General features: G+C 60.2%; 45 protein-coding genes across 45 annotated transcripts; 17 read left to right on the plus strand and 28 right to left on the minus strand.

The window, feature by feature from the left end:
- Positions 1–1,120: 1,120 nt before the first annotated feature.
- On the plus strand, positions 1,121–2,971 carry PLICBS_007313 (uncharacterized protein; the record flags this gene model as incomplete). Its single annotated transcript, XM_065601149.1, has 1 exon — positions 1,121–2,971. The coding sequence occupies one exon, from the start codon at positions 1,121–1,123 to the stop codon at positions 2,969–2,971; it is 1,851 nt and encodes a 616-aa protein (XP_065457221.1).
- A 1,083-nt stretch (positions 2,972–4,054) lies between these two features.
- On the plus strand, positions 4,055–4,552 carry PLICBS_007314 (uncharacterized protein; the record flags this gene model as incomplete). Its single annotated transcript, XM_018320748.2, has 1 exon — positions 4,055–4,552. One exon carries the CDS (start codon positions 4,055–4,057, stop codon positions 4,550–4,552), a length of 498 nt encoding a protein of 165 aa, XP_018180645.2.
- A 362-nt stretch (positions 4,553–4,914) lies between these two features.
- PLICBS_007315 (uncharacterized protein) lies at positions 4,915–5,666 on the minus strand (the record flags this gene model as incomplete). The annotated part of the gene is made up of 4 exons (XM_065601150.1): positions 4,915–4,976; positions 5,041–5,108; positions 5,204–5,432; positions 5,495–5,666. 4 exons carry the CDS (start codon positions 5,664–5,666, stop codon positions 4,915–4,917), a joined length of 531 nt encoding a protein of 176 aa, XP_065457222.1.
- Positions 5,667–8,350: 2,684 nt separating this feature from the next.
- PLICBS_007316 (uncharacterized protein) lies at positions 8,351–9,696 on the plus strand (the record flags this gene model as incomplete). Its single annotated transcript, XM_065601151.1, has 2 exons — positions 8,351–9,034; positions 9,115–9,696. 2 exons carry the CDS (start codon positions 8,351–8,353, stop codon positions 9,694–9,696), a joined length of 1,266 nt encoding a protein of 421 aa, XP_065457223.1.
- Positions 9,697–10,351: 655 nt separating this feature from the next.
- PLICBS_007317 (uncharacterized protein) lies at positions 10,352–11,986 on the plus strand (the record flags this gene model as incomplete). Its single annotated transcript, XM_018320750.2, has 1 exon — positions 10,352–11,986. One exon carries the CDS (start codon positions 10,352–10,354, stop codon positions 11,984–11,986), a length of 1,635 nt encoding a protein of 544 aa, XP_018180647.2.
- A 429-nt stretch (positions 11,987–12,415) lies between these two features.
- On the minus strand, positions 12,416–13,599 carry PLICBS_007318 (uncharacterized protein; the record flags this gene model as incomplete). Its single annotated transcript, XM_018320751.2, has 2 exons — positions 12,416–12,744; positions 12,831–13,599. 2 exons carry the CDS (start codon positions 13,597–13,599, stop codon positions 12,416–12,418), a joined length of 1,098 nt encoding a protein of 365 aa, XP_018180648.1.
- Positions 13,600–13,847: 248 nt separating this feature from the next.
- PLICBS_007319 (uncharacterized protein) lies at positions 13,848–14,846 on the minus strand (the record flags this gene model as incomplete). The annotated part of the gene is made up of 1 exon (XM_018320752.2): positions 13,848–14,846. One exon carries the CDS (start codon positions 14,844–14,846, stop codon positions 13,848–13,850), a length of 999 nt encoding a protein of 332 aa, XP_018180649.2.
- Positions 14,847–15,510: 664 nt separating this feature from the next.
- On the minus strand, positions 15,511–17,230 carry PLICBS_007320 (lanosterol 14-alpha-demethylase; the record flags this gene model as incomplete). Its single annotated transcript, XM_018320753.2, has 3 exons — positions 15,511–16,650; positions 16,719–16,916; positions 16,982–17,230. The coding sequence occupies 3 exons, from the start codon at positions 17,228–17,230 to the stop codon at positions 15,511–15,513; spliced, it is 1,587 nt and encodes a 528-aa protein (XP_018180650.2).
- A 1,035-nt stretch (positions 17,231–18,265) lies between these two features.
- On the minus strand, positions 18,266–19,522 carry PLICBS_007321 (uncharacterized protein; the record flags this gene model as incomplete). Its single annotated transcript, XM_065601152.1, has 1 exon — positions 18,266–19,522. The coding sequence occupies one exon, from the start codon at positions 19,520–19,522 to the stop codon at positions 18,266–18,268; it is 1,257 nt and encodes a 418-aa protein (XP_065457224.1).
- A 1,468-nt stretch (positions 19,523–20,990) lies between these two features.
- PLICBS_007322 (uncharacterized protein) lies at positions 20,991–21,935 on the minus strand (the record flags this gene model as incomplete). The annotated part of the gene is made up of 1 exon (XM_065601153.1): positions 20,991–21,935. One exon carries the CDS (start codon positions 21,933–21,935, stop codon positions 20,991–20,993), a length of 945 nt encoding a protein of 314 aa, XP_065457225.1.
- A 1,104-nt stretch (positions 21,936–23,039) lies between these two features.
- PLICBS_007323 (uncharacterized protein) lies at positions 23,040–24,641 on the minus strand (the record flags this gene model as incomplete). The annotated part of the gene is made up of 3 exons (XM_018320754.2): positions 23,040–23,388; positions 23,444–24,039; positions 24,093–24,641. 3 exons carry the CDS (start codon positions 24,639–24,641, stop codon positions 23,040–23,042), a joined length of 1,494 nt encoding a protein of 497 aa, XP_018180651.2.
- A 475-nt stretch (positions 24,642–25,116) lies between these two features.
- Positions 25,117–25,583, plus strand: PLICBS_007324 (uncharacterized protein; the record flags this gene model as incomplete). Its single annotated transcript, XM_018320755.2, has 2 exons — positions 25,117–25,342; positions 25,426–25,583. The coding sequence occupies 2 exons, from the start codon at positions 25,117–25,119 to the stop codon at positions 25,581–25,583; spliced, it is 384 nt and encodes a 127-aa protein (XP_018180652.1).
- A 455-nt stretch (positions 25,584–26,038) lies between these two features.
- Positions 26,039–26,738, plus strand: PLICBS_007325 (mitochondrial 54S ribosomal protein mL54; the record flags this gene model as incomplete). Its single annotated transcript, XM_018320756.2, has 2 exons — positions 26,039–26,375; positions 26,482–26,738. 2 exons carry the CDS (start codon positions 26,039–26,041, stop codon positions 26,736–26,738), a joined length of 594 nt encoding a protein of 197 aa, XP_018180653.1.
- A 320-nt stretch (positions 26,739–27,058) lies between these two features.
- On the minus strand, positions 27,059–28,466 carry PLICBS_007326 (uncharacterized protein; the record flags this gene model as incomplete). Its single annotated transcript, XM_018320757.2, has 2 exons — positions 27,059–28,282; positions 28,344–28,466. The coding sequence occupies 2 exons, from the start codon at positions 28,464–28,466 to the stop codon at positions 27,059–27,061; spliced, it is 1,347 nt and encodes a 448-aa protein (XP_018180654.2).
- Positions 28,467–29,404: 938 nt separating this feature from the next.
- PLICBS_007327 (uncharacterized protein) lies at positions 29,405–30,688 on the plus strand (the record flags this gene model as incomplete). Its single annotated transcript, XM_018320758.2, has 1 exon — positions 29,405–30,688. One exon carries the CDS (start codon positions 29,405–29,407, stop codon positions 30,686–30,688), a length of 1,284 nt encoding a protein of 427 aa, XP_018180655.2.
- Positions 30,689–31,540: 852 nt separating this feature from the next.
- On the minus strand, positions 31,541–32,910 carry PLICBS_007328 (uncharacterized protein; the record flags this gene model as incomplete). Its single annotated transcript, XM_018320759.2, has 5 exons — positions 31,541–31,953; positions 32,009–32,076; positions 32,135–32,508; positions 32,564–32,668; positions 32,725–32,910. The coding sequence occupies 5 exons, from the start codon at positions 32,908–32,910 to the stop codon at positions 31,541–31,543; spliced, it is 1,146 nt and encodes a 381-aa protein (XP_018180656.1).
- Positions 32,911–37,620: 4,710 nt separating this feature from the next.
- On the plus strand, positions 37,621–38,664 carry PLICBS_007329 (uncharacterized protein; the record flags this gene model as incomplete). The annotated part of the gene is made up of 1 exon (XM_018320760.2): positions 37,621–38,664. The coding sequence occupies one exon, from the start codon at positions 37,621–37,623 to the stop codon at positions 38,662–38,664; it is 1,044 nt and encodes a 347-aa protein (XP_018180657.1).
- Positions 38,665–40,792: 2,128 nt separating this feature from the next.
- PLICBS_007330 (uncharacterized protein) lies at positions 40,793–41,251 on the minus strand (the record flags this gene model as incomplete). The annotated part of the gene is made up of 1 exon (XM_065601154.1): positions 40,793–41,251. One exon carries the CDS (start codon positions 41,249–41,251, stop codon positions 40,793–40,795), a length of 459 nt encoding a protein of 152 aa, XP_065457226.1.
- Positions 41,252–42,069: 818 nt separating this feature from the next.
- Positions 42,070–43,577, minus strand: PLICBS_007331 (uncharacterized protein; the record flags this gene model as incomplete). The annotated part of the gene is made up of 3 exons (XM_065601155.1): positions 42,070–42,421; positions 42,471–42,749; positions 43,249–43,577. 3 exons carry the CDS (start codon positions 43,575–43,577, stop codon positions 42,070–42,072), a joined length of 960 nt encoding a protein of 319 aa, XP_065457227.1.
- A 2,250-nt stretch (positions 43,578–45,827) lies between these two features.
- On the minus strand, positions 45,828–47,056 carry PLICBS_007332 (uncharacterized protein; the record flags this gene model as incomplete). The annotated part of the gene is made up of 4 exons (XM_018320761.2): positions 45,828–46,227; positions 46,294–46,476; positions 46,540–46,673; positions 46,730–47,056. The coding sequence occupies 4 exons, from the start codon at positions 47,054–47,056 to the stop codon at positions 45,828–45,830; spliced, it is 1,044 nt and encodes a 347-aa protein (XP_018180658.2).
- Positions 47,057–48,283: 1,227 nt separating this feature from the next.
- On the plus strand, positions 48,284–49,090 carry PLICBS_007333 (uncharacterized protein; the record flags this gene model as incomplete). Its single annotated transcript, XM_018320762.1, has 1 exon — positions 48,284–49,090. One exon carries the CDS (start codon positions 48,284–48,286, stop codon positions 49,088–49,090), a length of 807 nt encoding a protein of 268 aa, XP_018180659.1.
- A 2,314-nt stretch (positions 49,091–51,404) lies between these two features.
- Positions 51,405–52,052, minus strand: PLICBS_007334 (uncharacterized protein; the record flags this gene model as incomplete). The annotated part of the gene is made up of 1 exon (XM_018320763.2): positions 51,405–52,052. One exon carries the CDS (start codon positions 52,050–52,052, stop codon positions 51,405–51,407), a length of 648 nt encoding a protein of 215 aa, XP_018180660.2.
- Positions 52,053–54,266: 2,214 nt separating this feature from the next.
- On the plus strand, positions 54,267–55,740 carry PLICBS_007335 (uncharacterized protein; the record flags this gene model as incomplete). Its single annotated transcript, XM_018320764.1, has 3 exons — positions 54,267–54,300; positions 54,360–55,399; positions 55,459–55,740. The coding sequence occupies 3 exons, from the start codon at positions 54,267–54,269 to the stop codon at positions 55,738–55,740; spliced, it is 1,356 nt and encodes a 451-aa protein (XP_018180661.1).
- Positions 55,741–56,646: 906 nt separating this feature from the next.
- On the plus strand, positions 56,647–58,841 carry PLICBS_007336 (uncharacterized protein; the record flags this gene model as incomplete). Its single annotated transcript, XM_018320765.2, has 3 exons — positions 56,647–57,135; positions 57,194–57,745; positions 57,798–58,841. The coding sequence occupies 3 exons, from the start codon at positions 56,647–56,649 to the stop codon at positions 58,839–58,841; spliced, it is 2,085 nt and encodes a 694-aa protein (XP_018180662.2).
- A 2,685-nt stretch (positions 58,842–61,526) lies between these two features.
- PLICBS_007337 (uncharacterized protein) lies at positions 61,527–62,564 on the plus strand (the record flags this gene model as incomplete). Its single annotated transcript, XM_018320766.2, has 1 exon — positions 61,527–62,564. The coding sequence occupies one exon, from the start codon at positions 61,527–61,529 to the stop codon at positions 62,562–62,564; it is 1,038 nt and encodes a 345-aa protein (XP_018180663.2).
- Positions 62,565–63,966: 1,402 nt separating this feature from the next.
- On the minus strand, positions 63,967–65,901 carry PLICBS_007338 (uncharacterized protein; the record flags this gene model as incomplete). Its single annotated transcript, XM_018320768.2, has 1 exon — positions 63,967–65,901. One exon carries the CDS (start codon positions 65,899–65,901, stop codon positions 63,967–63,969), a length of 1,935 nt encoding a protein of 644 aa, XP_018180665.1.
- Positions 65,902–70,898: 4,997 nt separating this feature from the next.
- On the plus strand, positions 70,899–72,771 carry PLICBS_007339 (uncharacterized protein; the record flags this gene model as incomplete). Its single annotated transcript, XM_018320770.2, has 3 exons — positions 70,899–71,002; positions 71,062–72,525; positions 72,582–72,771. The coding sequence occupies 3 exons, from the start codon at positions 70,899–70,901 to the stop codon at positions 72,769–72,771; spliced, it is 1,758 nt and encodes a 585-aa protein (XP_018180667.1).
- A 66-nt stretch (positions 72,772–72,837) lies between these two features.
- Positions 72,838–75,010, minus strand: PLICBS_007340 (uncharacterized protein; the record flags this gene model as incomplete). Its single annotated transcript, XM_018320771.1, has 5 exons — positions 72,838–73,007; positions 73,073–73,282; positions 73,337–73,658; positions 73,718–74,040; positions 74,359–75,010. The coding sequence occupies 5 exons, from the start codon at positions 75,008–75,010 to the stop codon at positions 72,838–72,840; spliced, it is 1,677 nt and encodes a 558-aa protein (XP_018180668.1).
- Positions 75,011–77,590: 2,580 nt separating this feature from the next.
- Positions 77,591–78,094, minus strand: PLICBS_007341 (uncharacterized protein; the record flags this gene model as incomplete). The annotated part of the gene is made up of 1 exon (XM_065601156.1): positions 77,591–78,094. The coding sequence occupies one exon, from the start codon at positions 78,092–78,094 to the stop codon at positions 77,591–77,593; it is 504 nt and encodes a 167-aa protein (XP_065457228.1).
- A 797-nt stretch (positions 78,095–78,891) lies between these two features.
- On the minus strand, positions 78,892–79,633 carry PLICBS_007342 (uncharacterized protein; the record flags this gene model as incomplete). The annotated part of the gene is made up of 3 exons (XM_065601157.1): positions 78,892–78,895; positions 78,955–79,454; positions 79,625–79,633. The coding sequence occupies 3 exons, from the start codon at positions 79,631–79,633 to the stop codon at positions 78,892–78,894; spliced, it is 513 nt and encodes a 170-aa protein (XP_065457229.1).
- Positions 79,634–84,580: 4,947 nt separating this feature from the next.
- Positions 84,581–87,967, plus strand: PLICBS_007343 (uncharacterized protein; the record flags this gene model as incomplete). Its single annotated transcript, XM_018320774.2, has 4 exons — positions 84,581–84,590; positions 84,657–85,277; positions 85,638–85,717; positions 85,778–87,967. The coding sequence occupies 4 exons, from the start codon at positions 84,581–84,583 to the stop codon at positions 87,965–87,967; spliced, it is 2,901 nt and encodes a 966-aa protein (XP_018180671.1).
- A 658-nt stretch (positions 87,968–88,625) lies between these two features.
- Positions 88,626–90,881, minus strand: PLICBS_007344 (uncharacterized protein; the record flags this gene model as incomplete). The annotated part of the gene is made up of 2 exons (XM_018320775.2): positions 88,626–90,237; positions 90,289–90,881. 2 exons carry the CDS (start codon positions 90,879–90,881, stop codon positions 88,626–88,628), a joined length of 2,205 nt encoding a protein of 734 aa, XP_018180672.2.
- A 2,919-nt stretch (positions 90,882–93,800) lies between these two features.
- PLICBS_007345 (uncharacterized protein) lies at positions 93,801–97,070 on the minus strand (the record flags this gene model as incomplete). The annotated part of the gene is made up of 3 exons (XM_018320776.2): positions 93,801–94,404; positions 94,462–94,553; positions 94,602–97,070. The coding sequence occupies 3 exons, from the start codon at positions 97,068–97,070 to the stop codon at positions 93,801–93,803; spliced, it is 3,165 nt and encodes a 1,054-aa protein (XP_018180673.1).
- A 652-nt stretch (positions 97,071–97,722) lies between these two features.
- On the minus strand, positions 97,723–99,249 carry PLICBS_007346 (uncharacterized protein; the record flags this gene model as incomplete). The annotated part of the gene is made up of 2 exons (XM_018320777.1): positions 97,723–98,313; positions 98,641–99,249. 2 exons carry the CDS (start codon positions 99,247–99,249, stop codon positions 97,723–97,725), a joined length of 1,200 nt encoding a protein of 399 aa, XP_018180674.1.
- Positions 99,250–99,717: 468 nt separating this feature from the next.
- Positions 99,718–101,043, plus strand: PLICBS_007347 (uncharacterized protein; the record flags this gene model as incomplete). The annotated part of the gene is made up of 3 exons (XM_018320778.2): positions 99,718–100,207; positions 100,257–100,889; positions 100,937–101,043. The coding sequence occupies 3 exons, from the start codon at positions 99,718–99,720 to the stop codon at positions 101,041–101,043; spliced, it is 1,230 nt and encodes a 409-aa protein (XP_018180675.2).
- A 423-nt stretch (positions 101,044–101,466) lies between these two features.
- PLICBS_007348 (cell cycle checkpoint protein rad17) lies at positions 101,467–104,046 on the plus strand (the record flags this gene model as incomplete). The annotated part of the gene is made up of 1 exon (XM_018320779.1): positions 101,467–104,046. The coding sequence occupies one exon, from the start codon at positions 101,467–101,469 to the stop codon at positions 104,044–104,046; it is 2,580 nt and encodes an 859-aa protein (XP_018180676.1).
- A 561-nt stretch (positions 104,047–104,607) lies between these two features.
- On the minus strand, positions 104,608–105,297 carry PLICBS_007349 (uncharacterized protein; the record flags this gene model as incomplete). Its single annotated transcript, XM_018320780.2, has 1 exon — positions 104,608–105,297. One exon carries the CDS (start codon positions 105,295–105,297, stop codon positions 104,608–104,610), a length of 690 nt encoding a protein of 229 aa, XP_018180677.2.
- A 1,945-nt stretch (positions 105,298–107,242) lies between these two features.
- PLICBS_007350 (uncharacterized protein) lies at positions 107,243–108,235 on the plus strand (the record flags this gene model as incomplete). The annotated part of the gene is made up of 4 exons (XM_018320781.1): positions 107,243–107,456; positions 107,523–107,568; positions 107,651–107,842; positions 107,917–108,235. The coding sequence occupies 4 exons, from the start codon at positions 107,243–107,245 to the stop codon at positions 108,233–108,235; spliced, it is 771 nt and encodes a 256-aa protein (XP_018180678.1).
- A 499-nt stretch (positions 108,236–108,734) lies between these two features.
- Positions 108,735–110,111, minus strand: PLICBS_007351 (uncharacterized protein; the record flags this gene model as incomplete). Its single annotated transcript, XM_018320782.2, has 2 exons — positions 108,735–108,764; positions 108,873–110,111. The coding sequence occupies 2 exons, from the start codon at positions 110,109–110,111 to the stop codon at positions 108,735–108,737; spliced, it is 1,269 nt and encodes a 422-aa protein (XP_018180679.2).
- Positions 110,112–110,867: 756 nt separating this feature from the next.
- PLICBS_007352 (uncharacterized protein) lies at positions 110,868–111,987 on the minus strand (the record flags this gene model as incomplete). Its single annotated transcript, XM_065601158.1, has 5 exons — positions 110,868–111,244; positions 111,334–111,464; positions 111,603–111,629; positions 111,698–111,813; positions 111,961–111,987. 5 exons carry the CDS (start codon positions 111,985–111,987, stop codon positions 110,868–110,870), a joined length of 678 nt encoding a protein of 225 aa, XP_065457230.1.
- Positions 111,988–112,985: 998 nt separating this feature from the next.
- PLICBS_007353 (uncharacterized protein) lies at positions 112,986–115,493 on the minus strand (the record flags this gene model as incomplete). The annotated part of the gene is made up of 1 exon (XM_018320783.2): positions 112,986–115,493. The coding sequence occupies one exon, from the start codon at positions 115,491–115,493 to the stop codon at positions 112,986–112,988; it is 2,508 nt and encodes an 835-aa protein (XP_018180680.2).
- A 497-nt stretch (positions 115,494–115,990) lies between these two features.
- PLICBS_007354 (uncharacterized protein) lies at positions 115,991–117,076 on the minus strand (the record flags this gene model as incomplete). The annotated part of the gene is made up of 3 exons (XM_065601159.1): positions 115,991–116,524; positions 116,597–116,900; positions 116,943–117,076. 3 exons carry the CDS (start codon positions 117,074–117,076, stop codon positions 115,991–115,993), a joined length of 972 nt encoding a protein of 323 aa, XP_065457231.1.
- An 835-nt stretch (positions 117,077–117,911) lies between these two features.
- PLICBS_007355 (uncharacterized protein) lies at positions 117,912–120,832 on the minus strand (the record flags this gene model as incomplete). The annotated part of the gene is made up of 2 exons (XM_065601160.1): positions 117,912–120,778; positions 120,829–120,832. 2 exons carry the CDS (start codon positions 120,830–120,832, stop codon positions 117,912–117,914), a joined length of 2,871 nt encoding a protein of 956 aa, XP_065457232.1.
- A 4,729-nt stretch (positions 120,833–125,561) lies between these two features.
- PLICBS_007356 (mediator complex subunit) lies at positions 125,562–128,805 on the minus strand (the record flags this gene model as incomplete). Its single annotated transcript, XM_018320785.2, has 8 exons — positions 125,562–126,472; positions 126,537–126,818; positions 126,866–126,979; positions 127,033–127,152; positions 127,201–127,851; positions 127,913–128,168; positions 128,220–128,574; positions 128,639–128,805. 8 exons carry the CDS (start codon positions 128,803–128,805, stop codon positions 125,562–125,564), a joined length of 2,856 nt encoding a protein of 951 aa, XP_018180682.2.
- Positions 128,806–129,488: 683 nt separating this feature from the next.
- PLICBS_007357 (uncharacterized protein) lies at positions 129,489–131,213 on the minus strand (the record flags this gene model as incomplete). The annotated part of the gene is made up of 4 exons (XM_018320786.2): positions 129,489–129,690; positions 129,761–129,958; positions 130,019–130,941; positions 131,028–131,213. 4 exons carry the CDS (start codon positions 131,211–131,213, stop codon positions 129,489–129,491), a joined length of 1,509 nt encoding a protein of 502 aa, XP_018180683.1.
- Between the last annotated feature and the right edge of the window lie 679 nt (positions 131,214–131,892).

Here is a 131,892-nt window from a genome sequence, read left to right on the forward strand (position 1 = left end):
CGAACCCTTACCCGGCCGTCTGCTGCTGATCCGCACATCCCCGTTTTGCTTTCCTCGTAAGAAAAGAAAGAAGGAAAAACTCAAATCTACCGCCCAAGCAACAAAGGGCACCCCGCTCTCTGGTCAATCAACATCGTCATCCGTTCGACGCCGCGGCGTCTCGAGTTCTTCTCTGGCCTCACCTTCCGTTCCGGGGGCGCGGTCCTCGACATTACCGCCCGGGCCAGGGTCCGGCTCATGCAGCCATCTCTCTCGCGACTGCTAGAGCTCGTGTGGGGGCCCAGTTTGAGAAAGATTGGGATACCAAGCTAGAGAGCTCCGGGGGCTTGGGCCGCCATCGCCCCATCCCCAGCACTTTTTCTTTTCGTTCGGACGGACGAGGCGCTGCGGCAACTACGCAACGCGGTGCGGTGCGGTGCAGTGCAGTGGAGGCCAGGACAGGGGTCCCTTTTCTATCCTCCGGTTTGCACCTCCTCGATCGGCGCATGCCCGGCTGACCCAGCGGCGACCAAAGACGTCGTCGGTGCGGGCAGCCAGCTATATCCTTGCTCGTCCTTGCCTCGGGCCGTCGTCGACAGGTTCCTGGCAGTGCTGCGTTTCTTTGCCGGACTCGTACATACTCTTAAAGCACCCCGCGCGCCGTCGCCCTCGGTCGGCAGGATAATATCCGCCATCCAAGACCGGATCGTCCCCCCTCGCGACCGTCGGTGACGATCACTTGCTGGCTTTGATTGCTCGATGACGCGGGGAGAGTGAATCGGAATGGGTCCTGCTCGCCCTGAGCGCCCCTTGGTTTGTTGACGGACCAATTCTGTCTTCCCCTTCCCGACGACTTCATTCGACTTCTTCTTCTGCTTCCGACTTACTCATCGCCCACCGACCAGGCCAGTCCGTTCGTTGGGCCTCATTCTCTCTTCTTGGCGCTCTCATTCCGCTTTCGCTACGGTTTCCGATTCTGCCCCTTTACCTCTTTCTTCTCTGCCAACTGCCTACTATCGACTTTCATTTTTCCGTTGGCGTGCGTTTTTTCAGTTCTCATACTGCTCGCGTCTTGATGCGCCTCATTTCGCCAGCGTGGTAGGGTCACGATACCTCCACCACCACCACCACCGTCGCCACGATGGCGCCTCGCCTCGATCTCACTCATTCCACCCACCACAAGGTCATGGTCGCGCCGCCCAGGATCAATCTCCGCCGGGCGGCGTCGTACAACAACAGCCAGGAACGCGGCTCCGCGCCCCTGTCCGCCACTACTTCGCGGTTCAACTTCAACCACCTTCTCTTCTCTCCTCCGCCGTCGCCGAGCCTCCCAGCGCTGGTCCCTCGCCCGAAGCGGTCGCCGTCACAGATCTTCAAGACACGGCCGCGGCGCGCCCTGCGCAACTTGCTTTACTTCATCACCATCGTTAGCGCGCTTTATGTCTTTGTCTTCGCCTGCCGGCACCGAGATGCCATCCCGGCCGTGCTGCCGCACTTTAGAGGGGAGGAGTTCGAGATGGTGGGGCAGGACGTCCTGCCCGACTTTCCCACACCGATAGTCGTCACCGACAACAAGAAGCGGTCGAAGTGGACCGTCGCCATACCTCACAGCTACGAGTTCCCGCTGTCGATCAGGGAGTATTCTGGGATGAGCGGCCGGTGCCGCGAGGTGTCATCCCACGCGAGGGAGCTGTCCCACAAGTCGCCCCTGACCGACGACATGTTTCTGGCATACGACAAACCCGACGACTATTTCGTCGACGTCGAGGAGGCGGAGAAGAACGGCCTTCTCCCCAGTGCGTCCAAGGGGTCGCCACCGAAGCGCTCCGGGCACTTTGTCGGGCTGGACTGGGAGGCCATGGCGGGCAAGCCCGTGTGCGAGAAATCGCTGACGTATGTCATGGAGAGCCCAGACGCCGGGCTGGGCAGGTCGATGATGGCGCTATGGACGCTCTATGCGTTGGCAAAGGAGCAGGGTCGGGCGTTCTTCGTCGATGACTCCCGGTGGGCCTACGGAGCGTATACGGACCTCTTCCAGGCTCCGCCGCTCCCCGACTGTCGACCGCCTCCCAGGCATCACATGCTGCCTTGCCCCGTTCAAGCTCGACACCTGGTCGTGTCTAGCGTCACGTCCAAGGACGTATACCCGGCCTTGATGGCCAAGCATCGGCGCAACACCGGTGCGCACAGCACCCAGCATGACCTGCTGGAGCTGGCTCGGACTGGCTACAAAGCCTTGTTCGTACTCAACAAGGGGGACCAGGAGTACGTCGACAAGAGGATCAAGGAGCTCGAGGCCAAGGCCAAGTCGGGCGACACATCCTCTCAAGACGCCCCCATCATCGGGCTCCACATTCGGCGAGGGGATACGCATCCCCTGGAGTACCAGTACCGAGACACGTACATACCCGCAGAAGTATTTATCGGTCACGCCCATCGGCTGGCTGAGTCACATTACAACGGCAGCAAGGCCGAAGGCGCTCAGCACAGGTCGGTTACCGTAATTGCCTCGGACGACCCCATGGTCAGCAAGGAGGCCGACTTCTCCGACGCCTTCCTCGCCCAGAAGCGCATCCGGCTCGCCACCAAGGAAGAGGCCAAGGGCCAGGAGGACACCAACCCGCACGTGCTGCACCGGTTCAAGGAGGAGGCGCAGGGCTGGGAGGGCGGCTTCTTCGCGCCCATGTTCTGGAACCTCGGCGCCGAGCGCAAGAACAACGCCGCCGCCACGGCCGCGCCCGGCGAGGACGGCGACGGCTCCAGGCAGGCGGAGCCCCCCTCGGAGCAGACGCTCAAGCTGCGCAGCTTCATCGGCCGCGCCTACGTCATGGACCTGGCGGTGCTGGCGGGCGCGAGCGACAAGGTTGTGTGCGCCGTCAGCGCCACGGGGTGCAAGCTGCTGGGCGTCATGCTGGGGTGGGAGCGCGGCATGGAGAGGGGCGCGTGGGTGAATATCGATGGAGGATATAGCTGGAGCGGGCTGAGCTGGTAGGCCACGCACGCCTCCCGGGAGCCGATGGCCAGATAGGCGACGCTCGCCAACAGCAGAGTAACGAAGCGGTTTTTATCAGCCGCCTGCCACCACCACCACAGGTGCGGCAGTAGCAGGCTCAGATGCTCGAGGTGGGAAGCATTCGTTTAGCGTGAGGAAGCATCACACGGCGCATATTGGCTATTTGCGGAGTCAAGCATGATACCTAAGTAGTTGCGGGATGGATTTTGTCGTTCTGAACATTCGTTGCCAGGGTCCGAGTATAGAACCCCCGTTTCGTGGCTGGTGGGACTGGCTCCCGGCCACGACTATCAAAATTGAGTCTTTTTGGAATATGCAGCTTGCTGCTGCCATGGTTTCGCACGGAGATATATCCTGCGTGTCGCGAAGTGCTGATGAGACACGGCGGTGCTTGCAGGAAGCTCGTCTGATGCTGAAACTTGAGAAAAGAGCAATAGAGAAAAGAGCAATAGATGCTTTGCGACTTTGGAAACTCGCCATGACGACTTACACACAGCACAGGCATCTCTCACGAGACACGGGCGCGCACGCTGTCAGAGGAAAACAGGTCGTGCCATCCAAGTGATCCTATTTTCGAACGGCGGCGTGAGACTCACCGGGCGCAGACGTGGTCTCTTCCAACGTCGGAGCACAGTTCAGAACGAAAAGAAGGGGGTGTTTCGTTTCCAATTCTACTTTTAAGCCGGGCGTCGTCGGACAGGCGCACGTGGCGCAAGGTTGCTACATCCAATCCGCCCAGACACCATTGTGCTCTTGCGCTTGATCTTGCGTCTGAGAAGGGTCTTCGTCTGCGGCAGGATTATTTTCCTGTGACATGAGAGTGAGTAATAGATTAAATACGTGGCCGGGCGGCGGCTCCGGATATGGAGGAAAAGGGAGTCATGCAAAGCGTCGCCGTTTCGATATTTCGGCAGTGGTGATAGCTACATAGTTGAAGCACGGCTTTTCAAGGATCTCACAGCTGAAGCTCGACACCCTTCGACAAGGTACGATGCGCGAGTCACTCGACATGCTCGTATGCTCTCCACATCTTTTCTTGCCTATTAACGTTGCACACCATAGATGAAGCCCATGTACCTCCTCTCCCTCCTCCTCACATGCATCCACGCAACATCCGCCACCATCACCACCACCACCACCACCACCACCTCCATCATCACACAACCCACCACCAACGCAACAACAGACCTCATCAAGCGAGAAAACTACGAAATAGTCTGCCACACCGGGACGCAAATGTGCTGGGGCGCCGCCATCCCGCAAAACGTCTTTGGCTGGGTCGAGGACCGCTACCGCAAGCTCGACAACAAGACCGTCTACAAGAGCGGCCAGCACATCATCTGCGTCAGGTGGCTCTTCGGCCCCGCGGGCTTCTGCCTCTTCTGGGAGCAGATCGACAAGGACGCGTCGGGCGTCGAGCGCACGGGCGCCCTCGTCAAGAAGCTCCTCGTGCACCTGCTCGCGTGCGAGGACAAGCGCTGCGGGGTGGTCAGGGGCGGGGGGAACAGGCTCAAGATTGACTACGTGGGGAACACGCGCGGCTGTCATGGTATATGCTAAAGCCGGCGGCCAGCGTTTGCTTCGCACTCGACTGAGCTAAGGGGGGGGGGAAGTGTCTTGGGGGGCGCTGAGGGAATATACATGAGCTGCGAGCCGGGATGGGAATAAGAGCGAGCGGCAGGGCGTTGGCGTTCTTCTGCTTGGGGCATAGACAGCGCTGCGCGCTTCCGTCTACTAACTACTACATAGATGTGGTGTGGTGCCAGGAAGTTTCCGCTGGACGCATGGTGCGTAAATTGAAAGCGTATCTGATCAACTTGCTGGCGAGAGCCGCGCGGTCGCCATATTTTGCACTTGACACGACATATCATGAACACGAGATACCAGACTTATTGGACACAACAGACACCCCAACCCAACGCTCACCACCTGACATTGGTACATCCAACAATCAGCTCGCCGTTGCCAAAGGCAGCTTGAAATCCTGGTCGTCACATTAGCCATTGACGCTCGTTTCAACAACCAGGCACAAAGTCTACGAAACTCACCTGCAACGGTCTGGTCCGGACGAGTGCAGTGGTCAATGGTATACAGCGCCGCGATTGCCACATCCGAGCTACAATATTTCACGATCGGTCAGTACGCATTCAGCGACCTAGGACACCCAAACGAAAAAAAAAGGTAGGCGGCAGATGCGATATCGCCCCTTACCAATACGAGGAGGCACCCCTGGGATTAAGCGCCTGCCCGGTGACATGTCCGCTCCCCGCGTGGCAAAACTCCGAGACGGCAAAGTTGGCGCCCGTGGCGCAGTTCTGATGGCCGAGCTTGTCGAGGTAGTGGTAGCACGCGATGATGTCGTTGACATTTACGTAGGCGGCCTCGGACGGGCCGCACCTGGGCTCGAATGTAGCCGCGCGCACTGCCAGCCGGTCAGGCACTGGCAGCTGTGGTTAGCATCTGATCATCCAATATGCCAAACGAGAGATCATGCTCTCTTACAGTGATGGGGTATCCCCATGTTGTATAGCTCTGCGGATGTGAGGCCGAGCTCGGCCAGGCTGGGCAGACCTGGGCCGGGTACGACCTCGGGGTAGGTGATGGCGAGTCCCCCCACCAGGGAGAGAGATGTCAGAGCGAGGATAGCAGACGAGAGACGCGTCGGCACAATCATGTTGGCAAGAAGCAAAATGCTGGTAGAATTCGTGGCTATTAAGCTGAATTGGTATGATAAATGAGACGGTTGCGGATATAGAGCCACCTCGATGGGCACCACCATCGGCTTTATAATTGTAGACTCTCTACTGTGACTAGCACGGGCATTCTTGAGCAGCCAGATAGCGAGAGAGAGCCAGAGTCCCCAGCCCGTATCTGCCAGGATGGCTGAAGTGCGGAGACATTGTCCATGTTGTGAGGTGAGCACGGAAATCCAGACCGAGATGATCCCGCGGCATGCTACTCATCAAATTGCCGCCGCCTCGCATCCTGCAAGACAACATCGACCACGACTGCGATCAAAAGTCTAGACTCTTCTCTATATAGTAGATGCGGCATGAGATATCTCGAAGTGTAGGATGATGATGACTTGGTCTATGCAGTTGCGGCTCAAAAGGGGTCCCCGCCTTGGGGCAATGAGACCGGTGATAGCATAGATTTGTGTGAAACCACAGCATGATGTAATGTATGTATTGAGGGAGAATGAGGGGGCTAGCATGAGGGGGCTAGCATGAGGGGACTTTTGATCATGATATAGTTCATGTCGTGTAACTCATGTTCGGATGATTTCAGAATGACAGGACGACGCAACTTGGAGCCACCGGTACAATGAACAAATGATTCAAAGCACCAAGCGTCATCAAATTCACACGGCAAGCTGGTAGCAGGTACTCGTGGTATAGTTGATGGTAGGTAACTCGAACTCCGCACATGCAGTTACGATCGCCTCGTCATGCTCCAAGGGGGAGTTGTGACAATGACTAGCGGAGCCTAGCCGGCCCGCAACATCACGGCTCTCGCACTCAGTAGCCTAGGCAGTCAGATGACGGATGCTCGGCTATAGAGCAGCGCAGGTCATCTCTTATGCAAATCTGACAAGGCCATGTTCATCTAGAGAAATGAAACGCGTTTCGTCGTGCCCCGCCTCACAACTTGTTGCGCCTCCGAATGGACTCAAGACAATGATGGTGGCCGTTCCTCTGTAACTTTAACCCCTGGACTATGCGATAAGCATTGCATCACTCACTATTTCGTATATGTATCGGTGGTCCGTCCATTAAGTTCTTTGGCGTATTGCGTATCGCAACCCTGCTGTAGTTGAGGAGGTGGGTTCCTTCCGGTGCAACGGCTCCGAGCAAAGGGTCGCCTACCAATGCCCGGTTTCAAGAAGGCCAATCATACAAGTGCACGAGGTAATACGAATTCTCTGCACGAAGCTGGCGAGACAAGTACTCGTACAATATGATTAACGTAACCATCCATGCCTCCAACAAGCTGGTTGTTTATACTTGACTAGGTGGGATATATGGCTCGGTACAGACTTGCACAACATTGAATCGCTTCCCAGTTTGGCCAGTTCCGAGGTTCAGCAACAACGGGTCTCAACTCCGCAAGGGACAAGGTACAAAAACGTCACCAGCCGGAACTTCTAAGTGTTGCGGACATTAAGGTTGCCAGCCAACAACGGTGGCTGCTTTTTATTCGCCGGGCTTCGTGACACCTGCACTGGGAAGGTGGTATTCACCACGTTGTGCGCAGCAGCAGCTCCGGCTGGTGCCCGAAAGGGAAGTGACACGGCCGGGGTCCAGACTCGACAACAGGGTCGGATGGAGCGGAGTAGACTCTGGCTGTAATTCAGGGCCATTATGCGTGAACCGCGGCATTAACTCCAGAGGAGCGTCGGGGAATGGTCTCTGCGGGACATATGTCTACTTGTGCCTGTGCACCCCAGTCCCTTCAACACGGCTTTCAAAACGCTGAAGGCGAAGCCAGTCAGGATAGTGAGGCCTGCTGGGTCGGTCGAAACGATTATCGCTCTTGGTCTATCTGATCCTGTGCGTCACTCTCCCTCTTGACCAAGAGTTGCCTCACTTCCCATAGTTTGCTGCCACGGAGGGCCAACCAATCTCGGCGGCTAAGAACCTCGTGTGATACGAGGCTCCAGTCCAACTCGACGGCATGACAACGCCGCCGCACCTGCATGCCTGCGCCACCCAAGACGTCGCACGTGCCCCTCCCGCCCTCGCGCCGTCGAGTCAAGACTGGACTGGAGGAGCAAGGGGCCGGACCCGTGATGCTGGCGGCGCCCGTTGGCTCTAACCTGGGGACAAGGGTGCCAACAACAAAGATGCTACCAACCGGAACCGAGGGGACCAATCGTCGGCGGATGGAGGCGAGAAGGGAGGGATAATCGCAAGAGGCCGAAAGCTTCCGCTTCTTTCACCACATAATCACGATTCGCGACGACGGCTCTTACCGAGATACCTGGTTGAGCAGAGAGGGACGATCGACTTACACGCACATCGCGGTGGCATCATCGTCTCGCAACGGTGGCCGATAATCGTTCCGGCAACGGGCACTCGTTTTCTTTTTGAAATGTCGGGTGCGCTTTGCCGCGCCTTTACAGCCCGGAAATGAGGTCACTCGTCTCGCCAGGCGTTGCTGTGGCGGCGGTGGCATCGGCGCTGCTGTCGATCACGGGCCGGGCCTCCGCCGAGGATGCCTCGCCCTTTTCGCTCGACTCCGAAGGCAAGATACCGTCCCGGCTGTGCTTGGCCTTGCTGCTGGAGACGATGTGAGACTGACTCTCGGTCCCGCCCAGACGACATTAGGACGACAGCCGGTCTCATCGCCTGGGACATGATGCAGTACTACAAGGGCAACCTAACGGGCGCCACGCCCGGCATCCTGCCCGGCCCTCCGCCCGGAGGAGACTACTACTGGTGGGAGGCCGGTGCCATGTGGGGGACGCTGATCGACTACTGGGCGTGGAGCGGCGACTCTTCGTACAACGACTTGATCATGGCGGCGATGCAGTGGCAGGTCGGCCCGCACGACGACTTCATGCCGCCCAACGTCACGGCGTCGCTCGGCAACGACGACCAGGCCTTCTGGGGCATGTCGGCGATGCTCGCCGCCGAGTCCAAGTTCCCGGACCCGCCGTCGGACAAGCCGCAGTGGCTGGCGCTCGCGCAGGCCGTCTTCAACACGCAGGCGGCGGCGGACCGGCACGACGACCTCTGCGGCGGCGGCCTGCACTGGCAGATCTACAGTGTCAACAAGGGTTATAACTACAAGAACAGCATCGCCAACGGCTGCTTCTTCAACCTCGGCGCCCGCCTGTACCGCTATACCGGCAACAAGACGTACCTGGACTGGGCCGTGAAGACGTGGGACTGGATGGACCAGGTCGGCTTCATCGACAACTCGTCGTACGCGACATACGACGGCGCCGACTCGAATAAGGCGTGCAAGGAGCTCAACCGGGCCGAGTTTTCGTACAACAACGCCATCTTTGCGCAGGGCGCGGCGTTTATATATAATGCTGTAAGTGGGAGTGCATCAGTCAGATCGGATGGCCATGGCCAGTGCACACGCTGATGGCCGTGTGTGATATGTGACGGTAGACGGGAGAACCCATCTGGAAGCAGCGAACCGAGAAGCTGGTCCAATACGGTCTCAAGACCTTCTTCCCCCAGGGCGTCGCCGTCGAGATATCGTGCGAAAACGCCGGCACCTGCACGACCGACATGCTCACCTTCAAGGGCTTCCTGCACCGGTGGTACGCCGTCATCACGCAGATCGTGCCGTCGACGGCCGCGACCATCGCACCCGTCCTCAAGAACTCGACGGCCGCGGCCATCAGGCAGTGCACGGGGGCGGCGCTCGGGCGGCAGTGCGGCTTCAAGTGGGCGAGCGGCGCGTACGACGGCAAGACGGGCGCCGGGCAGCAGATGAGCGTGCTGGCGGCCGTGTCGGCGCAGCTCATCGGCAGCGCCAGGGGCCCCGTCACGGACAAGTCGGGCGGCACGTCCAAGGGCAACCCCAACGCCGGGTCGGGCGGCGACAAGGGGCCGCAGGAGCCTCTCCGGCCCGTCACCACGGCGGACCGCGTCGGGGCGGGCTTGGTGACGTTTACCTTTGTGGCGCTGGCGGGTGGTGTCTTCGCGTGGATGATGCTGGATACGCATCAGGGCAGCGTGAAGTGATGTCATGAGCAAACTATGCGTAGTCGAGTTGTGTTGCGGCAAACCTTGGACACCTAGAATCGTGACGGCAAACATGGTGTGAATGGTGACGCTAGGGGTGAGTCGGCCGCTCAACCAGGCGGCCGTAGGGCAGGCGGTGGGCGCGAGAAAAGTGACACCGGGAGCCGTCCGTGTCTGGCAATCAGCAAACACGTCGACGTCGTCGTACTGTAGTTTGGGATGCCTGACTCACCTTGCAACTATTATCACGAAAACAATACCAGGAGGTTTGGTTTGCACAATTGAGACGCTGCAGCTGAACTCCAGGCGGCCGGTCGCTGCCAATTAACACCTGCCCTGCACTAGCACAATTATAGTTGGCGCCCACGGCGCCTGGCAGCAATCCACTAGCCCCGCTGTGGGCGGGTGCGCCACGCCACGGCTCCATGCGGCTCCAACTTCTGACCACCGACCTCCATCCATCCATCTTCTCAACTTCGCGACTACATTTCTTCACCACCCTCCTCCTCTCCTCCGCCGCCGCCTTCTCCTCACCGTTCACCATCACCGCCGCTGCAGCCCTTCTGCCATCGCTGCCGCAGCTCTCAACACGCACCGAACCGACCGAAACCACAGATCACATACGCACACGCCCGCGCACCGCGCACGCGCAGCCATGTCCGCCCCCGGCGACGGGAGCGCCATGCCCGCGCCGCCGCCCAAGCCGCGCCTCAAAATCAACGTCAGCCGCTCCTCATCCTTTGCCGCCGCCTCCGACCCGTCCGTCGCGACTCCCGGCCCGACAAACGGCACAGCAGCATCCGCCGCCGCGGGAGCAAGTTCACAGCAGACGCCCGCCTCCGCGACTCCTACCGACGGCGCCGGCCCGCGCAAGGTCAAGCTCAAGATCAACTCGTCGCAGCCCCCGACACCCTCCCTAGACAAGGACAAGGCCCCGCCGCCACCGCCAGCGGCGGCTCCTGCTCCCATCATCAAGACAAAGGCCGGCCGCCAGCCCAAGCCGACTCAGAAGCTCGTCGAGAGCAAGAAGCGAACGCACGACGATGACGAGGACCTGCCGCTGGCCATCTCCGCGGGCGGGCCCCCAACCACCAAGATCAAGATCCGCCAGTCCATCGGCGCCTCCAAGGCTGGGCCGACTCAGGTAGTGCTCAAGCCGCGCGGGCGTCCGCCGCTTCACCCGCCTGGCGACGGATACGACTCCGAGGCCAGCGACAGAGAGATCGACCCGGCCATCGAGGAGCAGTTCATCATGCGCTTGCCCCCCGGCGAGCACTGCGAGTACGTGCGCTGGTGCGTGGAGAACGGCAAGATTGGCGTCCCGCGCAGCCAGGGCGGCGCCGACATGTCCTTCAAGTTCTTCGACGAGGAGTCGCGCCGCGCCGTCGTCACCGTCAAGGGGCAGCACTTTGCCGCCGTCATGGTCGACCTGCCCACCATCACCGAGGCCATGAAGACCTGGGACAAGAAGTCCTTTATGAAATCGGCCGACATCTGCCAGATGCTCCTCGTCTTCCAGATGGTCAAGGACGAGGCCGAGGCCAAGGCGGCGCCGCTCCCTCCCATGATCGACCCCAACTTCAAGTGGCCCCACGGCCTCACTCCTCCCATGCACGACTGCATCAACCGCCGCTTCGCAAAGACAATCAGCCGCAAGGAGATTGAGGACAAGGAGGCCGAGGTCGAGAGGCTCCTCGCCGAGGACGCCAAGGCCGTGTCCACCAAATGGGAATGGGTCGACGAGCGCCAGCGCGAGGGCGAAGAAGACTACGGCGCCGACGAGGACGCCGAGGGCGAGGTCGACGACTCTGCCACCATGGGTTACTTTGGCGCCCAGGACGGCGTCGTCGTCGCCGACGGCGCCATCAACGAAGACGATCTCGAGGCCGACCTGGAGGCCGCCTTTGCCGACGACGACTTCGCGGCCGAGACTCCCGCCACTGGCGTCGACATGACCACCCCCATGACCACGCAGGTCGAGACACCCGCCGCGGCCCTGCACGAGAGCATCGAAAATGACGAGTCGGAGGAGGACGAGGACGACGATGACGACGACGATGATGATGATGACGACGAGGACCTCGACGAGGACCAGCGCGCCCAGCGCGACGAGATGCAGGGCGTGCGCGACATCATCCACGACATGCAGAAGCAGCTCGCCCGCCGCATGGAGGACCTCGGCAAGACCCACAACAAGATTCTCCGCAGCCGCCTCGAGAACCAGATCAAGCAGCTGAGGTCCGAGATTGACCTCAAGAAATCGTCCATTGGCATGGAGATCGACGACTAGCCGCCGCTCGTTCTTTAGTCGATAGGACATTGCTGCTTTGATCTCTTTTACGTTTGCGCTACGGCGTTCATTTGGAGTTTGTTCAATCCGGCGCAAATGGGAGTTTTGGGATGGAGCCGGGCCAAATGCTCAAGGGCTATCATCGGCGTTCAAGGGGGTTGTGTACATTTTCTGTTTCTGAGACGAGAGCTTCTCCCTCAATCTGATATCCCCGACGGCAAGCCGCAGCCGTCAGAGCAACAACTTCGATCAAGGTAGTGTCGATAGTAATGAAGACTACCTGGCAGCCACATTCCCCCGCCCTTCACTGCCGTACATGTGCCATACTCTCGCCCTTTCAATGCACACAAGGCCACATTTCGACCCACCCAAAGTCATCAACAGATTTACTACCCGATCTCGCAATGCCGCCAACGATAAAGTGTCCCTTCAGCGCAGCGCCTTGATCGCGGTCTTCTCGTGGTTAACCAGCGCGTCCACGACCGCCTCCTCCACGTCCCGCCAGGTCACGTCGCGGCAAAAGTCCTCGAGCGAGCGGGGGCGGGAGCTCAGGCGCCGGCGCCTCGTCGCCTGCAGGCGGCGCTGGATGGCGCGCTGGATGAAGACGGCCATGGCCGGGTCACGCTTGGACTGCTGCTTGAGATAGTTGGCGACAAACTCTGCGTCCGGGAGACGCGACGTCTTGCGGTCGCTGTGCCATCGCCGGGTCGAGTTGATGGCCTCCTGGATGCGGCGCTTGGGCGGCTGGACAGAGCACTCTGTCGAGTCCATGTGTCAGCCCATACGTCCGGAAGGCAGGTATATAATCATAGGCTGAGAGTGAGTGGAACGGCAGCACACTTACCTGTACGGCACGTAGAGGCAAGGCCATTTGCACCAGTTGAGGCCCGCGATCTCACGAGATAGTCACCCGCAGCACCACTCGCGAACATCGCCTCCGCCTCCGCCGGCGACGGGAACGTATTCAGTTGAAAGGCAACAGCGTTAATTTGAGCCCTAAGGTCGCCCATCTCCCTGCGGAGCTGCTCTCGAAACTCGGCGGCCTCGCGGCGGCCACGCTCCAGCAGGACCTCGACGTCGGCGCTGCTGCTGCTCTTGGGCACCTCATCGAAGCGGGCCCTCACGGCGAGCACCTCGCGCGTCATGTCGGCGAGGCGACGCTCGTGCTCGCGCCGAAACGCCGCGTCCTGAGCCGTCGCCGCCACCACGTCCTTGAGCTCGCGCTCGAGCCGCTCCGCCTGGCTGGCGACGGCGCGCAGCCCCAGCTCGACCGTCATCTTGGCGAGGGCGTCGGCGGCGTCGGCGTAGAACTTCTTGGAGCCGCCGGTGGCATGTGCGGCGGGAGAGGCTGATGCCGCGTACGATGACGACGGGGTCGCGAGGACTGTGGCTCCTGCTGCTGCTGACGTGGCGGAACCGCGAGGTGCGGTGGATGAGGTTGCAGCCTGGGGCGGGAGGGAGCGACGCCGAGGTGCCATGATGGGAGCTTCAGCTTCGTGCTGGGGGAGATATCGAGTGTCAATGCCGGTGAAGATGGCGCTGGCTTCTCTGGCGTCGCAACTTGCTGGTCGGTAGTAGGGGCGGAGATGTCGAAGGTGTTTCGAGCCGGGCATTGCGAGGTCGCGAGGCCAACATTCAGGAGGAAGGTGGGTTTGCCCGCAACTTCTTCAAGCAGCTTGTCGTACCTAGGCACCGGGAGCTCCTGCCTTCCTATCGAGTGGTGTAATATATGGTATCATGAGGAAAGAAGCTAGCTAGACTGCCTTGAGGAAGGAGAGAGTCGAGTCGGGAAAGAAATGACTGCAGGCTCCTTCTCCCAAGGCACCATGAACTGTGAAATAAAACCATCGCCATCGCGAGTTCACGCAGCGTTGTCTTCCCGCCCACCGTCGCCTTCGGCCTGGTCTTTCTTGTCCTTGGTCCTCTCGTTCGCAATCCACGACAGAAACATGTCCACGTCCTTGGCCACCTGCCCCGGCACGGCCATCTTCTGCATCCACGCCGGCAGCACGCCCCTCGCGTCTGACACCGTGCCCATGACCCATTCTATCGCCGCGACGTGGCCGCCGTCTCCCGTCCCGGCTCCCGTCCCGGGCACCTCCCGCACCCGCTCCACGCTCGTATACGCGCCAAGCACCGTCCCTGACTGTCCACCGGCACCCTCACCCGCCCCCGCGGCCCCATCGTCCGCCGTGGTCGCCATCTGCACCACCAGAAACTCCCTCCTGCCCTCCACCGCCGCCGTCGCCTGCACCACGGGGAACAGCCGGTTCCGCAGCGGCGCCGGCAGCTTGTGCGTCGACTCCTCGACCTTGAGCGTCCAGTCTGCCCACGTGTCCTCGCCCAGACGCACCCGCACGCCCGCGCAGTCCCACGCGCGCCGCACCCGCGTGCTCAGCACCGTGGGCGTGAAGTCGCGCTCCGCCTCGGCGTGGCCCTCCTTGAAGCACCGCCTCCACTCGGCCCAGCTCGCGGTGCCGCGCGCCGCTGCGTCGTCGTGCACGCTCCGCCGCGCGACCCACGTCTCCGGCCCGCGGATCTTGTCCGGTGACATGCCGGGCGGGTGGTGCGCCCTCGCCACGGCGGCGAGCTCTGCCGTGGGGACGATGCGCTCGAAGAGGTGCACCGGTGACGTGGACCCGGGGTACGTCTTGACGCCGTGGGGCTTCCACGGGGAGTTGGTACTGGCAGGTGACTGGGAGGTCGTGGATGCTGAAGGCAGGGAGGCGATGAAGGGGAGGGCCTCGCGCAGGATGACTGTGAGAAAAGGCGTGAGCTCCTCGGGTCCCGCTGATGCGGAAGGCAGCTGCGACGGCTGGATGCCCCAGAGGCGCACCAGCGGGCCGTATTCTTCACCCATGATGTGGCGCCGTGTCTTGATCTCGAGTAGTTTTGATCTTAAACGCAGTGTGGGTAGCTGTATGAAGGTCGGTGTAAATGCCAGCGATGAGTGCCAGTCCGGCTGCTGCAAAGGCAATTCACGGGGAAGAGTCTCAACGCCAAATGATGATGTAAAAATGAATAAAGTGCAGGAAGAAGCCTGGGATATGTAGTTAGAGGAGGAATGTCGCATGTCTCTGCTCCGCGTGCAGGGCCAAGTGCCGTTTCATCCGGGCCAGTCTTATGGTCATCGATGTGATGTGACGTCCACCGTTGGAGCCCCGCCCGCGCGTCTCATCAACAACACCGCGCGCTGCAGCCGGCAAAATCACCAACACCGTCATACCGCACGTTTTCAAAGATGCAAAAGCCAAGAAATGAAAATAAAGGCAAATGGCCCAAGAGTTTCCGCGTTATGTCTATGCATTAGGGTGTGTATTATAACCATGACGCTCTCGTGGGCCGCCTCTACATGCACCGGCCATGCCCAGTCACACAAAAACGCCCATCCCGTACTGTAAAGCCGCACCGGTCTATATATACATCCAGTAGTGGTGGTGGCGGTCATGCGAAGTCTCCCCCCGTCGCTTCCGTTTACGCTTTTCATCTCTCAGAGTTCGCCCGTCGGCTGCCTCTCACGTCATCTAGTCCCTCCGCTCCCACCGGATGTTGGCGGGCTCGAGCGGGCGCGAGAACAGCGAGGCGTAGTCGGTGCCGATCAGCGTGTTGCCGCCGTCCACGTTGCTGAACTTGAAGAGGCGGACCGTCTCGGCCACAATGGTCTGCAGCTGGACGTTGGCGAAGTGCTCGCCAATGCAGCGGTGACGGCCGGCGCCGAAGGGCAGGTACGGCGACGCGGCGCCCTTGCTGACCAGGCCGTAGCCGTAATCAATCTTCTCCTCGTCCTCGACGACGGCGTTGCGCACGATGGTCGGGGCGTTGGGCGAGTCGACCTCCCAGCGGTGGGGGTCCCAGACATGGGGGTTGGGGAAGTACGTCGGGTCGCTGGCGCTGACGCCGGGGGCAGCCAGCAGGGTGTGCGACGTGGGGATGACATACTTGGTGCCAGGCACGGGCATGGGCTGCTTGACGGCGCGCATAATGGAGTGGATGGGGGCGTGCAGACGGAGCGTCTCCTTGACAATGGCCTGGTTGAGCGGCAGCTTGGCGAGGTCCTCATATGTCAGGGGCGGCAGGTCGGCTCCCAGGGCCTTGACCTGTTCCTGGTAGAGCTCCTCCATGATCTGGGGGTTCTGGGCGAGGCGGAGCATGATCCAGGAGCTGGTCGACGACGAAGAGTGCTGACCAGCCATGAGCAGCGCAATCATCATGTGCGCGACCTCGTGGTCGGGGACGGGGGTGCCGTTCTTGTACGAAGAGTTCATGAGGTGCTTCATCATGTCCAGCTCGTTGTCCTGCTCCTGGTTGGCGCGGCGCTCCTGGATCGTGTCCATGTAGATCTTGGCGACAGTGCGCTGGGCGTGGTCGCGCTTGCGGTTCCAGGGGAGGGGAGCCCAGTGAAGCATAAAGTTGATGGGGGTGAAGCCCATGTCCAGGTCGTGGTAGAGAGCGGCAAGGGAGGTGTCGAACTTGCTGCGGATGGCGCTGCCCTGGAGCGCGTGGGACGCGGTGAAGATTGTGATCTCGGCCATCTTCTTGGGGATGTCGACGACGCCCGTCTTGCCCTTGAAGCCGGGATCCCTCTTGAAGTAGGACTGGACCTCGCCGGAGATGATGGGGACGTAGGATCGGAAGGCCTCGGTCGTGAGGGCAATCTTCATGAACTGCGCGGAGCAGTGTTAGCCAACGAATCGGTGGGCAATCGTGCCAACGAAGGGTCGTGTGAGTGTACCTTCTTCTGCTCCATCAGCTTGGCGTTGGGGCAGTCATAGACGACATCTCGGCCGAATACGGGGGTCGTCAAGACAGTGTAGATCTCTTCGGCGTTGACGTCCTTCAACTTGCCGTTGAGGATGAAGTCGTTTCCGGCGGGGCCCACGGCAACGGTCGTCTTCTTGCCGAGGAGAACAAAAGTAAAGACATCACCATGCTGCAGAGACAAGATCAGTCAGTCGCGTGCCACGGGGTGGTAGTCAGACCAGGGGCGCGGCGTACCTTGGCACGGTTCTCTCTGAAGAACGTCGGCGGGTCCATGCCATACGTGATGGTGCTGCCGACAAAGGGGAACCAGTGGAAGACCAGAGGCGGCTCATTGGGGTTTGTGAAGAGCAGCTGGTTGGCGACGTTGAGGGCGACGGCGACTGCGACGAAGCCGGCGATGGCCACGGCAATCTGCGACCCCAAGCCGAGGGATTGGAACTGTTGCGCGAGCGGGTGGCTCGCGGCATGTTGGAGGACGCCCATGGCGGTGCGCGTACGTGTACGGCGTTGTTGTTCTTGTTGCTGTTGAGAGCCGGCGCTTTTCGTGAGGTCTCAGACGAGCACAGGCTGGGTGACAATCGATCGTCGTCGTCACTGTCTGTCCGTCGTCGTCGTCGTCTTGGTCGCGAGCGCGCAGGGCGGATAGACAGATGGGGGGGCAAAGAAAAGCACGGCAGATAAAAGTAATTTGAGAGGCCTTCTTTCGTCCAGGCCCGTCAGGGGGGCCCACCCTGGCATCGCCCGCATTGCCTATTGCCTGCAAATGCTGCACCACCCTCAGGGCGCTGTGGGCGCTGTGGGGACGCGCTGCCGATGTCTGCGCCAGGGACCGGCCAATCACAGCCCCGCGCTGACACGGCGCAGGGCGGCTCGTATTCGGGTTCGCGGAGGAGTTTGGCGTGTCGCATTCGCGGGCGCAGGGTTCGGAAAAGGCCATCTTGAATTTGGAGGACTCGAGAAATTCTAGGCGGCTCCTGCCGCGCATCTGGCCCCCTATCGGGAGCCTGCCGATGGTCAGAATCGACTCATGGCATGTTCGCTATGCGCTGTGCCCTCTGTCCAAATCCGCGCTTTTCCTCAAACCCCGTCCGCGGTGGCAGCAGAATCATGCCATTTTCACGTACGTACGAGTACTCACCATGGCCGCCCCGGGGTTGACGACGCGAATAAGAGCTCCGGTGGGGCCGTCCTCCCTCGGACACGGCGCACATGCCGGCTGAGCCTCGTCCACTTGCGTTGCCTGTCGCAACTTCACAACGTGCCATGGCTCACGGACCGTAGCTGTTTTCGACTTCAGAATTGTCTGTCCTGACATGGAGTCTCCGGACAGCCTGTCCGTATCCAACACTGCGTACCTACAACGCCGACCAATATCTAGCAGAGTCGTAAACTGTTACTCTCGTCTGCCAGACGAACAAAGCATCCAACAAGTGGCTGTCATGTCTCGTGCCCACTGTCGGCTCATTAGATCCCAACGCCAAAACACGCTCACCACCCTATATCCCAGATCCGCGTTGCCTACGCCTGGGCCACGATGCTCTTACCCACGGCGCCCCATCTCAGCCTCCGCAGCCCGCCCCCCGACGAGCGCATCACTTCCCTGCCGCACTGAGTCGTGTCGTTGACTCCGCTCATGCTTGCCGACAACGCCTCCTGCCGGCCAACCTCTCGCCCAATCACATAGCCTGCGCCAAATCCGACAACAGACACAAGCACCACAACGCCGGCGCTCACAACCCAAGTAAGCAGCGTAGGGGAGATTAACGCGTCATCAGCCATCTCAGTGGCCACCTTCTTCTTCTTCGTCGCTCGTGGACTTCTGCCGGCCGAAACGGCCCGCTTGCCCTTGTCCGTGGACGTGCCCTCTGTCACCCTCGTGGGTGACCTAGCCGGCGACTTTCGTGACCGAGGCGAAGGCGTCGGGCCGGCATGGTCAGCGTTGTCGTCCATCAACTCCGTCTCCTGAACCAGCCGCAGTTCCATGGGCTGGTTGCTCGGGCCCACGCCATCCCCGCCCATCCGTCGCGCCCCCGCCTCCTCCCTCGTCTTGGGAAGGCCCCTTGCCGCAGCGGCACATGACAGCAGCGTTGTGAGAGACGCTCTCAGGGCGGCGTCGTTGTCCTCGCGGGCGTTCGTCGGAGACATGAAGCTGGGCCCCCCATTGTGAACCCGAGTCTGCGAGCGTTGAGAAAAGGACGGTCGCGTGAAGCCACTATGGGGATGAGGAGGCATGGCGTGACTAGCCGAATGGCTCCTTTGCGGCCCGCCACGAGATGGCGGAACGGAGAAGGCGTTGGGTTGTGGACGGAAGACGGGCTGGTCCGAGGCACGGCCCAGTGCAGTAGCATTATCGCCATCGTCCGAGTCTGCGTCCGAGTCGTCCTCGGCTTGTTGCGGCTGCGACTGCTGTATGTTCTCGTTGGAGCTCGACAGGACGGGATCCTCCTCGCTCTCGCTCTCGTCATATTCCTCCTGACTGCTGGTGCCGGCGTTGTGGATGGCCGTCTGCTGATGCTGCGTCGGGACGGACCTTGCAGCCGCCTGCAGGCGACGTCGGCGATTATACGGACCTCCGACCCGCAAGCCCGTCGTGACGATCTCGTCGCCGATGCTGGAGAGTGACGAGGATGATGGCTGCGACGACACCTCGACCCATGATTCTACGCCGGTTAGCTGGCTGCGGTCCTGGGGCGGCGGGCAGGGCGATGACGAACCATCGAAGCGGCGGGGATGGGGGAGCCCGGGGTTCGACCTCGCGGCGGCGGGCTGCGACATGCTGGGCGACAGCTGTCTGCTTTGATGTTGTTGATGCTCCATTTCGGAGCGCTGTCGATGGTTCCTTTGTCGTGTTAGATGAGGTCGACGCTGGGACCACGTCGCGACGTGAACCGAGATTCAGCCCAAGGTCCCGTGATGGTGTGCGGGTGACGATGACGGCAGGCGAGGGCGGGAGGTATGCGCTACCAGGCAGGCGGGTATGAGTATCGGACTTGTATGCAACTCCGCACGTACTGCGCCTCGGCGCCTTGTCGCGAGCCCAGCTGGCTAGGAGTGAGGGGGCCGGCAGTCTGGATAAGGTAGGCTTGAGGAATAGCGAAGAGGAAGAGGAAGCTGCACAAAAGGAGGGACGGTGAAGTTGACAGTTGACACGCAAGAGCGAGGCCGGGGCTGATCGGCCAAGTCGGGAAACGGAGGCCCTTCTGTTGAGGTTGGGCCCTCCTTCCTCCCCTCATCACACACACTCGTACCATCCAGTCCAGCCCTCCAACTCTCCCTCCCTCCTTCGCTCCGGTGCGGCATGAGGAGGAGGCACGAGAGCGCTGCCACAGCCGCTGGCGCGGGCGATAACGAGGTACCCTGTACCTGATAGCGCCCGCATACGGCGCGATTACGTCAGGCGCTAGCCCTATGCACTGTGCAGACACTGTCGCTCTGCCGTAGTTTCACGCACTCGCCACCGTGCATGAAGCAGCCGTGTCCATGCGGTCTGGATCGCGTCGACGACCCCTCGGGCGGTGAGGCCCATGCTCCCAAGTACCCGCTACCACATCCAACAGACACCGCACCTCCACTGCCGGGGTCATGGGCACCGAGGCGGGGTCAGTCAGAGCGGCAGCGCGTGCACATTGCGCACCGCGCCCCTCGACTGGCTGGCTGGCTGCCTGCGCCTGTTTCCATCCATAGGTCTCACTCGCTCTCCTGCCCCCTTCCAAGCCGCCCCGACGCAACCTTATGAGTGCCAGCTGTGCTCGAGGACGGCACCCATAATAAATGTCGCTCTTGTGATACATGTCATGCACCGGCAGTCGTTCCGCTTCGACCTCAGCCCACGTCGACCTGCTCGCCGACCCTCCAAACTAGTCATCAACCGTATCATTACCGTGAACAGGTTACAAATTTACAACATCTTGGTCTCGAAGTTGAGACACAAACACACATGTCCGTACATCCCAACCCCCGGGCTCGAGACCAGATCAACAAGCAGATCATGCCATCAGCCAACATGGCCTTGACCTGCGACGCTTTTGTGAACAAGTAGCCCCGAAGCCCTGCAGGGTCCACGCCGTTTCAAAACAACTGTCCTCACACCATTCGGCAGAGTGGACCGATGCCATGAGCGGCACTCAAACCAGATTGTCTGACTTTCGTCCGACCCGTCCTCCGCCGACAAGGCACTCCTTGCCATGCTACTTCTGCTCAAAGTCAGGATTGAGCTGCCAGTCCCGGACCACACCACGTGGAGTCAAAGATTGGCGACTTGCCCGGTGATTTCGACGACCTGCCTCGCGTACGCAGCTGCTACCATTGCGGCGTGCCCCTGCCACTCTTTGCTCTTGTGCGAGTCCGAATAGTCGCATATGCCGCGGATGACGAGGCTTGGGAAGACGTCCAGGAGACCAGCCGCCTCCATCTCAAAGCAAAGAATGTCTCGGGCGGCGGACAATCCGTCTCGAGCGTAGGCATCCTTCATGACGTAGTTGCAGGACCCAATGATCCCGTAGTGAATGTAGGGCGTCCATGATGATGCCCGTTCGGGCCGTTCCATCAGCTGCCCAGGCACTGATCCACATGTCGCTGAACACCCCGAGCTGTGGTCTAGCGGATGAACGATGTCTGGCTTGTGGAGCCTGTCCAGGCTCCGATCCGGTCTCGTAAACGTGGCGGAATCCAGAGTAATGGTGCGCCCCAGAACGTCGTCAATACTCTGATCAAGCTGGTGTCCAAAGGCATCGTGCTGGCTGGCCAGTCTCCTTGCAATGCTGGCGAGAGCTGGCGGCGGCAGATTCAACTCTCCCCGCGCAGACCTCACTTCATCGCTCCCGAGCTGGATAACACCGCCATCCCCACGTTGCGATGGGCACCCAACCACTAAATCGCCCAGGCGGATGTCGGCGGCCATGCTGGGCGCTCCGCCACCAATACCCACCAACAGGCCAAGTGTGACGTTGGGAAAGCTTTGGCGCATGTTCAATGCCATCAGACATGCGGTTCCAAAACCATAGTCCTGTGGCGGAGCAGCGATGACAACATTCTGCTGTCCTATCCTGCCCAATGCATATCGGTTGTCGTCGTATGGGGCCAATCTTGCCGGCGTTGGGTGCACCTCGTCCAAGAACTCTTTTGACGCTTCAAACTCCAATGTCAGGGCGCAGAGCCAGCCGAACTTGTAGTTGTAAGGATCCGACATGTACACAACGTGTAAAAGTAAAACAAAATAATAATAATAAAAGATACTAATAAGATGGAAGTATGTCGTATTGCTCCTCGCCAAGGGCGACGTGCTGCAACCTTACTGCATATCACAACGCTCACTCACCCAAGCCCGACAAAGCGCACGCCAACTCATCCCCATATATACGTGACGGCAGACTCACCATCCAGCATTCCGAGGCGAGGAGACGCCTTGCGTGGTTGCCAGCGGTAGCCGCCGGCCTGCACATGAAAAGGGGCTGTGGCCGGCCCTAGCGCGGCCTCGACGAGTGTGGGCGGTGCTGTAGCCGCGGGCAGTGCTTGTTACACCAACACTCAACACCTCGGGATCCAACCTGCAGCGAAAGTTACTCGACGACGGCGAAACACGTAGTCGTGGTTGGCAGACAAGGCGTACGGGCAGGTCGCCACAGCGCTCAACTACAGCTTGCAATGGATATGAATGGATATCAGACATCACGAAGCGGCCACGACAATAATACGAGTTGGTAGAATAAAATTAGATTGATACTTTTTTGCCTTCCTAAACGCCGTGGTGTACACCAAAAATCGCGAGTTCAATGCAAATACTTACCCGGTCCAATGCGAATGGGAAACAAGCCGTGCAAAGTGGTACAACCGTAAAGACGGTAACGGCGCACGTCTCGACCGGAGACGACACGCCCACACAAGTTCAAGTATTTGCGTTTGAAGAGCCCCCAGGTCCCCTAGAAGTATTCGCAGAGTCAAGTCGGGCCGCTTGGCGACTTCCAAGAAGTCGCCAGAGACGGGTCCCAAATCAGCCGACAAATCCCTCAGAAGCCCACTGGTATCCTGTCGCCACGAGGCAACAGTTCTCGCATATTGCCCACGATCAAAAAGCCTCGAGATAAGCCATCCGGCAAGCCCTCAGAGAGAGCAGCGCCACGAGCCCACGGTCCAAGTGAAGAAAAGCCCCCAGGTCTATCGCCGCTCCACGAGGGAGCGACTTTCTCAAAGCCCACAGGGTCGCCAGAGACGAACCCCCAACTTGTGTTGAAAACGACAGCCCACTAGCCCACTTTGTTCTGGAATCGCCCGCTGGTAGCCCTCAAGTTCCCTCTTAATCGAACGTGACCTTGGTGCCGGAGTAACCGCCACCACCGCCGCCGCGGTTGAAGCCGCCGCGGCCACCACGGCCACCACCACCGCGACCACCGAAGCCGCCACCGCCGCCGCGACCACCACCACGGCCACCGAAACCACCACGACCACCGCCACGACCGCCGCCGCGGCCACCACCGAAGCCACCACCCTCACGGGGAGGACGGGCGCTGGCGAAGTCGAGACGAACGCTGCGCGACATGCGGCCGTTGCCAATGGGAGCACCGTTGAGCTCCTGGAAGACAGCCTTGGCATCCTCAATAGATCCGAAGCTGACGTAGCCGAAGCCCTTCAGGTTACCCGAGTCACTGCGTCAAGGTTAGAGACACGATCAGTCTGACATGGGGTTTGGATTAAACTCACGGGTCGGTGGGCAGGCGAACGCTGGTGACCGCGCGAACGGCATTGAAGAACTCGCTGACGCTGTCCTGGTCGACATCGAAGGGAAGGTTACCAACGAAGAGGGTGTCGCTCTCGGGGCTGACGGAGTCACCGTGTCGCTTGGCGCGGTCCGCAGCACGGGCCTGGGGGTTGGCATCGGCGGGCTTGGCGTTGGCGTAGTCGAGGTTGATGGCACGGCCATCAATCTCCTTGCCCTGCATGGCCTCGTACGCCTTGGTGCAGGCGTCAGAGTCGTTGAAGTCGACGTAGCCGAAGCCACGGCTGCGGCCAGACATCTTGTCGGTGACGACACGGGCGTTGACGAGGCCCTCGAACTCCTTGAAAGCCTCGTACAGAGTGTTGTCATCAACGCCCCAGCTCAGGCTACCGGCGAACAGGGTCGTGGCGGCATCAGTCTTGGCCTTCTTGGGAGCCTCGTCGATCTCAGTCTCGGCCTTGCGCTTCTTGGCAGCGCGGGCAGGCTCAGTGGCCTCGGCATCGGGGACAGCCTCGTCAGAATCCTCCTCAGAGTCGTCGCTGTCCTCGGAGTCATCCTCGGAATCATCAGACTCAGCCTTCTAAATTCGAGTTAGTCTGTGTTCCACATTTTCTCGATCGGAATGAATCGTACCTTGGCAACAGGCTTCTCATCCTCGCTCTCCTCGTCAGAGTCGGAGGAGTCAGAGTCAGACTCGGCCTCGACCTTGGCGCCGTTCTTGGGCTCCTCCTCAGAGTCGGACTCGCTGTCAGAATCGGAGTCAGAAGACTCAGCCTTCTTGGCTTTGCCGTTGACGGCAGCCTTCTTGGCAGGCTTCTCGTCCTCGGACTCGCTCTCGGAGTCGGAGTCGGAGTCAGAAGATTCGGGCTCAGCCTTGGCCTTAGCCTTGCCGTTGACGGCGGCCTTCTTGACGGGCTTCTCCTCCTCAGACTCGGAGCTGTCAGAGTCGGAGTCGGAGTCCTCCTCAGACTCAGACTCGGACTCGGACGAAGACTCAGGCTCGACGACCTTCTTCTTCTTCTTGGAAGGCTCCTCCTTCTCCTTCACGACCTTCTTAGCGGCGGCCTTGGCGACATCCTTGGACTTGGACTTGGGGGTCTGCGACGCCTTGGTGACGCCGGCGTCCTTGACGGCGAGAGCCTCGGCGGGCTTCTTGCTCTCCTTGGTCTTGGACTTGGCCATTGTGTCTGTGCGAAGAAAATGAATGGGGAATCAGAAAAGAGATGTGAGCGAAGTAGACAGGAAGTACAAGGCTGTCTATTCTATCGCAAGGTGATGGTGGGAAAACAAAACTCTGCGAGAAGGAGAGCGCAGGTTTTAAGGCGCGGGAGGTTGGGCGGCGCGGCAGGCTGGGCAAGGCGGCAGATTTTTTTTTTCTCGTCCAGCTTTTTGCCTGCCAAAATGTGGGGCTGGCAGCAGGCGGTGAGGCCACTCTCCTGGGTACGTACCCCCTAGCCTTACAGGTACCCGAGTAAGCTTGGTGCCTCAGACTTCAGGCGCCAGCCCATTGGCTCTGGCGGCACTTCAATCGCTCGCGGACAGGCGCATCAACGCACTGCACCGAGGGAAACGGCCCATTGTCGCGCAACCACCCTATTCCCCGAGCATCTTCTCGCGCATCCGGCTTGGACACTCGAGGCACCGCCAATCCGACAAGATGCCGACCCCCGAGTCCGAGATCTTCAAGAGCCAGAAGCCCAAGGTGGCTCCCACCTTCAACGGCGTGGACTACGACGACACCAAGGCCTTCAAGCAGGCCGAGGACGCCATCATCCGGGAGCAATGGGTCGACGCGATGAAGACTCGCCTCGTCGGGGAGGAGCTGGGCAAGTGCTACATGCGTGAGGGCGTCAACCACCTGGAGAACTGCGGTCAATTGCGAGGTGAGTCGGAGCCATCCGAGGACGGGCTCAGGTCCGCCCTAAGCGGACGCGCTGGGATTGCTTGCTGACGGACGCGCTCGCAGAGAAATACCTGCAACTCCTGGCGACGAACAAGATCAAGGGCACCAAGTTCCTGCAGCAAAACTACATCGACAAGAAGGACGAGGAGCTGGACCTGGCGGCTAAGGTGCACACGAGCGACAAGGTTGCTCGGCTCAACCAGGGTCGATTTGCCTCTTGAGACGGGACCGGCTGGAGGGGATTTGTCTAGACGATGCATACGACCGGGAGTGGTCTGCAATGGGAATAGACCAGCAGCATAGCCTGTGGTAGCAAGGTGCTGTTCGCGCGCCCGCGCGGCGTGCTTGGGACCATGTCGGCCCTGGGGTGGGCCTGGCTCTCTGGTCCTGTACGAGTGTGTATATAAGAGTACGAGAGCCAATGAAACTGAAAGCCAAACGACTTTGATTCCTCTCGTTTATCCTCTTGCGATTTTGTTACGCATCTTGCCCAGAGCGCGGTCCGTCCTCTGTAGAGCTGGCGCGCAAGGCTGACAATTGGCGTTGTGGCGGGTCCCATTGGCTGGCTCCTCGACCACCACCAAAATTTCTCGACTACGAGCCTCGTCTCCCGGACCGCATCCACGCATAGCTTCCGACCATCACCACCTCCTCCTCCTCCTCCACAGCCATCACCATGCTCTGCACACGGTGCTGCCGCGCCGCCATCTCGCGGCGGCAACTGCTGCCCCTCGCGCGGCAGTTCTCGGTTTCCGCGCAAATACGCTCCGCCGAGCCCAAGCTCTCGACGCCCGTCACCAGCGCCGGCGATGCGACCGCCGCCTCGAGCAAGCCCGCCGCACCGCGGTCCATCTGCCCCGAGGGCACCGTCCTCAGCGGCCTCAACTTCACCAAGGGCGGGCAGGACCCCGTGGCGCTGAAGGACGAGGACTACCCGGAGTGGCTGTGGTCGTGCCTCGACGTGATGAAGAAGGGCGCCGACGCCGCAGACGAGAACGCCGGCGACGAGTTTTGTACGTCTCTGCTGCCTTCATTGCCAGACTAGCTGTCGCTTGATGGACCGGAGCTTTCATGCACGGATTGAAAAGTTCTGCGCGCTAACCTGAACCCTCAACGCAGCCAAATCCAAAAAGCAGCGACGACTAGCGGCCAAGCGGCAAAAGACGCTCGAGGCGAAGCTCCTGGCCGAGGGCAACCTCGAGGCGCTGGCGCCAAAGGTGCCTCTGCAGCACCAGTCGGTCAATCTGCCGGGCGAGGCGGGCGGCAGCGTGCAGCACAACATCGAGGCAGCGGACAAGCGCGAGGAGTTGAGGAAGGCCATGCGCAAGGAGAGAAAGGCCAAGATCAAGGAGGCCAACTACCTCAAGTCCATGTAAGGCAAAGGCCGGGGATGAGCGACTTTGCAGCGGCGACGTCTGTACCATATCCGTGGGTATCTGTCCCACATGTATCATACTACATGCAAGCTACATTATAGAGCTGTCGAAAACATTTCTGGGCACATTGTCCGTCGCTGAAGACCGTGGTCGGATTGTAGTACTACTGAACATGGTTAACGGTACACCTGCTGGTTTGATGGACCAGCAAGACTGTACGAGAACGCATACATATGCCTTTAATTTGCTATCAAGCCCCAGCGTTTTGCAGGGCTATACACCTTGGTAGTTCGGAGACGCTGTACACTTCCGCTTTGCGCTTACAGCGCATGTAAATCCAACGGCACGCTGCTTCCCCTGCCGGCGCGATACTTCTTCGGACCACCGACAAAGTCTCGCGGCTTGGGGAACAAGCTCTCGGACTTGAACTGCCACCTTGAGTCGTTGACGACGAAGCGGTCGCCACCTCCACCGCCACCGCTGCCGCCATAGCCACCACCGCTCAGAGTTGGAGAGTGCGACGGTTGTCGGCTCGGACTCGGTGACTTGGCGCCATTAGAAGACAGGGTGAACGCGCTCGGATCCAGCATCGACTGTCGGAGAGAAGATCCTCTGGTTCGCGACACTGGCGGCGGAGGTGGAGAAGTCGGTGTCGGAGGAGTTGGCGCTGCGTTAGGGGGTGGAGGAGGTGGCGGAGCGCTTGGGGTGGAATGCTCGGCTGCCCGAATGGCAGCTTGCACGGCAAGCGACGGGGCCGACGCTGCGTTGGAAGCCGGAGGCGGGGGAGGAGGCGGAGGCGGAGGCTGTGTTCGAGGAACGGGCGAAGGATTCGGACGTGGGGGAGCTGCCGAAGGAGGAGGTGGCGGCGGCGCTGCTGGCAGGCTCGGGGCAGACGCTGGCGGCGGAGGAGGTGGTGGTGCAGCAGGTGTCGGCGCGGACGCTGCGGGCGGCGGCGGCGGTGGAGGTGGCGCCGGGGCAGAAGGCGGCTTGCCTGTTGAGGACGGCTTCCGAGATGTAGGCAGCGGAGGCGGTTTCTTCCCTATCGGCGGTGGGGGGCCCTTTGCAGGCGCGCTCACTTTCCTCAAGTTGTTGACACCTCCGGGAGGTGGAATTGGCGGTCCCCGCCCGGGGATAGCTGGAGCCGCGGCAGCTGGCGGTCTCGGGGCAGACGCACCAGGAGGTTTCGGTGCGGAATGAGCGGATTCCCCTGGGTCGGACAGGTACGAAGAATCGTTATTCGCTCTTCCGGTATCGACGCCTCCGCTGCGCTTCTTGAGTTTCGGCATGCCGCCGGCGAACAATCCGCCCAGCTGCGGCGCCGCGTCCATCGACGCAGCAGCGGCAGCTTGTCCGGAGCCCTGATCGCTGTTGCTCCTGGCACGGTTTCCCGGAACTGGAGGCGCGAGGCCGCCGGGGATCGGGGGGGCGCCCCCTACCGGCGGCCCGGCTGAGGAGTTGTTCTTGGCTAGAGCGGGCGCCGAACGGTCATTGGTGACTGCCTTTTTCAGCGCCTTGCCCTTGGAGATGTCGGCGAGCAGTGCATTCTTAGGACGTCGGTTAGCTCATAGCCTCGTGGAAGTCGAAGCAATGCGGGCAGGTTCTCACCCTGTTCCCGCCGCCAGGAGGTCGCGGCGGCCCAGCTCCCCCAGGAGGGGGAGGCGGGGGAGGAGGCGGTCCACCACCGCCTGGGGGTGGAGGCGGCGGCGGCGGAGGAGGAGGAGCAGGCATGGTGATGTGTTGTGCGGATGAGCCCTATCGTCGCCGGGTGGCAGGCCTCGCGAGGCAGCCAAACGTGGACGTCGAGACGATCGAGTGGTTGCAGCGAGAGGCTGGGGCCAAAGCTGACAGGGCCGGTGCCGAACGTGCGAAGCGAGAGAACGACGAGCCTCGACGACACGAGCGTAGACGAGAGCGTTGGTAACGCGCGGTGCTGTCAACGGCAGAGCACAGAAGGAGGGAGGATGGCGCGGCCGCCGTGAGGGACGTCGGAGGGCTGATGATGGAGCTGGCGCGAGGTTTCGTCATCAGGGCTGCTCGCAGAAAGCGGAACAGTGGGTGTCGCCTGAGAGGTGCGTCGCTGTAGCGCATGGAGTGGCTGACTGAGGCGCCCCGCTTTCGACTTGGTCTTGGCCCGGTGCCTGGCGAAGGAAGCACTGATGGTGGACAAACGTGCCCCGTACGCGCGGCTCGATCTGTGTATACAAGGCGAACGAGTCCGAAACTTTGGATTTAAAGAAGAGTATTCTGGGTAAATGAACTTTGCTCCAGTTGATGTTTAAAAATAATTGGCCTTGCTTCCTTATGCACTATACCGTGCAGTCGTTGATTCAGGATGTGACTGGCACGAACCGCCTGAGGTGTCTCGCCCAAGCTGACGCTGTAGGGGACCACCTCACCTGCAGCCAGCCTGGAAGGCAAGACGGCCCGGTGGAGCCAGCCCAGAGCCTCGCCTCGTGGTTAAACCCCTGCCCCGTCCCCATTGGCCTCAACCGCCCAACGCCAATTCTCCGGGCGATTTCTTTCTGCTCCGGCATAACTACATCGCAGCCAGCCTCATCCACGACCTCGACGCCGCCGACTCACCCACCTACACGCTCAATCCGACTCCGAATCGTCCTCGTTTAGACAGGTCAAACCAGTCAGGGTCGACTGCGCACCTCGTCACAATGCGGCGGGCAACACCCCGACAGGTTGGCTTCGTCTGCGACTCCTGCGCCTTCACCAGGGTCCAGGCCGGCCACGCCACGACGCAACGGCTCTTCCTCAGCAAGGTCGCCACTTCACAAACCCGCTCGCCTTCCATAGTACCAGCATGGAGCTCAATTGCTCCACGATGGTCCTCTACCGTCGCCGCCGCAACCTCACCCGCCGCCGCCGCCGCTGCCGGCTCCGAGGCGGTACCAAAACGCCCAGCGGCTTCGGGAGCGCCGTCGCCGCCGCAAATCACCGACCCGCGCGAGCTCGCCAACGTCGCAGAGGATAGCCGCAACAAGTTCCTCTCCGTCGACGGCATCCCCGCGCAGCAGCTCACGGCCGCCGCCCTGCAGTCGTGCCTGCGCGCCGCCGCCGCGCTGCACCCCCAGCTGAAGCGCGCCGAGGCCCAGTCCAAGGCGTCGGCCTCGCGCCTCGTCGCACTCGGCGCCGAGCGAACGGGCACGCGGCTCCCCATCGACGCGAAGCTGCAGGACGCCGTCAACCGGATATCCTACGCGGCGTACACCATCATCAACCACCCCAACGTCGAGATGACGCCCGAGTTCCTCGAGACGTACGTCCAGGTCCAGTCGCAGCTCGGCCGCCCCGAGTCCCTGCCCTCGGTGCTCGAGCTCTACGCCTCGAAACCGAAGCCCGTCGTCAAGGATGGCCAGATCCAGTACGTCGCACAGAACCCCAACGCCGCGGCGCGCGCCATCGAGGTTGGCGTGGCCGAGGCCGCGCTGCAGACCGCCGTCGACGCGAAGAACCTCGACGCTGCTCTCGGCATCGTCGACGCCGCCTACTGCGTCCCCGCCTTCAAGCGCCAGAAGCTCATCAAGAACGCGACTGCGCCGGCTATTGGCCTGGCCACGCTCCCCTTTGGCATCTTCGGCCTGTCAACGGCCTACGCCGCCTACTGGCAAAACACCATGGACGTCACCACGGCCACGGGTATCGGCGTCGCGGGCATCTCCGGATACTTCTTCGTCGTCGGCTCGCTGGGCCTCATCGCCAAGCTCAGCAACAAGGACCAGATGCGGCGCGTCACCTGGGCGCCTGGCACGCCCCTCCGGTACCGCTGGCTGCGCGAGGACGAGCGACGGGCTCTCGACAAGGTGGCGTGCGCATGGGGCTTCCAAGAGCCGTGGCGACACGGCGAGGAGACGGGGCCTGAGTGGGAGGGCCTGAAGGAGTACATGGGCTACAGAGGGATGCTGCTCGACCGCGTCGAGTTCATGGAGGGCATGAGCTAACGGAGTCGGCCGTATTGCCATTGAAGGTCCAACACACTGTATCATAAAGTTGTGCACTTGCGTGCATGTATAGACATACCCACATATCACAAACCATTGCGCTCTCGAGATCTGTGCATCGCGCTTTTTTCGTTTTCGGTCAATTGCAGCCTCCTGCCCCCCCCCCCCCCCCCCCCTGGTCGCCGCCAATCTTGTCAAGTCAACCAACGCAGGACGGTAGCCTTGCAAGGCAAGTTTGCAAGGCTTGTTTGTACCCTTGTAAGGCACGGCAGCATGGCAGGTTTCGGCCGGCTGGCCGTTTTTGCCTGAAGACCTTTTGTGGACATGCAGGTCAAGTCAAGTCTGTGCGCAAATCGCTCCCTCTTGGGCAAGTATCGGCGCGCGCGGGGGATGGTGGGCTGATAATATATATTTATATTGAGGCGGATCGCCGCGGGCAGACGCGGAGTCGCGGACGCGGCACCAAAAGTTCGCCAGGTCAACTGTTCTCTGGACGATGCCTCTAACCGGTCAGGCTTTGCCTTGCCTCTCTGTCTTTCACATCTTGTCTTGTCCTGGTGAATGATTCGAGAGGAAGAGACGTGCGTCGTCTAATATGGAGACAGTTGCCCTGGCCGAACACATCATGTATCTTTCTATGTCTCGCTGTAATATCTAGAGCTCACGTGCGGCATCGCACACGCCGTGTATGTATCGTGGCCACCGCCAAGTCGTCATCATCAATAGAAATATACATCGCAAGGAATCTACAACAAGAATGTGACCCGCTCGCTCCCTGGGTATGAAGACTTTTGATGACAGAAAACTTTTCAAAAAGCCAATGATCCCGTCCACTACCCGCACTCCTGTTACTTAAGCGCGGCCGTTGTAGGGGTCCCTCTCGTAGGAGACGGCGTACTGCGTCGTCTTGCGAATCGCATGATCGTCTTGGATCGTGGTGTTGTTGTTCACGCTGTGCACCGAGGTAAGGATAAACTCCTCGCTCGTGTCGTCGCTGTGCTGAACGACGCTTCGAGACATGCCATTGGATTCATGCGGGCCCGAGTATGGCTTCCACTCGCGGTTGGCGCTGTTTTGCGAGTTGGCAGCGCTGCGTTTCTGGCCGAAGGTGTAGGTAGGCCCGTGAGAACCCGTGGCCGCCGACGAGGCATTGGCAAAGGCCTTGGGGAAGATCCAGGCGAGGATGATGCGGCACATGGGGAGACAGGCGCAGATGATGGCTACATTCTCCTCAATCATTGTCCAAAGGGTAGACGTGATGTCGTCTGCGAAAGCAGGTTAGAGAAACGGGTATCCATAAGACGAGAGGAGAGAGCGTACAAGTACTGTCAGGGCTTGTAGTAGAAAAGTTGAGCGTCGTTGCTCGCAGAATCGAGGTAATGGTGACGCTGGCAAGCGTTAGTCATATGGTGAGTTCGAATCAGGATGCCACTGGAGACAACGTACAAGCCACCAAGAGCAAAGACCAGCATCAAGGCCCTCTTCTGGTTCACCGGCAGCTTGCTCGACCAGATGGGCTGCATGGGCAGCAAGAGGATGATAACGTCGGTGGCGATGGAGTAGCCTGCGTTGGCGTACCAGTTCTTGGTCAGGCTGATGCACGTAGGGTTGCTCGACTTGTCCCAGGCGCCGGAGATGGGATTGCATTGCCAGATGGCGGACGCGGTGGTTGCAATCATGTAGGCGATGACGATCCCGATCATGCTGTAGCAGCTGATACGGAACCATTTCTGGACAAAGATGCGGAGATACAGGAGCAGGATTGAAGCCTTGGTGAGGTTGATGGTAAGCTTGTAGAAGATCTGGGCGACATAGAACAGCTGGAAGACTGTAAGTTAGTCAATGTCAACCGCCGGACGGAGGATTGGGACGCACCTTGAGGGCCATCAACTTATTCGGTTTGGACAGATGGTAGATGTGCTTGCCGAATCCATAGTTGCATGATAGCATCATGAGGATCTGTACTGCCAAGGTGCAGGCCTATAGCTTGTTTGTGAGCTTGCAACCACGGAATGGCAGACACGGGGCCGACATACAAACGACACCAGTATTGTCCAGTCATCCCATCCAAGGCCCGTCCGTCTTGACACACGGTTCCATAGCCGGATACCAAGAAAGATGGGAGTGACGACAAAGAAGACAATGCAGGGAATCCGGACCAGATCCGCGTTGCTCGCGCCGGGGATGTTGCCCGCGCCAGCAACGGCGTTGTTTGTGGCCATGTTTCGATGCCGCGGTTGCTCAAGACAAATCGTCGGTTCGTGGTAGGGTTCCGTGACTCGTCCTTGCCGTAGTCGGTAGTCAGGCACTCAACACGCGGGCCAGAAGAAGGCACTCGGCCGAAGTCCCGCTGGCAGACAAACGAACGACGGTCTCGAGAGCCTGTTGGCCTGTTGACGAAGCGGTGCTCCAGTCAAGACCTATGTGCGTGCGGATGGACCGTATATGAGGATGGCGCCGGGAATCACACCATGGCCATGGGCAGGGTGTGGTTGCAACGGCGGCAGACGAGTCCGGCGGCCAAGTAATACAATCGTTCCCAGGCGAAGGTGGCAGGGAGGCGCCCAGAGTTAACCATCAAAAGAAGCGTTTGACAATCTGCAGAGAAGAAGCCACCAATCCCAGCTTGTCCCAACCCAGACAAGGCCCTGCAGGCCAGGGCGGCCAGGTTGGTCTTGCATCTCACCTATATGGGGGGAACTAAGGACCATGGGCGAGCTCCGAAGACGCCGTCCTCGAGTAGGCTAGCCCACCATGCAGCTTCGCCGCACAAGTCCGACGAGACGATTCCAGCGCTCGTAAGCCCCATAACGGCACCAGGAGAGTCGGGAACAAGCCGGCTCTTTGCGACGCTAGATGGGCATCGCTCGACGGTGGCCAATTCCCGGGGTAAAAGGGACTCGAGCAAGCCGGAGGGCGGGCAGCAATCGGCGGCCCGTCAGGCCACAGTGACACAAAGCGCTGCCTTAGCCCCGGGCCCAGGACGAACGGGTTGCGCGTAGTGGTGAAAATCACGGCTTGGGCGTCGCGATCTGGCGCCGCTCCGGGTCGACGCCAGGGCAGGGGGAATGAAGGACGGGCAGCCGAGGGGAGGCGCCGGAGGGAGGGGCGGAGTGGGATCCGAAAGTGGCGCCGTCCTCCTGAGTCCTGAGGCGCCGCTGCCTGTGGCAGGAGACGCTGGCGAGGAAAATCGCCGGCTTTGGCAGCCGCCGCGACGCCGCCCAAGGATCCAAGGTTGGCCGCAGATTCCATGGCGACTGCGCTCTAGGCAATGTGCGGTGATGACGAGAGGGCTAAACGCCACGCGGGTAGTGGGGGCAGATGGGGACACGGGGGGCAGGCGCGAACAGACACCCGTCTTGGACTGCGGCCCAAGTGGGTTCCAGGGTGTTGTTGCTTGGTGGTGACAATTTGTTGGTGTAGGTCGTGGAGGTCGGCGTGGGCGAGGGCGTGGGCGCAGGCAGGCAGGCAGGCACTGCCCCCAGCCTCGGACGAGCATCGGCTCGAGTGCAATACCTACAGCGATGTTGTGCGCAGTACTTGATGCGTTGCTGGTTCGGGCGCTCATGCGAAGTACGAGTACGTACGTGTCCAGTACCGTGCCCGTATTTCGCTAGCGCTGTCGGTTCCTTCCTGCCTTCGCGTTAACTGCCTGCCAAGTGTGCCGGGCCGGCGTCGCTCTTTCCATCCCAGCGAGCCGCCGTCCAAGTCTGGAAGGCGGCACTCATGCAGCAGGAGCCAACTCCAAGCGAGGGCCGGCAGGGGCTAAAATCTCGCCCCCCCCTGAACTCACGTCTTTGCTGTCTGGGGGACCTGCAGAACCGTTCGCCGGCAAATCGAGTTGGTGGCGAAAAATCAATGGTTATACGGCATCAATCCACCGCAGGAATGCTCACGTTGCTGCTGCGCCGTGAAGCTATTGCTTCCTCGTCCGCGGCAAAATAGGCATGCCACGAGATCCAAGACACCAGCCGGGGTCAAGGGCAATCCTGAGCGCGGGGTGTTGCATTGTGCCTGGGGCTGACACGATCCTATCCTGGGCATATCATGCCGTGCCATCGAGAATCTCATTAGGAAACGAAATCCGATGCTGATGAACAACACAGGGGGTCTTGACAAGCGCTGCTCGCTGGCCTTGGCCATGTGGTTCGCCGCGTCCGCCCCAGCAACGCTCATCCTTCGCGCGCCAGCAAGGCTGGAAGGCATGGAGGCATCTCGGATCAGCACCGAACTCGTCCCTGCCAACCTGCTTCCTTGAGCCGTGATCGGCAAGGGAGATCTCTCGCCCCATCTGCGACGATGCGATGAACCAGGGCAGGAACCTCATGCATCTCCAGAAAGTTCCGAACACTAGCAGAGTCCCCTCGTGCCGCCAGCCGCAACCGGGCGCCTTCGAATTTGGAACTGCTGGATGCCCCAGTCGCATTTCGCCGAGCAGAGCATCTCGTCGAGTGTCTCCAACACTGGCGAAAAATTGGCCGTTGCCGCTTATCAGACCGTCGGCAAAGCTCCAAGACGTTGAGAGCAACATCGGTGGGGGCAAGGATGCACCCCTGTCCAAGCAAGTCATCTCCATCCCAGCTGCATGCTCCCTGTCCGCGGCCCACTCGGGTCGCGGCGGGCAAAGGTACCCTGGTCCCGGTCGCGGACCCAGACGAGGCAGTTGGTCCCGTCGCTGCTGCAGAATCCCCCAAGCCCCCTTCTGTCAAAACATGGTTGCGTCTTGCTGATGACACCTGAGACGGCGCCATGAGACGAGGCTGTGAGCTGGTTCAGGCTGCGAAGAAAGCAAGCACTCCTGCGGGTTCCCCTTAGCTATGAAGGTCAACAGTCTCTTGTATGCCCTCACAAGCGGTCGGCCTGGCATCGGCACCGAGAGAAATAGACTCCAGTTCCCCGCGGACATTTGTATTCACGAACCGAGCCGACATATTTTTGTCGGTGCCGCGGCGCCACAGCGGTCCTTTTGTCCTAAAGCAACGGCGCCGGCGACGCCACGCCAACCCAGACCAATTTAGGGACCGGGGATTCTTACGGAGGCGCGCACTCGAAAGAATTGTGGGAAAGTCCTCAAAGATTTGTGCGCGGGCTCTAACGAATGGGTCCTCCGTCGGTTCCATCCGGGTCTTGAGAATTGTCAGCAGGTCGACGACTGCCAGAGACATTGCCGTCGTTCCATCGACCTCGAACCCGTTGGCCCGTCCAAATACCCATAAACGGGTCCGCGGCCGCCACAGCCGGTGAGCTTGTGGAGTGTGTCCCGTACCTGCGGTTTGGCGTGCCCTCCGCGGGAGGGTTGGGGGCGAAGTGGCCTTCCCGTTGCACGAGATCCGCGAGCCACAGTGACGAGGTGGCGGGGATTTCACCAAGCCCCAACTTAACCTTCCAGCCGGTGAGTCGTCAATCGTCAATTGGATGTGAACGTGAGATTCCAATCTCAAGTATTCGAGGTTATTCGAGGTTGTTGGAGGCAGCAAAGTGGCCGATCATCAACAATCTCGGACGGGAGTGATTGCGGGCTTGCTCAGAGAGTTGCGACAACAAGAGGAACCTTGATCGAGCGGAGGTGCCAACCCGCTGTAACGATACGTATGGGTTCCTGCTGCCACAACTTAGTGGCAGGGGTCCAGCCCTTGCCAACAGCGAGAGAGGGGCGCGGTTGCCACTAGGTCAAAGGCTCCATCCATTTGTCACTCGCGCCTGAGCAACCCACGGCACTGGTGATTTCGGGCGAGTCTTGGCTCTCTATTTATCCAGCGGCTAGACCTCGACGACCACTGAAGGATCTTGGGCGGACGGTCTCCGGCTGATCCGAGAAGTGAGTGATATATGGACGAGGAGGAGAAGTGGCCGCCCCAGCGGTTGCGGCCAGGGAAGGCAAGACTCAAGGCTGTGGCCTGGCAAGGCTCACTATGACTGTGGTGTCAGTGGCCTATGGCGCATTCTGCCGACATTGTGCTTGTCTCCAACCCCGTCTGTCGACGGTCGCACGAAGCTTTCGTGCGAGACGCGAGGTCGCCGGCCCGGATCCGGCGCCACATCAGGGCGGTTGAGGCGGCAAAGCGTGTGGGGAGGGCGACCGCGGAAATTACAACGACGGTGATGTCTGCGGGCGGTTGACTGCCAAGCAAGCAGCGACAAGGACCATGACATGGCTGTCCGTCAAGGGACCCTGGGGAAGCGTGGGATGCGCATTCGAATATTGCCTCGAGAGGCCACGTGCAGGGCAAGCCACTCAGACGTGAACGAGGCCGACTCCCGCTGTAGCCTCTCTCGTTGACGATGGTCGACGGGATCCCCAGGACTGTGGGAACATGTAAGATGCGGCACGAGCGCCTCCGTCTTGGCCAGCGCCACGGCGAGTGAGCGGGCAGCAGAGATTGCGCGGCGGCGACATTACTCGTACGTATTCGCAGTTTGCAGCGTGGATGAGCAGCAACGAAGCCACAGCTTCGTTTGTTGCCGGCATTGTCGTGCCGTCCCATGTGGCAACCCGCTGTGGGCGACGAGCAATAGTGGATGGATGCTGCCGCTTTGGTGATGGGGCATTGCGAGTGCTAGCGGCGCCCGCTCCCTGGAGAGCCTGGGCGGCCTGCCCTCCGAGGAACCAAGGATCCATCCATGGCTGTCTGTCGCTCGTCTCTCTGGGAGGCAGCGGGTGGTGCTAACTGAGGTAGCCGGGCCGAGTACAAGTATGGCAATGTCAGCATCTGCGGGCGCGACGCAGGAGCTAAGTAAGGTCTGGCCGCACATCGCATCGTGAAGCTTTTCGCGCCGCTCTTTTCGCGAACTTCTTCCATCCTCACCTTCAAGACGCTCGTTTAGTCTCTTTTCATCTCTCGTGCGTGTGTGCGTGTGCCGTTTCACGCGTGCGCAGCTTCTCATCTCATCCCCATCCCGCTCCCGCTGCATCGACCGACCACGCCCTCAAGATGAAGCTGTCTCTCCTCTCCGGCCTCGCCACGGTCGCACTCTCGGCCGGCGGCGCCCTCGCGCAGGCCACGGCCGCCACGGGCACCATCGACAAGGGCCCGTGGCCCGAGGACCTCAACGGGTCCAACTTCACGTACCCGTGGCCCGTCCAGGTGTTCAAGTTCACGAGCCAGGCCCAGGCGCTGCAGATGGCCTTCATGGACGTCAAGCCCACGTGCAAGCCCAACGGCAAGACGGCGGTGCTCTTCCACGGCAAGAACTTTTGCGGCCCGACGTGGGAGGAGACGATCCGCGTGCTGGCGGCGCGCGGCTACCGCGTCGTGGCCCCCGACCAGATCGGCTTCTGCAAGAGCACCAAGCCCGACGCGTACCAGTTCTCGCTCAACCAGTTCGCCTACAACACGCGCGGCCTGCTCAACGCCCTGGGCGTCGGCAACGTCACCGTCCTGGGCCACTCGATGGGCGGCATGATGACGGCGCGCTTCGGCCTCCAGTACCCGAGCACCATTGACGAGATGGTCATGGTCGACCCCGTCGGCCTCGAGGACTACGTGCAAAAGGGCGTGCCCTACATCAGCATCGACGACTCCATCGTCACCGAGGCCGCCTCCACCTACACGAGCATCCGCGGCTACGAGCAGGCCGTCTACTACGTCGGCCAGTGGAAGGCCGCCTACGACACCTGGGTCAACATGCTCGTCAACATCTACAACGGCTCCCGCCGCAACGCCTACATCAAGAACCAGGCCCAGATCGTCGACATGGTCCTCACCTCGCCCGTCGCCCACTACTTTGGCGACATCAAGCCCCGCACCCTCCTCATCGTCGGCGACAAGGACAAGACGGCCATCGGCTCCCAGTGGGCGCCCCCGGCCGTCGCTGCCCAGCTCGGCCACTTCGACGTCCTGGGCCCCGAGGTCTGCGACCAGATCCCCAACTGCACCCTCCAGCGCTTCGCCGACCTGGGCCACGCGCCCCAGATCTCCGACCCGGACCGCTTCCACAAGGTCGTCGTCGACTGGCTGCACTGGAAGACGTCGTGAGCGGCGAGTTTCCGCCTCCCCCCTTTTTCGCCGGGGGGCAGCACGGCTCACTGGACGAAATCAATTTCATGGCATGTCGGCATGTTGTGCGAGTTTTAAAGGGGCGCATGTATATTCTTTCTGTGGAGCGATGTAGCTATTTTCTCTGTAGATATCACACTGCTCTCGACTCGCGTCTGCGCGACAGGGGCGGCGGGCTATGGCTGGCACAGGAAGTTGAATGACGACCAAGAGGCTATAGACCAAATCTATAGGACATTTAATGACTGCTTTTGCATTGTGGCGCTCTGGGAGAGTTCTGTGTATTTCGGCAGAGGTGCGACTTGTGAATCGCGACTTCTCTTGCATGATTTCCGGTGTATTGTATCGAACCCCGAGTCCTTTCGGATCCAAGAGGGTGGAGAGAGCCCAACTCCAACAGGATGGTCCTGCCATTGAACGAGAATGGCGCTGTCCTCCTCAATGTCCTCCAGGCACAAAGGAGTGTATACCTCTGCCGCAAATCCCAGCAGCATGCGATTGCAACAATCGAATGGCAGCAGACCTTTGTGCTCCATGCCCCTTTGTCCAGACTCCCGACGTCGTCTTGCGACCGTTCAGACTGAATGTTCACTCGTGGTGATGATATGAACAAGAAACCTACCGCTTCTACAAAGACGTAGAGGCTATTCAGTGACAAAAGAAAGTGTTTCTCGGAGAAACGAAAAGGTGTCACAACGAACGTACATGTGTCGCCGATTGTGCTAATGGACCCCCTCCTTTGTCAACCATTCCTCACCGCAGGACAGCACGAGCATCCATCCACAATGGGATCCTGCAAAGGAAAATTTGTCGTGTTACTCTCGCTACGTATCTGGGAGCGAGCCCGCTACGAGGCCTCGGTCATAGATACCCAGGTAGCCAGCCGCCATTGGGAGCAGTCAAGTACACCCGTCTCCTCGTCCGTCCTGCCCTTGTTCGTAACTTATGAGCCTGACCCATGCCTGCCACCTCAATGACAAAAGGCCCAACTCACTTAGACAAAGACTCCACGGCATACAGCGCAAAGGGACACCCGCCGGGTACTTGAGGCCAGGTATGCCCACGCTCCCCGCCGCGAGGCGTCCCGCGATAGCGTTCCCCCTCTTGGCATGTCCTCGTTCCCTACATCCAAGAGATACCACATTCCCAGCTACTCGTCCGGCAGCCTCGTTGCTCACCTACCAATGTACGTGTTGCTTTGCCTTTTGCTCCAATGCCTACGCCTGTCAATTGCTCTGGCTAACTGCTCCCTCACCCTCTGTTCTTACCATTCTGTGACGACAGTTCTTCCCAGTTCTGCCACATCAGGGTAGGTCCCCTGTCTCATGGAACGCGCAGCTAACGTCTGGCTCTCCGCGCAGAGTCGTCTTCATCGCTGCTTTCGAGGCCCTCGTCTACATCATGTACGCCCTCGAGATCTATCTGCGACGAGGGTGAGTCGTGAACCCCCTTACTCCCAGCCCACTCCGTCACACCTCCCTCCCGCCCCCTGGGCTGCACTTCCCATTCCCTCGCCCGACGCCGACGATTATGATGATGATGGATTATATGACCGTGCTGACCATTGCCTCCGCCGCGGCTACACAGATGGTGGATGCTTCTCCAATAGACCCGGCATCGCGTCCCGCTCTATGGCCTCCTCCTCCACTCGCACCTCGTCCTCGCCTCCGCGACCAACATCATACAGGTTCTCATGACGCGCCTGCGACCCTGGATCGGCATCTTCTTCGTGCACCTCATCTTCTTTTCCATTATGGCCGCGGCGGTTTTATATCTCATAGAGGGCTACTACATACTCTTATCATGGCTCATATTTGATGCACGCGAGGTTTTATTCCAATAGCGACGGTTCTCACGTGCGCGCGCAGCGCTGCGGGGAGACGGGCGCTCAATAAAGCAAGCAAACAAGATTATTGATCCGGCGTGCACGTTTGAAAGCTTCTGAGCATGGTGAAGCACTCTGGTGCATCGTATACTGGGGAAACGCCCGCGAGTTACGGGCACTCTGTGGCCAAATCTCAGAGACCATGTGAGACCATTCCATTCGTCACTCGTAAAACATGTCGCCTATGCGACAAAGTACACATTGTCAAAGCTCTTCGTGGCGTCAACCCGTCACCCTCCTGACCCAGAGCGTCGTGGGCTCATACTCGGCGTCTTGGTCCAGCCGCTTGTACGCCCGGTGTAGCTTCAGGCCCAGCTCGTATTCCTCCCGCTGCACCTCTGCGAGCTCCCCTCTCAGGGTATCGACCTTTTGCTTCTCGACCTCGCGCTTGCGAAGCACCTCCTCGCTCGCCAGCAGATTGTCGGCCGGCATAAGTTCCGTCATCTGCTTGATGCTCCTAGTAATGTTGATCCGTCGATGCACCAGACCCTGAATCTGCGCATTCAAGTTGGCGACACGATCGTTCGATGATGACTGCTCGTGCGGGGCCGGAGGGAGCGGCTTCGCCATGGACAGGACGGATGACCGGCGATCAGACTGCTGGCTCTCGCTGGCGATGCGAGCATGCGCAGTGCGCTCGTGGACTGGTTCATGACTCGAGGCGGAATACGGGCTGCTCATCGAGATGACGATGGGCTCGGGCGTTGCTCTATCATTGTGCTCCCCAGCGACGGGCCGTCGTCGGTCCATCACCGAGGTCGCCAGCGCCGGCAGGGCTGGAACGGGTGGCTCGTCCACTGATTGTCGAGGCGAGCCGGGATTCGATGTCGCATACGTCGTGACGCTGAATCGTGACGGCGGTTGCACCCAAGCGTCTTGATCGTTCGACGGTCCTGCGCTTGGGCCGATAGAGTGAGACAAGGTCGCGCCGGTCGAGGAAGTGGAAGCACCGGGTGGGGGCTTCCGCTTGATAGGCTTCGACGGTTGCACGTCTGGCGAGACACCGCGTGGTGCCACCGAGGGATTCCACGATTGAAACGCCGCAGCTGGAGGGGATGGAGAAAGGTAATCCGTGTCGGGTGGGCTGGGATACGAATGCGCCCCGGCGTCAAATTGAGGAGGGGATTGGGTATGCCACGACGGGCCCATAGCTTTTCTAGCCGCCTCTTGGTCGGACGGGAGGGGACGCAGCGTGCGCGCTTGAGCTGTAGTGGCTCCGGCGTTTGGCGTTTCAGATGTAGTCTGGCCGCCCGGGGTATGAGCGCCTGTCGAAATGGGCACCCCGCCACGACCTGTCCGCTTGCTACTCTTCCGGGGAATCTGAAGAGGGCCAGCCTTCAGATCGTCACGTACGGGTTTGATCAGCTTCGTCCGACCACTTGCTCCATGCCACGGTGGTCGGCTGTCAAGCGGCTCGGGTTTGCTTCGTCCTATGAATCGCATGCGCTGCCCAAACGATGGGGACGGCGTGTTGCGGTGGCTCGACGCGGGAGCTGTGATTACTGTGGTAGAGCCGTATTCTTGGGGCGGGTTCGGCGGTTCGACGGCACGCTCCCGGGCCATTGTGTTCTGATGCGGCGCCGGGCGCTGCCCAGGATGAACTTGGCGCTCCCAAGCGCGACTTTCGGGCGTGGGTTGTCGTAACTGAGGGGCCGAGGGGCCGAGTGTACTCCGCGGTAGGTGATGGGCGTGCTGCAGCGATGGGATTTGGCTTCGCTGCTGCTGAGAAGCGGGACGCCCTGGGTGTTGTTGTAAGGGGCCGCCCAGGAGTTGCTGCTGAAAGCGATCCAGCTCCTCGTCGATGGGGGAGACGTCGCCAGCTGCATGTCTGATTGCAACAGTCCGGTCAGCCTCTGTGTTATGAGTGCGGCGCTTTGGGGATGCCGAGCAGGATACTCACCCGCCGTGAAAAGCGCCCGGCTCGGGAGAGCTGGGAGGAGAAACCTGCTCCTCAGCAGCTGGGCGGCTGTACATGTCTCCGGAAGCCTGCTTCACGGGGCCCGTGTGGTCGGCGTCTTTGATGGTGTCGTCGCTATCGTCGTAGACTGACGACGTAGGACGCCAGTGCGAGTCGCTTTGATGAAGCTGGTGGTGTTGTTGGAGCCGTCGCCTCGGGTCTCGTGGGGGTGGCTCGCGACCTGGGGCAGCCAATAGGTCCTGCTGTTGAGAAGGGAGAACGCTGTTACACGGGCCAGAACGGGGCAGATGTCAGCTTGTTTGTTTGCAGTTGCGTGTCTGGATGTGTGTGCAAGAAAGAGGCAGACTCGTCACGGGATCGTGCAGACCGCTCCGGGCTCCGGGCGCAGCCTGGCCATGAGCAAGTCTCCCGCAACAAAGCGTAGGTCATCGGCTCATTCGACAGCTCCGACTGGCGACAAGAATAGGCCACAGCACCCGATGAGAATGACGATGGATGGGTGCCGTGCATGGGTGGTGGTCCCCCTGGCATCTGGCTAATTGGCGCGACGAGGGGCAATCCACCTTGCCAAACAGGGTCGAGGGCTGAGGCTGGGCAACTGACGTCGCAATGTTGCGCGTAACAGGCATCCAAGGCACCAGGGCCGTTGGGCTCGCGTGCGCGGGATCGACAGCTGCCAGAGGATGGCGAGCATCACAGATAGGGGGACATGTGTGGGGGGGTGAGGACAGGAAAGAAAGAGGAGCTCGATTGCACTCACACGTCGACAGAAGATAGCCGGGGCACGACCTTGCCCCTGCGAACCTCGAGCTTGTAGGGGCCGTTGCGCGAGATGCCCAGTGCGTTGAGCGGATCGTCGAGGCTGTCAGGACGGCGCGACCTGGGACTGCGGATGCGCGGGATCCTCTGCTTATGCTTGCTGACGGAGGCGCCACGGCGAGGCTTCGACGACGAGGCGGCGTGATGACGAGGGGGATGGTGAAGGAAGTCATCCGCTGATGCGAAGGCGGTGTTGGTGGTGGCCGCAGATGCTGGAGTGGCGGTTGCGCTGGTAGCCGTACTCGTAGCTGTTCGCAGGCGGTCCCACATGGTGGCGGCGACGAGTGGGTGGTGGATGTTGAAACGGCTGTTCTTTTTCTGGAAGCTGACGCTGGTGGCACTGCTAGTGCTTGTAAGTCGACCCGGCGGGCAGTCTCAGGAGCTCCGGCCTGGCCAGCAATGCCAGGTTGTCGGGCTGCCTGGCGTAAGCAGCGGGGCGTCCCCGTGAGCTGGCAGAGCTGGCGAAGGATAGGCGCTTTCCACGGCGGCGGCCTGTGCTCAGATTCCCGTGCCGGCCCTGGCCTTTCGCGAGGCGAGAAGACGCGCGAGCCGCGAAAAGGTCGTGTGATCAGGTTGGCCTGCGAGGCGATGTCTGTCGACGTCAGGCCTATGATGTACACGGCAATGCTCGGCGACGGGTACGACACAGAAGAACGATCGGACGGCGGGGGCGCGGCGCGTTGCAAGCCAAAGTCTGGCTGTGCCTCAGATGCTGTCGAAGGTGTCGAAAGGACTGGGGTTGATGGCGCAGTCTGTCAACCCTGCTTTGCAGATCCGGCAAGCAGACAAAAGAAAAGCGGTGTCAACGAGAGACTGCTGGCAAGCGCGGCATCACTCCATATTATTTCTCGGGAAGCGCGAGGAACGGGGGACTGCCGGTAGTTGTACTCGCGTGTATCCGCACTCGTGCTGGGGAAGCCACCCGGTTTGCATCGCCAACAATTACAAGTCCAGGGCCGGATGGCATATGCGGGCGGCAGGCCCCAGTCTCCTCGGCGTCTCTGGCCGTTGCTCATGATCGCCAGCAGCCACTCGAGCCACGGTTCTGACCAAGATCCGTATCGCACTCGTCGCACGGACGGCGAGGCCAGGGCAAGCAGGGACCAACAACCGCGGGTCGCCCTCGCCGGGATATTAAAGGCGCAGCTACGGAGCGTGTGATGAGGAGCGGCGCTGCAGGGTCCTCTTCAGGCCACATCAGACGGCCCAAACGAATGGAGGGGCGCCCGTTTCGTCACTGGCGGTCCGGGGCGGGAGAGCCAACCAGAGAGCCGCCCACAGAGTGATTGCCAGCCTGGGCATGGAAACAGCCGCCGGGCCGGGGCTGTCCCGTCGTGTTTCAGGGTCGCTGTTGGACGGCGATTGACTGGCGGTGCGAGGTTTGTTGTGAACGTCTTGCGCTTTTCTTTGTTTTTAGGCGAGGCTGATGCTCGCTGGTGGCGTCGACGGGCTCTTCGAACTCGAAGCTCTGGTGTCTCGTGCTCCAGAGAAATCCTGGCATGTCGGGCTCTCCGGGACGATGAATTAAGCATAAGGTAGGCATGGACGGTCAAGGTGCGGCAGACTCTGCTCTGACAAATGAAACTCCAGCGAGCCCAGGTGTCCAGGGCTTGCGGGCCCCATCATGTGATGTTTGCGGGTGTCTGGGAGTTGTGAGTCGCGCTTTCCGAGGCAGGTGAGTGCGCTTGCACTCCTGCCTCCTGCGTCGTCGACGGCTGGCTCCTTCCTGCCAGGGCCGGGAACCGAACAAACAAACAGTCGCCGCCTGCAAGGAAAGGAAATGAAATACAGTGAACCAAGCAGGCGCGATGCAACCCTGGCACCACCCTCGTGGACGAACCTGTTTTGGCAAGCCTGTTCCTGCCTGCTCTTGCCTGCTTCCCTGGCATTCCCTGGCACCTGCCACGCCAACCTGCTCGCTGGCGCGTGCAGGAGGTGCAGGAGGATCGCCAGGTCCCGCAGTCGCTCTTCCCCCGACAGGCGACGGCGCCTGTTTCAGAATTTCAGGGCCTGGTCGCCTCCGCCAAATCGAGCTCCACCTCCGTGCTGCGCTGCAGACGCATCTCCCTGTCATCTTCGTGTTGGATTGCATGCTTCCACCCGTTCTTCGTCAGTGGCACTTTGCGGACACAGGTTTCCCGCTGATTCACTCCTCCCTCACCTGTCGAGGGACGACCAGCAAGTCGCTTGCCTCCTCGGCCCACAGCGTCCAGTGGCGCAGCCACATGTTCGTCGGTAGGGCCACGCATCGGCGTTTGACGACGACCGCACAAGCATCACACTGGTCCAAACGTTATATCGCGAAATGTCGTCTATTCGAAGCCGCGCCAAGCAGAGGCAGCCCAACGGGACCTTTTGTCACTAGTGCAGTCCTTCGGTAGGTGCGGCAATGCCGAGCGAGTTATCGACCAATGCAGGCAAATTGTTACAACACAGCAAGGCTTTGATGCGTGAGTGACCACGCACGGCAAGTTCATTAGCATGCTGAATAGGTAGGTTTCGAGCCTACGGTAGCCCAGCTCATTGCCAGTCCGCCAATGCGCTATCGCCGCTCTTGATGCCAGCGACCTCGAGCCCATATCTCCACACAGGCTGCCTCTTCCCCTTGTCCCGCGCGTCTTTGGCTGTCTCGAGCTCATCAGTACCGTTAAGATACAGAAGCTTGCCCTTGGGTGGCTCGACTTCGAAGCATGCGCGGATCACGTCGGCCGCGCTCTTCCACGTCGGTCGAATCAGGCCGCTGGGACTCAACCTCACCATGAGAGGCGCCGCCAGCGGAACTATGAACCCCATGGTCACCGTCTTGACCATAAAGCCTGCCCGGCGGCACAGATCCGAAGGCATGCCGCCGGGGTCCAGTCCCACGACAGATACATTGCCCAATGCAGGGTCGCGAGCTACGCGATCGACTAACTCGTGCCTGCCGATGCTGTCAGAGCCATACATCTAGGCACTCAGGCCCGTACTCCTCACTGCAGCAACTCACATGAGCATGACGGCACAAAGCTTGCTTGCTCCATATCGGCGGAAGCCGGAGGCTTCAGAAGGATCGTCGTTGGGCGTGCTCCATCTGCCTCTGGCGACAGCATCTATGTCTGGGAGCAGGTTCTGCCACTTGGGGTCCTGATACACAGTATTCCCTCCAGAGGTGTTCCTCGGGTCTTCGACGCTGCGGGCAGGTCAGCCGCCTAGTTCACGAGAAGCCGTCTTTGACCAAGTCAAGGAAACGCACTCGTGCATCCAGCTTCCGAGTATAAGGATCCTGCCATGCTTCTTGTCCATGCTTTGCAGGAGCAACAGCGACAGGATGAAGTTGGACAGGAAGTTAACTTGCCAAGTCATCTCAAACTCATCGGTGCTCATCGTCTACTGGTCGTCTCAGCTGGCGTCATTGCTAGCACGCAGTCTCAGTCGTGACTGACCAATGTGGCACCTTCCTGGTAGCCAGCGTTGAGGATGAGCGCCCTGATGGGCGGCAACTCCCCACTCGCAACGCGCTCATTGATTCTCTTAGCCGCTGCTTTGGTGCTTGCGATGGAGCTGAGATCAACATCCAGCGTATCGTACTTGTGCCCATCGGGGGCTCGGCTCAGTGCCGACTGAAGTTTCGATGCCGTTTCGGTCTTCCGGACCGCATATACAGCGGTGTAGTCGAATGCGAGATTTGGCGTCTTGAGGATATGAGCAACGATTGCGGAGCCGAGGCCGCCGTTGGCGCCGGTGACCAAAATAGTACCTTTGGACGCCATGGCGTTGAACGGCGCGAGCTGTGTCTTGATCCTGATGTCGACGGGCGAATGCTATGGGCAGACAAGAAATCGCGAGATGCCATGTCCCCGCATCTTTGGCCATTTGAACTCGGCCGGGAGGGATGGCAATCGGCCAACGCATTCATCCGTCACGCTTGGCCAAGATTCTCCGAGTCCACGTGGCGCAAGGTCCGCCGTGCAGCATCTAAACGGCGGTGATAAGTCTTTGGGCCAGTCTCAGAGCTGAGCGTGCCCGAGGGCCCCCAGTTTTCGGCTGGCCGGCGGAGGCGTTCGGGCGGGACACCCCGAATTCGTCCAACTCCGCACCCGGTCTAAGATGCGTCTCTTCGTTGCATCTGCGTCCCAGGGTCCATAAAGAATAGGCTGCTGCGAGGCGGACGGACGACGAGTCGGGCAATCCCAAGTACCTCGCGAAAAGTGGTACGATGTAGGGGCATACGTCCTGCATGCCGAACGGAGCGTCGTGCGCAGACACCCGACCTGTCGCGGCGATCGGTCAGACGGTGAACCAACGGCAGAAGCTCATGCATGGCACCGACAGAGTGGGCAGTGGTCAATTGTGCATGGGAAGCCGTTTCTGCGTAACCCATCGCATTTCGCTCCGCGCAGGTTACACGTGGACAGGCTGACCTGCACGCCATGATAGCGGGAGGCGAGATCCTTTGACGCTGCGTTTGGCTGTGTTCCGATTTCCGACAACTCCATGGCAGGCGTCGCGCTCGTCCAAACTCTATTGCCGCCTCTTCAATGGTGTCACATACGGTGCAAAGGCGACATCTGAGAATTGACGAGACTTTAGCACTACTCTATGGCGGCGTCTGTTCAGTTGGCAGCCAGCCAACTCGCCGCATCTCTGTTGGTTCAGTACAGCACAGCTAGGTGATGCAGGCACACAGAAGACAGAGTTGTGGGAGCGTAAGCGTGATGCACTCTCGCTCACTCATTCCTAGAAATGATCGGTCAGACGAGATGCTGACAGGCGTTTGATGCTACTCCGTAGCTCCCGTGCATTCCAGTCAAAAAGCTTGATGCAGTCGCCGATGTGCGCAGGCGACAAGACCTCACAATGCGCAACCCTGGCCTCTCCGCTGGTGCCGCAGTTGGGTTCTATGGCCCCGGCCTGAGATGACTCTGAAACTGAATGATTCACGCGGATCAAGTGTCAAGTTGTGATTCACAACTCGAGGTCCAAGGTATCGTCTTCCAATGTACACTGCCGCCAACCGCTTGCTCGTGGTCTCGGAGCTCTTGGAGCTCGTCTTGCTGGAGCTCGACGGCAGGAGCATCCTCTGCCGCGCGCAGCGCGTCTGCCAAACCTGGCGCCGTCTCATTGCTTCGTCGCCGCGGATCCAGGCCGAGCTTCGCTTCAAGCCCTGGTCTTTCTCCGAATTGTCGTGGCCACGGCGTGCTTCTCAAGCTGCTTCCGAGCAGGGCATCGCGCCGGAGGTCGTCGGCCTCTCATGCCCAGATCTGATCGAGCCGCCTTCCGGCCCAGGTCCCTTGCCGTACACGCCTATCCTCTCGGCAAAGGCGTTAGTCGACAGGCACAAGGGTCTTGGCGCCGCCGAGGCAAGCTGGCGCCGAATGCTGGTCCCAAGCACAACGCCCATCAAGTCCATCGGCCTAGTCACCGTCCGCCGTCGCGCCAACAATACCGTTGTCACGCGCTCCGGTCGCGCAATGTGTCCCGATGGGCTGCGTCTCGGCCACGTCTGGGACGCGCTGCGAGACGGACTCCCCTTCCTGCAGACGGACCTCTGCCTCATGCGCCTGGCATGGTGGGCGTCGCACCGGGGTCCGCCGTTTGACGGCAGCACTTTCTACTACCCCGCCGCTGCCGACGTAGCACGACTGTTCGACGAGGGCGCGCAGGTTGTCCTTACCGTAGGCTTCACCGAGGTGCGAGAGAATGATGGCTTTTGCGGCAGGCTGGTCGGCGAGTACCAGGCCCTGCGTCAGTGTGAGGACTTTGCACCGCTTAGGTTTGACATGCGGGAGGTTGTGGCTCGGTAGACAGCAACGAGTACGTATTATGTAGAACGCGGGCATTTTCCAATTGTGAGACTTGCCTCTACCTCTAATTGCGTGATCGTGTATATACATGGCAACTTCGAAGCCCTTTTTTCCCTGATGCTGCGGTCTACGTTTTAATGAGCACGCTTTCATGCGCCATCCGTGATACTCGGCGCATCAAAATTGTGTCACGCGTAAAACGCCCAGAGTAAAACTACAACCCCAAGAAGCGGCACGCTCGTCGACCCCCTCGGTCCCGTGCTCAGCCCGCCGCTCCCGCCGCTCCCTCCCGCCCTACCGCTTCCGTCCACGGACCCGTCATGTTGGACGCGAAAGTCGTTGGTTAAGCCCGCGGGTGCGCACACCGTTCCCTTGGCACAGTTGACGACCTCGCTCCACCGCCCAGCCGCGCAGCGCTGCCACGAGCGCGTCATGCAGTTCCACTGGCCCTCGCTGGAGCACGCCGACCCGACGGCCTCGGCGCGGCGATGTACGCTACCGGGCATGGCGGCGACGCGCTGGCTGGTTTTGCGCTGCGTGCTGCTGTCTGGCTTCTGACCCGGCAGTGTGGCCGGGGCGGGCCGCGTGGTGGTGATGAATTGCGCGAAGGGCTGGGCAATGAGCAGGCTCGCTACTATGAGGAAGAGCAGGAAACTGTTGCTGCGCAGGCCGCGCCTGCGAAATGATGGTGTCCCGGAGCGCATGCCGGAGTGTTTAGGGTAGGGGGTTTCCGATCTCTCGGCACGTTGCGGACGGGTCCGGAGCTGAGGCGCGGCCGGATAAGTGGGGTCGCGGCCCGATGAACTCAGCACCGAGGAGGCGGAGAAGGGTGAGCAACGAACGGCCGACTCGGGGTCTCAGTCTGCGCAGGCAAGATTCGGCACTATGAGATGTAATATCTCAGAAAACGATCTATGTCTGGAGCAAGAATATCAAACAGTGTGCAACCGAGCGTAGGCGTGGGCTTTTTCTTCCCTTCCCCAATCTTTGACATGCACGCCAATTCTCTTGCGGCAGGCTTGTACGTTGTGCGTGAATTGCTGCCCAGCGCGCCCGGGGGGCAATCGGACGGCGGGGGTCCACACGCGGCGGGATGGTCCCTCTCCCCGGGACGTGGATGCCCGCCATTGGAGAGACGCAGAGCCTGACTGTGCGTAGTACCTCTGTAGGCGTACGTGATTGCCCCTGTCCTCCCTGGTTGCCCATTGCAGTAGCGCGTGCGTGCGTGCGGCAGGCTTTGCGCGATTGCCTGACGACAGGGTGTGATCATCATTGCACTGTTCTGATGCGCGTGCCTGACGGGGCGGCGGCCGCGCACCGGAGGAGCGGTGATGCAGAGCCGGGGCGTCCCCCATGATTGGGAGGACCCCTCGAGATGCGGTACCGAAGCTACGAGCCTACGCCTCGGAGAGAAACGCGGTACTCAAGTCTTGGCATACAGCACCTTGATGGGACAATAAGCTTGGGCACCGAGAATAACCTCTGGGGCGTCGCTTCACCGACTTGTCTTACTCAGAGCGGTGCTCGTCTGGACTACGATCGTAGCAATCGATGCGTGGAGACCACTACTATTGTCCGTGGCGGTGAGTCTGGAGATGGGGCATGAAGCGGAATTCCCACCCTGGCGCATGCTCCTTCGTACGTACGCTCCACCTTGCTCGGAGGCATGTGCTTCTACATTATAGACCATGCCTCCCTCTTCATGTCGTACGAAGCAGTATGGGTTTTTTCAGCGGGAGCGGAGGAGTTGAAACCGTCCGGCGTCGAGTCTCGCATCCTCGGGGCATCAGCCCATCAAAGTGGCCAGTGCGACGTTCAAGCGGGGAGGGGATGCCCCGGATAGAAGGACATGCACGACATGGAGCTCTATGGTCGGAAAAGTTCCGATCGTTGCGTGTGCGGCCTGGCTCTCGCACGTCGGTGCAAAGACTCATCATCATGGTTCGTCAGCGTCGCGTCACTCATGCGACATGCCTCGGGCGGCTTACACACGACGTGCAGCTCGTACTCGGCACGCCGACAGCAACACATTCGGAATCACTTGCGTCGACGAGGCAAGGTCAGTCTATACTTTGTATACATGTATGTCTATCGTATTATTAAGCGTAACTACGTGAGGACGCATCCCAGCGCTTGGTCTGCGTTGCAGCATGGCTGGCGCCCGCTGCATGCACGCTCCTATGCTGATACCCATGAAACTCCTGCGCAATCCCATATGCTGTGTGTAACAAATTCGCATCGCTGCCGAGCCATGAAAGACAAGGACAGTCTGGCAATGTTCTAGTTCTCAATGGCGACGGTTGGCGCGAGGGCCTTAAGAGCGCCGCCGGTAGCGGTAGGTCATGGTACCGTTCCAGGCAGGGTACGTGGTGTGCCACTGGCCGTCGTCGTAGGTGCGAGTTGAGGTGGACGACTGAGGCGTCGTGGTGATGGTCGCAAATGTGGTTGGTGTCGTGACGATGCTGGTGAAGCTTGTGGGCAGCGTCGAGACGGTGTCGGTGGTGGTGAGTGCCGCGGAAGTGCTGCTAGTCGTGAAGAGCGGGATGCTCGTGGAAGGTTTGTTGGTGAAGGTGGCGGTCGAGTTCTCGCTCGATGTAGGCGGGGTTGACACCGGAGGAGGCGACGCCGTCGAGGGTCGCGTGGTGGTAGTTGGTGGCGGCACGGGCGTGGGCGTGACGGTGACCGTGGTTGTCGGCTCTCCAGTCATGTCAATGACCGAAATGGTGGTCGGGATCGACTTGGTGACAGTCTCCGGCTCGGCGGTCTTGGTGATGACCTCGGTGGTCGGCTCCGACGTCTTGGTCACCGTCTTGATGATGGTAACGCCTCCAGTGCTGGTATTATCATCGCCGCCGCCACCGCCACCGCCTCCACCGCCCGAATGGTTATCACCAGGCTCGAGCGGCACGACCGAGTACTTGGGCTTCTTGTCGGTGGTGGCGTCCGCGGCGCGGATCTTCATCCCCGACTGGGGGAGCGCAGCAGCGGTGGTGAAGCACGCCGCGAGGACGGCAACAATTGGAAGAGAGCAGCGCATCTTGACAAGGCTTCTTATTCAAGACCAAGACAGACCGGCAGTCTGCCACCGCAGGAATGTGTGCTCAGCGCAAAGCGGGGATGCACGTTTTTGGCTTGCTGGAATGGAAGCTTGTGTGCGTGTGGAGAGATGCACGAAGTGAGGGCGCAAACGCAGGTTGCGAGATCTGTGAGAGCTGGAATCAACGGCACTCGACCGATCGAGGCTGGGAGAAAAAGACGGGAAGAGAAAGCCGCATTCGCAACGGAGGATGAGAATGCAGAATACAAACCTTGCTGGGCCACTCGGCGGTTTTCTTTCAACGGGCGACGAAAGGCTGGCTGGCTGGCCGTTGTTGGTTTGCGTGAGGGCGAGCTTGTGGTTTGGCGGGGTGGCTGGGACGCGCAGGAAATATTTGGAGGCTGGTGGTGGACTGAGATCAAGGCACCCGGACTGGCAGGTGGGCGCTTGGCCGCGTCGGCTCGGGGCGGCTCCCCCGCGCTAAAATCGGGCCTTCGGGTGCCTGCCCTGGGTGTCGTGCAGGAGAGCGCTGGAGCCGCGAAAAGTTCAGCGCCTCCCAGGGGTCCAGTACCTACAGGGCAGTTGGCTCCAGGGCTCCATCCCTGGAGCACTCAGCTGCCCTGGGCACCAAGCTCCGGTGGGGATGACCCGCCCGCCCTGATCGCAGCCCGCGCGTGACCACCGTCCCTTCGGCGCCAGGGCCGTCTTCTCAGTGGCTGAGAGCCGCCCTGCACCAGCCACCCTCTTTTGTGATGGTTCCAGGGTTCCCGCACCTTGAACGACGCGCCGCCCACTGTCTCGTTCGAGGTCTGTCTGTTGACGGGGGGGCACCACGCAAGGCGAGGGGAGCGCAATGAAAGGTGACCGGGTTAGCACGTGGAACATGATGCGAGGACGGGTGCTCCCCGCGGATCGATCTGGTGATAGATAGACTCGCCATCGGGCAAGGATTGAGGCGATTGGCAGCGTGGGCGCCGCCTGGATAGAGAAAGCCCCCCACCTCATGGCCCAGATGGCGAGTTCGCCGCGCCGCTCGCCCTCTGCCACTCGGCTACGTGACGATGAATATAACCTGTACGGTTCTTGACAGGACGAGCAGCAGCAACATTATCAACAGCCACAGTGCTACGCCAGCAAATGTCGGCCATGTCTCAGTCGGTCCCCGCGAAGACCCAGGGCTCTGAGTCTTGACTCTTGCCAGGCGGCCCGTGCAGCCGTTGCGCCACCTCTGGGCGGCAACGATGGCGTCAGAAAACACGAATCCAGGTGGCTGTGCATTATGCGCAGGGCGCCCTGCCCAAGCGTTGCATGTGTCTGTCTGCTCCACGTCCTCGTACCTGGGTGGTCCCCCACTCCAAGGACTCGGTCCTGCTTGGCCCGCTGGAGAACCAGCCAGGTACTTTCAGTCCCAAGCCATTCCACCAGTTTCCCCACGGGTGGCTGTTCTTGTGGTATTACCATTTCGCCAACATCCATGTGTCACACGGCTTGTTGCTTCGGAAGCTGCGCCCGAGAGGGGGAAGCGCAAACGCCAAAAGGCAATAGCTCGCCCCCTGTGTGCCCGGTTCGCCAGCAGCACTGCCAAATGCCGCCGAGCATCCTCTCTCGCGCTCCTCGAAATTCTCATAAAGCGTGACACGATATTGCAATGGGCGGATGCTCCGTCCTGACTAGCACGTCTGTAGACCCCTCCGCAGCGCAGTGCCGAGAGCTTTAGAGCTCCTCCAGAGTGTGGGCATGACGTTGCGGCGGCTCCGACTCAGCCACCGTGAACCCGTTGCGCAACATGGCCTAATTGGACCACGATGCCACCCTGCTGCTAGGTACGGGCCAGCAAGATGCGCTACCGAGGGGCCCGCTGGGCTGACATGACGGCGCCTGTTGACTTGTTAAGTAATGAGGCGCATCACGCGTGCGCGCGCATGCATCCGTCATCCGTCATAAAAAGACGACTCGCCTGCGCTGGTCGTGCCTGCCAACCCCGCCGTCGTCAGACTGCGTCCGCTTCCCCTCCAGCTCCGCGACGTCACTTCCCCCTTCCCGTGGTGCAGACCGTCGAGACGCGCATCCCGTCAAACGCCCCTCTCGCTCGATTCTCGCGCGCGCGCACACCTACTCGCTCATCGGCATCTCATCGGCATGTCGTACCAGGGTTACGGCCAGCCCTACGGCCGTCCGTCCACCCCGCCATCCTCCGTCATCGCCGACCACCTCACGCTGACTGTTGCGCAGAGCCGCCTCCTCCCCAGGGTTACGGCCAATACCCCCCGCCGCAGGGACAGTACCCTCCCCAGGGCCAAGGCCAGTATCCGCCTCAGGGCCAATACCCTCAGGGCCAGTATCCGCCTCCGGGACAATATCCACCCCAGCAGCAAGGAGGCTACTATCAGCAACCCCCTCCCCCGCCTCCAGGCCAGTACCCTTCGTACGGCCAGCCGCCGCCACAGCAATACGGCGCGCCCCCGCCTCAGCACTATGGCCACCACTCACCGGCACCGCCGCCAGGCCAGTACGGCGCGCCTCCGCCGCAGCACGGTGGTTCATACGGAGCGCCGCCTCCTCAGCAATACGGCCCCCCGGTCCCGCCCACGCCCCCTTCTCCTGGGTATGGCGCGCCTCAGATCATACAGTGGGACGGCTCCGCGGATGCCCAGGCCCTCCGCAGCGCCATGAAGGGTTTCGGCACCGACGAGAAGGCGCTCATTCGAACGCTGTCGAACAAGGATCCGCTCCAAATCGAGGTCCTGCGAAATGCCTTCAACCGTAACTTCAAGCGCGATCTTATCAAAGACATCAAGAGCGAGACTAGCTCGTGGTTTGAATATGGGCTGGTCCAGCTCGCCCGTGGGCCCCTCTCCGCTGATGTGCACAACCTGTACGAGGCCATGTCTGGCCCCGGCACCAAGGAGCTCGTCCTCAACGACATTCTCCTCTCGAGGTCCAACGCCGACATGAAGGCCATCAAGAGCGCATACTACCAGACGTACCGCAAGAGCCTGGAGAACGATGTCAAGGGAGACCTGAGCATGAAGACGGAGAGGCACTTCCTCATGGTTCTGGCCGCAACGCGTGCCGAGGACGCTGCCCCCGTTGTGCCTCAGCAGGTCGACGACGATGTGATGCAGATCTACAAGGCCACCGAGGGCAAGATGGGAACCGACGAGATCTTGGTCTGCAGCATCCTGACGAGCAGGAACGACAACCAGATTCGTGCCATCGCCCACTCCTACAAGCAAAAGTTCAACCGTGACCTGGAAAAGGTCATCAAGTCGGTAAGTCGTGTTGCTGTCATATCCTACGCTAAAATGTCCTGGCGTCTAACAGTTGGCAGGAATTCTCGGGCCACATGCAGGATGCGCTTCTCTTCCAGCTTCGAAACGGCGTTGACAAGTACATGCACGCCGCAGATCTCCTCGAGGAGTCCATGGCCGGCATGGGCACCAAGGATCACCTCCTCGTGTCCCGTGTCGTCAGATTCCACTGGGATCGGAACTTCCTGGCCAACGTCAAAGGCGCCTACCAGCAAAAGTATCGCCGGAGCCTGGCGAGCCGCATCAAGGGCGAGACGTCGGGCGACTACGAGAGGCTCATGGTGGCTTGCATTGGGGAATGAGGCCGGACGAGGCCGACGTTTGACGAGGTGACGACGTGATGGGTCGTGAGTCGGGTGCATGATGTTGGAGCTTTGTTTTGCCGCAGGCGTCACTTGTTTGGACGAGAGATGGTGGAACATGATACCAGAGATTGTACATTAATATAGTACCATCGCGAGGGGAGTTGTTGTGCTTGGCCCGGTCACGGTCGGCAAGTCAACATGAGAAGACGTACCCAAGAAACGATGGCTGCCTCTAGTCCAGTGCCAATGATGACCCAATTGCCGAGTAACTGCGTTTGCTTGTTGTCTTTGAATCGCATCTTGTTCGGTGATGTGATGGATATCAAGAGAGACTCGCAACTTACTATTAGTCGCCGCCCAGATGGTTTCACTCGCCAATCCGTGGGTGACACGGCCTCAGATATTATAGCACAGCTCGCTTATTTCGATCACGCAACGGCTACATTTAGGAAGCACTAATAGGATGGCCTAATGTACCTAATAAACTGGGCGGTATTGGTGACTAGGGGCCTAACTTAGCGCCGAAGTTTACCCTTATAGCGTGACCTGGCTTCCGCCTAACACAACCTTGCCTGCACCTGCACGGCAGAGCGTATAACTTCGCGGAAGGACCCACTAACAGGCAAACGCGGTATCTCGAGCCTCTCAACGCGCGCGCCGCCCGACTCACAAACCGTCACGACTCATCGCCAGTCGCCCGACGGCACAGTGCGGGGTCATTCCTCTTGCGCCAGCTCGGAGCAGCGGTGCTTGTACTCACGGCGGTCTCTGCGCGCTCTCCCGTTACGCCACCAACTGCACCCGTCGGCAACTGGGGGCGCGTCGAGACTCAGAAACCCTCCACTCGGGCCGCTCACCACCTCAGCGTCGTTGGTTTCATATTTCGCGTCAGAAACCGACGTCATGAGCACGGCCTCGTTGCCGGCCGCGGCCATGCCTGAGATGGGCCAGCAACCGCCGCCGGCATCGTCGTCGTCTTCTGCCGCCCTGCCGGCTCACATTCAGACGCTCACGACCTCGTCACCCGCGCAGAATGGCGTCCAGACGCAAGCTCCTGCCCGAACTCACGCTCAGCAACCCCCGCTCTCCTCGGTCCGGTCACCTGCCCAACCGCTCCCGCAAGGTAGCTTGCAGGGACCGTCTCACAGCCAGATGCGCCAGCCCGTGGCGTCGTCGCAGCCGCCTCGCGACCCGCAAGAGCCCACACCTCCTGCACCCAAAGCCCCGGGCTTCAAGTCTCCCAAGACGAGCGACGCGTCTCTTGAGGCGTCGCCGGCGTACAAGGAGCTCTCTGATGTGATTAAGAGAACGGCTCCGGAGGTTGTCCGGCAGGTGGTGAGGGACTCGTGGGATAAGTGCCTGCTGGGATCCGAGTATCACCTTGCCTTTCTTGTAAGTGTCGGCTGGCTGAAAGTGCTACTGCTTCCTCTTTAACCCATGGTGATGATAGGCAAATGCAACCTTTCATCAGGCAAGCTCTGGTACGCTTGCGCGGGCCCTCAAGGACTTTGGTGGGAACATGGTCCGAACGGGCAAGGACTCTGTGGTGGCGCACTTCACGACGGAGGACCTGGATGCGGTCTCGGATGCAATTCTAGCAAAGGCCAGCCACAGATTTTTGGACAAGGCCCTGGCCAGGCGTCTGGAAACCATTCGCGCGCGGCCGCTGGTGAACGCCCTCGCGCGTGCTGAACGGCTTGGCTATGATGTCCGGGACATTGTTGAGGAGACTAACGGCGGGGAGCATGTCCTCCCCTCGTTGCACCTGGTGCCTAACCCGCCAGCGCCGCCCAAGCCCGTTCCATCGCAACAACTACCTTCGCGGCCTGGGCCGGTCGCTGCGGCACACCGACCACCCGTATCCAGAGAGCCGAGCGTTGCCAGCATCGGATCGACACGCAACTCAGGTTCTCCGCTACCCGCAGGGCCCGCTGGGCATTTGGGTATTGTCCACTGTTCGCGATGTCACCGTCCCTGCAGCGGCGAGAAGGCGTTTCAGCACGTGAGTATAAGGGTGTGTTGCAAGCGTGATGCGTTGGGCTAACGAGATGTAGCACTCGAACAAGCGAGCTTGTGTGAACACCTGGAGGGTAGACGACATAGGGACAGAAATCTGTCCTCACTGTGGTTGTCTTTTCGGTAGCAGCGGGGGCCTCAACTACCACATCAAGATGAAAGTTTGCGGAGAATACAGCGATGCTGTCAAGGAGGCGGTCTTGGCCGAGCTGAGGTCAAAGAAGTTCCTCCCTGTTGGACATGGGACCGGACCCCCCACGGGCACCCCGGCGCCAGCACCGACGCCTCCAGCCCCAAGGGCGCCAGCTTCAACGCCGGCGCTGTCATCGGACATACGGCACGCGAACATGGGACACACGCCCGGACATCTGGCTGCGTTGGCCCGAGAAGGGCGCAGTCCGGCGACATGGACGCCTCCAAGCCGGGGCGCCGTCAGCTCGCCTGTAGACGATCCGTACGCGAAACTCACCCCTGAGCAACGGCGAGACTTTGAGTACGACATGAGGCAAGCCGAAGAAAAGTACGGTGGCTTGATGATGGAGGCCATGAAGCTGCCAGAGGCGGAACGTGAAAAGGAGCTGGCGAAGCTCAAAAACAGCTACAACACCAAGCAGAGCACGACGCGTAAGAAGTACGGCATTCGACTGCGCCAGAGACGCTCAGTTGCAGAGGTGGAAGCAGAGCGAACGCGGCTGCTTGGCCCCGCAAAGGACGTTGCCTGGCCGGCCTCGACGCCAAGCAAGCGGCCTTATCCCGATGACGAGGGACCAGCCACGGCTCACCAAGGTCACGAGCCTCAAAGCGGCGGAAGCACACCTCGTCGCAAGAGAGTGCCCGTGAATGAGATGGGCGGCGGACTCGCCAGCGCGGCGGCCACGGCAGAACACACAGACCCGACGGCGTACCTTACGGCGTCTCAACCGCGATTCCCGGCCATGTCTCAGACACAGAGGCCGCAACTTCATGGGAGCGGGGCCAAAGGCACACCTGACGATCCTATGGAGATTGATGACGACGAAAGCAGTGAGAGCGATTCAGACTCGGACGACGGTGATATTCCCGCTCATCCCGCAGGCCGCTAGTCATATTTTCTCATTGTCGGGGTTGCGGCGGTGACATCAGGCGCTACTTACAGCTTTACCAAGGGCTGGACACTTTACGTTTACTCGGTGTTTTCGAGCGTTTCGAAACGGATATCTGCGCTTTCTGCGCTGTTTCATTACCTATTTCTTCATGGCGCATGGCGCTGGGACATGGCAGTTCAAAAAGGCACGGCCAGGAAGCGCCGTATATGGAAGGGGCGTAATATACCCGAGCTCCGAGGGTGTCACGCGTCTCCATACGAAGGTGCGCAGCTGGAAGATGGCTCGCGCACGGGCAAAGAGGCCAAAGCGAGCGGAATATACGCCAGCTGGGGGGGAGGGCACGGCAGCGGAGAGAATCTTCAACGGATACCCACGACTGTGGCGAGGACGGACGGATAAAGGCGTATCAAGACTGCTCGACCGCGCGGACGTTTTGCTGGATGCAGTCTGGGCGGACGCAGGGCGTGTCGAGCATAGGACCAGGCTGGGGTGCCACGCGCACCGGGGAGGCGGTTGCTGCATACGCTCGGTAGGGGTTGGGGGACACGGTCCGTGAGGCAGTAGCAGTCATATAGGAGCCATGTTAATAGGTCGGTGCCAATGCCCGCACCGGAATTGCATCACAATGGACCAGAGGCCGTGTTCTATTTGGCACGGGTGTGAAACGGGAGCGTCTGCGTGCCCCGGGTGGCTGGGAGGCGCGGGAACGGCGGTCGAAGGGGGGACCCGGGTGCGGCCGGCGCTTTGATACGTTCATGTACGCGACCACGTCCGAGCAGGCGTGCGTTAGTTTTGCCAGAGCCAAGGAAGGTACCAGATGGGCGGCGCCCGAGACAGGGGATCGTGACACCGTGAGACCCGATAGGCGGTGTTTCGCAATGACAGCCCGAGGATGTTGATTCTGATGAGGTTGACTCTGAGACGAAGAGAGAAAAAAATGAATGCACTGAAACGGGCAGGAAGGGATTGCGGGCGGGTAAAGGCTCGCACGTCGACCGCTCTTGCCGCACTGGGGCTCCTGCCATTGTTGCGTGACGGCAGGCACGATTGCCCTTCTTCCTTCCCCATGGGCGGGCAACTGACAGACGCCAGATGTAGGACAGCGGGTGGTGTCAGGGAGAAATAGGCAGGAGGGAAACAGGGAAGCAGGGAAGGAGGCATGCGGCGTCTCGTTTCAACCGACGCCAGACTCTCCACTTTGGCCAGCTTCCTCTCCTCCTCACCGTGTGTTTCTGCATTCTGACTGATTGTCACGCTGATGCTGCACTTGCGGCTTTGGTGTCCCGACTCCCATGCTACTGGTTGCTGCCAAGGTTTTTGTGTCTGGAATCCCGCGCTCTTTGCATGGCATCCTGGCAGCTGTGCCTCCCGCAAACCCGCGAAACACGCCAGTCCGCATCCTCCTTCGCGCGCCCGCGCCACAACCACCGCTTCTCTCGCCCTTCTCGATGCAAAATCGCTGTGATAGTTAGACGGGCGCCAACCCGCGTGGCAAGGAACGCACCCCACGATAAGCTAGGGTAGGATGACGAAACCGTTTCGGCGTGTCAGCCCGCGCTCCCTCCGGGGACTGCGCTCGCCCCGAACACGAACTCGTCTGCTCTATTCGCGGGTCCCGCCCTTGACTTCGACGAGAAACCCACGACCGTCGAGCCGCTACGCACCCCGGGCGCGAAAATCTGCAGCGACTCGCGGTGCAGCGCCTGGCTGGACGCATTTGGTTCGCCCGTGGCAGGGCTAGCTGGGCGGGACACGCAAATCCCAGCTGCTGATCGCCGACCACGGGGGCACGGCTTACTTGTATATGGCCTCGAGCTCGCCTCCTCACCTTGACCAGTTTCGTCGAGGGCTGGAATCCCGACAGTGCATTCGCAGCACCGCCGACCCCGGTCCCGGTCGCATCGCTGCCGCGTGACACAGAGCCCTGATGCTTTTCTGGCTCGGCCCTGGCGTCACAGGGGCCCGCCTCCCGCACTTGAAACGCTCGGCCTCGCACCGCCACCCCTGGCTCAGGTGAGCGTGATTGGTGATGGGCAACCTCAACCGTGATCGCCCGCATCCATTTGCCGTGGCCTCGACCCTCGACGTGGACAGCGGGCCTTGAAACCATGTCCGAAACGGGCGGTTCGTCCGCCCGCTGTCACCGCCTGCTCCTGCTCGTACAGCAAGCCCTCGAGTCCCATCTCAGGGTCTGCCAGCACCACCGTCGACAGCGGCGTCGGGCGTTGGAAGCCTTGCCGCTTTCCACGCCGTGGTGATCACCCGCTTCCCGGTTCGCCATGCCCTGTGTGGTGCGACTCTGGATGGGCCCGTCCGAAGACTGCGTTTCAGTGACGACATGCAATCTATCTATCTGGGCCACTGACCGGTCGCCGCTCGCATTTTCCCATCGTGCAGGCGGTCTCTCCCCCTCCCCACAGCTGTGTCAGTAAGCCCCTACTATACATATGTGCCTGACCCCTCGCCTTGTCATCTATCTGGTATTTTGTGTGGTTTCAGGACCCTCCCCGACCGTCGGCTGTGGCGATGAGAAGGATACTGCTGCCGGCCAAGTTTACCCGCGTGCCCCGTCTGTAGTCGAGCATCGCACCGGCTCAACTCGACTTTGTCCACCCGCTCGCTTCGTTGTCTCGTCTGTCTTTTGGATCGTCCGGTCCATTGCAGACCAGACAACCTGCAGAGATGGTGCCCATTGAACGGACGAGGGCCGCTCGCCAACCCTCGGAGAACTATGTTCGAACAAGCAACGACAAGTCGTTGCCGCCGCCGCCGCCCAGCGCTGCCGACATGACGACAGTCCTTATCGGTGCGAAGCAAACTAGCTTCAAAGTGAACCGCAAGCTCCTCTGCGCCGTGTCGCCCTTCTTTCGCGAGCGGCTCGAGGATCCCGTGGCGCCCAAGCCCATCTGTCTATGGCTTCCTGGGGAATCATCGACGATGTTTGCGCTGTTTGTGGAATGGGTACACTCGCCAACTACGTTTCGGAGCTGGCTCGATCACTCAGTGAGCACCGCTCATGAGACTAGCCAGCGAGCGTCGCAGGACATCCACTGGGCCATCGTGCGGCTGCATCTGTTTGCCGCTCACCTCGATCTCTTCAAGTTGCAAGACCTCGCCATGGACGCGCTCCAAGACCTCTACCTCAAATACGACTGGGACGTTCCTCCGAGGCTGATACTCTACCTCTACACCCAGTGCGAGGCGATCCAAGCCGTCCGAATACGGCGATGGGCCGTCGCCATGGTTGCCTTTTCTCTCACCGTTGGCCCAAACCAGCTGCTCAAGTTCCATCCCCAAGACGCCACGACCTCGGACCCGGCCCGGTTCCGTCTCCTCTTTGACACACTCCATGAGTTTGCTGCCGACTACTCAATGCATCTCCACAACATGAAGGCCGCCGGGCTGGACGTGCGCTTCAAAAACCCACAGCTGCGCATATCCGCCAACAAGCTGCGCAACGACCAGCGCCTGTTTGGCTTCAGAGAATGCTCGTTTCACTCACATAGGGCCGCCGTCGGAGAGAGGCGCTGCCCGCATGCCGCCTCAAGGGCCCGGAGTAGGCACGCATCCGAGCTGGGCGCCGCCCTCATGGATCTGGACCGGCGGCGAGACGTTCACGTGGATGCTGTACCGCGACCGCTATTTTCCAGGGATGGCGAGGACCGCGATGAAAGACCCGCCAAACACATGCGGACCACCTCGAGCTCACCCAAAGACTGATGACGGCACAGCGGGCACAACCATTTCACGGCAGCCAGAACAAGATGCTCCGCGACCCAAGGCGTGCCACTGAGAGAAGCACATCTTGGCAGCAGGACATTGGGGCGATCTATGCACTCACTTCTCCCGTGAGCCGCTCGCACAGTCGATCGTCCCGGCCACACCCGCCAGTGCAAGTGTCCGCTCCTTCAGGGCCAGGCTTGGCCGAATCTCGGATGGCTGAGTGATGGGACTCACAGGCTACATACGAGCAAGCCAAGCAGCACGACACATACCCCAAATACACGCTTTTGACACTTGGACTGTCATGGACTGTGTTGCTGGGCGCGCCAGATCGCAGTCGGCGGCTTTCACACGTGCGCGCGAGGGCGACAAGGAGCACAGAGGCGCGACTTACTTGCGCTCCGCTCGTCTCACGTTGACGATGATATCCAAGCCACGGGACGCGTCCCTGGCTATGAACTAATGAGGAAGATGTGGAGTCTGCTTTTGTCCATCATCATTGCGACGAGGTCATGTAATGTATATAATGCCATAGCCGGTGATAAAAATGTCACATAACTTGACGGCTTACGAATCACGTGTGCACAGCAGGTCACATACCGGTGGTAGTCATGAGCGGAACAAAATTTTCAGTTTCTATGTGCGCTCCCTTTGGAGGGAGGCGAGTCGGGCATGTACATCATCAAGCTCATAACCACTTTTCATCGATATCCCAAGATCCGTGATCCAAAAGAAAAGAAAGCACAAAGTAAATGATGCCGAGCTGGAAAGAACAGAGAGAGCGGACTCCTCGCGAAGGGGACGCCGGTACAGAAATGAAGGGCGTCCATGGCTGCCGACAGCCCGTTCTTGCGCATGAATGAGCGTGCAACCGTGATGGAGAAAGCAAGGCAACGTAGGCCAGATATCGAGGCGACGGCATATCCGTCGGCCCCATCCCATTTATATATAAATCGTCATGCAAGTTATGTCGTCAAGTCGTGATAAGATCCTGTTCTGTGCCCCATGATTTACTCAACCGGAGGTTGTTGGCAGATTTGTTCCGTATGAGTTGAGCTTGAGAGGGACCATTCGTATCCAGAAGCGTTGGGGGATGCAACGCCCCGTACGCTGAAATGGAAGTGCATAAGCGTGGGCGGCAGCAATGGTGTGTATATGAAGAGATGCGCGGGTGTGTTTCGTGTTTGCTTCCTGTGGGACGCAATCGTTTAGGGCCAATGTCAGGTGTCGCCGCCCAGTGCATGCAACAGTTCGTGTAAGAGGTAAGTGTGCGTGGTGGCAGGGGGGAAGAATTGCTGTACATGATGGGCCGAGGTCGGTCCCAGATGCATACGTGTCGTGTCATGAGCAGTCGTTGATATGTGAGGACATCGCAGGACAAAGGAGAGAGTCGGCGCGTTCACAACGGCGAGTGAGACCGCCGCTCACTAGGGTCTCTTCGACGAAAGTCTTTTAGCCGTTCGTCAATGTAGGCCAGACGGTTTGCGAGTGACGGTTTGGCGGAGCTCGCGACGCTGTCCGCGGATTGATGCACGGTGGCGAACGGCCGTCGAACAGCAGCAAAGTCTATGACTGAGGTGTTGGGGTTTCGGCTCGGAAATGAGAAGCTCTGGCTTTTTCCAGAGAATGGCGACCCAAGTCGAGGAGGAGCCATCATAGGCGGCGCCAAGCCGGCAGGATTGGGGATCGCTGCAGCAACAGCCGTGGTATGGAAGGGCGCCGAGTTTGACGACTCGAAGAGTTCCTGGACATTCGTTCTCGGGACAAACAGATCATCGCGGACGTTGGAGCTCGTGGAGCAGAACTCGGGAAACGACGACGAAAATACCGACGCGGCGGAGGAGCTCTCAGCCGCTGATGAAGGGTCTGTCCAGAAGTCGGAGCCGAGACTAGGTCGCTTGGATCTCCGCGTCTCCAGGATCGATTGCCGCGAGCGGCGCTTTTGGGTGCTGGACCGGCTGTCGCTTAGCCGCACCGGCGACCCGAGGCTGCGGCGTGTGCCCAGCGTATGACTCTGCCTGTGAGACTCGGCGCGAGCGCCGAGGCTTTCTGCCAGGTTGCTTGATGAGCTCGGGCCATAGCTTTTGGCCATAAAGGGAGACCCTAAACGGACAGCATGTGTGTGTCCGCGAGATATGTCACTGGCCGGTGTGAGAAGGTCCAGCTCAAGCTTGGGCCGCGAGCTGGTGAGCTGTGCGAGAGGTCCCGACGGCTGCATAGAGTCCGCCGTGCACATCGTTAGCGACATGGCCATGTCGGAGCCTGAGAATACCGAGGGAGACCGGAGGGGAGCTGAGCGGCGGTTCCTGACGCGGGTTGCGGCCCTACCGAAAGGCGTAGGGCTCCGAGCCATGCAGTGCGAACCACGCGATGCTGCGCCGCTGTTGGCCTTGCACATCTCTCGCAGATGCGCACGCGTGGCGGCACAGGTATGGGGCCATTGCACATAGGGTCCCTGCACCTCGGCAGTGGGCGTCGTACTCCCACTCTTGGGGTCCGCCTTGGTCTGCGGGCGAGATCCCTTCCAAGATCTCTTGGCTTCCCGGGCCACGCGCATGCAGACACCCGAGGGCGGGATGCCACTCTTGCCAACCCTGAAGGGCGTGACCTTGGGATCTTGCAGGTACATCATATAAGTCGCCCAGAGATGCTTGCTCATGGCCCTGGTCCACGGTGCCTTCCTGAGCTTACCACGTTGCGCAGGGGCTCTGATGGTCTTTTCAAGGTCCCCGGGAGGCAACAAGGATGCAAATTTTTCTGCATGCTCCTCGTCTGGGCTGGCGCACTGACTGAAGTCTTCCGACGTCAAAGAATACCGGCTGAAGAGCGACGCGCTCGTCTGGGTTGATCGAGCGGTTGACGGGCGGCTCGATTCACACTCGGGGCTTGACTCGACGCTGCTGAACGAAGCATCTATGGACCAGTCCGGGAATCGCTTGGGCGATAGCGAGGGGATAGCACGGGGTGCGGGCGTCTTGGGGCCGGAAATTTGTCTGCCGCGGATGTCGTGCTCCGCGAACCTAATGTCGTCGAGATTGCCGAGAAGCGGAACTCCTGGATAGATTTCCGAGTCGAGCATGACGTCGTCGTCGTACACCTGGGGTTCTTCGATGCTGGGGATGGGAACATCCGCTGCAGCGACAGAGGCGAGAAACTGCTGGGTAGGCGCTGTTCGCTCCGATACGGTGCGCCTCTTGAGCCGAAATCGTGGTCGGGGAGGCGACGAAGGTTGTTGTAAAGTTCCGTCGGCAGCTGGCTCTGGGGTCCGGGGCGCTGAAGAATGCCGCAGGCCTCGTGGCCTCGCGGGAGCGAGGGGGTGCAAGGGAGGCGGCATCGCGGGGGTTTGTGGAATGTAGATGCGTCAGGGCCTCAGGGTCTCTGCGCTTGGGATGCACGGGGTGTTTTAAAAGCAACGGCCGGGGAACGCAACGGCACCAAAAAAGAAACCGAGCCGACCAGACGTGTCTCGGGTCCTCTACTTCGCGTGCGGGTACGACTCTCGTCTGCTCCGGACCGACCGAAAAGTTCTTTGTCGCAGACGAAACGGAGCGCTGGTCTCAGGCGTTCTGACCGACAGCGACGGCGCGCGCGCGCGCGATTGTTGTGTTGATGCGCGCGCGGGCCCACAGGTTCCTACGGCGGCAGACGAGGCAAAGCACAGTCGTCGCCGTCGTCGTGATCGCCGTCGCGTGGAAGCCTTGCGTGGGTAGGAGTGTCGCTGGGTGCTGCCGTCTTTCGGCAAAGGGGGTTGGGCACGGCGTCGCGGGAGTAAGCAAGGAAACTGGGCGTCGCAAGGCCGATCGTCAAGCCGTCGCAATGGTCGGACAGCTGGCAGAGGTTAGGGTCGCTGTCCGAAATGGCCGGTTGGCAACAACAGGCCGCGGGCTCTCCGGATCGGTCGCGAGGCGCTCAGAGGGGCCAAAAGAAGGACTGGAATGAAGATGGAGGAGAGGGTTTCGGCCGGGGGGGTGCGAGGCGGGCCGGATTGTCAAGTATGCACGAGGATGGGCGAGGACGGGAGCGACAAGAGACGGTGGGCAGCGACGGGGGGGGCGGGTGGCGCGGACGACTTGCGACCCTGCTGGGCCAGCGGGCGGGCGGTGGGTGGACGGACGGCTGTTGTCGAGCGCCTAAGGAAGTCGATGTACTTGGGGTGGCAGCCCTGGCTCGAAGCTGGGGGAGGGTCAGGATGAGAGGGTCAGGAGGAGAAGTGGTAAGGGGGGGGGGGTCGTCGTCCCCACTGCTTGGGCTCCTTCGACGACAGCAGCAACAACAACAAGCACCGTGCAGGAGAGGGCAGGACAGGGCAGGGCAGCGAGAACAGCACACAGCACGAGTACGAGCGCGCAGGCGGGCAGCGGGGCGGGGAGACGGGGGGGATGGGCGGATGGCGGGCCCAGACGATGAGCGCCTGGACGAGACGAGCGAAGATGCGATGCGATGCGATGCGGTGGACGCGCGCCGCTGGGCGCCGTAGCGGATCCTGGAGCCACCCCCAAGGTGCTGCAGCGAGCTAACGGCGCAGGCGGGCGGGCCCTGCAAGCTGCAAGAGGCACCGAGGACCTGAGGGTTCCACCGGGGTCCGCACACTGGGCAGGGGGCCCTGCTCTGCTGGTCTGCTCTTGTCCGCCCTGGTCCGCTCAGGCCTTCCAGGTTGCTCCAACTCGCTGGTCTGGTGGATGGGCGGCACTGGCTCGAGGTGAGGCGGTGGGTGGGTTTTTGCAATGGCGACCTGCAAATCGAGGCGTGAACGGTGTGTGCGGTGTGAGATGCGAGGCCTCAGTTGCGCACGCGCGCGAGGGTGATGGCCACCTCGGGAGGGTCCAGGCAGGGGGGCCTGGGTGAAGCTGTCGTCGCCGAGAGCTCCTACTCGCCTCCGCGTCGTCCCAGTCTGCACATGCGTCCTGGTCCTGCGCCGCGCTGGATCGTCCCTGGTCCTATTCGCGCCGGGGAACCGACGACCACGTACCCGTGCAGACGCACGTCCCAAAGCAATGCGTCCACGACGAAAATTGGCGTCGACGAACGGGCTATGCCGGCGACGAAGGCACCCACCTCGGCGCAGTATGTAAGTCTGTCCCTGCGTGACGGTGCCCGCCGGGACGAGCTTCTTGAGCCCAAGCTTTCGACGGCCGGACAACCAGCGTCTCGGTCACCGTTGCGAGCCTTGAAGCGCCGTGCACCTTCTTCCTTCGTACTTTGCCCGAGCTTCCGTGCCGTGACGAAAGCCTTCAAGACACGCTGGCGGAGCGATGCAAACCTGAGACCCCAAGTCTTCTTGCTTTGCCCAGCAACCGCAGCACCGCCTCCGAGGCTGGGGTTTTGTGCCAGCGGCCGAGTGTGCGACCTGCTGACCTACCACGGTGCCAGTTGATTCGGCAATGGCCAAACGCAAGGGCTCCAGAGTCGATGGGACCGTGGTGTGTGATGAGGCACCGTGTGGTGTGGTGTGGTGTGGTGTGCCCGACCCAGAGCAAAAGGCGGGAGGCTGGGGGGGTCAGATGTCCCGATACAACCTGCACCAGAGTCACCGACCGTCGCCCGCAATGAGCGGCGATTAGCTCTCCGGACTGGCGACAAGCGAAGGAGACGCAGTCGTGTCGTGCAACAAGTCTGGCCGTTCGTCAATGGCCACAATGACAAAGGAAACTTGAAGGGGTGAGGCAGAGGTGCAGGATGCGAAGTTGTCTCGTCCAAGTTGCTCTCCGACAAAGTCTGCTCCTCGCAGCGCAAAGCCTGCTCGTGTTGGGCACCCAGCTCAATGCCACCTCCTGGAGAGTTCGGACACTTTCCCTAAACCCTGGCGCCTCCGCAGCGTCGCTGGTCGTGCGTGCCAGGCGACCTGAAAATCTCTCGTCTCCCGCCCGCGCGTAAATCGAATCGCGAAACTGCCGCGTCACGACGCGTTCGAGGCGAAGCGGGGAAGCCTGCGGGTCCGTCGACGTGCCTGAACCACCCGACTCAACCAACCGACCCACGCTCGTCGCGCGGCATCACTCGCCCGCCGTAGGCGCCTGGGCTCCCAAGCTTGTGCGTGTCTCGACCTCTGGTCCGACAGTGATTTGCGTTGGGCCGGAGGCACACGATCATGCAGAAGCACCGATCCAATCCTTTGGGTGGGCGACGTGTGAGCACACGCAGACTGAGGCATCAAAGGGACGTGCCACTTCCGGTCGAACCGCGCAGATGTCGAGGTAGAGCTTGTCGCGTGTCGCCCAGAGCCGACGACCAATCACTCAGGATTGAGCGAGCCATAACCGGAACGAATGGACTGGTTCGACGCGAGCCCGCCCCGTTCATTGTTGGCTTTTAACTTTCCACGCTGGGCTGTGGAAGACGACTGCAAACTCATTGGCTCCTCCTCTGCCTCGCTGGCTTGGTTGAGGCGCAACTGTCGCGTCGCATTGCCGAACGACAGGTAACGGGCGAATCGCCGATGTGGCTCCCCGACTGACTTCGTCGTAAACGCGACTGGGCTTTTCGCCACCGGCTTGCTTGGTGCTGTCGTAACCTGTCGATTTCTCTCTCAAACCGTCCTGGATGAGCAGGAATGCCAGCTCCCTGCTTCGCGAATACCTGTCTCGCATGGATGACAATAGCAGCCACGAGGTGGTCCAGAATACCCTGACCACGGTGCCATGTTTCACCTCTTGGCAAGACCTACCAACCTCAAGAAGCACATTCCAAGGCAAAACGCTCCCATCGTGAGTTTTTATCCGGGACGTGAACAACACAACATGTGGCTGGGGATTCAACGGCAATTATCATATGACCAGTCTCGGCGCGGTACATATGACAGACCACAGTTGGGTTTGCGGCACGAGATGGGCTGCCCCGCTCCAATGGTTCCATGCTGTGACCGGAGGGTGAGGCAGGCTGGAACTATCGTGGCATGCATGGCTCCGGGGGGCTGATGTGGAGGTTGGCGGACCATCATTGTCATCTAGCGGGCGGCAGATGCTGTCCTCTCGAACCCGGGTTTGTGGCCGGGGCGAGATCGGGTCTCAATGCCAATGCGGGTCGAAGCTGGCGTTGCCCGCTCCACCCCTGCTTCTTTGATGTGTGACCGAGAGCAACGGCATCATCGTTGCGCGTGGTGCGCAGCTTACTGAGACACACAATGCGGGCCGTGCGGGCGCTCCTCGGTCCCGCGCTCGAGTTTGAGGTGATTGCCTTCTCAGCACTTGGCGCTTAGCGTTTGGGTATCTGGGCTGGTCGCGGTTAAGTAGGAGATGGCGCCGGCTCGACACGAACGACATTCTCGGACCAGGGATTCCGTAGAGCGTTGCAGCGTTGTGAGGCCCAGATGGCAAGCGTAGCAACTGGCGCTCGTGCTGTATCCTGTTGATGTTTCAGTCGTCTGAACACTGCACTAGCCTCCGGTCGCATGGATGTGCAGGCGCCTCGGGGACTGGGGCCGCTCACATTGATCCGTTTGCCAGGCGGCATCCTGCGTCATCTGCTCCAAGTCGGGTGCCGTTAGGTAGGGAGTCGAACCGCCTTGGCGTTTCCCAACCGCGCGAGGCACCCAGGTGCCCAAGTTCGCCATGCGTCATTCCACCGTCCGTGGAGGCACGGCATGGGTGATTCTGCGGGGGTCATGCAGAGTGGCGTCAGAAAAAGGGAGTGGAATCAAACCAAGGACAAGGCTCACACTCAGATTAAGAATCTACGAAGCACAGAACTGCCTGAGGCTGCCGGGCCAGAGCTTCCAGAGATCAAGTGTCTGGGCATATGCTTGTAAGTAGTGGGCAACTGCCCAGCGTGGTATGCAGCTTCCTCATGGGCTGTCGGGGTACCTGAGATAAGTTGATAGTACCTGTCCTGAGAGCGGCAGGAGGGAAATTCTACGGGGGGCACCTTCCAGGTTCCTCGCTGACGGTCTGTTCCTTCCCCAGCGGGTATCCTTGGAGGGAAAGAGCTGCTGCTTGCTGTTGCCTTGCATCCTCAGTACCCAGGTTGCCTCAGGCGACGAGTCAGACGTCGCTCGTGAGTCGCACAAGAAGCGAAAGCGCAGTCATCTCAGCGAGCGCTGTTGCGCACGGCATCGACAACCGCAACTTTGACGCCGGAGACGGACCGTCATCGCACGCAACGAAACGGTGGGTGCGCGCAGCCCTGACTGGTCCTGCTGCCCCACCACGCAATGGGAGACGGGCCGCACCCGCTGATTTTCCCCTCCGTCATCCCGTCCACTCTCCGTTCTCGAAGCCCGGACCCCGACCGCACGCACCCGCCGGCGCCACGGACCTCCAGTCTTTTCTGCGCCCCTTTGCTCTGCCTCGTCGTCTTGGTTCCGATTCGTTCGCTGGTCACTCAAGAAGCCTCATCATGTCTGCCCCTAAAGTCATTACTCTGGACAACTTGTCCACGCAGCTGCAACCGTGGCGACCAGACGACGACAGTCACCTCTACGCAATCGTTGACATGGGGAGGTCAGTCAAATCGCTTTGGGCCGTTCATCTGACGGGCAGATGGTGTTAACAAACTTTAGCAATGGCATTCGCTTCTCCATCACCTCCTTGGCCCCGCCAACAACACGCCTTCTCCTTCCAATCTACTCCGCTCGCGCCGCCATTTCTCTGTTCGACGCTTTAACTCTATCGCCCTCTGGGCTGGTCTTCCCTTCCGAGACCATGGACGCTGTCGGGTCCGCCCTTTCTCGTTTTCATCAGATCGCTCTCCTTCATGGCGTCCCCCGTTCCCAGATCCTGATTTTAGCCACAGAGGCAATGCGCCGCGCCGCCAACGCCACGCAGATGCTCGACTCCATTGCCAAGGCGACTGGTGGCTTAAGTGTCCAGATCCTCGACCCATCTGTCGAGACGCTGTTCGGCGCCGTCATGGGTTCGAGGAGTGGGCTGGTCGCTGTCAAGGGCGGAGCTCTGTTCCTCGACCTAGGCGGTGGCAGCGTACAAATGACTTGGGTTGATACAAGCCAAGCCCACTACGAATTCCAAGCCGCTCTTGCTGGCGAGAGCCTGCCATATGGCGCAGCGAAATTGACGCGTGTGCTCGAAGAGCAGCCCCCTGAGATCCACCAAGCCGAAATCGGTACTTTGGAAGAGGGCATTGACCGCATATATGCAAACCTGTGCTCCAGGTTTCCTGCCCTGCAAGCGATCAAATCCACACACGACAGAGGCGAGGGCGCTACCGTTGATGTGTATATGTGTGGAGGAGGCTTCCGAGGCTACGGAAGCATGCTCATGCACAACGACTCAATTTCACCTTACCCGATCAGCTCGATCAACTCCTATTCGGTGCCCGGGCGCGTCTTCCGGCAGACCTCTGAAATGAGGCGGTTGAACCGAGAGTACGACGGCAAGATATTCGGCATGTCAAAGAGGCGGCGCCGCCAGTTCCCTGCCATCGCTACCGTCATCGAAGCATTCATCGCAGCTGTTCCTAACATTGGCAGGGTGACGTTTTGCGGAGGCTCGAACAGACAGGGAATCCTCATGATGAAGCTACCACTGGAAATCAGGGAAAGTAACCCTCTCGATGTTTTGGCGCAAGTCTCCCAGAAAGAGAGGCTCGTGTTCGATGCCGTCCTGCGCTTGCTCCAGGCGGCTCTGCCTGATAACGTGCAACCTAACACGCCCACCCCGATCTGTCTAGGCCTGGGATCGCTGTTGATAAGGCGCATCTGGGATCGTTGCGGCTATGATAGCACCACGAATGCTTCGTTTGCTTTGCACGATGCAGTCACGCGCAATCCTGATTGCCCCGGCCTCACACACCTCACGCGAGCCGTCCTTGGATTGGCTGTTTGCGCTCGATGGGGCACAAGTATTGGCCCTTCAGATGAGCATCTCTTCCAGGGCCTCCGCCGAATCGCCGACGGCCATGACAAGGATGCCTCGTTCTGGGCAATGTACTCGGGGGCCATCTGCGGCATTCTTCCCACCATCTTTCCCATCATGCCCGAGCCAGACGAACTCCTGAGCGCAATCACGTACGAACTCTCCTGTTAACGCGTCACGAACGCTTGCTAACGACGTCTCATGACAGGTTGCATGCGGCCATTGAACCTGGCAAAAGCGACAAAAGAGACAAGGTCATTCTGAGCATTGGCCTTGCATCCAAATATCAAGGGAACGTCAACCCAGAGGCACTCGCTGACGAATTCCAATCTGCTTTGAGCAACAAGGGAGACAAAGCACAATTCAAGACCTCTGTTAGGGTCACATCGCTCTCATGATCTCATTAACTTGAACCTTGTCCAAGGTGTCATCCAAGGCGCATCGCCTGTGTCCTTTCCGGTAAATCACTCGCCATCGTCATCACAGTCATCTGCCCCGCCACGCCGGGAGCTTCTCGACTTGCCGCTGCCTTTCGGTGCTCGCTTTCGGGCGTTGAGCTTTTTCAGCTCGTGATTGACCACGAGCACGCAAAGGAGGGCATCGCAGTCATCGGCCGAGGACCGAAGGCTCTGGTCTAAGCATGGTTACTAACGTGTTCGGAGGACCCGAAATCTCGACGATGAGCAGAGGGATACCTACACATGTCCTTGCGGGCTTCGAGCAAACGGCGGCCAAGATGGCAAATGTCGCCCTTGTTCTTCGGGTCATGTCGATGATGGGACCCAGCCTGAAGCCAGTCCAGAGATATCTCCAGGCTCTTCTTGGTCCGGAACTGATAGTGGTAGAATATGGCTACCATGGGGAAGTGCACATCAGCCAACCGTTGGTAGTGGGCGTGGTACACATCGCCTGCGAGTCGATCAGCTACCATGCCAGCGCGGAGGACAGACAACGATCACCTACCGTTTGGACCGGCTCTGACAATTTGCGACTTGAAGGCACCCATGAGGTCACGGTACATGAGGATGAGCTGCCACAAGCATGCCCAAATCGCCATCCTCTCCTGTGGCTGTGGCTGAGAATGCTGGCCGAGGCAGTCGTCCAGGCTCTTCAATACCTTGTACTCAAGCAATTTCAGTGCCTCCCGCGCAATCTTTCTTAGCCGCGCCTGGACCGACAATGGAAGAGTAACGATGTGATTGGCAGGGTCGCGGCACCAGAACGACGACATCCTCCAGATTCTGAAGAAGCAGTTCATCTTATGAACATTGTCAACAAGGTCGTGCTGCGGCCCGTGTCAGCATAGTACAGCGTGGGATGTGGCCTGAGAGTCTGGAGGCATACTTTGGGCAGAGAACGGCCACCTTCGGAATAGGCCAACAGAAAGCTCTGCAAAGCCCGGGGAAAGTCAGATTTGTACTCCCTCTTGATCTGGCCCTCAACCCAACGCTGCAGCGCCTCGTGGCTAGGGACGTGATCGCGGGGAAAGTCTGCTTTCTTTGCCTCGTCGGAATCGTCATTGGACTTGTACGGCTGTACGATTGCGCGCAGCGCGGGAGACTTCAAGTCCGTGGTGAGGAAGATGGTGATCTCCCTCGGAGTGCCGAAGTACCTGCGCGCACAAGAACAGAGCTGCTCCTCGGCGTACGGATCCTTGGACCACACATCTGGACACCGTTTTGTCAGCGCCACAAGCCACGACCAATGCGGATGAGACGCTGGAAGGGATTTGGAAGGGGGAGGGGGGGTTGTGGTACCTGGACCCTGGGTTATGATCGGCCACGCGCTGCCCGGGGTTTTACGAGTACAGACGAGGTGGGAGTGGTCCGGAAACGACTTTCTACACGTGGGACAGACGCCACTCTCATGACACTAAGATTCTCAGCTCCGGTTCATGATATGCGGGAGGTGGGGAGGAAAGGGTCTCGTCGGCTGGAACTGTCTTACTCTGGTCTTGGTTACTCGGCATGGAAGACAGGCCCCACTCTTCCGGACGTCAGCCGTCTGAACCGGGTCGGCGAGCTGCCTCTGCCTCTTGTCAGAATCGGCAGCGGGCCGTCGACGCTTCTGGCCGGCGGACTGGCTCGCGTACTGAGCGCGGGGCTGGTCGCCGCGGACGTGGATGCGGGCCGGGTAGCCACGGGGAACAGACTTGACGGACGACTCAGTCTGGGGGTAGGTCCATTCGTCGTCCTGGGCCTGGGCTTCCCTGAGGGTGACGCGCGGGCGATGATGGCCATCGTCGGAGCGGTCCGAGGGCAGGGAGCCAGAGTGGTCGGAGGGCGAGGTGCTCCCGCCCTGGACCAGCTCAGGCGGGGTGTGGCCAGAGTAGTCTGAGCCGTGGACAGCGACGTCGTCATAGGGGGCTCTCATCCTGAGGAACTCGGCTTCGAGATCACGGATGGAGAGGTGAGCGGCGTGAACGGACGACGAGGGGCTATACTCGTAGCCGTAGCCGGAGACGGGACTGGGGGGACTGTCTGAGAACGGGGGGCTGGGGTAATGGCTAGACTCGTCTATGGGCTGAGGGGCGCCGGAAAAGGCCGGCCAGTCGAAGAACTTGTCGAAGAGTTCTTCCAGGGCCGAGGAGGAGGGAAGACGGGGGTTTTCTTGCCCGTCCCAGGCGGTTGTATCCATGTTGATGGCCGTGTAAGTCACGGGATGCAGTGGGACCTTGCTTGGCTAGCTTTGGCGAATCGAGCCCGGGGGTCTCGTGTCAGAAGGCAATAACGTGAAGATGCCCAATGTCCCAGCAGGTCTTTGTGTAAGATTTGTCGGGTTCTGGGACTCTGCCTGACACAAAGAAGAATTATAATATGGTGTCCATGGGAGGCTCTGTCATGTCCCGTCACTTACACCGTCGGGGCCGTTGCATTCTCGGTGTGGCCAGGGGCCCTGATTGGCGGACGGCCGCCTGAGCCCCGTCGCCCGGGACCAATCACAACCATGTCCTACACCGATTTTGACCATCTACCCCTGGGCCGCCGCGGTGGAGCCGCCGGTCATGTGACCTCCGCCAGGCCCGCGGCGGCGGCGGGCGGCCCTCCGGCCTGGCCTGGCCTGCCTTTCCTCAACGTACAGTCCGACGACGATGGGGCGCCCCCCAACACAAGGCTTTCTCTGCCTGCCAATTCCGATTCCACCGTGCCTCTGCCGTCCACAGACGCTGGGGCCATGGCGCAGGGTCGTTTTGGGGGGGAAGGGAGCTGGTGGTAAAATCAGAGACGAAAACAACGGAACGCGCGCAATGGGGGAGGGAGAAGGTGGCGAGACGGGGGGAGAGAGATGTAGAAGAGGGAGATGGGGAATACCACGGGAAGAGTAAGAGAGGATTTGTGTTGGGAAGAAAGAAAGAAAAACAGAGTCAGGAATGGGCGCCGTGGCAGAGAAGTCGGGTTGGGACGACGGCGGTGGTCAAGTTATTAAGTGCTGATGAGTCGGGGCCAAGTTCCATCCATGCTGCGCCGGGGTCGTCCTTGGAACTTGGGGGTTTTCCCCCCCTCTCCCAGTGTGTGTGCACACTCTACCCACCCTTACCGACCTTCCCTTTGTTAATTGATGAGCGCTCTCTATCAAAAACGGTCTTTTCCTCGACTGCCATTTGTTGCCGTCCGCCCGCCGCCACCGCGCCGCCCCGGCTCAGGTGACGAACGGAGAGAGAGACGTGTGTGTGTGCCGGGGTCCTGCCGCATGGGCTGCGTGTGTAACTACTTGTTGTACGTATCATGCATGTAGTACGTATGTATGTCCCCCGTTTCCCGGAATGGAAGGGGCGCAGAAGGTCCGAGCCCGGCGCACCACCCCGCCGGTTTGTGTGTTGGCGGCGCATCGCGGGCGTACCGCAGCCGTGGGAGGAAGCATGGCGCTGGCGTCCTTTTTTTTTTTCCTTGCCCTTTTCCTCTCTCGAGCATTTCCCTTTGGCCCCCTTCTCGTCGCTAGCCCACTTCGGAATCAAGGTCAGCAGCGACGGACGGGCGCAGCCCTGGGCCGCCGTCGGCGCGGCGGTCACGCCACGTGTGGACGGGGGTGGTGGTGGTGCAGGGAGGCAAGGGCCGGCACGGGAAAGGGTAAAAAGGGCTCACGCACGAAGAGGGCGTTTTCCGCTCCGGCTTTTGCCATTGGGGCGCGCAAGGTCTTTGTGGAAATTGAAGGTCAGAGCGGTTGAACAGGCAGATGGTGTATGGCGTTGCTCAGAAGCCAAGCCGGGGCTATCGAGGGACCTGGTGCGCGGCAGAGCGGACGTTCGGGCACAATCTGGCGTGGAAAGATCCGTTCGTTCTCGAGGTGACTGCGCTTCGGCCTCCTTTATTAGCCGTGGCGTTGAACTCCCAGTGCGCCGGGCCGTACATGGACGCCATTGGAACCGAACTGTCGATCGAGACGACCCGGGCGCAGGACCGCGCTGGGCGAGTGCGCGGCGCGCGTGTTGCCGCTAGGCCGGGCGTGGGATGCCCGCCTACGGCCCTACCTATCCGGGTTGGGACGGGACGACACTGAAGGTCCCTTGTCTACCCGTCGCGAGGCTTCCGTAAGCCCCCCAGGGGGATTGCCACGGCGGGATTTAAGCCGATGTATAAGATTCAGTTCCTGTAGTATAGTTATGTAAACAAAGATGCGTGAGCAAAATGAGACAGAAGTTGGAGAGAGCGGAAACGGGCATCGGGTGTACAAGCAAGGTAGGAGATGCTCAACCACCGCTGTTGGCGGGTGATGGGCCAATGGGCAGTTGCGCAGGCTTCGGACGCCCGCCGTCCGTGTCACAAGGGTAATTGAGCTGCGCCTGACGGCAGTTGCTAGTAACTATGCCGCCGCGGGTTCCAAGCACGTAGTCCGGGATTACAGACGAACGGGGGCGGCGCTATGGCGCCCAAGACTCGCTCGTCTGAGTGACGCTGTGAGTGATGAGCGGCATGCCTGCTCCGCGACGACTGGACACAACTGCCAAGCCGGTGATGTCTGCCAGATATGTGCGCAGTGCATACATACTTGGTGGACAAAGAGAACTAAGAGGTAGTCGAAGCGAGAGATGGGGGTTATACATAGTATTACTTCCAACATAATGCACCAAACGCCTCTAATTGCCCGCAACTTACACCATACCGTAGCACACCACACCCGGCTCGTTCCATGACCACCGTGCACAGAAATCCAGTACCGTCGCACTATAACGATTCCAAACTCAAAGTAATGGCCCCTGCTCCATGTCCAGAGGTCTGTCTACTTGCAGAGACCATCGCAAGAATTCGTGACGTAGTCGAGCTTGAGGTATCCGTGCGCCCACTGCTTGGGCCAGCCCCTCCCGCATCTCCCGCGACAGCCCTCATGCCTGGAGACGTCTCTATCCAACATGGCGTTTAACGAGTTCCTCGTGTCGACGATGTTAGGCCTATGGCCCTTTGACAAGTTCTCGTAGAAGAGGCAGAACCCATGGGGCCCATTGCCGTGTAGGTAGCAGGCAATGTGCTTCCCGTTGCCGTATTGTGTGCCGTTTGGGACATTGGAGAGCAGCTTCCATATACTGAACATCACGTGGGCTTTTTTCTCATAACCTTCCGAACCGCCCGCGTCCACGTGCGACGTCCGGCAGTTTACGCTCGTATGTGAGCAGTCGGCCTGGAAGTTGTTGTCCTTGATCCCCAACCAGTCCGTGGGCGTGCTGGTCGCAAGCGTCTGGGTCGCAAGCGCCAGGGCCGCAATAGTAAACGCGTGGATGGGTTGCATCTTTATGGGGTGATTGCTAGCCGAAGCGCTGATGAAGTAATCGTATTCTTGGCTCCTTGCCTGTTCGATGTTCCGGAGAGTATGGTTGGTGGCTCGGTTTGCCGACGACAGAGCTATTAGTAGACATGTAGCATATATATATATATACATCATCTCGTCAGCTCTCAACTTTATTCTACTTGGTGGGCTACGACTATGCTGACGGCGGTATCATACCGAAATAGATGGTTTCGCTCATGTTAGACGGTATGGTCGGAGCTGGTGGCCTATTCTCAGGAGTACGTGCGCACGTTTGGTGACTGGCCTAGGCGTGTTTTAAGACTAAGACCAAACGTGAGAGCACGTGCCTCGAGCCCCAAAGTGTTGACCATTTTGGACTTTCATTACGCGGTTTTTGTTTTATCTGTCGTAATCACTTCCTACAACCGCCTGACGTAGTTGCAGTAGAGGCAAGGCGAGGTCGCCTTCCGGCGCCGGCTCCCACCGAACGGCGTGCCGTGGTATCCACTCCGATGGTAACGTCGCGGAAGCCGTCTTCCCACCCAGCCGAAACACGGCGGGATCGGCCAATGCCTGTTTCGCGACTGGGATGAAAGTGCAAAAGGTGAGGGAGGGGGCCTTTGCCGAGATCGTGCACGCAGCACTGGATGGAGAGACACCAGTCGAAGTTGCAAGGTGAGAGTTGGAGCATCTTGCGGAGGTGAATCAACTCTGATTGCCCGCGACTAACACCATACCCAACCACGTACGTAGTGTTGCTGAATTACTGTGCGGATTAACGCAGCACTCTCGCACCATCAACTCTAACCAAAGAAATGGCCGTTGCTCTCTACCGTCTCTAGCGATATACTACGACTGACTACTTGCAGACACCGTTGCAAGACTTGGTCACGTAGTCGAGCTTGAGGTATCCGTGTTTCCAGGCTTTGTTCCAGCCCCTGCCACACCTCCCGTGGCAGGCCCTCGCGTACGCGTTATGCGGGTCGGACATTGCGTCGAAGGCGTGCATGATGTCGCCGATGGAGTGGTTCGTGCCGTGGGGGAAGTTTTCGAAGAAGAGGCAGAACCCGTGCGGCCCGTTGGCGTGCTGGTAGCAGGCGATGTGCCGCCCGTTCCCGTAGAGCCTCCCCGGTGGGAGGTCCGATTGGATCAGTTTTCTCAGGTAGTTCATCACGTGCAGCCTTTTGTCTTTTCCGTTGTCGTGGTTGCCGTCGGCTACGGAGGTCGTCTGGCATCTTGAGCTGAGAGCGTCGCAGTCGGCGGCCCATCCTTGAGTGTCGTTGCCGGTGGCTTTGTTGTCTTCCACGGCTGTCGCCGCAAGTGACAGGGCGGCAACGACAATCGCGTGGATGGGTCGCATCTGGGAGGACACTTGTTAGCCGAAGCGCTGCTGAAGCTACCAAAGGTTGGCACCATACCTTGTCGATCCTCCGCAGAGTATACTGGTCGGTCACTGTGTTGGCTGCGATTCGCTTTGAGATGCACTTAGGACGCGCGCGAATCAGAACTATGCATCCAGCCCTTATATACCAAGTACATCTTTCCCAGTGGCTTCCTTCCGATTCATGGGTATTAGGAGCGTCTTGGAGGCAGAGTTTGCCTAAACCCATGCTTTCTCGTCATTCTAGACGGGCGGATGGTCGGAGCTGGTGGTCTGTCCTCAAAGACGTGCGTAAGTTTCGTGACTAAGTACATACACCAGCATTGGTCCTGGGGCCACCAGTTGTAAGGAATTTCGGACTGCAATACGCGTCCTTGTTTACATGGCGTAATCGCTTCATAGAGCCGCCTGTCGAAATTACAGTCATAGCGTACATCCATCCAGTCTATGGGCAAGGCGAGTTCAGCTACCGGCGCCGGCTCCGGGCCGTGGTATCCACCCCGATGGCGACGTCACGGAGCCGTGTCCCCACCAGCCAGCGCGGAGGGACCGGCTGTCTCTCGCTTCGTGAAAGGTCGCGGAATTTGCCGTTCACCTTCAGCCTCGAGCCCAATCGATGCGTGGAACGGATCCGTCGCTATGGCGACGCTCCGTCATACTGAACGTCGTGCCCTGCTCCATGATGTGCCAAGGGTTTGCCTGGTAATAGCTCCTGTAGTGAACAGGCATGGGACGGCTTGGCGGATCGTTGCAGGGGCGAGTCCTGCGGTGAACGTCAATAGCTACCATCAACGCCGGCAAGGTTCAACACCACACGGTCTTGGAAAGCTACACGAGCTTGACAGGGTCATTCACGAATCTCGCTTGAGTTTAGACGGGATCGGATCGAGAACCGCGGAGCAGCAAGCAACCTGCTCAGCGAGCCATGGACACCCTCACACATTGCCCAGGTATATCGACATCCCGCTGACAACATCCTTAGGAGTCTGAGACAGAGCGGGCTGAAGGCCGGAAGCCGCGTTAGCGATGATGAATGCATGGAGACGTATACGCCTGCTAGCGCCTCGGCTAGATGCCGGGAGCCGAGATGGCTGCCGAGGTCGCCGGGGCAGTCACTGATGAGCAGGCGACGACTACAGATCGTAAGCTTTGGTCGCATCAAGGCAGGCAGCCTGGATTTGTTGAGGATTCGGAAGTAGTGAATACGTGTGAGTTCTTGCCGTCCTCACGTCGATGGACGGAGGAGCAGATTGCCATGTTACTGCATTGAAATGCCGCTGATCGTGCTCGCTCTTCCCGGCCATTCGGACAGCGGGCCGACCACACCAAAAATAGTGCCCACCTGAAGGTGGAGGGACTTCGCAGCCACGAAGCCAACGGGCGGCGGAAGAGGCGGCTGGCTCAGCGAACCGTGCCCACCGCCGATTCTCACGGGCTCACGGCACCTTGGATGCTGGCAAGACCGTCCGTTTGACCCGCCAGACTGAACCTGGCTGGCCTAACCAACAATGGCAACACAACCCAAGGTAGTCACGTCAGCAGCGGTGCAGGCATCAGCGCTCTTGGTGTGCGGTGGTTGAAGTGCTCAGCCTCTTCCTTGAGGTGGGGCGAATTGTTCGCAGACCCAGCGCGGCGGGACGATTATAGCTCAAAATAAGAGGTTTCGCGCCCATGTCTAGAGGACGCTTATGCGGGTCAGCGCGGAGCCTCAGACGAAGGATTCAATCAGGCCCAGCGTCATGGGCCATGGCAAGGCTTGTCGTCGGGGCGATCAGGCCGGAGGGTCGGTTGGCGACGCTTTGCAGACGTGCCAGTGCCAGCATCGGGATTCGGCGCCTTTTTCTGGAATTCAGGGTCTCGAAGATGTGTCTGAGGTCTGTCGGGCAGCGGCGGGCACGTGTTCCCAAAATAAACCGAAGCGACCTTGTTGGCACTTCTGAAATGCCTGCGGCGTGGAAGGGACGCCGGGTGACGTCGCACACACATGGCCTGGGTGGCGAGGCCCGTCGTCGTCCGTGTCTGGCGGCCTTGGCCAGCGGGGTTCGTCTCGTGCTGAGGGGTAACAGCATTGTAACCCTTGGTGTGGCATGGCTGGAGCATTGGCACGACGTGGACGTCGACTGACCTCGTCTTGCTCGGGCTCCCCAGCCGCTTGGCGGCACCTGCGTCTTGTTAGAACGGCCATGAATCCATCGCCATGGCCGGCGGTCAGCAAAAGCTGCTGGTGTGGTGAGGCTGATGCGACCCGCAACAGGTTGGACAACAGGGCAGTTTGCTCCATTTTTATCGCTCTGCACCAAGCGGTCGTTGTACCAGATACAGTCCAGTACAGCCGGCGCCGCATGAACGACTATAGTACGTTACTGTGGGCGCGAGTTTACAAGTAGGGAACTGTTCCCTCGTCGACTGTTGCACTGCTGCTGTCGCTGCCGTAAGCCCTTTGCACGAAAAGCGGCGAGTCGAGGCAAGCTGCTGTGTTTGGCGCGCTCAGATGCTTTCAACGCCGCTTGCTGCACGGGCAGGCCTTGTCGGATTGACGTGACGGATGACGGATGGCCACTGGCCATGGTGCCGTGGTGTATGCTGCCGTAGCACTCTGGTGTTGGGCTCTTCGTGTTTTCTCGTACCGCCACGGGCCAAGCGATCATCAATGCCCAAAAGCAACAAGCTTCTCCAATTAATCATGGCCCATTTCCGAGCCGTCTCGACGCCGCACCGGGGGGCGGACGGGGGTGGCGAGAAATCGGACGCGACGAGCGCGAAAGGGGCACGGCATGCACGCCGGGCTTTTCGTCGTCGATGTGGACAGGGTCGGTGTCGTTGTCGTCAAAGGGCAAGCCATGCACGCCATTATAGGCAGGCAGACGGGCAACCGGCGATCCGGTCAGGTCAAGTGGGCGTTGGGGCGGCGCGGCGAGGCGAGGCAGGACGGCAGGGCAAGGAGTCCAGGGACCCAGCGCGGAAGCAGCGAGATGATGGTGAGGTGACGGCAGGACCCCTGGTGGCGTCGAGAGGCGCAATGTACAAGGTACGCCGGAGGGGCTGCCCGCGTCCGGCAATTCTTGCTGTGCCTGGAGAGGCGCTCGGTAGCAGGTACGCGGACAAAACGGCGGGCGGGTCGACGCGTTGCTGGTTGGCCGGCCCAGGGTGTGTTGGCCGGGTTTGGCTGGCAAGCCTGGCAAGCGTGGGTGGCCTGGTCTGAGGTGCGCCTGCCGCCCCAGGGCGTTGCCTGCCAGGGACTGCCTGCCGTTGCTGCCATTCTCCAGCTGCACCTGCCTGCCCGCGATGCGGTGATGCGGCGCCGAGGGCTGCGCTGCACCTGCTGCTGAGTGGATGGATGGACGCCCGGCGGATGATGGTGACGTCGGGCTAGGTTGTCTCTCCTGTCAGGGACCAAGCCTCGCCCCAAGCGCCCCATGGATCCCACCCGAAAACACCGGCCAGGCATCCAGGGCCCCTGTAATCATTCCATGGGAGCTTCGCAGCTCACCAGCATGTCAGGGCTCGCTCACCTCACCACGCAGTCCTGCGGAGCGAGCGGCGCCCGCCAATCTGGCAGCCACGCGCCCGCCGATGACAGGCTCTCTCGCTCGCACTCACTCATCCGCCTGCAGCGCTCCCCATCCTGGCAGAGCCCACTGACGACTGGCATAGGCCGCTGGCACCGCCCGGAACCGGGAACTGGCAGCCTTCACAACGTCCTCTGCTGACACGTCTGGCACACGACTGCCGTCGCTTCAGCCGCGCCCGTCACGCATTTTCTCGCCCGCCCCCGCCACGACCCTTTTTGTTGGGCTGCGTGAGGTGCTTGCTGGTGGCTTGCTTGCTTGCTTGCTTCCTTCCCGTCGGCTTGCTTTCCTGCTTGCTGCCTCGCTTGTTGACGGCGTCCACGACCGACGGATGCAACGACCTCCGACGACAAAACCGAGAGACGACCCATCCGTCCGTCCGCCCGTTCGTGCTTCGTCCTCCGGTGCAGCGGAACACGGTTCGAGCTGTGTTATACCGACCAAGCAATCCTGTACCGTTTTTAATCAGCGGCGTTCCATCGGCACACCCCCCCGAGCCGTGTGGCACTTTATTTTTTTCCTTTCCTCCCCAAGTGAGACAGCGTCCCTCCCTGCCGCGGCCGCGCCTCAGATGTGAGCCTCCCCCCCCAAACGAGCCCACATTTGCCAGCCAAACGTCATCGTGCCCCCACCGCGAACCCCAGAGCCTTGAGCACAAGGCCCCGTTGCTCCAGACACACAGGAGGAAGATTTCGCCTACGCGGCACTTGTACTCGTACAAAGCAATACCCGCCGGTTTTGAGCTCCAGTCGTTGCCAGCGTTGCCAGTCCCATACGGAGCCCCTTTTCCCGCGACCGCCCGACGACACGTCCGTTTCGTTCGCTCGATCGTTCGTGCGTGCGTCCGCCCTGCAGACGGACGAGACGACCAGCTCGACGGCAAGCGTAGCGCCCCCGGCATTGGAACGCAGGTACGTCTGAACCCTCAACTGAAAGTCCCGAGCCCAGGCGCAGGAGCAGGCGCAGGCGCAGGCAAACGCGTCCCCTTACTAGGCGCTACCCGCTCGCTCGCTCGCCATCCGTCGTGTCCGACGCAAAATCCACTCGCACTCGGGCTGCGCAGCGCTGCGCAGCGCATTGCTGCGGCTTCTTGGCCGCTGGATTCGCGTCCTGAGGTGGCACAACATGGGCCCGACTAGTCGTGGAGATCCCGTCCGCACTCTCCAGCTCCAGCTGAGCGAGGGCGTGTACTCATACTTGTGCGGGTGCGGGTGCGACTGTGGCATTGTGGGCGGCAGTCCTGTGGTCCATGTCTCGATGTCTGACGCGCATTTTCTCCCAGGATAGGCCCGTTCACTGTCCTTCCGACGACCCCGTGCGCCGAGCCGTGGGAAACGACACACACGCCCCCCCTCCTCCGCCCGTTGAATTCGGGGCCGCAAGTCGCTCTCTCTTGCTGCCGTGCAGGCCTTCAAGTGCCTTGCCTTCCATCTTGACTTCCTCCTCCTGTTGCTGATTCTGACATCGCTGCTCTGGTGTTTCCCGCTATTGCTGCATGTCAGATTTGCTCCGGGGCGGAAGGTCATGTTGCCCAATATGGCCTCGAGTAAGTCCTTCCGAGCAACTCTGCTCCCTTCGTCCTTCTCTTTTCCCACCCTGCGAACCAATTCAGATCCCGATCACCGATCGCGGAAGCTGCCTCGCCGCACCTCGAGTCTCGATCCGCTCAAGCAGCTCCATCTCCGCAACGCCTCCACGCCGTCGCCCGTCCAGACGCCCCAGACGCTGCAGGAAGAGCCAGTCTTCATCCACCCAAAAGGCAGCGACGGCCTACCGGGAGAGCCAGTGCCTCCTGGCACCCGCCTGCGCACCAAATCGAAGACCTGGGGCGCTCGCGTCTCCTCTCTCCTTCCTCCGCTTATATCGCCCAACGCAGATCCGAATCCTCAACCCGTCACCAGAAAGACCGTCATGGCGGCGCCCACAAGCCCGCCCGCTCAGCCCTCGCCGCCTCCGCCCTACGACCCTCGCGAGTCCCCGACTAATCGTCTAAACAAATCACCGCCGAGGTCTGTGTTACCTGTCGAGCCTCGTGGACATCCGAGCCCGCCCCGTGCGCCGCAAGGCTTGCCACCAACCCAGACCACCATGTCCTTGCCAGAGCTAGACATGGGCATGCTCTCTCTGTCGACGTCGGTAAAGCCGCAAATCATGGCACCCATTCCCCCTTCCCCCATAGCTCAAGACGTCCACCCAGAGCAAGCCCCGGCGGGTCTCACGGACCTCCAGAGAGGTGCACCTGCTGAAGCGGCACCCGCCACCAAGCAAGCAAGGCTTCAAAAAGGGAATCCTGAGTCGAGGCGACGAAGTGCTTCGCTGCAGCAGCATGCGGCCCCGCTCCCTCAGCCTGGCATCAAAGCGCGAGCGACCTCACCCATGCCAGAGGCCAGAGGTCGACGCAGCATTTCTGCCCAGACTCCTGCAATTGCCGAACCCGCCGCTGGATCACGTCTTTCAATCAGTCCTGGAAACCGGCGGTCCGTCTCTGCCGCCAAGGATGGGAGTCAGAGCCCTTCGAGGGGAAGGCTCCGAAGAAGTTGGCTTCCCGGTGGGGGCAGGTCTCGCTCCAATTCGGTTGATGTGCAAGGGGCAGGCAAGTCGTATGCATGGGTCATGTCCGATGAGGCTGCTCAGGCCGAGTACAACCCGTCCTTCCTCAAGAACGGGGAAAAGGTACGCTTCTCTCGTAACAGCTGCGCGAATAATCTTCCTAATCTGCTTCTCCCCTCCTAGGTTCCTGAGCTATGGAACGAGAGCGGCGCCGTGCTAGTCTTCCTGTACCCAAGGGGCAGCGGCTGCGGCCCCTCATTCAAGGTGCCAGAGTTTACAGTCAGCTCTTCCTACGTCTTCAACGAACTCATGCAATCCGAGCTGGGGGCTCTGGGTGGTGGTAGGAGTCGTGGTCGCAGTTTTGGGGGCCGTGACAGTCTCAGTGCGCAGGATGCGACACGGCTCGTGTCGCCTCCCATGTCACCGTCGCTGTCCGATTCTTCGAACTGCATGCGTCTCTACCTACCCGCCGCGCCCCCATCGGGCTCAGGACACCTCAGCGCTCCAGGAGAAGGTTCCAACGCGGAGCTCGACCGCTTGATTGCTGTACGGAATCTCTTCGCCTTCCTCACGGGCCAGCCTCTGGTGGGCACCAAAACGAGGCCGACCATATTCCAGGCATTCCTCGAGATTGCAGACTTGCTGCAGGAGTTTGGGTTCGCGGGCGTGGAGGGAGAAACGTTCGGCGACGCAGTCGATCTCAGCTTTGGCTTCTACTCCGAGCAGCTGGGCCTCGCAGACTGCCGCCACAGCCGCGAGAAAACGCTCGAGGCCCTCATCCTGGGAGAGCGAATGCGATGTCTGGATCTTTACAATGAAGCTTTCGCACACGCCGCCGGGAAGTATTCGGCCATCATGGATCTGCGGCTGCCTTTGTGGAGTCAAGTCACTCCTTTGACGCGCCAGCAGCTAGAACGAGCGCATCTCGATCTTGTCAATCGTCAACACAACGTCAACGAGCATCTCGAGCAGTTTGAGTTCCCCTCTCTCTTCGCCGGAATCGCCAACTCAACGTCCATCCCCGAGCTGAAAAACGTACGTTTCAAAGTCTGGAGGAACTCCTTCAACAAGATGCGCTCGTTCCTTCTCAGCTATTACAAAAGCACGTTTGGTAGCTGGCCACCCAAAGCTAGCAGCAAGAAGAATCCGTTTGCGGAGAGTGGTCTGAACAGACTTGTCCTCAAGGTTCTGTACTCGGACATGTGCGCTCTGTACGACTTGCTTGTCGACCGGAACAACCTCACGTCGAGAGTCATGGACGAGGTTCCCGCCATCTCCAGCGAAGCCGGCAAGATGACGACGTCTGCTCTGCGGAACATCATGTCGGAATTTGATCGATCCAAGCCACCCGTTCTGCCTCCCATGCCCTTTGATCTTCCGCAGTTGCCCTCCATGACGGCCATCCACGAAACCTTCAACTCGCTCTCCGCCAAGGACCAGAGCAGGTTCGAAAAGAAAATCAAGGAGCACGAGATGCTTCTCATCCTCAACAAGGCTTACAACTACGACACCAACACCATCAAGCTCCCATTCCTGGACCAATTCAAAGATTTCGAGATGCGAGAGAGCAGAGGCAAGATGTGCCAGGATCTGGTAGACCAGCGCATCGGCTATTGGATCTTCCTTTACGTTGTCCTGCAATCACTGCCCATGCTGGTCGTGGACGCACCGGATCTGAAGTATACTGATGGAGTCGAATACTTCATCTGCGAACCGCCGATGGGCAACCCGCCTTGGGTAGAGGACAGGCAAGTCCGCAAGATGTGGTACGAAATTGCGGGAGGCGGTGGCCGCTTGGTTGAACTGTCGACGGACGCCGTCTTGTTCAGCGTTGAAGGCACATATCACCGCAGCCACTGTTGGTTAGCGGCAAAGCAGTGGGAGGGCGTCGAGGGAGCACAGGCGCCACCCCCCGAGCCAGCCATGTCGCCCCTTGAGCCGCCACGACCGATCTTCCAGGGTGTTGAGGCCGCCATACCCAGCCCGCCCCCCGTCAGCGGCACGCCGGGCGGACCAGGCACGCCGTCGCCGCCCCCTGGAGGACCTCAGCCAGCACTGCGGCCGCGTACCCTGTCCCCAGGCATGAACCGCGCCAGCTCGGCATGGCGCTCGAGCATCGCCATGGGTCTGGAGCCTGTGCCGATGGAGCCACCAAACGTTTTTGGCAGCCGCAACAGGAGCAGTTCCCTCGGCCCTCGACAGTCCAACAGCCATCTCGGCGCCCGGAGCGTGTCAACGGGGAATCTAGTGGGCATGGCGAGGAGCGCAACGCCTTCACCCCAACCCGCAGCCAATACAGGGGCCACCTTTGACGACATTCTCGGCGAGCCGCAGAAGCAAAAGTCGAACAAGAAGAAGAGCAGGTTTTTCTGAGAACCGCAATTGGCGGCTTGAGGACTTTGACGGCGACTTGTCGCCGGGCCAACTCGAGTGTTGACAATTTGAAAGATGCATTCTGTCAGGAGTTTTTGTATTTGATCCTGGAACGAATCTAGACGAAGGTATGCGAAGCCGTCTGGGCTGGTAGGTGTCCCATTTTGCGCCTCTGCGCCTGGGGCCCCAGACATTTACGGAGCGACACGCATGGACATATAGACGATGCAGATTCGAGCGTTTTCTTTATCGCAGCTACCGATAATATGACAGACAATATACGCATCATCGCATTCACTGGGTCAGAAAAGGGCGCCCAGCACGTCGAAGAGGGATGTAAACAGAAAAGCGTTGTGTTATCAGCAATTCCACGAATGTGCATCACTAGCATGGGCTGTTTGCAGTCCGCTCCATCTTTTCGCCTTGTTTTGTTGGATCACCATGTCGACATGATTGCCTCCCGTCGTATTCGCACAGACATTAAGCATATTACACTATTTCTCGGGGTATATTCCTGTCCACCCATCCGTTGGCCCGGGGCCGTCTCAGACGAGCCCCTTTATCCCAAATTCGTGGCCTGTCGTGGTAATCGTCATCAGGGGCGTGCCTGGCCACCCATTGCGTCGTCGCCCTCTCCGCAGCCCACATCCCATGCCCTTCAGTCGAGCCTCACGCGTCTCCAGCGTCCCCTCTCGGTATGCCACCAGCTCTCCTTCTCCCTCCTGTCCGCGACGACGCCCTCTCTCCTGTTCCAGCTCCCGTCGCAGCCGTTACGGCTAGGGGTAAGTCCCTCTCCCAGATCGGACGCCAAGTCCGTAACGTCGACGAGCCCGCCCTTGTCATCCGAAGACCCAGGGTCGGGCACGAGGTTCAACTCGATGTTGCTCCCGACGGTGCCGACGTAGCTTCCTAGGCCGAACTCGTCGACGAGATGGCCGTCCTCATCCTGGACGGTGACTTGGAAGCGGAACGCTGTGGCGGCGTTGCCGCTGTTCTCGCGGGCGTTGTCGATGCGCGCCTGGGCGGCGAGGCGAGCGTGGTGGAGGCTGGTGCAGGGGCTGGGTACGCTGGCGAGCATGCCCGGCAGGGAGCTCGTCGTCGGCGACTTGATGAGAAGCTTGGTCGGGGAGCTGGGCGTGCTGAGGGAGCCTGTGGACAGGGACATGGTGCGGAAGCGGTCCCCTGGCAAGTCTATCCTGTCGACGGGACGGCAGAGGTCCTGAAAGATGCCCTCCGGGTCGTTGGGCGCCCTCAAGCTTCTCAAGGCGGGGAAGCCGCCGGCCGCAATGCTGCGCGCGAGGATGTCATCTGCGGCATTGACGCAGCTGCGATGGCTCGTAATGTCCCAATGCAACTTTGAAACGCTCGAAGAGGCGAGGTACGGCATCATCCATAGTATGAATGAATCCGTCTCGGGCATGAGCGGGGGAAACGACTGGACGAAAGCGAAGTTCGTGAGCGAGGTCAACATGGAGAGGATGCGAGCCAAGGCGGGCAGAGATGTCAGAGGCACGTGGCGAATGGTGAGCTTTTCGAGAGGCCGGCTGTTGGCACGCGTGGCGAAGCTAGAGAGGCCGTTGGAGCTGATGCCGGGGATGTTGGAGAGAGTCAGACTCTTGAGGCGAGGCAGAGACAAAAGATTTGTGTCACTGAAGGCGTTTGCGGGAAGGTTGGACAGATGTAGGTGCTGGAGCGATGGCAAGACAGTGAGGGTCCTCGCAAGGAGAGTATCTGGGCCGAGACTCCCGTCGGGTGTGCAGTGAATTGTGAGACTCGTCAATTTTGTCCATTGGCGGTGATGCTCGAGAAAAGAAAACTCCTGAGCGGGCGTTAGGCCCGCAGGCATTGATGGCTCGCACTGCATCAGACTCTCCAGGCTCTGCCTTGCCAGAGCATCCCTCGACGGCTCAATGAACCAGGTCATATCCTTGAAATTGGTGCGCGTTGACAGCGCGTGAAAGAGCTTTCTAAATGAGTGACTGTAGGTGAATATGGGGCCGCTCAGGCGTTCCAGGTTGGGGCATGCCATGACGAGCGCAGCAACGCTGTCCTCGTACTGTTCCAAGGCCGAGGGACCCTTCGAGGCAGACGATGTCGCTGCTGTCAACGCGGCCTCGGGGAGCGGCACTTTTAATGAGCGAACGCGGTTCGCGAGGGTCGGGTTGGCGCGTAGAGTTCGTCGCAGCATGGCCATGCGGGACCCCTGGGTGAGCTTGAAGCGTTTCTTGTGGGCGAGCGAGTCTGCTCCGACGAGCAAGACGTCTTCGTAGCTATATGACCCTGGTCAGAACGAGTGATGAAAAGACAGCTGGCTCACTCACAGGGCTCGGCGAGCCACTCTCAGCCACTTCCGCGACGTCAAGGAGACGTTGCAGGCATCGCGCATCCAGCAGGTCGCGCAGCTTTCGCTGCGAGTGTCGAGATGCAGCTCCTTGAGCATCTCGAGTACCACCTCGAGGACCTCGTCCGGCAGGAGTGAAACCATGTCCTCAGGCCTCGCCCGCGCCCGCAGATGCTTAATCGGCGCAGGCCGATGAGGGGCGACGATGCTGGACCTCCAGCCACTGGGATCGACGAATTCGGGGCCGTGGGTGCTCGGCATGGGGCTCCAAGAAGGAGTGCGTATTCTCGTGGGGGCGACCTCTCGAGGCCGAATCTTGGACGGCGATGAGTTGACGCTTCCAGATAGCCGTCTAGGCCGGTTCAGCGTGGCCGGCATGGAATCCGCGCTCCTCTTCCTGTCCGCCGAAGGTGTCTGCAGGCCCGGGTACATGGGATAGGCGGAGGTGGTGGCATGGCGGCTCGGCGGAGGGCCCGTCCATGTGGACGGAGGCTGCTCGTGAATCGAGTAGTGCTCCGGGATGGTCTCGAAGGACGGGAGGTGCATGGGCTTCACGGCGGCGGCTCGGCTCATGATGGGACGGAGGTGGCCCGCGGCGGGCAGGCAGCGAAACGTGGGATGTGATGAAGGTTGTGAAGGCGTTTGGCGAGACGCGGCTACTATGAAGTCGACAACAACAGCCGAGTCATGACGCCGTATTCGCGGCGGCGGTACGAGATGAGGAAGGATGGGGGCGAGAGCCAAGATGTCGAGGCGCCACGGGCGGTATTATTCGTTCGCGGCACAGCTGCTGTCTCGACTTCACTTGAGGTGCGGACAAGGGACCCGGGCCCTCGTCTCCACGATCCCCTGGGGCTCCTGACGTAGGCACCGCCGGTAAGGTATGCAGTCGGCGCGTAGCTTCCTGGTAGCGGGCGCCCGTCCGTGCTTGGCCGTTTGGCTGGTCTTGGGCTTCTGGCTGGGCGTTTTCTGGGCTGGACTGGAGGGGGGGCTGCTGGCCCGGAGCGCGAGGCTCGCAGGCCGGCCAAAGGGGCGCCCGATTTGTGGGCATTTAATCAAACGTGGGAGGAAAACGACACAGCATTTTCCAGCCGAGACATGGGACATGGCGGAGTTGAAGTGGGTGAAGTCGATTCTTTGCCCAATGCGGAAACGGGAAGGCGCGATGCGGTGCGGCGCATGCCTGGGCCAAAGCTGGCGCTTGTCGATCCAGGGTCATCCATCCATCCATCCCCCGTCGCCCCTTCCCTACCCTGAGAGCTTTGCTGATGAGGTGCCTGCTGCAGCTGCTGCTGCTCCTGCGAAGCCAAACACAATGGAGCGGGCAGGAACAGCCCACGTTCCTGACAGCTGGGCCCCCCTCCCCCCAAGCTCAAGCGCAGCCCCCGCCGCCCTGGCCTCCGCCTTGCCTCCGCCCGCTTTGCCCACGCTCGTACGACGACGGCATCGGCGATATTGGTAAACTCTGTCGCAAAGATGTGTTATTCGCGGGAGCAGATGCCTATGTCATCCATCGGGATATGAGAATGGAGCTTGCTTCCACGAGGCGGAAACCCCGCCCAGGGCCTTCCTCGGTCGTGCCGGCCCAGGACACATGCGCACTCGCCTTCGAGGGCGAAAAGAAGCCTGCGACACATCCGCTGCTGTCCAGGCCACGAAGCACCCGACTGCTCGGCCTGACCCCAAGTGCGCCTCTCTCCCACTGCGGCGGCTGCGTAACATACCTAGGTCGTCCTCCGCCTCCACCACGGTGGACGGTGAGGCGTCCCCCCAATCGCAGGGGCCACTGAGTCAACCAGACCCTGTGATCCAGAGCCATGGATCCCCTCCCCCCCATTGTCCTCCCGCCTCGAGGAATGCTGCGCCGATAATATTAGCAGCGCCGACCTGCCTGTCCGTCCGCAGCAGCCCGTGGCCGAGACACGGCAGCCCGCTGCCGCCGCCGCCACGACGCAAGGCATCGGGGCGGGCAGGCACACGACGGAGAGGGAGGAAATCCTCCGTATTAAATGCCAACAGCCCGCGACGACTCCCTTGGTCCTCCCTCAAGCGGCCCTTCAAACGCCCCCTTTTCCCCCTACTCTCGATGCAGCACTTACACGACCGCGAATCCAATATCTGGGACAGCAATCCACGGCCCGAGCTCTCTCTCCCCCAAGCGAAAGAAAGAAAAGAAAAATTGGTGAACCATGGATCGCCGCCTCGCCCGTGCAGCAGCCCCGGCTGCCAAATGCCCACGGGGCCGCCCACAATCAAACGGAATGGTGATGGGCCGCCTCGCCCAGGCGCCAGTGCGCTTCCCAATAAGCCACTGCCGTCGTTAGCGCTCATGAGGCTCAGCGCGCCCCTGAGCTGAATGCGACATGGACAGGATCCCATGGGAAACGTCAGTGCAACCCGGTTCGCTCCTCACCTTAGGAATCAATTTTTGCCCGCGCCAACCCGAATGTCCGTCCCGCATCGCTGCCGTCGCGACTCGCGAGTTCCCTGCCCCTCCTCTCCTCTCCCGGGCCCCAACGAATGGGCCCCCGACCCGATGCCCGGATGACCCGACCGACCTCGATCGGAGACATATTCGACGGTTTCTGCCCCCGCCCTCGTCGCCTCCACACATCCACAGCCCGCAGCTGGGAGGGGACCAACGACGCGCCAAGCCCGCTCAGCTGAAAAAGAAGGCAGCTTGCGTGAGGCAGTCTCATGGCGCTAGGCGCACTTCTTTGTCGAAGCGAGGCCATTTTCTTCATTGAAAGTCGTGAACCAAGTTGACAAAACGGTAGCGTGGACGTGCGTGGACGTGCTCATATCCATCCAGCCTCCACCAACATGCACGGAGGGCAACAACGCAACATAGCCCCGTCGAGTCTGCCTCGATGCCGGCAACCTCGGGATGTGCTTGCGCGGCGATGGCTTCCGACGCAAATAGTGCGAAGTTGTCAAATTGCACCTCCCGTTGGTCAGCTAGACCATGCCGGGCATAGTGGCGACAAGAGCCGGCGCGGCTTTGCCTACGTAGTAACGATGATCACCTCCCGATAGTATGCGAAATGTTAACACAGATTGGGAATTGCCAGAGGCCAATTTAAGACCGTTCGATAATACAAGTGGGATGTAGGTGCACGGTACCGACGCTAGGTCGCTGCAGCGGCTGTTTGCTAGGTAGCAAAGGCCAGATCCTTCATCTTAAGCGCTGAGCATCACAATGCCCAGCATCAATAGCGGCGTGGGAAATCGTGCCTGTCTTTCAACTCTCCTTGGCGCCTTTAGGGACTATTCTAAACAGCCTCAAGGACTCTGCAAACAGAGAGACAACGGCTCTTCTTCGCCCATGACATCTAGGCGTTTCGTTTGCATCCCCCCCCCTACTACCTCGCTAATCCAGGACTTGCGGCCTCGAATCCGCGGTGACTGACTGCATCCTCAAGAAAGGCAAAAAGAGGTACGCGCTCTTCGGCTGGCTTTCCTGCCAGATGCTACCCATGGTCTTGTCATATATCATTCCTCGTCATCAGAACCAGCAGCAAAACGGACGCGTCTCGCTGGTCGCGATACGAGAGCCAATTTCTCGTCTGTTCCGATCGCGACATCCCCTCCAGGTCCAACATCATGAGCCCTCTTGGTCCCGACAATCGCCACAGAGCTCCACGGCCCATCTCGGCCATTGGTCCCCCGCGTCGGGCTCTCTACCGCCACCAAGCCATCGTCAGGATGGACCGACCTGCCGAATCCTCGGCCGAAGACGTGCTGTCGGGACCGAAGTGGCGCCATCTGGGACTCGTTACTGCCGTCGGTGTCATCCAAGCGCGTGACCCTGGCGTTCTTGATCCAGTTGTAGATGTTTTGAACGTCCAGGATCGACTTGACTTGGCGGTGTTCGGCCTGTGTCATGTGCCTCTTCCTCTCCAAGATGACTTCGTCGATGCTGTTCTTCAACACGAGCGTTTCCACCGACACCGGCTTCTGCTGGCTGATTCGGCGAACACGGCCAATGGCTTGTGCCTCCACCTGCGGGTTGAGGACGGGGTTGATGAAGTAGATTCTCGATGCTTCGCGCATGTCCAGCCCAAACGCCGCCTGCGATAGGTCCATGAGAAGTACTCTAAACACGCGTTAGTTTGGCGGAGCGTCATGTCAAGCGCAACTCGGCTGATCTGACCTGAAGCGTGGGTTGTGGTGGAAAGTGTCCACGTATTGGGCTCGCCTCTCTGTGGTTATTCCTTTTGCATAGATCAAGTGCTGAATTTGCAGCTGTTCCAAGTCAGGAATTGTCTTCTTCATTGGCGAAGAGACACTCACCACGTCAAGCATGTTTGCCAGATACCAGGCAACGTTGTCGTTCTCGTAGAAGATGATCATCTTCTCTCGCTCCTGATGCTTCGTGATAGAGTCGATCAAGTACGAAAGCTTCGCCGAGACTGTGGACGTAATTGTGGTTGACCGCAGGGCTGTAGGCATGTCATCTACATCGATGTCGTCCTGTGGCTTCGTCGCAACACCGCGTGGACGCGACTTGCGCGGACTGTCATCGCCCAGTTTCGTGTTACCCGCAAGCGTCTCGGAGCTTTTCTTCTTTTTCTCCTTGCCGCTTCGCTCCGTGTCAGACGATTGAGAGGCGAGGATCTTGTCCCTTTCCTGTTTCCCTTCCTGGAGCAGGCCGCCGTTGAGGAGAGAGTTGAGCTTCTGTGGCTCAGTGATGGAATCGTACAGCAGCTTTTGAAGTGACTGAAGCAGGCTAGACGAAGTGCACACGGTGCCATCGTCTTTGCCATCCAGCGACCATGCCTGACCCGCCTTTGCAGGAAAATCCCGGACGCACACGGGCATTTCATGGAACTGATTGCTGAGCCCTCTCAGCTTGTTCTTGACGGCGACATGGCCCAAATCGATAGCCTCGCGGAGTAAGGACTCGTCCTCGGGGCTCACTGGCACCTTCTGCTCCCGCAGGAACTCTTCGGCTGTTTGCACGGCCTTGGCAATTTCATCCGACGCGAAGAACGACCCGCCAAAGAAGCTTGTTTGCTTGAGGTTGTGGACTATCTGAAGCAGGCTCTTGCGCTGTCGGGGATGGAAAAAGTAGTCCATGTCTGTCCTTTGCGACTGCACGGAGTTGAAGATGATCATCATAGAAAAGATGTTTAATGACAGTTTGTCCTGGTAGGAGCCGTCGAGGACGACAATTCTCTCGTCAACGGGCGGCAGCATGTCTTCCATTTCTCCGATCTGGTGGCGTATGATGAGAGAGTTTAGTGTTGATTTGAGGCAGTCCCAGCGCCCGTAGCTGCGAGGATTGTGCTTTGGAAGCAACAAATACGTGTCCCAGTCCGCTGGTGTATCTTCCACTTCCTGGAAGGTGTTGGCCCACGGTCGTGCTTTGAGGTAAAGAGAGGAGATTGATCCCAGTCTCTGCAGGTCTTTCTTTTCCATCTCCGCGGCTGATCGGTTCCCTGCCCCGTTTGTCTGTGGCAATTCATCGCCGATATGGGCGTGATCTGTGGTTTGGCGAGACTCATCGACGCCAAACAGGCCGTGGGACGGAGTACCCGTTACGATCCAACGTGACGAAAAGTGCATTAAGTCGAGTCCGGTCAGCAGGTTACTCCTGTGCCCAATCCTGGAATTTCCAAGCTTGTGGCCCTCGTCCACGATGCAGCGCTTGAAGTGCACAGAAGAAAGCGACTCATCGATGCCGCCCTGTGTCTTGACAATCTTCTCGAACTTGCTTTGGGAAAAAAGCAGAATGTCGTAGTCAAGGAGCTCCCTGGGCCTGGGCACTGGAGCATCCCCGGCTGCCAACACCAGTACCTTGAGCCCATCCGTGTGCTTCGCAATCTCCTGTCTCCATTGAAGGAGCAGGTTGCTCGGGACAACAATAACGGTTGCCGAGCTGAGGTATATCGTCTTTGGCTTCTGGCAAAATTCGCTGGCTCGGCGGGCTCCGCGTCGCACGTCCGGCAGAGGCCGCAAGTAGTAACCGGGGTTGCGCTGAAGAGCGGCGATGCAATGCGCATAGTCCAAATCTTTCGAGACCTGGAAGAAGGGCTTCCAAGGAGCAGCGTGTCTGGTGGCGCAGGAAGCCGCCATGTCGGCAAGAGATGCCACTCGATGACGCACGGGTGGGCGACCGCCTTGGTACAAATCTGGGGCTTCGGTAGGTAGGTCCTTGCTGGCCAAGATCAGAGACAAGCAGATGAGGGTCTTGCCCGAGCCCATTTCTTCGGCCAAGATACCGCCGCGGACTCCGTCGTAAACGCGCGGTTCCGATAGTACCGTGCCAGCCACAGGATCAATGTACCAGGGAGAGCCGTCATCTCTAGCCATCGACACCAGGCGAGGGTCCAGGACCTTTTCCGGTGACGCCTCCTTTTGCAGCATGAGGGCAGCAGACCTCCGTTGGTAGGGGTAGAGCGTCGTTTTTAAACCCCAGACTGAGCTGTCCAGCAGGTTGTACATTGCGTCTTGCACATGAGCCTCGTCAACCAGGCTCACATTGGGATCCGGTGGTGGGATACGGTTGAAGACTTGCAGCAGTGACATATCCTCTCTCGCACCGTCCTGACCAAGCTCCGAAAGTGAAGTCGGACTTGTCTCTTGACCTGGCCGCTGGTTCTTCCATACATCTTGTGAGAAGTCCAGCTCTCGGAGGACAGCTTGCCGGCATCGTATCAGGCTGGGAATAGATCGGTCCACATCGATTCGGTAGACGTCATCTGGCAGCAGATGCACGCAAATGACAGCGCCGGCATTACCGGTTTCGCACACTTGCATCTCTAAGCGTGCCCATCGTGCGTGAAAAAGTTGCGCAAGGTGCCGTAAACGTGGCGTGTCGAGCAAGCGCTTCTGAACGTGAGGAGGCAGCCGGCGATGCTCCGAGTGGTCGTCGGGATGAAGCGCTTCTGCCCCGTCCGCGCTGAGCGTCCACCATGAATGCGGGCTGCGTGGTGACCAAGTCTCATCAAATATATGGAGCTGACTTCTTGGAATCGACATGCGGCCGACTGGGATATATCGAGCTGGATCCAACTGCTTGACGCCGGTTTCACCCCCGGGTCGGCTGTGGGTGGCGGCCATCATCGAATCGAAAAGTCACCCTCAAATGGCGAAGGGAAAGACTAGTGTGCCATCCAGGTCATGGTCACTGGGGAGGAGAGCCCAGGGGTCAAGGTGGCGAAGCGCTGAATCAGAGATTGTGAGTGGTGCTATGCGAGAGAGGAGATGATGAAAGAGTTCAAGGCGGCGCGGATGCCTGTTGACAGTGGAATCGGCGGCAGAAGCTTAGCGCAGGTTACCGGCACTGTGCCTGATGCGCGACCCTGTGCGGGCAGTAGTCCGCGCACACCGTGCGCTGGAACACGGCTGCACTGGGCATTTTGCACGACATGTGTTCCGGGTTGCACAGCGTAATAATGTAATTTGAGGCTCAAGGGTCAGCGGTCCATCTCTGAAGCAGGCCACCGTTCCAATCCTTGATCCTCCGCTCGCGCTCTTGCAGCAGACTGCTGCTCAGCTGCAACGCTTCCCTCGCAGCAGCGATCGCCTTGGAGGGTATATTAATGTCCTGGACATCCGATGTCATCGACTCCACCATCTTGTTGCCCTCATCCGGGCTGATGTCTTTGTATAAGACTTTCAAAGCCACCCTGCGACCAGATACTGCAGAGGACGTATAGATGACGTTGGAGTTCAGGATCCAGAGGTGGAGGAACGGTGCCGAGGCGTCCTGGTGCTCTGAAGCGTGTGGTGCTATGACGGACTTTGCGCAGCCCGACCGGGACAGCGTGGAGAGCAAAGTTGAAGCAAGACACTCAGGTGCGCTAGGTGCCTTGGTGGGCGAGGTCGTTTCACACGTAACCTGCCACTTGAACAGCGTTACGCCCGCGGCGAGGATGCTATACAATCCAACCTCGCCGCTGCATTTGCCGCAGAAGACGTGCAGGAACTTGCCGGCAAACGCTTGGTCCATGGCATCGGCGCTGGCGTTTAGTCTAGCCCCGGACACGGACGTGGAGAACTGTATGGGCAGCGTAAGTAAATATCCTGCGCGAGATCTCGTTGATGATCTGTCGGGTGCATGTATCTCTTGAAATCTCCAAGGTCCACGGCTCTGGACGGCAGAATGAAAGAAGAGACAGCCTTTTCAGCTCGAACCAGGAGAACCCATCCCAAGAGGAGGGTTCGGCCAGGGACTCAAGCTGTCCACGACAGGGAAACGGCTTAGTCGATTTATCTTGGGGATTTGTATCGGTAGCTATGCCACAGGGCGGCACGCGATGCCGGCCTAGCCACCTTCTTTCTCCCCTGACAACAAACGACAACTGATGTCACGGGTTTCACTCACCAGAATACCTTGGCAGTCAGACTCGGAAAACATGAAAGACGTAATGTCAACGAATCCGACGCCTTGCTGCGCAGTAATGGCATTGTTCGCGCCGTACCCTCGGTTGGCAAGGCTGTCACTCTCGTGTTGCCCGTGGTCGTGAGGCTTGTGGCAGTGCCAAAAGTCCATCATCTCGGCCCAATTCTCGCTCGGCAGATCCTTCCAGGAGTTTATTTTTCCATTTTGGACCAGAGCATCGCCGCAGTCTCTGCAGCATATGGGGGACCCGGTCCTGATGTCTGAGGAGTTCCACGGCACCGCTTGGTTCTCTGGCGTGAAACGTAGGGCGCTCGCATCGGCTTGCCACACGGGCAGCCTCCAATTGAGCTCCGACGCAGAGCCCTGATCAACCGGCAGACGAGCCTCCGCCGTGGCGACCGGAACTGGGAGGCTCAGCACCTCGGATTGGCCGCGATGGCAGATGCGCAGGCGCTGGCCGGCATCGAAGACGTCGGCCCGGGTGGACGCGTCCACGGACGACGGCAGCGTGGCCCTAACAGACACCTGTCTGACGTTGACCAGCAGCTCTGCGTAGATGACGATGCCCGACGCGGGTTGCGTTGCCGCCATGGCCCAGGTGTTGGGGGCGGGACGCCTGAGGGCGAGCAAAGGCAAAGCCTGGGTGTGGCGGACGACGACGGGATGTTGTTGTCAATCAAATTGAAGTCGCACGAGCCTCCATTGATGATGTGGCGTCCCGCTATCGGCTCCACTTGGCGGCGGCAGTGTAACCCCAAGCTTCAGCGGATGTCGTAGGGCCCCGACATGCCTGAGGCGGCCGGATTGGCACCCGGACCCTACCTACCTAACTGCAGCCTCCCGCCAGTGAGGTGGATAACAAGGCGCTTTCAGTGCTGCGGCAGAGACGTTGAAGGCGGGCAGCGAGCGCCCCACCTCAACTGTCGGCGATGCTGTCACCGAATCCCATCCCCCACCGCGTTCCTCAACACATGTGACGGGACATTGCTCTCGCGCTCCCACTTCGACCTAGCACGCCAGCGGCTCACTCACACGGCGCCGCCAACCTGCGCCAGAAAGATGTCGGGCCTCCTCTCGTATGTCCCCATAGCCAACCGGCTCGTCGGAACAGGCTCGAGGCAACAAGCAATCCACCTCCCACCAGTCGAGATCCACCAGATCGAGACGAACCCTGGCCGAAGAGCCCGATGCCTCAAGCACCTCCTCAAGGCCAACCACGTCAACTACTCCATCGTCTACAACCATCTGCGCTCGGTGAACCAAACCTCCCACCTCCTCAGCACGGCATACCTGCTCGGCGCCGATGAGACCAAGTTGAATGACTTGTACGAGGTCGGCATCAAGCACCTGGAGCCATGGACGCCGTCCCCTGCAGAGGTCGCCGACCTGGACTGGCAGGACTTTCTCGGCGAGAGGGAGTACCAGCGAGCCTACGTCGACTTTTTCGAGGACAAGCTCGCCATGGATTTTGCCTACAATTGGAAGCAGCAGCTCCAACACTTTCTTTTCAGTGGCGACATGCCATTGTGCTATAGCCTAATTGGCGACGGTACGAAGTGAACAATGACGAGCATGAACCACGCTGATGTGTGCGACAGCTGCGCAACCGCTCATTCACCTTGGGTACGCCTATGAGATGGACAGCAAGGAGCTGGCCATGGAAGCTCTTGGATTGGCATGCATTCAGCACAACTTTCTGCACAAATACATTACCCAGGCTGCTTACACCCGGCCATCTCCTCTCACGTCCGACTCGCCGCTAGATCTTCTCACAAAGATCTCGGAAGACGGGCGGTTCAGCAAGATTCCCAAGGCGACCGAATTCTCTGAGCTGGAGCAAGTCTTTGCCGAGCACGAGGATCTCATCTTGGAATACTGGAACGCGTTGGATTTCGACGATGCCATGGACCAGTTCCGGCTATCCCAGGAAGCACCAGTGGCCTTGCTGGCAACAAGCGTCAAGGCAGGCACGCACGTATACAGCGCCAACTTTGTTCACCTGCTGTCGGCCAGCCACGCCATTCGGGTTCTGCTGCCATATGTCCCCCCTCAGCATCACATCACGCTGCTGAGACAGTGGTGGCTGCTTGCCATTGCGGTTTTTGTTCTCGCCGGACGCCCGCGGCCGGACCCGGAGAGCCTCGATGTCGCCGCCAATGGCAAGGACTGGGCGTGGGTACAGAAGACGGCTCTCACCTCGAAGTGGTCGCACGACGCTGGGTTCCTAGAAGGTGGGTCTACATTGATGAATTGGTGGAACGAGGCTAACACAATACAGCGATTCGTACCATGAAGGAAAATGCCAAAACGTGGGGAGATGGACAAGAGATGTATCTGGAGGCGGCCGTAATGTTTGTCGAAGGGTTCAAGGGTTGGTCGGCGTGAGTTGGCGGACATGTGGGTGCGTTGGCCATGTAAGCAATCACTGGTATCCAAAATCTACGGTGCAATGAGGCCTGAACGCGGGCTCTTTCTTACCTACCTATGCAACCACATTCGAACCATCTGAAGTGCAAGTAGAGACGGCAACATCCGTGGCTGCATCGATCGCCCAAGAACAGTGCGCAGGCGGCGCGGGGCACCCGACACTGTACGGGCGGCAGTGCTGCAGGTAACTGTGGAGACCTTGGCTGAGGTGCCTGGGGGCCTGGCCATGCAAGCCATATGTCAACGCCGCCTCCCAGCTCAGCTAGGCAACGCCTGCACGCCTCTTCATCACACCGCCGTCAGGCCTCCTTTCTGGACGACCATTGTCGACGGAACCCGCCCGCATGGAAGACCCAGGCCGCAGATGCTCCCGTCGCGTCAATGGCCCCGCCCGCGAAGCGCCGCCGGCGGAACCCCGTTGAGGACTCGGACGAGGAAGACGAGCAGCCCCGAGCGAATACCTTGGCCAACTACCTCCTGTCCTCGCCGAGCTCGCCCTCCAAGAATCGCGTCCCGACCGCCTCGCCGAGCCCCGTGAAGCCGAGAAACGGCGCCGGTGCGACCAGCCCGAGCAAGCAGCGCCGCCCTTCGACGCTGAGCAATGGCGCGAGCCCGAGCCCCAAGAAGAGCAGGGCCGCGAGCAAGGTCGAGGAGAAGGGCAAGACGGCCGACCTCAAGACCCTGTTTTCCAAGCAGGCACAACGCGCCACGAGGATTGGCACTGCAAACGATACGCGAAGCACTCCGATTGACGACATCATAAGCGATCCCATATCCGAGGACGACGAGATCTCAGAGCTAAAGGCTAGCTCGTCCAGCTTGGTAGGCCAGCATGCTCGAAAGAGGCTGCGCCATGGAGCCGAGGCTACATCCAGTCAACCGCTCAGCGCCACCCAGCGCTTTCTCCGGCCGCCGAAGCCTGCGGGATCCGCTGCCCTCGACGACGACCTGCGGCCGTGGTCAGAACGCTTCGGACCCCGAAACCTCGACGAGCTCGCCGTGCACAAGAAGAAGGTTGCAGACGTGCGAAGATGGCTGGAAGATGTCATGTCAGGGCGCTTGCGGCAGCGCGTCCTGATCCTTAAGGGCGCCGCTGGCTCGGGCAAGACGACGACGATGCGTCTGCTCGCTCAGGAACTGGGTTGCGAGCTCCTCGAATGGAAGAACCCCACGGGGACCTCGGCCACGGGCTTTGTTTCCACCTCGGCGCAGTTCGACGACTTCCTGGGAAGGGGCGGCAAGTTTGGGACCCTGGATATGGATTCCCCGTCGCCTGCTACCCCGGCCAGCTCTGCCAATGGCGCCGGCAACGATCTCACCAAGAGAATCATCCTCATTGAGGAGTTCCCAAACACCTTTTCGCGGTCATCCTCGACACTAAACTCCTTTCGAAGCTCCCTCTTACACTATCTAGCCGCGCATACACCATCCCTATCCATGTTCGGCAAGCAACCGCAAAGGGAACCGATAAAGCCGGTGGTGCTAGTGATTTCCGAAACACTACTTACCACAACATCCGCGTCTGCAGATAGCCTGACGGCCCATCGGCTCTTGGGACCTGACATACTGCGACATCCCGGGGTCGGGGTCATCGAGTTCAACGCCATAGCTCCGTCTCTTCTTGCCAAGGCTTTGGAGCTCATCGTGCAAAAGGAGGCTCGCAAATCCGGCCGCAGGAGAACACCGGGGCCGCTCGTTCTGAAGCGGCTCGGGGAGATTGGCGACATTCGAAATGCCATCTCGTCCCTGGAATTTCTCTGCCTCAAGGGCGATCAAGATGCAGACTGGGGCGCCAAGGTAACATTCACAAAGCAGAAACGAGGCGCGAGGGACGGCATTGGCCTGACAAAGAGCGAGACGGAGACTCTGGAGATGGTCTCTCAACGGGAAGCCAGTCTAGGCATCTTTCATGCCGTCGGCAAAGTCGTCTACAACAAACGTGACGAAGCACCGCCACCAGGTGACACCGTGGAGGACTTGCCGCCGTACCTCTCGCGGTTCTCGCGACCCAAGCGATCACAAGTGTCTGTCGCTTCACTTATCGACGAAACGGGGACAGACACCCACACATTTATCTCCGCCTTGCACGAGAACTACATCCTCTCATGCGAAAGCACAGGGCCAATGGACCTTTCGACTCCTATGGATTACGTCAACGAATGCATAGAATACCTGTCACTCAGCGATCTACTCTGCCCCTCGCGAGATGTTTTCTTCGGTGGCAGGGGTGGCTTTTCGGGGCGAGACTCTGGCAGCCAGCTCCTCCGACAAGACGAAATGACTTTCGAGGTAGCCGTGCGCGGCATGTTGTTCTCACTCCCTAACCCCGTCAAGCGCAAGACGACGACGATGCCCCGAGGCGGCGACGCCTTCAAGATGTTCTACCCGACCAGCCTAAAGCTGTGGAGGGCAAAGGAGGAGATTGAGGGCCTAATAGACGTGTGGTCGACAAAGGCGCTCAAGGGTGACGGCCAGGGTCCGACTAAGAACCTCACGGACGGTGCCAGCGCGTTCCGGAAACCACAGGCGTCGTCATCGAGCGACGTCTCCTGGATGCAGCGCCAGCAACAAGCCCGATCCGCAAACTCGTCAAAGTCTTCCAGTGCTCCAAAAGACGAGAGCGAGGACGCTCCACCGCTTCTCTCCCTGGGGAGCGCAGCCCGACGCGAGATGCTGCTCGACCGCCTCCCCTACATGGCGCACATTGCGCGTGCGCGCAAGGCGCCCATCCGCCTCCGCGACCTCGAGAAGATTGTCTCCTTTAGTGGCGTTAACGCCGCCGACGCGGACGAGGATGAGGACGCGGACGATGAGGCCGCCGCGCCGGGCGAGGCCTGGGCTACGGACAAACCTTCGGAAGAGGCGAGCCCCCGCAAGAAGGCCGCCGGTATCAAGGCCGGCGGCGTGTCGGGGATGCTGGCCCAGAAGCTAGTGCTAAGTGACGATGATATTGAAGATTGATGAAGATTTTTGGGCGTGGCGAGCGGCGTAGAATGTACATTGGGACACAGGGGGTTATTGGGCGGTACGGGGAAGGGGGGGCTCGGTCTGGCGTTTTATGTGTGCATATCAACAGCCTGTAGATCAGGGAAGAACCAACTCAATCAAGAATAAGAGTGGTGCCATTCGCACTGACAAAACAGTCTGGTCGCACGGATGTTCCTCATTCATCTCTGAGGCCGTGCCAGCCAGTTTTGAAGTGCAGGCATGGGACTGCTGCGATGCGCCGCCTCTTGCTCCTACTATTCTCGTCGCTGTCGTTGCTGTCGTCGCTGTCGTTGCTGTCGTCGCTGTCGTTGCTTGGAAGCGAAACATCTATGCGGTTAGACTCTTCTATCTGTGCGGACATCACGACTCAAGAATATTCGAACTGGTATACGACCATTCTATTCCGAACATGAGTTCCATGACCTGACATGTGACAGGCAGACATAGGCAGATCTCACCCCGAATTGTGACATAGCCGTTTCACGCAATCTCTTTGCCCTTCACCCTAACGTCGAGACATGCCATGAACCCGCATCACTCCCTTTGCTTCATAGTCAAGTAGTCCCACAGTTCAATCATCCAGAGGCTCGGACCGCAACCGAGCTTTCCCAATGCCCGACTGTCATAATCGTCCCCCTTGACAAACTTCTCCAACGTGCGCTCGATACGCTCTAGCCTTCGGCCCCAGTTTCGACAGAGCCTGACGGCCGTCATGTCCTCCGCTACGTCCTCTGGAATCAGGTATCCAGGTGACCAATGGCTGGACCACTCGAGTCGCACAAAGAAACGCTTGAGGTCCCGCATCTGCCGGAAAGGCTCGAGAATTGGCAGGGCGGCCAAGTAAAGGTCGTCCGCATTTTGGAGGAAATATTCCACGTACTCGACATCCCATTGACAGTACCAGACGTCTATCAGGACCACGAGCGTCAGAGCAGGCAGGTTCGCGTGGCGTTTTAAGTTGTCGATCGCCATCTGCCACCCACGGAGGGCCTGGCCCGCCTGCGATTCCCAAACGTCGGCGCTGTCCCGGGCAGTCGGCAACACAATCTCCAGAGTGCGAATGTGGCCAAGCATCGCGGGACGGATGCTGCGTTTGCGTATGAACATCGCAGCATCCACAAGCCCCGTGAGCAGGTCGTAATTATTGGTGTCGTTGTCGTCGTCGCGATCTACCACTATGATTCTGTTGCACGAGTAGAAAACGTGGGCCGCTTCCTGTGCCATTGCCTTGCTAACGATGAAGAGGGCTCTCGGGGGGAACCAGCATAGGCAATGCTCGGAGTAGGATGCGCTGAAATTGTGACAGAAGGCTTCCACGGCGCAACCCTCATTGTTCGGGGTCCACCGAAACCCCTCAACATAAAACCCGTGTCGTGAGTCCCACTGGACTTCTGTCCGAGGCACGACTAGGTCGGTGAATTGCAACACTTTTCGACGCACTTCTGGTGGCAAATTGAAGAAACGAAATGGTGGGGGGTGTTCTGGCGTTCCTTGACCGAGGATGCTCTGTGCCAAGTTTCGTGCGAACTGCGAGGTGGAATCCTAAGCGCCTCGCCCCAGAGAGATTCCGAAAGACTTCAAGACACCTGGAGAGTCGAGGAGAGGCTGGACAACTTCGTGCGTGGCTCGACTGTCGCCTGTTTCGCATACCAAATGGAGTCGCAACGTCTGTGCAGGACTGTTGCACAAGATGTGCCTGATTGCTCTCTTCCACACGGAGAGACGGCTAGCACTCATCGACTTTTCTGAAATGCGGTACCAGCCGTTGTATTGGTACTGCCTCTGGTGGTGTTGCTCGTGAAGGGTGAGGGTCAAGTCGGTAAGTCGAGAGCACACCCAAGCCGGAAGCCGCAAGAGGAAGAGCAGTCCATGGTCAATCGAGTGACTGTGAAGCGCCAGACAAAACCCTCCGCGCATTTGTGCCATGATGTCCGTGAGTATGGTTTCGTGTTTTGTCAGGAGATCGCGGTCATGTACTTGGAAAGGTGTACACGATTGGTTGTCCACTTCAGACGATGTGGCGCCGTCGTCGACACAACGAGCTTCGTCATCTCGGAGTATGCCTGCTTCGAGGTAGATTTTTCTGCGAATTTGGCGTGGAAGATCAAAGAAACCTTTGGGGTGGTGGCATGACCAACCCAGCACGTCGCATATTCGCGGCTGCTTGAGATCTCACGGACCTGGACCGCTGGGGAAGACGGTGCCAGCCATTGTGGTCGGTTTGCCGCGAGTTCTGGCGCTGGAGGGTGCCGTGACGAGACGCGATGCATGAAGGTTGTTGTTGGAGGTGCAAACAATCAGCCGACGAGCTGGCCCTAGCGACTGGAAGGTAGGTGTGCAGGGCGCGCAGCTGCCCACCAGCTGGCGTGGCCGCTGGCCGTTGTGGAGCCCCGGCCGCCCGGGTAGCCCGCCGCACACAAACAAGGTGCACAGGCCTGGGCCGAGGGCAGGCAACCATAGATACCTAAGGCAGTACCTTAGGTATCAGATGGTAGAAGCAGCAGCAACGAAAGCAACGAAAGCACCAGCACCACCAGCACCACCAGCACGCGGCGCGTCGCTGTCGTCCCACGCGTGCACACCAAAAAATGAGCAAACATCTGTGCGAATAGCAGCAAATAGTACCTTCCAGTCTGCCAGCCCCGGATGGAACGGGCCTGCCAAGCCTGCCCACCTAACCACCACCGCTGCCTACAACACTGCACGGCGTTCCTTTACCGCCACTAGGGACGGATGCCACCACCCACTGACGACAGCCCCGAGCCCCGTCAGCTTACAGGTAGGTACTGAGCGGCGAGGTAGTACCTCAGGTATAGGTAGGTACCCTCCTCCGGGAGTCCTGGTCCCTCTTGCCTCTAGCAGGCCGGGGCGTGAGCCACCACTGACTCACAGAGGTCGATGCATCATGCTGCGTGCGCCGTGCACCACGCGAGCCATGACGGGGCGCACCTGCCTGCGGTCACCAGCATCTCTTTTTGGGGCATCACCTGCGCCTTGCATCCATTTCCCGCCGTCTCGCCCCGTGCACCCCCATCCATTCATTCGTCGTGTTCTATAGCAGCAGTGTTTGCCTTTTTTTCGACTTATCCATCTCAGACCAAGAAGAGCACAGCATCAGCGCACGCAGTCGGATAAGGCATCTGATCCGGCTCCTCTGCCGCTCCCCGCCATGTCCAGAAACGCCCCGCTCAGGATCCTCTGCTTCGGCGACTCCCTCACGCAGGGCTTCTACAGTGGTGGTTTTGGCGAGCACCCGTACGCTATCGGAATGACGGCGCGCCTCCGCGCTGCGATTCCGGACCGGGACATTTGCGTGGACACGAGCGGGGTTCCTGGCGATGTCGTCTTGCACGAGCCCTTCCACGAGCGCCTTAAGAAGGCCTGTGCGTGAAGCCGGCATCTCCCTTTCGATGTGAACATCGCCAAGACTGACCAGGTTGCCCTCGTAGGCGATTTCATACAATACGACTGGGTCATCATGCTAGGCGGGACAAAGTGAGCACCCTGCTTCACTTGACATCCTGCTTGGCCAAAACGTGCGTTGCGCACCTTGCTCAATGCTGACATGGGGCGTTAGCGACCTGGCGTACTACTCGGAGACACCACTTCGCATCCTTGACGCCCTCAGGGCGGCCTGGGCAATTCCCATGTCCAGGGGCATCAAAGTGCTTGCCCTCACGGTGCCCGAGAGCGCTACTCGGGTACGGCAAGTAATCACTGCCAGACGTGAGCTCAACAAGGCCATCCTCGCGCACACCGAGCCCAATTTGTGCGTCGTCTTACTCCACCACGGCTTTCCTCTCTGGACTTGCTACATTGACTGACCCGTCAACCCTCCCTTAGCTACACCATGGACTTGCACGACAAGATCCCATATCACTCACTCTCCCCGGAAGAATGCGAGAGGTACTGGGACGATGGACTGCATCTCACCGACGTCGGATACGACTGGATGGGCGGCCACATCGCCGACGCATTCCTGAAACTCCACAAGGATGAAGCGGCTGAGGTGGCCAAGCCACGGACTCCCGGGCAGCCACTGACTCCCAAGCAGCCCGCGAAATCGGCTCGTGCCGACAAGAAGACGTTTGAGGAGGAGTTGGGCGACCCCAAGAACCTTAACGAGGGCTACGTCGTGGTGAGGAAGAAGGATTTGGACTAGAAGACGAAAACTCGTGCACAGGCCATGACCGCTGCTGGTGCTTTTCTTACAAGGTTTAACGCGGCGGGTGATAATTTTCTTTTAACCAGCAAGCAGGATTCCCTGACTGAATAGATAGCAGACTAGAGTTGGGCGCAGCGTTGGTGTTGGGATTACTAGAGTCAATACCACAGCGAGGCACGCGGCTTGCTTCTCATATCTCATGGTGGGAACATGCATAGCGCATTGGCTTGTAGGACGGCACCATGAAACGGAACTTCAAGTCAAGGATATAAAAATCCAGAATCTATTTTCCCGTCCCGCCCGCACGCTCCGGGCCTGGGACAGGTCAGCCGTGGTTGAGGAAGACGCAGCGCGCTGGCTCCCGGTTTAGTGACGAGATATGCTTCACCAACACTCCAGACTCCATTCGTCTACCAAAGAACACCAAAAGATGAAATAACGCCGATGCAATGTGGTGGTGCCGTGTGGCCCCAGTCCCCGTTTTTGCTCATTTCAGTCATACAATCAGGTTCGCCGCCACAAAGTCCTGGTTATGCGAGTTAGCAAAAAGAACGGCTGGCAAATATTGACAATCCCCAGCCTGGAGGACGAGCGTGGGAAAGTCAGGGAGGATGTGGGGGGGAGGGAAGCATACCGGAAACTCCTTTTGCAGCGAGTTGGTTATGTTCTCGACCTCCTCGGAGAGGCTCTCGACGTTGGCGTCCCAGCGGCGCATCTGCTTGCCGACGAGGGCGGCGGCGCTCCCGCTGCCCTTCTCGCCCGAGGCCTCGCCGCCCTCGAACCAGACGACGGCGTCGAGCTGGTCGATGCGGCCGACGAGGCGGCCCTGCTCGATCATGCGGGCGGTGGTCTCCTCGGCGCGGGCGGGGTCGAGGCCGAGCAGGGCACCGAGGGAGTCGAAGCGGATGTTGGCGTAGAGGCGGGAGACGCCGAGCAGGTTGTGCTCGATGACGGCCTTTGCCAGGACGGTGGAGCCGTCGGCAGTGGTGGCGAGCTGGTGCGGCTGCAGGCCGTGGGCGAAGGCGGCGACCTCGTCGGGGGAGAGCAGGCGGGCGAGGAACATCTTCTCGAGCATGGCGAACTCGGGCAGCTGGGCGGAGCGCTCGTCTTTATAGAGGCGGGCGAGGGTGCGGCTGCGCATGGGGCCCGCGGGGGCGAGGATGGCGCACTTGATGGCCATGGCGAGGGTGTGGAGGCGCTCCTCGTCGGCGATGGCCGGGGAGAAGCTGATGTCGTGGTACCGCTGGGCGGCGGCGAGGAAGTCGCGCTTCGCGTCCTGGATGCGTGCCTGCGAGAGGCGGAAGTGCAGGTTGAGGTCCGGGTCGTCGACCGTGTGCATGATGTTCTTGAGCTTGTTGATGTAGACCTCGGCGGCGGTGGAGTCGTCCACCTCGAGGTAGTTGCGGACGATGCGGACCCAGACGCGGGCGCGGTCGTCGTCGGTGACTTTCCGCTGGGAGCCGTCGAGGGGCATCTGGGCGAGAGCGCGGGCCGCGTCGGCGAAGTCGTCGTTGGCCTCGTGCGCGGCGGCGACGAGCTCGCACAGCGCGGCCGTGGCCTCGGGGAAGGCGCTCGCCGTGGTGGGCTGCGCGGCGAGCGCGGCGAGCGCGTGCGCGCCCACGGCGATGGAGAGCTCGTCGTTGCCCAGCGCCTCGAGCGTCGCCGTGAAGCCCGACAGCACGGCGCGCGTCGCCATCGGGCCGAGGCCCTGCGCGAGGAACGAGTCCACCACGGCGCAGAGGTCCGCAGCTGCCGTGTCGGGCGTCGACAGCTGCTTGAAGTCGGAGAAGATGGCCGCGTACAGGGGCGCCTTGTCGCTGGGGGCGGCCTCGGCGCGGGAGAGGGCCGCGGCGAGGTTGGCGTTGGGCGCCATGGTCGGGCGGGCGGCTGCCTGATGAAACGCTTTGTTTGCTGGCTCTGTGGTGCTGTGCTAGATGTCGAGCTCGTGGATAGGGAAATGAGTGACCGGAAGGAGCCTGTCGGCGGCGGCGGCGGCGGCGGCGATGGTCAGCGGTGATGGTGTGAAGTGGAGTTGAAGCTGGAGGTGCAGGCAGCTCGGCGGGGAGCTACCACGAATGGCGGGGTTGTGGACTGCGCTCGACTCGGCAGTGGACCGGGCTAGTGCCGGGTAAGCTGCTATGAGTTGGGTCAAGTACGAGCCCGTCTGAGCTGCGTTCGCGCGCCGCCAGGTCAACTACCTTTTCGGCGAAGAATGTTGAGGGAGTGTGTATACAGTCATAGTGTAACTTTCATGCCAATGAGTCACGAATTCTCTCCCATGGTGGTGGCTCGGGATCTGTCGTAGTGCAAATATCAAGACGAAGTCTCCATTCATGCAAGCCCAAACTCTCACGCACCATTCTCGCAAGCGCCCATCCGTTAGACGACCAGCCAGGGCCTAACCAGTTTACGTGCCAGGATTCTAATGCAACCTCCGAAAAATGTACATGTGTATAGTCCCGGGTGCTTGGTGTCCTCCCCTGCCCGGGGCCTCATCGGCCAGCCCGTCGGGCACCTCCGTCAGCCGCCTTGCCATATCCCGCGCCGCAGAAGACAGGCGGCGCCCGCCCCTCTTGTCCCCCCTCCTCCGCCAGAGATGCGCACACACAGATGTCAAGGTAGGAAGAGTCTATTTGTTATGCCACAGCAGGGTCCGCAGCGAGTCCCACTCGTTGCAGTCCTTGTAAATGTACGTCATGCTGCTCCGCAGGCTGGACTGCAGCTCCTCCGGGTGGTGGCGGAACAGCAGCATGACGCTCGCCCACGACAGCGACGCGAAGGCGGGCCAGGCGTAGTGCGAGAGGTGGGAGCGCAGCGGCTCGCCCGACACGACGGGCAGGCCGTGGCCCGGCTTGATGGCCAGGCGCGCCAGCGCCAGGCACACGCGCGCGAAGATGTAGATGACGATCTGCTGGTTGACGCTCGACGGCCGGCCCGTCCGCGGGGACCGCCGCCCGAAGACGACGTAGCCGCCGAGGAGGCCGGCGAAGAAGGAGTCGTAGGGGCCTGTTCCGCCACAAAGTCAGCTCATGCGCCGTGCGATGCGATGCGCCTCATCAGAGGCCTTCGCGAAGAGTATTCATCCGGTCACTCACCCTCCTTGCCCGGCGTGGGCCCGTAGTGCTTGAGCCCCAGCATCACCAGCTTGTATATCGTCGCAAAGCGCGCCAGGTTACTCGCGTGCTTCCTCGTCGCCCGCAGCACCAGCGAGACCTTTTGCCGGAAACTACACGTCCCCGCAACGAACACATCAAGTCAGCCCAGTCTGGTTCCAAATACGGCTTATACAGGCGTGTTCCCGGCTATTTAATCGAAAGGCGCGACCGGCATCTCGTTCGGGAGGATGGGTGGTGGTGGTACGTACGTTCCCGACCGGAACAAGAAGATCATGCTGCGCGCGACGGACCAAGGTCAGCTTCACGGACGACATCGACGGGACACCGAGAAAGGAATACTTACACCAGCGCGTGCGGAAAGCGCACCTTGGTCCCGTAGACGGCACCATTGCGCGCCGTCTTGACCAGCGAGAGGACATCGTGGTAGCGCGGGTCAACGGCGATGCGCTCCAGCGCGGCCTGCGCAGCACCATATGTCAGTCAGCCGTCTGTCTTTCCCTTTTATTTTTCAATCTGCACATTTGCGCATATTCATCGCGCAAATGTCCCTCTCGTGCGCGAGGGTGCGGAGCGGGACATAGGCGACAGGCGCAGCGAAAAACGCACCTTGAGGACGTCGAGCGTCGACGCCATGGTGTGCCTCGGCTATTTTCTGGGGAGCGATCGGTCTGTCACTCTGGGTGGCGTCACTGCTGGAGCGGCGGCGGCGGCGGCAACGGCTGCGACGAGGAAAGGGCGGAGCGAAGGGCGGGCGGGGGAGCGGTTCAGCGCAGGCGTCGCATATGTCCCATCGAGAAAAAAGGACGAGGGTATATCGAGGGCGTGACGCGGGGGCGGGAGGAGGGAGGGAGGTTGCGAGGTCGAGGACGGAGGGACGTCGTCGTTCAATGGCAGTGGGTAGCGCAAGTTATCGGCGGCGGCGGTCGGCGGAGTCGCAAACGGGCGGCGGGCACGCACCTCAGTGAGCCTCGGGAATGCACAAGCAGCTGCCCCACCATGGAACGGGCGCTATGAGCCTCCACTGGAGGGGGGGAAGCCTGGAGCCCTTTGCCAGGGTGCTGACAGGAGCCGCCCGCTAGGTGGATTAGGCCCCGTCGCCCACTGGGGAAACCTGGGCCTGCCCAGGTGGTTCCGGAGGCGGGCATGCGGGCAGCGCGGGCACTGGCACCACCAATGGGTTAGGGCGATGACGCACTGGCGCCGGAGCACCAGGTGCTGGGGCTGCCTGTGCGCCCGATTAGTCTCTCCGGGGGTTGGTGGTGGTGGTGGGTGGTGGGTGTGACCTGGATCTGACATTTGATCCATCCATCCCGTGGCGGAATTTCGCATGTGACAACGGGTGAAGGGATGCGGGAGGGATGCGCATTCGACTTTCATGTGCTTTTGCGCTCTCTTTGTGTCTGTTTGGTCGGCGCTCTCAGCGCACCACAGCGCACACTCACGCACCGTGCTCATAATTGTCAAATTATCTGCTTGCTTTTGCAATGCGAGGGACCTCCCTGGTCTTTCTCCACGAATATGGGGTATAAGCAGCATACTGTATAAGGTAGCCGTTGATTCATGCTCATCGAGTCGTCGTCGACTCATCACCACAACGATGGTTTGCAATACCATCTCTCGGTCGCCAGCCATCACCTGCACCACCGCTCATGCGGCTCCCTCCACCGCACCCCCAACATCTCAAAGATCCTCCTCTCGTCCCGCCCCTCCAGCAGCAGCTCCTCCCCCACCGGCGGCTTCCTCAGCCCGCCCCCCGCCGCCGCCGTCCCGGTCCCCGACCACCTCCGGCCGCCGCCCGGGTCCGGGTCCCGGAACAGCCCCCGCTGGTTCAGCCGCATGCCCTTCTTGGACGCCAGCAGCCGCATGCTCCGGTTGAACACGTCGTCGCCCGTAAAGTAGATGAGCGCGCCGCCCATCTGCGTCTCCGGCACCAGCAGGAAGTCGATGCGCCGCCACGGACCCGTGCTTGTGCTCGCGCCCGCGCCCTCACCGCTGGGCAGCGGCAGCGCGCAGCACCCGTGCCACTTGCTGCCGTCCTTGGACGACCACGACGACGCCAGCCGCGCCACCAGGAACCCGTCGCCCTCGAGCCGCCGCACCAGCGCGTCCAGCAGCGGCCGCAGCTCCGCGCAGCTCGTCGTCCCGCACCGCGTCACGATGAAGTCGATGTCGCTGCACGTCTCCGCGCCCCGGCGGTAGCTGCCCCCGACCACGAGCTCCGCCTCCGGGTCCACGACGGCCGCCGCCCGCCGCACCACGTCGGCGAGCGCCTCCACCTCGCGCCGCGGCATGCGCGCGTTGAGCTCCGCGTAGTGCTCCACCCCGATGCGCTGGCTCGCCGTCAGCGACGCCCGCTGCGCCAGGTCCTCGAGCGTGCGGTACCCCTTGGCGATCCACCGCTGCGCCTGGTTCGTCCCCGCGCCGTAGACGCCCAGGAAGAGCTGCAGTACTTCGTCCCCAGGGTCCTTTTCCGCGTATTCGAGCCGCTGCAGCTTGTTGGTCGTCACAATCTCTTCAATCTTCTGCGCGAGTCGCCGTCCGATGTGCGGCAGCCGAAAAGCCTCCTCCTCGGTGCAGATTTTGACGTCCTGCCGCTTGAGCGTGCCGATGGCCTTGCGATACCCCATCAGCCGCCAGTGATCGTTGACCCGGTCGTAGTAATCTGCCATGCTCTGTAGCACCTCTATCGTCCTCGCATTGGGGTTGTCTGCGCTCGCCTTTAGTTCGCCAGCCGTGTTGCATGCGAACCGGTCCTCGAACTTGGTGTCTTTGGCCTTGGACCTCAGGCGTGACTTCTTCCCACCCCGCCCGCGGCTGTCCTCTGTTTCAGATGCTTCGTGCTCGTCGCTGTCCGACTCTATGTTTGTGTTTCCGGCAGTAGATCGCGTGTCATCGTCGTCATCGTCGTCGTGATCCAGTGGGAGGTCCTTAAACTCTTGCATCATCGCCACGTAGCTAGACAGTTCGTCCTTTTGCGTTGCAGGCCCAGTGGAATTGCCGTGAGGCGCAGCAGCTGGAGTTTCCTCCAGCTGTCTTGCCGGCTGGCCAAGGTCCAGCACGACAGGTTGAGAGTCGTCTGGCACCATGGGTCCTGTTCCGCCCTTGTGCGACGACTCTTCGCTCCTCGATGGCGTGCCCGGTGGCGGCACATAGTCCCATCGATTAGGATCAGTCGGTCTCTTCTCCTTCACCTGCAGTGACGTCGTCGACTCTTCCGAGCTTGGCGGGGCTCCCTTCTCCATAGTCTGCTCGTCCGCGCAAGGCTCAACGGGCTGGCCCGCGATGCGATACTTGCTCTGCCCACAGTCGAGCACCGCGCGAAACTGGATGCAGTCGATGGGGTAATCCTCGCTCACGACTTTTGGCCGCGGCCCGCCGCAGCCCTCGCCAAGCCCCGCACCTGCGAGCACCTTTTCCACGTCCTTGTACTCGATGGCCTTGTCCACGACCACGTGCGTCGCGCCCACCACGCTGCGAGTCCATGTGGCCCCATACTCACGCGCCTTGTTGATGCGCAGCCGACGCGCCGGCGCGATGTCGTCGTTGGGGATGTAGTAGAACGAGAGACCCTTGAGGACCTGTTCCCGCTCCGGGCGGAGCTTGTCTCCGGTGGATCCGCGCTTGCGCTTCCTCATGGCGCCGACCTGCAGTGATGGCGACGCCTCGGCAATAAGAGACTTCCCCGTAGGTGGGAGCGGCGTCGAGTCGCTCCGCCGGAGAAGCGAGGCCTTGTCCGCAGGCGGGCGCGCAACCGTGTCCGGTATGACGGTCTCGCCTTCCGTGGAGCCAGGCTCGGCGGTGAGCAGCGCGCCGAGGCGGCCACCACGCGCTGTGGCTACGACACTCTGCGTGGCCGCGATGACGCCGTGCGGAGCCGACGTGACTCTCCTAGGTGTCTCGGTCGCATGTTGCGGCGTGCCTGCGACGGTCCTGTCGCGACGTGCTGCGGAGGTTGACTCTGTTGGAAGCTGCGGGGCCGGCCGAAAGAAGCGCATGCGCCGCTCGCGGTCTCGCTCCTCACGCGTATACTCGTGATTCTCATCAACATCCTCGTCGTCCTCGGCGGCAGCGCGCTTCAGGCTGCCAAGAATCGCGAAGGAAGCGACCTTGCTTTCCAGAGCCTCTCGCGGTGTGGTCATGATTTCGCTTTCAAAAGAACAAAAAGAATTACCGAAAGACGATCCTCCTCCACAGGCTCGGGACGAATGAAGTTTACGGCATGGTTCCGGGACGTGGCGTGAGTTGCAAAAGGTGAAGCTTGGGCGAGGCGGCGCGATGGTGTGTTGTGCTTGTTATGTGAATGAGTCGTGAACCATGGCTGTGTCGCCCAGTTGCAACGGCAACCTCAGGCAAGGCAGGGCAGCTGTTGCCTGGCGGGTAGGTGGTGGTCAAGAGACGGGGGGTTCACGGTGGACGTTGAGAGTGGGTTCACGAGGGAAGGATTCGGTGGAGCCTGGAGCAGACAGAGCAAGAGGGGCCCTGAAGAGCTGCAGCTGGAGCTCATGTGGGGCTTCAAGCATTCGCATTCCATGATTCATCTCAAAGCCCGCTTTCCCGTCTTGACATTTCGCTATCATGTACATAATATTATGTATGTACATTTTGATATCGCGGCTTCACGCTCCAAGCCACTCGCTCAAACAGCAACATCCCGTCGCACAAATTCCACCTCAATGTCCACCGGCGCCGCCGCCGTCCAGACGCCCGTCCACCACAACAAGCCGTACAGCCTCGTCCCGAGAGTCACGATCCACGCCTCCCGCACAGAGAGCACGTGTGCCTCTGGGCGCGCCTTCGCCATCTCGAGCGCCAGACGTAGAACGCAACCTAGTAGCCGGACGGCACAAGTCAGCGTCGAGCGCAAGCAGACGGAAGCATCTCGGCAGAAGCAGACTGGTAGCCTCACCGTCTCGCACACGTCGTTGAGGGCCCAGAGGAGCGTCGCCATGATCCACACGTACCGGAGCGACGTCGCGTCTGCGAACCACCACGTCACCGGGTCCGTCCAGCGCCCCGATATGAGCCATGCCAACGACGACAGCGAAACCATGAGACCTGAAATGCCCATGACGCCCATGCCCGTCGCGGCCCTCAGCCCGTGGTCTCCGGGGAGGCAGCGGGTCGCGTGGCGGTACAGCATCTCCATGCCCGCCACATCGATCTCAAAGTCCTGCGAGCAGCCGTCAGTACCATGAACAGTAGCATACAGTCTGTGTGACGGTGACTGCTGTGTTGGACCCACGTCCTGCCTCCACACCTCCGCCGTGCCCAGCACCAGGAAGCTCGCCAGCAAGTGCACGGCATGGCCCCGGAGCCCCGCGTCCGCGTCCAGCACCGCCGGCGGCAACACATGCCAGTCGAGCGCCCCGTCTCGCACAAAGATGCACAGGCCGGCCAAGCTGACAAAGTACACACAGTTGCGGAGCTTCAAGAGGCTACGCTGCCATTGCCGGGCCCGTTGCTCCGCCGCGTAGCGGAACTCCCCGTTGCTTCCCAGCACCGGCCGGGGCCCCAACTTCTCCGGCGCTGGGATGCCCATCGCTATGCTAAACAGCGACATGGCGCAGTGGAATAGCAATGCGACCTACGCGCTGCGGAAGTTGGCCTCGGGGTTTTTAATCCATGTGTAGAGCGTCGGCCGCATCGTGTAGAACGTGTATCGCGCCATGACGGAGGCGGCCGCCAGTCCCCAGAAGAGCAGATGGTGCCGCCAGGACAACATGATGACAATGTTAATGAAACGGATGATGCTGAGAGAGGTAGTGCTTATGTGTGCCGTTGTGCTCCCGTATTGATGAATGAGTGAATGTTTTGAAATGGATAGACCGGACTGACGTCCAAGGACATGCTGATCGCCTGCCATATGACCAACCTATCCCAACTACATGGGCAGGCGCGAACAGCCCCTTCCTTCTTGACGTGATGGTCGGGCAACTGCCTTTCTTTCGGTATCGCCCGACTTTATAAACCGCCCCGAGAATATCGTAGTACCAAGGTCGTTGCACATCCTAGCACAAAATAAACGTGACCAACGCGTGACGATTTATCCGGCCACGCCCACGTTTGGCGCTCTGGCAACGACCCTTCTCTTTCATCTTCTAGCTAGTTAACTAATATACACAGGTCCGCCACGGGCCTGCTTCCTTTTCCATATCCCCCTCCATGAGACTAGATAGTAGTACTATAAAACATTACGCCCAAAACTCTACTCGCGTAGTAGGCGAGGTATGCGGCTGTTGCTGTTGCTGTTCCGGTTGTCGTCGTTGCTGTTTTGACCACCAAGACCACCCAATAAGTCGGGCCATATGAGCCCGTATGCATCCGCCGCCGCGGCGACCCAGTGTCCCAAATCATTCGACTCCGAGCCCCCAAAAGTGGTACGGGCTGCTTTCACCTGTGCCCGGGGCCCTGATTCCCATGTCCGTCCCGTGATAGCCTACCACCCTAAGGATGCAGGCAAAACAAAAACTCCAATCGCTTGATGCAGCCGCCACTTGCCCCGTGACTTGTGAAGCATGTCCCCGTCATACACCGGTCCATATTCGACGACTGCCCGTTCAGACGACGATGCCATTCAGTGTCTTGAAGCGCTCCTCAAACGACTTGGCCTGCTCGGCCTCGATGACTCTCTGGAGACGCCTAGTCTCTCGCATGGCTCCCTCGCGCTCTTCCTGCAGGTTCATGACTTCGATCTGCGCCGTGTTCATCTTAAACACGACCTGCTCAATCTCCGACTCTGCGTCTGCGAGCGCCTTCTCCAGCTCCGTCACCCGCTCGCGCAACGCCTTGATCTGGATCTCCTCATCGAAGCCCTTGGCCGGCACTGTTTGCGTCCCGCGACCAAACATCTGCCTGGCTGCGGACTTGAGAAGGGGTGACTTTGGTGCAGACGTCATGCCCACGCCCGCTCCGCTTCCGATGCGACGCAGCTGCTCGCTGTGGGCGTCGCGCAGCCGTGAGAGCTCTTCCTCGTGGCGGCCGACGCGCTCCTCCGACGTGGTCTGCGCGGCGACAAGCTGCTCCTCGAGTTCGTGCAGGCGCTCCTGAAGCCAGCTAATTCGTTCCGAGTTCGCCTTCCGCTCCGAATCTCCCCGCGTCACTGTCTCGGCAAGGCGATCCCGTAGCTGCGCGTTGCTCGTGAGCTGTTGTCGAACCTGTGCGGCGAGTTGCTCGACCCGGATCGCGGATTCGCTGAGCTCCTCCGCCATGCTCCTCTCGCGCCCGACCGACTGCGTCTCGATGTCCGACAAGCCTTCCACCTGGCTCTGAAGCGCCGAGACGTGCTTCTTGGCGGCATCGCGCTCGGAGACGGCGGCAGCTAGCGACTTCTTCAGCCGTTCCAGGGCGAGCTTGGTCTTCTCATCGGAGCCAAGGCTGCTGCCGTCCACCTCAAGTTGCTTGATGCGGTTCAGGGAGTCATTATATGCGTCCTGCAACTCCCGGTACGCCCTCTCGAGGGATTCAGACGTAATTGGTACGCTCGGTACGCCTGCGTCGGAGCCACTTGACCGGGCAATCGACGGCGGAATGAGAATGTCCTTTTCTTTGAGCAGGCTTCGGAGGTCCGCGATCTCTGCCTCGGCCCTATCGAGATCCATCTTCAGTCCCACGAGACCCTTCTCAACCTGCCACTTCTGCTCGAGCGCATCCTCGGCTCGTCGTCGGAGTACGTTGATCTCTGTGCGCAAGCTCTTGATGTCCTTTTCAAACCCAGCCTTTTTGGGGTTCTCGGAGAGCAGTCGCTGGCGCTCGTTTTCGAGGATCCGAATCTTCTTCTGATTCTCGCGGTTTTGGAATTCTTGTCTCTCCAAGAGGTTCTTGAGAGCGCTGTGGAGCGCGTCTCGCTGTGCCTCGACGTCCTTCAATCGCTCGGCGAGCTGCTCCCTGGATTCCGTCTGAACGTTCTTGACGCTGCCCGATCTCGACAGCCCGGCCGAGGGAGGCGGGCCGCGGGGCCTAAAGGAGCTAGCTGCCACCGAGTTGGAGCGAGCAAGCCCGGAGAGCCTGAACCCTTCGGGCGGCCCGCCTTGCGAGTTCCGTAGTGACGTGTTTTCTTGTTGGAGGGATTGCAGCTGCTGTTGCATCTTGGTGGATTCGTATGTGAGGTTCGCGTACTCAGAGGCCTCGGACTCGAGCCCTTCCACGCGCGCTCGCAGCTGAGGGACCACCTCATCGCGGAGGTTGTCGCGCTCGTTGCAAGCGTCTTGGAGCTCGCTCTTTAGGGCGGTGAGCAAGTCCTCGAAGTTGCTCTTGGACTGGCGTTCGTCTGATAGCCTTCGTCGAAGGTCCTCGCACGTGTTCTCGAGGTCCCGCACGCGGTCGCTGGCGTCGAGGCTGTTCATGTGAGCCAAGTCCATCTGCGACGCCTTCTCCGCCAGCTCCTTGATCTGCTGATCGAGGACTTTCCTTTTGGACCTCTCATCTTGCAGTTTGTTGGATAGCTCGAGGCGGATGGACGCCTTTTCCTGCTCTGATCTCCGTTGGATCTTTTCAATCTCCTCCCTGCTTTGATCGTATTCGCTGACCTTGGCGGAGCTGTAGCCAGAGTCGGAAAAGTAGTCGCTGGTCCTCTTGCTGGGCGCTTGCGGGTTGCTGGCTTGTTCTTGGAGGCGGTCGACGAGGTCCTCCAAGTCCATCTCCCGCCGGATGGACGCAGCCAGCTCGGCGCTGATGACCTTCAGCTCCTCTTCCATCTCTTCGACTTGGAGAGACGAAACGGATTGGGACGGGGGCGGTGTAGACAAGTATGTTTCGCAGTAGTTGATAGGGTTTGCTTGCGCCGCATTGGCCGCCCTGTGGTTTGACAAAGACTTGTTCGTGCGCAGCGCGTCATTTGTCGACCCGTTCCTGGTGGGCGACAAAGGAGAGGGAGCGGATGAGAAGTCAGTCACGGAGGGCGACGGATGGCCCCAGCCAAACAAAGAGGTAAGTTGTGACGCCTGACCTGGCGACTTTGGAAGCGGCTTGTTGATGTAATGCGAGGCGTCTAGCGGTGGTGTGTCCAAGGACGCCGGTAGTGATGGAGCGTTGGACTGGCGCTTGGCGTGGTCCGCGGCCGATGATTCTACCTTGTTGAGTTTGAGGTGTGGTGGTGTCGGCTTTGGCGCAAACATGGGAGATGACGGGGAGGGACTATGATTAATATTATCGGCGTATAGAGACTCGATGTCGTCGGAGCTGTCCTCGAGGGCGTTGGTGGGCGTGCCGTCTCGAGCAGCATCCGGTGGAATGTCCGAACCTTCTGAGATCAGATCGTCGTACTCGGACAGGACGTCCGACAGCTCGGCGTCGGGAGGGTCCAGCGGACGATCTCCGGATGGAATGCGGCCCTCGTCGGGGTGGGAGCTGTCAACAGTCGCCAGCTTGAGGGGAGACCTGGAGGCGAGGAACGAGGAATTTAGTAAGGAGAGGTCCGCCTTGAACGCTTGCCCGCTGCGTCGACGCGACGTTCTACAAGCACCGGGGCGTGTGAACGCATTGACGGTGGCGATGAAGAACGGCGACTTACACGGACGGGAGCTGAGAGGGGGGCGGACTCACTGGGCAGCAGGCACGGATGCCCGGACAGACGAGGCAAAGTCGTAAAAGGTCGGGCTGTCGACGGACTGACGACGCGCGAACCTCTGGTCGGGCTTTGGCAACCCGGCGTACGAGGGGGGAAGAGGGAAAGAAAATTCCTCCGACGAGCGGACAGAGGGGATCAAGGAGTGGACCGAAGCCGTTGACGACAGCGGTTTCCGCTTGATGGGCACTCTGACGACGGAGGGCGGAGGGACTCCCGGCGGGACTGACGTCGTCTCCGAAACAGAAACGGGAGCAGCAAGAGGAGTCGGAGCGGACGAGGGGGGACTATGGACGGCGCTATGGCGAATGGCGTCAGACGATGTCGAGGGGGCGCGCTGATGCAGCGACAGGTGCTGAGGGCGGTGGCGTGGGGACGACGACGTGGACGACGAGGACCCGAGAGAGGACTGGCTCTGGTGGTGGTTGTGGTAGTGGTTGTGCTCCTGACGGTGAGGTGGGTGAGGGTGGTGGTGGTGAGGCAGGCGGACGTCTCGGGCGACATGAGACGAGGCAGAGGCGGTATCAGAGTCGGCCACGATCGACGACGGCGACGACGGCGACGGAGCCCGTGCTGGAACCGCTGCAACCGCGCCGCCTCCCGGAGCCGGGGGAGGGGGAGGTGTTGATGCCATATTGGGACGAGCGGGTGTGACCTCGATGTCTTATCGCCGGGGGATTGTTAAATTGGCCATGAACGATGACAACCGACTGGGAAAGGGAATGTACGAGGTAGCGGTGGAGGCGGGCGTCAGGCGGTCGGTGGTGGTGGTCGCGGTCGTGGTTCGCGGTGTCAATGGGGGGGGAACAAAGAGGGGTGGGCGCGCGCGCGGCGTGTGCGAGAGAGAGGGAGAGAGAGAGAGATTGATGCCCAGAACCGGTGCTGTCGAACGGTGAGGGAGGGTTGGCCGAGCAGGGGGGCGTCAAGCGAGCGAACGGTGGAGGCAGGGGCCGCTGGACGGATGGATCGTCGTCGGCCGCGCGTGGGAAGGAAGGAGGCGCCCTAGAACGGCGAGAACAGAAAAAGGTGTCCGTGAGGACTAGGCAAGTCGAAGTCGAGGTGTGTCTGGTGGTGGATTTTAGCGCAGCATCGATCCCTCCATCCCTCCATCGGTCTGGCTGGTGGCTGGCGGCCGGTAGGGTCGCATCATCATCGCCGTGCGCAAGCCCTTTTCCCGAACGGCGATATTATCGACGGCTCTACGGGCTATAGCGCGAATCCCCCCAAGGATGGGAGCTCGAGGGTCCGGCCCGTCACTGGCGGATGCCCTGCCCTGCCCGCCCCCTTTCCTTGGAGGGTGGCAGGGGGATGACGGCGCTCTGGTGGTTAATTTACAGAGTCGACAGGGGGGGCAGGCGCTGGGCCCGACCGACGTCCCTTGGCTTTCCAGAGAGGAACATACATGCGAGCAGAGCCCATCGTTGGCGCTGTCTCGGGCACGGCGCATTGTCTCCCGCGTGCCTCCATTATTCGGGCGCACCCCGCGTCGAGGTCGAGGTCGAAGGGTCGAGGAACAATTACGCGCCGGAATGCGTGGCAGGCGGCTGTTCCTCGACCGCGCCAATGCATCCATTGTTCGAAACGGTCGAAACGGGCGCCAGGAACGCAGCGCAACCCCAACGAGTCCATGTGTCCCATTCTGCAGCGGGTGCCGGGTGCGCCGTGGTTGGCCAGGGCGCTGGCGTGCCCGCGAGGTACCTGCGCTAGCGCCACGGGGGTGGGAGGGCAGCCAGCATCAGGGGCCCATCCAGGGGCACGTCAGGGGGAAGGTCCAGGGGGAGGGGGGCAGTCCCCAATTGGGTTGGCGCCATTGGGACGCCTGGACCTGGATGGAGCCATGGACGGATGGGGGGCCTGGAATGGCCCTGTGGATTGGCTGAGAAGGGGCGGCTGTTTGGCTGCCCGGGCCCTATTCCTGCACCTCTGCCTGCGCCTCCGGCGGTTCGCAGGCGGGAACGGGGGCGCTATCCATCGTGGCCCAATCGTCCATCATCGTGAGCCAGCATTCAGACCCGAAGCTTTCATCAACACGCACTAGACGCTGTGCGTCCACGGGCGCTTGCAAGCGGTGACTGAGGTCCGGCGACTCTCTAGGTAGTACGGTGATGTGGCTAAACCCGCGGATGAATGGACAACCTCGAGGCTCAGATAACGCCGTGCCTCCCGAACGGGACCGCGCCCCCCTTGTGTCCATGGAAGATGCCATCCCAGGTCCAGGTCCAGGTCCAGGTCCATGGCGGTGGCCCCTCCGGCGCAGCACGGGTACGCAGTACCTACGTAACACGAGATGCTCGTAAGTTCAAGGTTCGTAATCGCAGACGCGAGCGTGGTGGCCGCTGGGATTACGAAGTACTCGTACAGAACCGAGCAATAAGGTTCGCAACGCAAGGCGCGTTTATATTAATTTGGTGACGTTTTTTTCTTTTCCCGCAGCACCCGTCCGGCACGGGCTGCCGACGCGGCCCGGCGCATGAGAGAGAGAAGAAAAAAAGGAAAAGGGCAAACAGGAAAGAAGGGTTCGGAGGGCGAGCCGTGTGGGCTGCGTTTCAAACGCGTGCCTGTCCTGCCCGCGGCATCTGATGGCACCGGCGCCCACACGTCGTCTCGGGTCTCGCACACCGACTTCCTCATTCCTGCGCTTGACGACGACGACGTTCGTCACTCAGATGGTCTGTCAGCCGGCCCAGCGCAGGTCCCATGCATGCCCGCGGCGCGTGAGCATGTAGTTACCCCGTATGCGTACGCCAGAGACGCAAAGTCCGCGTCGACTCGAGCTTACCGAAAATGTGCGGAGCGCAGCGACCGTACTGGATTTCACGGGCGAGGCGAGCGAGGCTGGTTCGCGAATGTAATGCTTCTCAGCTGACGCCACGCTGTGAGCATCGTCCGGGCATGGGAACGAGGAACGGGGAAAGAGAAAAGGAAGAGGAAAGGGGACTCGCGCGCTATCGCCATCGGCTCATCTATCGTCCAAGGTATCCATCCATTCATCTGCAAGAGCTGGGCCTGCAAAAGTCTATTGCAATGAGTCTATCCCTTCGCCTGCCAGAACCACTGGCTGACGATGCGCGGCATACGCGCGCGCGCACCCGAGTGAGATTCCCTTGCCGGCGTGCCTCCCCGTCATTGACCACGGACGCGCCGAGGCTACCGACGCACTACGAATACGGCACATCCAATCCTCCTTCAGAGTCCAGACATCCAGCACCGATGGATGAACCCAAGGCTGTACTGTACAGTAACGCCCGCTGCTTACTGCTTTGTCCATCCGGATCCGTGACTCGTTGGTCGGCATTCGCCCATCGTCATTCAATAAAAGCCGCCCCTGGTCCGTGCTCGAGTTGCCACCCTGCCCATCACATCCCTCCCATGGCGACCTGGATGCCTGGCACCAGCGGGCGCCAAACAACCAAAAAGCAACGCCGCGTGGGGAAGAGAGAAAGAGGCGCCAGATCGCCGGCCCCCAAGATTAACCCGCTTGGCCCAGATGGGCGGACGGAACAAGTGGTGGTGGTGGAATTGCATTCACGCGCACTTGATCACGGACGTAGCCTGGCTTGCCTGGGCCATCATCGCCAAGGGCGGCGGGCACACACGCGCCTCACCACCCCTTTTTCCTTTTTCCTCTCCCTCCCTCCCGCCGCTGCTGACAGCGGGCGAACGCGGCGCGCCGCCGCCGCCCTTCGGAGAGTTTTATTTAATTATTCCCTCGTCTGACAGCAGACATCCATGGACCATGCTGCGTGGCAACAAAAAGAAAGTAGGAAAGTGCTCACACCTGTTCTTGGAGCGAGTCGCTCGCCCGTTGTCCCCCTCGAAAGCCACCATGCTTCCGCCCGCGGGCCCCCTCCCCAAACGGGCAGCCCACGAGCCATGCCTCGTCCCAAAGCAATCTCATTACTATGTTGGTGCGTGGTCACCCCCCGGGGACCGCAATCTGACCACCCCAGGTTCACGTTTAAATTAACGAGAAGAGCTTGTGCGTGGCGATCTGCTCCGGTCTGGCCTGGTCTGCTCCAGTCCTGCTATGTGGTTGGCTCGGCCGTCGTAAACGTTGCAAGCATTCATTCACATCCATGGGATGCTCAGCGGGGGCTCGGCTTTTGCAGGGCCGCCTCCCACTCTACGCGGCAGAGAGCCCACGACGGCCCCCAACGGGACAGGACACCTCTCGGAGCCGGCGCCTGCGGGGGAGAGGGAGCATCACGATGACCCCCCTGCTTCCAGGTTGCTTGCTGGCCCTCGGCCCTGCCCAGTGCGGCTACGGCCTGTCCCGATTGGGACGGCGTTGCATTCTTTGGTCGACGACCTGGAGATTCTTGACTTCTCAGGCACGCAGTCGTACCACGCGCCTACTCCGTGCATCGTACGTAGTTGTTGCGTGGAACATCTGCGTGTAATCATAAGCCATGTTTCCATTTCGCGCATCAACATATCCAAACACGCGCGTGGCACACCCATCTGCATGTCAGCACTTGTCCCACGCAAGCATCGGCCGCTTGTAACGCAATAATCATGACCGCTCAGCATCCCGCGCCCAACTCCCACACCCACGGCATGTAACCAATACTCCATATTTCCTACTCTGTCGCTCGATGCTCCGGTGCGCCGCAAATCACGCCCGTGTCGTCCGTCGGGCACTCGCTCACAGCAAAAGCTTCCCCTTTGGCAGCAGCGCCCACTGCCCGCCGCAGGAGCACTTGCGCTGCTGGCTGAGCACGAACGTGAACCCGGGTTTGCTCCCAAACACGTCCTCCATGACCGAGGCGCACCGCGCGCACCGTCGCCACTGCGGACCTGTGCTGCTCTGTCGAAGCTCCACCCGCTTGAACAGGTCCACGTATGTCCCGCTGGCACGCCTCGCCCCGAGGCTGTAGTCATCGTCCTGGATCTCGAGAAGCCCAAAATCGGCGAAAAACAGCTGCGCCGGGTCCGTCTGGTCCCGCAGCGCCGGCAGACCCTTACTGAACAGCTTCTTAATCACCGGCAGGAAGGGGAGTGGTGGCGATGACCCCAGGAAAATGCTGATCTCGAACTGAACCTGCGTCGTCTTGATGGCCACGTCGATCTGCTTCCCTTGCGGCGCGTTGGCGCCCTGCTTGACCAGGTTCGGCAAGAACTGTTGATATGCCTGCCGAATGTCGGATCCCAGCACGTTGAGCAGCTTTTCGAATTCCGTCGCGCTCACCAAGCTCGACGTGGTGACCTGGTGCATCTTCTCGTAGGCCATGCGCAGCTGCGGGTTGGGAAGCTTACCCCCTGCCGCTGGCTCGGCGGTCTGCTTCCGATAAAAGTCGATAATCTTGTTGCTCAGCGCCTCGAGGTGTGCAATCCTTCGGCACAAGGCAGATAGGAAGCTTCGGCTGCAGGAACTCAACAGCAAATGAAGCGCCACGTTGTTCCGCTCGTGCAGATAGGCGGTTATCTCGGAGAATCGTTGTGGCACGAGCTTCGAGGTAAATTCCTCGTTGTTCATCAGCTCAAAGAGCGAGTCCGTCAGCCACGACAGCAACTCGAGCGACCATCTTGCGCACCCGGTAAGGGCGTCAACGACCTCTGCGATACATGTTAGCCTCATAGCCACGAGAACCAAAACCGGAGCGCTACAGGGTTGACAAACCGTGCTCGTCGAGAGGACTCATCTTCTCCCTCACATTCATGGGCGTGTTGCTCGCCAGCGTAATGAGAATCACCACGTTCCGAATGTTGATATCCACAGTCGCAAACTTGCTTTGGAATGATCGCCGCCGTGCCTCGCCTCTGAAGCCAAGACTGTGCATGATGCTCAGGCATGATTGCAGCGGCGCGTTCCTCATGAGAGAGTCGTGATGCATCTCCTCAGAGTAATCCACCTGAAGTCTAAGAATGCGAATGATTTCGCTGATCCAGTCTTGCGTAAACCCTACGCCTGTCAGTGCTTGCACCGCTCGAAGTCTCTGGCCTACTGACTCTTCTTGGATGTAAATGGCTGCACGATGGCGAGCATGTCATCGTAGCTGCTCATGTACCACATGGATGAGGACACCATGACGGCCAGGCCCGCTATGGTGGCTGCGTAATGCGCTTGTGGCTGTTTAGACTAGACACAAGATTGAGATGAGTCCTGGAAAACATACCTTCATGCATGGAGTTGCCAATATCTCCAGCTGGGTAGTGCAGCTTGCTCCATTTGACCTTGCCGTCATCGCCCAACTGCACCATGGAGCAGTAAGTCGGCGAGAAGGCAACTTGTTGACCTGGCTATTGTCAGCAATCGTTCGGCTTTCTGGAGCAGTCTCACGTACAAGGACCGTTGTCGGTGAAGGCCCACCCGACCTGTCGCAGATTCATAATCTTATTCAGGTCTTCGCCTGCGTACACCTCCTCGAACGTGACGCGATCCCGAAACTCGACAGATCCGTCCGACATGGTCAGGAGCATAACCTTGTTAAACTGTATGGCCTGGAATCCAATGACAACTTTGTTGATAACAACGGAATCGAGCTTCTTGAGTTTTGTCGACGAGGGAATGTCCGAGGAGACGCTGTTTCTGCGGCCGCCAAGCTGCTCAAAGGCTGAATGTAGATTCTGGCGCTGCTCAACAACCTCCCAGCGGTCAATGATGCTCTGCACCGTTCCATACGATCCGTCGGCGGAAGCGCGCGATCTGACGGTGATAATGACAGGTGGAATCGTGTTCTTGCCAGCGCTGTCCAAGAGTGACGGCAGGACTTGGATATGTGACAGCTGCGCCATCGTCGCATCGTTGTTCGCGTCATTGGCGCTGCCGTGCAGCCAGCTGGCGGAGGATAGGTGCGTCTCGACCAGGGCCGGATTCAAGCGAGCCGTGGACGGCATGGGCTTGTCTGATGAGCTGCCCGGGCCTCCCCACTGAATCTCCAATTTGAGGAGCTTCAATCTCGAGGACGACGTTGCGAGCGCCACAAAGAGAAACTCTATGAGACGTTTAGAGTCGGTTTGAACGGGACGAAAAGCGGGTGGGATGAAGGAGCTCACTTTTCTCTGAGGCAAACGCTGCATGAGTCACGAGTTCATCGGACGAATTGACGCTCTCGAGCTCCATGATGGTCTCTTCAGTCCTGTTGTTGTTCTGGGACCAATACATCTTGAGCATGCCGCCGATTGTGACGCAAAGCAACGCGCTCTTGGAGGAGTGGGGATGGCTGGGGCCGTTGGCGTGCAAAAAGCAGCTTTCGTAGTGATACGAGTGGCCCTGCTTGTTTGCCGGGCCGTACATGACGTTGTACGGTTTCTACAGAGGTGAGCTTCCGCGTGCCTGCGATGGATGGGACGGTCAACTTACCTGCTGGTTCGTCGGCGCCACGGCCAGCCAATGGCTACCCACGAGGGCATGGCCATCGTCGACCGTGTCGGCATCCCACTTACGGGTGATGAAAGGGTGGTTGAGTGCAATGGGGAAGCTGACGATGGCGACCCTGCCGACGGCATCGACGACGGCCAGGTCGGGGCTGCTGGTAGCACCCCATTCCAGGTGGACGAGCGGGACGGTAGGCGACCCCTTGACGAGGTCGCACGTGGTCGGCTCGCTGAGATCCCAGGAGCCATTGCTCGGATTACACCGGAGGAAGCGCAGCTGCAGCGTCTGGCCGTCAGGTGTCAGGGTCGCTATGGTGCCAGTCCTCGACCACGCGACGGATCTGGGGTGGGTTGGTCAGCGACGGTTGAGTAGCCGGTGGCGCATCGAGAGAGGGTTCTTCTCACTGGCAGCATCCTCGACTCCGAATCTCGTCGAGCCGCTGATGCAGGTGTCGGCCTTGGCTCCTTACGGGCAGCGACAGCGCAACATCATCTCCAAAGAGGTCGTCGACGGTGTTGAGCTCGACGTTCATCGAGTCGTCGAGCATGAGCGGCATCTTGTCGGCGGTCATGAGCGCGGCGCGTGCTCCGTCGACTCCGTCATACGCGCTGCTCTGGAGGGCACGGAGGCATCAACACGGAACGCGGAGCACGGAATGCCTCTCAATCGAATGAGGCCTGACAATCCCGAGTGCTGACGCACGTTGCAAGTAGGACTGCTGATCGGTGGAAAGTTGAGGAATGAATGAGGTAAGAGTTAAAACAGTGAACATGCAGCTTCGCCTGCGGTTGAAGTTGTTCCGAGTACAGGGCTGACAGTGCGATGAACGCGGGGCGCTAGTGGACGGCGGCCTGCAGCGCAGCACAGCGGGCGGCTAGCGGGGATCGAAGCCACTGCAGCAGGCGGCCCGGCCGGTAAATCGTCGGCACGCAGTTTCATCCAGTTTCTTTGGATTCCATCCCAACCTCCCTCAATTGCTTTGGAGCTTCACCTGCACCAGCGCCATGGGTCCATCCCTGCGTCTCCTACCTCCATGACTGATAACACGCACTCGCGCTACTCATGTCCCTTCGATGTATGTCATGCACGCGGGAATTCTATCATTAAATTGCGCTCGTACATTGTCGGCTCGTTCGTACATGCACACGTCTACATCAGCTCATCTCCCCCTGCTGCTCCCCATCTTACGTTCTTCACAGTGAACACACAGTCCCTCCTCCCAAGGACGCCCACGGCCCCTCCGCGAGGCTTGTTCTACAGATTGTACCGGAACGACTTGTTCTCCTTGTCCGTCAGGTCCTCCAAGCCGTGAATGATGTTCGGCGCGCCGTACTCCCTGTCGCGGCGGGCATTCTCCCTGGCGAGCAGGAAGCGCAGCAGCATTGCGACGGCCACGCACACCACGAAGCATATCATGACGCCGGTGAAGCTGTTGTCGTACCGAGGCGCGTATTTGCTGCAGAGGCAACGGGTCAGCGCGTTGCACGGCATGCACGAGCAAGCAAGCAAGCAAGGGTGATACGCACGCGTCAAACATCAAGGCGCCGACACAGTTTCCAAGGGCGTACCCGATAAAGGTACCCGCTGCGTAGGTGGCCTTTTTGGTGTAGCCGGCAACGTTGGATGTGCCCATGCCGATGCATTGCACCCACGACGACGAGAAGAAGCTAATCATGTAGAGTCCAAAGATGCGTCCGCCACGCTTTGAGTTGGGTAGCTGCCACCTTGGATCGGGGTTAGCCGACGACAAACACATGCGTCGGGCTTGTACTGGAGACACTTACAGTAGTGCACAGCCCATGATGACAGGCGCGCAAGCTCCGGCGATAATGTTCAGGCGCGCGTTGGGGAACCTGATGCCCAAGTAGCCCGACCCCAAGATCGCGATGAATGCAAACGCGCCGATTGGCAGATTGAGCAGCAACGAGGTATAAATGTCGAAGCCCATGCCGTTGAAGACGATGGATCCGAAAACACTCAGGACGGCAGACCCCGTGCAGCTCACCAGGGACAGAACCATGATGAGGTAGAGCTGGTAGTCACCCAGGGCCTCCTTGAACTGGTACGGCTTGAAGTGCTTGTTCTCGACGCCGGCGTTGTTCACGCGGACACGCTCTCGGAGCAGCTTGCGCTCCTCGTCGGTGAAGCCCTTGGCCACCTGCGGGCTGTCGGGGAAGATCCACCACAGGGCAACCCCCCAGATGAGGGTGACGCTGCCCGCGACGAGGTACATGTACTGCCACGGGTGCAGGCTTCCGCCGGTGATGTGGCCCAGGCCGTAGTTGATGACGGGCGAGATCAGGAGGGAGCCGCCGCTGCACGAGTACCAGATGCTAGAGCGAAAGACCTGCTCCGAGTGCGTGTACCACATGCCGACGACGAGCATGAAGATGGGGGAGACGCCGGCCTCGACGACGCCGAGGAAGAAGCGGTTGGCGAGGATGCCCGAGTAGGTGGTGCAGGCGGTGGTGCACAGCACGATGATGGACCAGATGATGCAGATGGTCGTGATGACGATGCGCGGCGGGTACTTTTGCGCCAGGAAGGCGACGGGGTACGTGCCCACCAGGTTGCCAAAGTAGAAGATGAGCGAGACCCAGCTGTACTTGAGGCCGTCCTGCAGCCCGAGGTCCTTGCGGAGGCCGAAGATGGCAGCCTGGCTAAGGATGGCCTTGTCGTAATACTGGAGGGCATACGTGAAGCAGAGCTTTGGGACGACGTCCGCGCGCGGTCAGCGATCACACTCGACGACATGCGCGTGCGATGGGGGGGTGTCTACGCGCAAGAACTCACCACGGGCATGAGGCGCCAGTCTATCTTGCGCAGGAGCCGCTTGTTCGTCTCTGCGTCGATCTCGATCGGGGTAGACACGCCGGGCGGCATCTCGCCCTCGGGCTTGCTGAGCGCGAGGGGCTCACTGCCGCCGCCGCCGCCGGGCTTGTGCTCCGAGTCGGAGCTCGGGTTGGTGGGTAGTGTCATGGCGGGCGATGATGGTGATGAAATGGTCGATGACGGCGGATGGGTACTATTTCGTGCTCTCTCTCTCTCTCTCTCTCTCTCTCTCTCTCTCTCTCTCTCTCTCTCTCTCTCTCTCTCTCTCTCTCTCTCTCTCTCTCTCTCTCTCTCTCTCTCTCTCTCTCTCTGTGTGTGTGTGTCTCTATGGCCTCAAGTATGTAGATAAGAGGTTACACAAGGAAACTCGCAGAAGAAAAACCTCCCATGGGTCTTGGCGATTTCGAGAAGGAAAATCACACGGCCATCATATCCGGGCCCGGGGGCACTTTATGCAAGGCAAGACCTTTGGCCTGGCCCGGTTGGCCTACATGGGAAAATGGACTGCTGGTGCTGCTGGTGCTGCCGCTGCACGGGGACGTGCGTGACTTGTCAAACACACGGCTCCCCCCCCCTCGCCTGCAGGGAAGAATAATTTCAGACAGAGAACCATGCTCGGCCGCATCGGAGCGACGTCTGGTGTAACACACCTCGTTTTTTGCGCGCGCCCGTTGTTGGGTTGCTGTTGGTGGCATGGGGGGGGGGGGGGGGGGGGGGGGGGGGGGGGGGGAGGAGGCATACGTCGTCGTCGACTCGTCGCGACAGGCGGTCTCCAAATAAAATGGCTGGCCTTCCGATTCCCGAACTCGTGCAGCCACAGCCTCCC

The sequence above is a fragment of the Purpureocillium lilacinum genome, assembly GCF_023168085.1.
Source record: "Purpureocillium lilacinum CBS 284.36 DNA, scaffold_5, whole genome shotgun sequence".
Lineage (NCBI taxonomy): Eukaryota > Fungi > Ascomycota > Sordariomycetes > Hypocreales > Ophiocordycipitaceae > Purpureocillium > Purpureocillium lilacinum.